General features: G+C 47.9%; 3 protein-coding genes and 1 long non-coding RNA gene across 4 annotated transcripts; 1 reads left to right on the forward strand and 3 right to left on the reverse strand.

Annotated features, from left to right (window-relative positions):
* Positions 1-7,890: 7,890 nt before the first annotated feature.
* Positions 7,891-89,376, forward strand: CAMKK1 (calcium/calmodulin dependent protein kinase kinase 1). Its single transcript, XM_081173042.1, has 16 exons — positions 7,891-8,120; positions 41,470-42,027; positions 49,754-49,801; positions 54,397-54,450; positions 57,943-57,994; positions 58,260-58,393; positions 60,282-60,318; positions 61,131-61,152; positions 63,002-63,090; positions 71,415-71,614; positions 71,862-71,915; positions 72,725-72,798; positions 79,789-79,876; positions 80,717-80,845; positions 82,899-83,002; positions 88,899-89,376. The coding sequence occupies exons 2-16, from the start codon at positions 41,575-41,577 to the stop codon at positions 88,969-88,971; spliced, it is 1,611 nt and encodes a 536-aa protein (XP_081029168.1). The 5' UTR covers positions 7,891-8,120; positions 41,470-41,574; the 3' UTR covers positions 88,972-89,376.
* A 77-nt stretch (positions 89,377-89,453) lies between these two features.
* LOC308574931 lies at positions 89,454-95,125 on the reverse strand. The gene is made up of 2 exons (XR_014002643.1): positions 91,346-95,125; positions 89,454-91,114 (listed from the first exon to the last, which is right to left on the reverse strand). It is a non-coding gene; the product is annotated as an uncharacterized lncRNA (long non-coding RNA).
* A 1,893-nt stretch (positions 95,126-97,018) lies between these two features.
* Positions 97,019-102,670, reverse strand: C1QBP (complement C1q binding protein). The gene is made up of 6 exons (XM_081173177.1): positions 102,389-102,670; positions 100,478-100,628; positions 100,149-100,233; positions 99,736-99,831; positions 98,022-98,144; positions 97,019-97,541 (listed from the first exon to the last, which is right to left on the reverse strand). Exons 1-6 carry the CDS (start codon positions 102,633-102,635, stop codon positions 97,392-97,394), a joined length of 852 nt encoding a protein of 283 aa, XP_081029303.1. The 5' UTR covers positions 102,636-102,670; the 3' UTR covers positions 97,019-97,391.
* A 3,086-nt stretch (positions 102,671-105,756) lies between these two features.
* DHX33 (DEAH-box helicase 33) lies at positions 105,757-117,886 on the reverse strand. The gene is made up of 12 exons (XM_081173022.1): positions 117,381-117,886; positions 116,244-116,404; positions 115,414-115,641; positions 114,795-114,965; positions 114,033-114,218; positions 112,473-112,584; positions 111,050-111,209; positions 110,127-110,215; positions 109,261-109,388; positions 108,332-108,535; positions 107,431-107,517; positions 105,757-106,867 (listed from the first exon to the last, which is right to left on the reverse strand). Exons 1-12 carry the CDS (start codon positions 117,628-117,630, stop codon positions 106,559-106,561), a joined length of 2,085 nt encoding a protein of 694 aa, XP_081029148.1. The 5' UTR covers positions 117,631-117,886; the 3' UTR covers positions 105,757-106,558.
* Between the last annotated feature and the right edge of the window lie 1,585 nt (positions 117,887-119,471).

A 119,471-nucleotide genomic window follows, 5' to 3' on the forward strand; every position in this document is an offset into this window, starting at 1 on the left:
CTGGACTGTATGATTCTTCCTTGCCCTTGTGGAATTCAGCAGGGAGGATGGGTACAAAACTAGAATGAGTTAGCGCTCCCTGTCATTGGCTCTGGCGCCACCTACTGGTGGGCTCCTTGCATTCCGCCCTACCAGTCCCGATGGTCACCAGACACACTGCAGACAGACAGATACACATACAAAGCCAGTGTGGGGTAATGGTCAAAGTGTCAGACTTGGATCTGGGAGAACAGGTTCGAACCCCCACTTGGTAATGAAGCTCACTGGGTGTGGTACATGACCCCAGTCAAGCTAGCAAAAATTTACCATTTGCCTGACAATAAGTGTTGGAAGTGTAAAGAAACGGAAGGTACTTTTTACCACCTTTGGTGGATGTGCCCGAAGATTAAGGCCTTCTGGGAAATGATATATAATGAAATGAAAAAGGTACTTAAATGTACTTTCCCTAAGAAACCAGAGGCTTTTCTCTTGGGCATAGTCGGCCAATTGGTGTCAAAGAAAGATAGAACTTTCTTTATGTATGCTACGACAGCAGCAAGAATACTTATCGCAAAGTATTGGAAGATACAAGATCTACCCACCGTGGAAGAGTGGCAGATGAAAGTGATGGACTATATGACATTGGCTGAGATGACTGGCAGAATCCGGGACCAGAGGAAAGAGACGGCGGAAGAGGACTGGAAGAAATTTAAAATTTACCTTAAGGACCATTATAAAATTGATGAATGCTAAAATGCCGAGGTGTTGAGAGAAAAAGGGACACAGCGATATATGATTAAGTTAAAGAAAAGATTAAGAGAACATATATTTGACAAAAATTATTTAGAAGCTGCTGAAATAATTTAGTAAATTGGGATGCAGAAAGGGGAGGTATGGGGAAGTCCGAGAAATGAGGGTTATGAAAAAAAGGTTATGAAATTATACTTGTTTGTTTGTCTTTTTATTTGTTTGTATTGTTTAAAAAATGTTGTAAAACCAATAAAAATTTTATTTTTTAAAAAAATGAAGCTCACTGGGTGACCACGGGGGCCAGTCACTGCCTCTCAGCCCTAACCTATTTCACAGGGTGGTTGTGCCGCTGTGGTCTAAACCACTGAACCTCTTGGGCTTGCTGATCAGAAGGTTGGCGGTTCAAATTCCCGCGACTGGGTGAGCTCCCGTTGCTCTGTCTCAGCTCCTGCCAACCTAGCAGTTTGAAAGCACGACAGTGCAAGTAGATAAATAGGTACCACTGCGGCGGGAAGGTAAACAGCATTTCTGTGTGTTCTGGTTTCTGTCATGGTGTCCCATTGCACCAGAAGTGGTTTAGTCATGCTGGCCACATGACCTGGAAAGCTGTCTGTGGACAAATACCAACTCCCTTGGCCTGAAAAGCGAGATGAGCGCCAAATCCCATATTCGCCTTGGACTGGACTTAACCATCCAAGGGTCCTTTACCTTTTTTACCTGTGGGAATCACAAGAGGCGGGAGAGGACCATATACCTTCAGTTCCTTGGAGAAAAAGGAGGGATGTAAATACAACAGGGCAGAAGTCAGAACCGTCTTTCCCATACCCAGCAAGTGGGGGAGCTGCGCGGCTTCGCCGGCAGCCTCCCCTTTCCTTGAACCCCTGTCAGCTGCGTCCTGCCAACCATAAGGCTGGCGGGTTTGCAGCTTCCCTCCCAAGCCTCTGCTGGGATCACTCTCCCACAGCGACAAGGGGAAGAGTTGCGCCCCCCCCAATGGCTGGCATTGCGCAGCTATGGCCACCCCAACATTATTCGTGGTAATTTGAAGGTGCTGGGCAGATATTTGCACCCTGGCGCTGAATTTGCTGAAGACGGCCCTGGTCACGATGTCCCATTGTGCCAGAAGCTACTGTGAGGTCCATCATGAGATGTCCTCCAGCTTCTAATCACAGATACCAGCAGCCTTCAAGCAAGCAAAGCTGCCTTATTCTCGCTCCCTAGCATCCCACTGCCAGAGGATTGCCTCATTCCACTCACCAGTTTGCCTCCTCCAAGTAGAAGAAACCTGGGCAGTGCTAAATGTCACATCCATTGCCAGGTGTGTCCTGCTGGTAATAGAAAAGGCCTTTCCCCTTGGCCTGCCTTTATATCCACTCAGTTGCCAAGAGCTTTTGTGACATCACAAGAAACCCACAGCCAATGGCAACAGCTGGGGAGCCATCATCTTTGAGCCTCACAATGGCGGGTGGACCTATCAGTGATTGTGTGCTTGATTATTTGGGACACAAGTGGAGCTGTAGTCTAAACCACTGAGCCTCTCGGGGTTGCCGATGGGAAGGTCGGCGGTTCAAATCCCCGTGGCAGGGTGAGCTCCTGTTGCTCAGTCCCTGCTCCTGCCAGCCTAGGAGTTCGAAAGCATGCCAGTGCAAGTAGATCAATAGGTACCGCTGCGGCGGGAAGGTAAACGACGTTTCCATGTGCTCTGGTTTCTCTCAAGCTCAGAGCCATCTTTCCCATAGGGCTTAGTGGTGCATTGTGCCAGGGCACCAGCCTCTCAGGGGCGCCCCAGCAAGTGGGGGAAATGCGCAGCTTTGCCGACGGCCTCCCCTTTCCCTGCACCCCCGTCAGCTGCGCCCCACCAACCATAAGGTTGGCAGGCATGCCTCTGCAAGGATTGCTCTCCTCCCACAGAGGCTTGGGAGGAGCAGAACATCACACCCAAGCCTCTGCAGAGATCGCTCTCCCGCAGTGGCATGGGGGAAAAGTTGTGCCCCCCCCCAGTGGCTGGTCATGCCACCCAAACACTATGTGGTAATTTTGGGGCGTTGGGCGGATATTTGCACCCCGGCGGTGCATCTGCTAAAGACGGCCCTGGCAGCAGTGTTCCTTGGTAGAAGAATTGGAGGCGTTACTATTGTGAGCCTGCTTTCATCTGTGAAATGCTGGAGCATCTGCTTTTCTGGTTCAGGCAGCAAAGAGTCTTGGTCTTGGCCGGGCCCTGCCATTGGGCATTCTCTATGTGTGTACAAGTGGCCCTGCTGCCACTGTTCTCAAGCTCTTCCCGAGTCCCCCCCCCCCTCTTTTCCTGCTTTGCGTTTGCATTTTCAAGCTCTTCCAGAGGCTTTCCCTGATTCATCTTCTCCAGATGGAACCTCGTCACTTTCCAGATATTTCGTCAGCTAGAAGTGAAAGGCAGCCTGCAAATGAGTCACAAGGCTGCAGAGGGAGGGGTGCGGAAAATATGAATGAACCGTCTGAGAAAAGACGGCGGCAGCTGGACTGAGCTCTGTTTATGCCTCGGGCACATTTGGCAGGCAGCTGCAAAGGAAGAGGAACCCTAAAAATACTAAATAATTGCCTTTATCACAGGTGAGCAACCTGCCGCCCTGGCCGAAGGTGCTTCCAGCCCAAAATAGTTCCTCCCTTCTCTTCTCTTCCTCACCTTTGCTGCTTTTTGAAAATGTCTCCTGCACACTTGCATATATATTCTGTGTGGCTTCAGCTATGTATTGCAGAATCATCAAATTGTAGAGTTGGAAGGGACTCCAAAGGTCATCTAGTCCAACCCCACTCAATGAAGGAATCTCAAGCATCCATCGCAGATAGGTATTCATCCTCTGCTTAAAACCTTCAATGAAAGATAGTCCACCACCTTCTGAGGGAGTCTGCTCCACTTTTGGACAGACTTACTGTCAGAAAGTTCTTCCTTATGTTTAGTCGGAATCTCTTTTCTTGTAACTGGAAACCACTGGTTCAGATTCTACGCTCTGGAGCAGGAGAAAACAAGCTTGCTCCATCTTCCATGTTGACAGCCCCTTAGATATTTGAAGATGGCTATCATATCTCCTCTCAGTCTCTTCTTACCCAGGCTAAACATACCCAGCTCCCTCAACTGTTCCTCATAAGGCATGGTTTCTAGACCCTTCTTTGCCACCTTCCTCTGTACACATCCCAGCTTGTTAATATCCTGCTTAAACTGTGGTGCCCAGAACTGGACCCAGGACTCCAGGTGGGGTCTGACCAAGTCAGAATAGAGTGGTACTATTACTTCACTTGATTGGGACCCTATACAGTGGTACTTCGAGTTACATACGCTTCAGGTTACAGACGCTTCAGGTTACAGACTCCGCTAACCCAGAAATAGTACCTCGGGTTAAGAACTTTACCTCAGGATGAGAGCAGATATCGTGCTCCGGCGGCGCGGAGGCAGCAGGAGGCCCCATTAGCTAAAGTGGTGCTTCAGGTTAAGAACAGTTTCAGGTTAAGTACAGACCTCTGGAATGAATTAAGTACTTAACCTGAAGTACCACTGTACTTCAGTTGATGGAGCCTAGAACTGCATTAGCCTTTTTTGCTGCTGCATCACACTGTTGACTCATGTTAAGGGTATGGTCTACTAAGACCTCTAGATCCTTTTCACATGTACAAGTGTCCCACATCCCATATTTGTGCAGCTGGTTATTCCTACCTAAGTGCAGAACCTTACATTTGTTCCTATTGGGCTTCATTTTGTTGGCTTCTCCAATCTGTTAAGGTCATGTTGAACCCTGATTCTATCTTCTACGGTAATAGTTACCCCTCGCTATGTACTAGGGGCTGTACCTGCTGGCGTGAAAGAGAGAGGCAGTGTGGTGTAGGGGTTAGAGTGTTGGAGTAGGACCCGGGAGACCAGGGTTCACATCTCCACTTGGGGGCCAGTCACTGCCTCTCAGCCTAACCTAGCAGGAGAACCGTGTGCCCAACCCTGAGCTCCTTAGAAAAAAAAGCTGGTGTTATGTACTGAGTTGAATAGGATCCAAAATGCAGCAGTCTGATTGGTCCTAGAACAATAGGATTCAGAATGCAGCTGTCTGGTCCTAGAACAATAGGGTCCAGAATGCAGCAGTCTGATTGGTCTACATGAGCCACCCAATCCAGCTCCAGGTGGAAGTGAATCTGCAACCTGATTGGCCTACAGGTGAATCCCAGAATTAGCCAATCACGTGGGGCCCATTGTGTAAATAATGTCTATAAAGCAGACATTCTGGAGGAACTTCCATTCTTCCTCACCACTATGAGCTGAATAAACAGCATGAAATCCACTCTCGACTCCGAGTATATTTCAGCTGGGAGACGAATGCAATAAACAAACAAATCCCCAAGAGGCTTTGGATTTGGGGGGCTTTGGTCGCTATGCTCCTGTGCAGTCCTGCTTGGCATATTCCCTGCAAAGAATGCATAGAATCTATGCCTGGGATATCACATTTGTGGCTCCCGGGGGAAAATTCCTTTCTCTCTGAGAGGAAACCATGAGAAAGACAATATGCAACCAGACACAGTGAATGGGGAGAGTTTTCAAGGTTCCCTCCCTAGTGTTGCTCGCTGTGTCTTAATTATGCCATGATAGTCCTAATTACTTTCCCTGGCAAACTCCAGTTTCGTTTGGCAGAGGCCCTTTTGTGCTGTTAATTGCTTGTTTTAATTTTTACAGGTAGCACGAGTTGCACGGGAAGCAGGGGCGGGGGGGGGGGGATACGGGCGCAGCCCACCCCAAATCCTAAGTTGTTCAAATGAGTCAGGCGCCAGGCGATAACTTTCCATTTTAACCAGGTCTTTGGCTTTTTACAATCTCTGGGGCCTTTTAGAGTGGGTGGGGATGTTTGGAGCTGCCAGTGGCAAAAAAAGAGACTAGTAATATTATTGCAGACCCACCCCCGTTTTCACTTTCAATAAAATAAAATAGAATTGGCCTGTCTCTAGTCTGTAAATGAATGAAGCAGCACAGAATCTAGAATCATAAGACCTTTTTAGACTACAAAGCGGTCTGTAGAGGTCTTCAAGTCAATGCAGAATCTGCAATGCGAGGATACAACAGCCAGTGGCGTAGCGTGGGTTGTCAGCACCCGGGGCAAGGCAAGTAATTTGCGCCCCCTAACCCATGGATTGGTGCCCCCTAACCTGTGGATTTGCCCCCCCCAAAACCTAACCCCCAGATGTTGCACCCGGTGCGGCCGGCCCCCCTGCACCCCCCACGCTACGCCACTGACAACAGCCCCTTCCCTGATGGACAGCTGCCTAGCCTCTGCTAAGGCCACATTCACACCATACATTTAGAGTGCTATGATACCACTTTGAACAGGCAAGGCTTCCCCCAAAGGATCCTGGGAGCTTGATGAGGGTGCCAAGAGTTGTTCAGAGACTCCAATTTCCTTCCCAGAGCTACAATTGTTAGAGCGGTTTAACAATCCCGCCCTCTTCACAGAGACCCGTCAGAGGGGAAGAGGGGGAAGTTTTATTTTGTTGTGGTTGCAAATTTAGGTAGAAATGTGGAGAAAAGGTTGGAAAAATGAGAAATCGAAAGAGAAACCATCAAAGTTCTGCCTAACCTTCCCCACAAGGTTATTGTGAGGATATACTGGAGAGGCCATTGGGTGGAAGAAGTTTGCACCTAACATTGAGCTCCTTGGAGAAAAAGGTACAATATACTGGTAAATGCAAAAAAATAATAATAAAAAATTGACATATTTCTAACAAGCCTTTGGGAATTGAAGGTTGTTTTTTTAAAAAAGAAATATATTTGTTTTTTATTTTGTTTAATTATGCTTCCTTGTTTTAATTGTTATCGAGTTTAATTACTTTTCAGAGTTTATTGTTTATATGTTTTTAGCTTTTTGTATTTTATCCGTGCTGTCCAAGCTGCCTTGAATCCCTGTTTTGGAAAATGGTGAGATATAAATAAAGATAATAATAATAATAATAAATCATGGATACATTTCGGAGTTTTCCCTGTGCACTACACGTCTCATGAAGATATGCACAGCCAATTCCTGCAGATTCACTGCGCAGGAGCAAATACACAGCTTCCAAGCCCAGGCAGGCAACTGTCCCTTGGAAACTCAAGGTTGGGGAAATGAGAAATGGAGAGAAAGTGGAATTGGCAGATTCTGACCTTCTTTGCAGGGTGGTTGTGAGGATATCCTAATGGAGGTGGGGAGAAGTTTGCACGCTGCCTTGAGCTCCTTGAAGGATAAGACGGGATATAAACGCAACAGACAGAATCATGAAATTATAGAGTTGGAAGGGACCCCACGGGTCATCTAGTCCAGCCCCCTGCAATGCAGGAATCTCATCTAAAGCGTTCATGACAGATGGCCCTCCAACCATTTTGCTTAAAAACGAGTGGAATTAATAACCGGCGCATGCACTGCAGAATTGACCAACGCACCACTGGGATGAAATGCTCAGCCTTCATTGCAGAGCAGCAAAACAAAAGCCTAATAATAATAATAATAATAATAATAAAAAATATCCAAACCCAGATGATGGATTTTTCGGAGCTAGCCAACCTAACAGGAAGAGTCAGCAACCAGAAGGAGGAGGAGGAGGAGTATCAGGAAAAATGGACTAAATTTAATTATTATTTAGTTATGTCAAGTTATTAATTGGAAACAGCTTGCAGATAATCAGTTTAGGATTTTTTATAAGTTAAGTGATGAATTAATATGTTTAATTTCAAAATGAAAAGATCTAAGGATGTTAATGTTCGAGTTAAACTTTATAAGAACTGTGATTTGGAAACCGTAAAAAGGATATGCATTGAAATTCAACCAAGGGGAAGCGAGGAAGTCACTTAACAATGTTAATAAGTGTAATTTTTAATAAGGTTATGATTTATGTTTGTTTGTTTTATGTGTTTGTTTGTTTATAATTTTGTGGAAACCAATAAAAAAAATTGGGGGGGGGGAATAATCCAACCTCACCTAGTTTGCAAGCCCGGGCAGGCAGCAGCAGCAACCTTCACTCCTGCAGAACGCCGGGCAGCCGATCGAGAATTAAGCTCGCTCCGCCGGCCAATGGCGAGGCGCGCGGCGGGCCAGCCAATTATACGGGCCAATGAGGAGCCGAGCGGGCCGCCTGCCAATCGCGCTGCCTGTCACAAAGCCAACCCGCGAGCAGGCGGAGGAGGAAGAAGCAGCGTCCGCGCAGCGCGGCGCCGGGCTTGCTACGGGGCTGCGGATTGGAGGCTGGCCGGATTACTTTGTTTCGGGGCTCCGCGCTGGAATTGCGAGCGAACAGAAGCCGGAGGGGAATCGGCTGGAAGGGAGCCGCCTCCTTGGGAAGGAGCCGGAGCAGGTGAGCGGCTGCATCTCAAGGAGAGAGAGAGGGAGATCGAGAGAGATCCAGCTAGAGAGGTTAGCGCCTTTGCATTTTCTGTTTCTCCAGATCCGTGATCCAGACCCGTGCAACAGCTGGAGGGGTTTGATATCGGTGGGGGAAATAATGAATCGGCACCTCTCTGTGAGCCAGTGGCTTTGGGCGGTGCAAAGGGTCCTTTTCCTCCGCACGCCCCCCTTCCAAAAGGGCCATTGTGTCTCATGTGTGGGTCGCGTCACGTCTGTGGGGCGGTGAGGGGTGACAGCTGGTTGACACCCCCGAACCAGATGGGTTTGGCAGCGCAGGGCTTCGAGCGGAGGAAGGGTGCCTCTGAACATGTGCGGAGGGCCGCCCCCAACCTCCCCCATCAGCGAGCGGAATGCGAGTTTTGACCAGACAAGATGAGGAGACGGGCGGAGGGGCGCGTGCTTCCCAAGCAAAAGGGGGAGATGAATGGGGGTCTTCTTTCTCTCGACCTCTCTGCGGGTCCTACTGCGGACCGACGGCTTTTGACTCTTCTCTTCAACCTTTTGAAAGGTCCATTCTGTGTAACGTGTGGCTTATGTCTTTGGAGGTGAGGAGATGCAACCGCCCCCCCCCCCGTAAAAACACAAATGAGGTTTTGCAGCACAGGGTTTTGGAAATGTGAAAGAAGAGCATACTGTAGTGCCTTCTGAGCATGTGTGGAGTGTCGCCACCAACTAAAGTGGTGCTTTCGGCTACACACAAGGCTAAGATTTGGAGATGGAGCTAAATAATGTATCTGGAGAGTGCGCCTAGGCAGACTTGAACCCCCAGCGTTGGAGGGTCGGAGGAAGAGGAGAAAAGGTGTCGCTACTGAATGAATTTCCTAACGCGAGAGGTTCAAGGGCAAAGCTCAAGTCTTTGCTCCGGAATTGTGTTTCTCTCTAAGCCAGGGCTGGAAACCTGTGGCCCTCCAGATCACTGCAGCTCCATCAGGCCGGGCTAGCATGACCAACGGTTAGAGATGGCACTAGCATGTAGGGGACACCCTGTGGGCTTCCCTTGGCTTACTCTGACTGGCAGCAACCCTGTAGAGTTTCAGGCAGAGGATATTCCCTGCCCTTTCTGGAGGTGTCATTGGGGATTTCTGCATGCAGAGCAGGGGTTCCAACCCTGAGCTATGGCTCTTCCCTTAAAAACAGAGCGAGGCTCCAGTCCTCATGATTCTATGCCCAGGTCAAGTTTAAATAATAACATAGCAAGCTGCCTTATCCTGAGCCCACAGGGGCCCATCTGGCTCAGAATTGTCTACACATTTATCAGCTGCTTTCTGGGGTTTCAGGCAGGGGACGTTCCCATCGCCACCAGGAGACGCCAGGGATTGAACCTGGGAACTTCTGCATGCATGGCAGGTGTACTGAGCTGTAGCCAGCATGGCAGGGACTTAGCCTTGTAGTATCATAGAATCGTAGAGTTGGAAGGGACACCAGGGTCATCTAGTCCAACCCCCTGCAAGGCAGGAATTCTTTTGCCCCAAATGGGTCTCGAACCCACAACCCTGACATTATGAGTCTCATGCTCTGCCCACAGAGCTTCTGGGGGCCCCCAACTTTCCCACATTCAGGTGTGGGAAGGGACAGAGAGAAAAGGGCATGGCACATCTTTATTTGGGGGGGGGGGTCAGCACAAGGCAGCTTCCTGTGCTACTCTTTAAATCAGCCCTTTTATTCAGAACAATGAGGACTAGAATCTTGCTATGCTTTTAAGCGAAAGACCACAGCTCAGCTTCAGAGCATCTGCTGTACATGCAGGTTCAATCCCTAGTGGCACCTCCTGAAAAACCCTGCAGAGCTTCTGCCAGTCACTGTAGCATCATAGAACTGTAGAGTTGGAAGGGGCCAGGTGGGTCATCTAGTCCAGCCCCCTGCACTGCAGGAATCTTTTGCCCAATGTGGGATTCGAACCCAGGACACTGAGGTTAAGAGTCTCATGCTTTACCAACTGAGCTATCTCTAGGAATATTAGACAATCTTGAGCTGGGTGAATCAATGAACTGACTCTGCCTTGAGCAGCTTGCTGAGTTTTTATTTTCCAAAACTCCTCGTCAGATACCACCCTCAGTTGTTAAAAGACGAGGTGGAGCTAGCGATGGGACTCCAGTAAAGAGTTTGGAAGGGAGAGTGTCCTTGGGGCACCTTAAGGGTCAGAGAAATGAATTGTGGCATAAGCAGTAGAGTCAGTTTCTGGGAAAGGAATTCTGTGGTCCATGCAATCTCACAATGCAATGGCACATTGCTGGAAGCTACAGGACAGGAGAGTGATTCCTGCATTGCAGGGGGCTGGATTCGATGACCCTTGGATCCCTTCCAACTCTGATTCCATGATCTTATAATAAGGCTGCCTTCCTATAGCCACTTATTTGGGAGTAAATCCTATTGAACTCGATGGGACATCCAAACAGGCAGGCTTAAGATTGCGTTGCTAAATCTCTCTTTAAGTCTTTGAAATCTTTGTTAGGGAACCTGTAGCCCTCCAAATGTTGCTGGACTTGCAATGTGGCCAAATAGGGATGGCGGAAGTCCCTCAAAAACCTGGAGCGCTCTAGTCTCCCCACCCATGCCTCAAGGGGCCTCAAGACTCATCTGTGTGTATTTGCTGTAATGAGCTAACATGGCTACCTTTATTTGGCCAGTCTGCTAACCTGGCCTACCTCACAGGGGTCTAGTGAGGCTCAATCTGTGACCCTTGGTGGATAGGTGATTGTAGTGATGATGACTTTTCATTTAAGTACCTCTCTCTCCGTTAAAAAAATAATAATCACAGGGCAGTTTGCGGAACGGAACAGCCCAGAATGAGGTGGCGTGAGATAACGATTGCAATAAACAATAATTAAAGCCCTGGCACTAGTTAAGCCCTGCTGAGCTGTCAACTTGGTTAATTGTCAGTCTTGACTCTCCAGGTTTTCTATCAAGAGTGTCTCTCTCTTCTTCTTTTTTTAAAAAAGCTTGTTCTGTTTCCCCCTTTTTTGGAGACAGTGGAAAAATACCATCTTAGGATGAACCGCTAAGTCTTTGCTGTCGCTATACAGGCACCCCCCCCCCCGGTCTTCAGATCCATATTGATCAGCTAAGTAGGGGTGTGTGTGTTATTGCAGTGATGGCTGGTAGGGCGAAAATCAGGGAGCCCTACAGTAGGGGGCGCCCAAGCCAACGATAGGCAAAGCTAGCTAACTCCAGTTTTACCCTCCTCCTTGCCCCTGCTGAGTTCTACAAGGGACAGCATTGGAGGTGTTTAAGCATAGGTTGGACGGACTGTCTGTCAGGGATTATTTAGCTGCTGTTTTCTGCATTGCAGGGGGTTGGACTGGATGGCCCTTGGAGGCCCCGTCCAATAGCTCTGCTATTTATTCAGTGATTCTAAGGAGGAGGAAGCTGACAGGCAGGGCGTCATCCGGGTTGGTTGTAGGCAAGAGTGAGGACTGGCTGGGGGCAGACAGGGATTATTCAGCAGTGGCCCATTAGCCACAAAGGACTGTCCGCAACTGGGATATTGCCCCTTGAACAGGAGCCTCAGTTTGACGATGGGGGAGAAAGAGCAACTTGCATTCCCATTTGCCTGCTACAGTGCTGGGCCTGCTTCAATTTCTATCTTTCTTCCTTGCTGCCAATCCAAAATTGGTGGATTCATCTTGGGTGGGGGCAGAGAGAATGGCAGAAAAACCAGGGTTTGGCCGTCCTCGCACTAAGGTTTCACAAGCCCCCTAACCTGCTCCTTTGGTTTCTGGAAGTTAAAAAGGTGCCTTACTGAGACCACCACACTTTGGGGGTCCTTTGGTCTGCAAACCTGGGTGGGCACCCTTTTGCTCAGTCTCCTCCTTCACGCATCTCCTCCAGCTTGCAGATGGTTTTGTTTTGGGTGGTTTTTGGGTTGGGGAAATCGTCTCTATCTTCATTCTCCCCTCCTCCCCATTCCTCCTTCTGGAGATGATCCCAAGGTCTCCTTTAGATGTGTATGTACGAAAGAGGTAATAATAACTCCTAGTTGCCTCGAGTCTTGTGTTTGTGTGTGAAACTTCAAAGAAGGCCTTTTATTTTTGATGCTTTCCCCGTATTCCAGAATGGATCGGGGGCTCATTGTATGTTGTAGGTGTCCTTCATTATTTTTATTTGTTAAACTGCTGTAGCTTTTCAGCTCTCCTGAGATGGTATATGCTTTTGTTTTTGAATGCTGAATTGGCAAGGCTCCTGAGTTTTCCACCTGCTCCCTGTTTCCTCCATAAACTGGTTTATCCAGGTTAGCAGAACAAAAAACAGGAGTGTGGGGCTTGGTGGCAATTCGCAAATAAATACCTCCTCCCCCATCCCCGTTTCATATACAGTGCTACCTCAGGTTAAGTACTTAATTCGTTCCGGAGGTCCGTTCTTAACCTGAAACTGTTCTTAACCTGAGGTACCACTTTAGCTAATGGGGCCTCCTGCTGCTGCCGCGCCGCCGGAGCCCGATTTCAGTTCTTATCCTGAAGCAAAGTTCTTAACCTGAAGCACTATTTCTGGGTTAGCAGAGTCTGTAACCTGAAGCGTATGTAACCCGAGGTACCACCGTATTTTTTTTTTTTAATTGTTCAGTGCTTAAGAACCAGGAAAGGCCTCATGATATTCCCCGCTGTCTTCTGTGGGGTTTAACACTACTTATTTCATTGTGGTTTCTGCCATCTGGTGCAAGAGATTGTGACTTACCTAACACCCGGCTTACCCAAACTTGTGGTGGCCACAAAAATGCTTCTGTTTACCCCTGCAGAAAGGGAAAGCACTTTCCCTTAAGAAGATAAGAAAGGCCTGGTGGATCAGGCCAGTGGGCCACCTTGTCCAGCATCCTCACTGGCCAACCAGATGCCCTGTGAGAAACCTGAAAGCAGGACTCGAACACAAGAGAACTCTTCGCTCCTGTGGTTCCAAGCAACGGGTATTCAGAAGCATTGATGCCTCTGCCTGTGGCATAACCATCATGCCACATAGCCACCAACAATAGCCTTCCCCTCCATCAATTTGTCCAGTCCTCTTTTAAAAACCATCAGAGTTTGTAGCTGCCACTAACTCCTGTGGCAGGGAGTTCCATAGTTTGTGCTGTGTGAAGAAGTCATTTTTAAAAAAATCTGTTCTGAATCTTGTATCACTGAAATGTCCACAAGTTCTGGTGTTATGAGAGAAGGGAGAAAAACTTTTCTCTCTCTACTTTCTCCATGCTGCGCATGATTTTATAAACTTCTATCATGTCACCTTTGAAATCCCAAACACTGCCACCTTTCCTTGTAGGAGAGTCGATCTTCCTTCTACCCCATTGAACATTTGGGTCGCCCTTTCCTTCTTCGGACAGCCCTGTTTTTTCAGTTTTTAAAAAAGTGTTGTTGGATGAACTGGCTGAGAAGCTCATCCTGGTGCTCGTGAATGAGTCACTGTTCTGGGTGTGCCTCTGGGTTTGGAAACAGGCAAGCTCCGACCAGTGACTCATCTAGCAGGCAGCCTCGCTGGCGATTCTCTCTAGACCTGTCATTCTAAAACTTCTTTTTCTGCTGCTGAGGATCTTTGAGAAACACTTGGTGGACTTTTTCGTTTTCCTTGTGCCTTTATCACTGACATCTCCCTCAAAGCAGCACTGAATTGTGAAATCACAGGCCCTAGACCAGGCTGCAGAAAACAGCATTTTTAACAGATAGATTTTAAAGGTAGAAATGGCCCCCGTTCTGTGTTTCTGAAAACTGTAGGCACCGGGCCAGAACCTTGTTAGTCTGTTTGGTAATCCAGCTCTGGTCAAAATGACCTCTATCTCCACTGGCAAAAAAATAAAATAGAAAGAGAAGATCAAATTAAGATATCCTTGATTCCTCTGCAAACTTTTTTTCAGGCTGACTGAAACGAGGGTGCAAACCACCGGTTGGCCACAGACCACACATTATGGAAAACCTCTGTTCCTTATATATTTATATGCAGCCTCAAGGTAGCATGATTCTGTTCTCCCCATTTTTTAATCACAACAGCCCTGTGAGGTAGGTTCAGCTGAGAAAGAGAGAGCTGTTGTGAGCTTCATTTTGTAATAAAACACTTTGCACTGTGTTGATAAAGTAGAGAGAGGAGAGTTTTTCTCCCACTGTTGTAATGCTGTAACTGAGAAGCTGGCTGCCTAAAGGTTCATCTCTGGCTGTGAGTGACCGGTGAGAGTTGGAATCCAGCAACACCCAGCTGGTGCCTGGTTTGTGAAGACTGCGGACCACGCCGATTCTCTGATTTGGGAGTAGCCAAGATGGTGTCTTTGTGATGCTGTTGGATGACAGCTCCCATGACGCCCGATACAACTCTCCACTTTGCTGGGAGTCCCTTCTGTGACTGGGGTAGAAGCTGCAAAGCTCTTGGCCTTGTAAAGTCTGGAGAGGTGGCTAGGCTCCTTGCGATGTCTCAGGGACGAAGGTACCAGCCCTGTCTCCTGTAGCCTTCCTGGTACAGAAGGCCTGTGTGCAGGATGAATTCTACAGTGGGTTTTTGCATGCTGAGGAGGTGTCAGGGAGCTTTGGCAGTTTTCCAGCTGCATCTCCCATCTTTTTGGGTGTGTATGTGGAATGGGGAATTGGCATTAAAAAAAAAACAGGCTTTCTGGCTGGGGTGTGAAAGTGGTAAATGGTATAATATCTCTCGCTCATTCAGAACATGAAGTAAATTGTCTCTGTGTTCCGATGAGCTGTTCTGGAACATCAAAAGAAGCAGCCATCAGATGAAGCTGAAATTGGAAGCGATAAATCCTGCACACGGCATGTGTTAGATTTAAGGATGGGCAAATCTCTCTCCGTTTTGGTTTCTCTCATTTATTTATTATTATTTTATTTCTCCCCTATCCCTAATTGGATTTCTCTTCCTGTTTGCTTGGGATTTTGCAGGGACAGACTTCGGCCACATCCGCACGCCGTACATTTAAAGCACGATGATATCACTGTAAACCAGGGCTAGTCAACCTTTTTATACCTACCGCCCACTAATGCATCTTTCTTGATGGTAAAATTTCCTTACCGCCCACCAGTGCTCGATGGAAGGAGAATTCAGCTTGTGCCGTAGAATCCCCACCGCCCACCAAGAATCCTGACACACCCACTAGTGGGTGATAGGGACCAGGTTGACAACCCCTGATCTAAACTATCATGCTTCCCTCAAAGAATCTTGGGAGCTGTTGTTTCTTAAGGGTGCTGGAAGTTGTGGGGAGACCTATACAGTCATACCTCAGGTTACAGACACTTCAGGTTGCATTTTTTTGGGTTAGGTAAAGGTAAAGGGACCCCTAAGCTGCTTCTGGCAAACCAAAGCAGCGCACAGAAACACCGTTTACCTTCCCGCCGGAGCGGTACCTATTTATCTACTTGCACTTTGACGTTCTTTCGAACTGCTAGGTTGGCAGGAGCTGGGACTGAGCAATGGGAGCTCACCCCGTTGCGGGGATTCGAACCGTCGACCTTCCGATCAGCAAGTCCTAGGCTCTGTGGTTTAACCCACAGCGCCACCCACGTCCCATTTTTTTGGGTTATGGACCGCCAAAACCTGGAAGTACCGGAACGGTGGATCATGTTCGCAACCCGAGCGTCCACTGTATTCCTCTTCCAGGGGAACAGTTCCCAGAATGGATTGACAATCAAGTCCCTTTTCCCAGGGAACTCTGTTTTTGCATGCAGAAGTTTCAACTCCTGGCAAGTCCAGATTAGGCTAGGAAAGGCTCCTTTCTGAAACATCAGAAAACTGCTGCCTATCTGTCACGGACTGATTGGACACAGAGAAATGGTGGGGAGGAACCAGTGGGGGAAGGAGGCTGAGAGCCCAGAGATTGGTGGTGGGACGATGACGAGTGGTCAGAAGGAGAAGACTGGGGTGAGGTGGTGTCAGAAACTCAGGAGGTAACAGCGCTTCGTGAGAAGAGAGAAGTCCAAAACTGTATGGAAGAGAGAAGTCCAAAACTGTGGGAAACTGGTTGCCCCTTATACAAAACTGTCAAGAAAATAATACCTCTAGAGAAAGCAAATTCAAGTACAGTGGTACCTCAGGTTGCAGACGCTTCAGGTTACAGACTCCACTAACCCAGAAATATTACTTTGGGTTAAGAACTTTGCTTCAGGATGAGAACACAAATTGCACGGCGGCAGCGGGAGGCCCCATTAGCTAAAGTGGTACCTCAGGTTAAGAACGGACCTCCAGAATGAATTAAGTTCTTAATCCAAGGTACCACTGTAGCTTCTGAGTGGTTTTAAGAGAGGTCTCCTCTTCCTCACGTCCTCTTCATAAACCAGAGTGCATCCGTTCGGCATGCACCTGGCCAGGCGTGAGGAGCCTACAAGATGACAAATGGCCTTCATCTACCTGGTGCAGCTTCCTAATGTGCTAACCAGACAAGGAGAGATGTCTCTGCTGTGGCCTGGCTGGCCTTCTCGCTCCCAGCTTGGCTGCATATTACCACCGGCTCCCAACTGCAACACAGCTGACCTCCTGTTAGCACTGCAAATGGATCTTTCGGAAGCATTTCAGGAAGAGATGTTTCCCCACTGCCCCTCTGGGTGGTAAATTGAGGGAGAAATTTCGCTAATTGGATTTCTGTCTGGCCTGCCTTGAATATTTTACTGACCTGCTTGCAATGGGTGGAATGCGACTAAATTTCACTCAGAGTAGACCCATTAAGAGTAATGGACTTGCTAAGTTAGGCATGGATGTGGAACAGAGCTGCTCTTACAACCATTAAAGAGCAGCTCCAGGAAGTTAAAACAGGATCAGAATACCTCGCAGGCCTGAACAAAAGTTAATGGAAACATTCTTCATATGGTGCTAAGAAAAGATAATGATGTTGGCACCAAAGGGACCTTTCTGGAGAAGAAGTTCCAAAAATGGGGTGCTACCGCTGAAAAGGCCCTGTCTTAGAATACTGGGATCAGGAGTGGGCAGGCTTTTCAGGATTGAGGGCCACATTGCCTTAGGGGAAGGCGGTCAGGGGCCACATGCGGGTGGCAGTGCTTGCAGCCAAAGCAAAAGGTAGGTGAGACACCCATTATCTGTCACTCTCTTCCTTTTATCCACCCATGGAAGACGGAGCAAGCTTGTTTTTTTTGCTGCTCTGGAGGTTAGGACCCAAACCAGTGGATTCAACTGACAATAAAGGATATTCTGACTAAACATCAGGAAGAACTTTCTGAGGTAAGAGCTTTTTGACAATGAAATAGACTCCCTCGGAAGGTGATTGGAGGTGTTTAAGCAGAGGTTGGATGGCCATCCGTCATGGATGCTTTAGCTGGAGTTACTGCATTGCAGGGGGCTGGACTAGATGACTCTTTGGGTTCCTTCCAACTCTACAATTCATAGAATTCACTGAGGCAGTGTTAGAAACTCAGATACAGTGGTGCCTCGCAAGACGAAATTAATTCGTTCCGCAAGTCTCTTCGTCTTGCGAGTTTTTCGTCTTGCGATGCACGGTTTCCCATAGGAATGCATTGAAAATCAATTAATGCGTTCCTAGGGAAACCGCCTTCAGACCAGGTCCGGGGACAGTCTGTCCCCGGACCTCTTCTGAAGGCTGGGGGGGGGGACGGAAAAGGGCTTTTCTTCCCACCCCCAGCATTTTAAAAAACCCCGGGACAGCGGAGGACTTCTCCGCTGTCCGGGCGATCTTAAAATGCTGGTGGGCGGCATTTTAAAATCGCCCTGGACAGCGGAGGACTTCTCCGCTGTCCGGGGCGATTTAAAAGCCCCTGGGAAGGCAGGCAGGGGGGACAAAGACTTTTGCCCCCCGCCAGCCTTCAGAAGAGGTCCTGGACCTCTTCTGAAGGCGGGCGGGGGGGGGCGAAAGTCTTTGCTCCCCCCCGCCTGCCTTCAAAAGGTGTCCCCGCGGCGGCGAGAGGTGTCCCCTGCCCCCCGTCCGGCTTCGGAGCACCGGGAGAAGCGATCTCCCCGCAGCCCCTTGCTGCAAAAGACGTCCGGGGGAAGCGGGGAAGAAGCGCGTCGCTTCCCGCTGCCCCCGGACCTCTTTTGAAGCAAGGGGCTGCGGGGAGATAGCGATCTCCCTGCAGCCCCTTGCTGCAAAAGAGGTCCGGGGGCAGCGGGGAAGAAGCGCTTCGCTTCCCGCTGCCCCCGGACCTCTTTTGAAGCAAGGGGCTGCGGGGAGATAGCGATCTCCCTGCAGCCCCTTGCTGCAAAAGACGTCCGGGGGAAGCGGGGAAGAAGCGCGTCGCTTCCCGCTGCCCCTGGACCTCTTTTGAAGCAAGGGGCTGCGGGGAGATAGCGATCTCCCTGCAGCCCCTTGCTGCAAAAGACGTCCGGGGGAAGCGGGGAAGAAGCGCGTCGCTTCCCGCTGCCCCCGGACCTCTTTTGAAGCAAGGGGCTGCGGGGAGATAGCGATCTCCCTGCAGCCCCTTGCTGCAAAAGACGTCCGGGGGAAGCGGGGAAGAAGCGCGTCGCTTCCCGCTGCCCCCGGACCTCTTTTGAAGCAAGGGGCTGCGGGGAGATAGCGATCTCCCTGCAGCCCCTTGCTGCAAAAGACGTCCGGGGGAAGCGGGGAAGAAGCGCGTCGCTTCCCGCTGCCCCCGGACCTCTTTTGAAGCAAGGGGCTGGGGGGGGAAAGCGATCTCCCCGCAGCCCCTTGCTTCAAAAAAGAAGACCCGCTGTCCCCGGGGCAAGCTTCGTTTTGCGAAGCAAGCCCATAGGGAAATTCGTCTTGCGAGGTAACTCGAAAACGAAAAAACCTTTCGTTTTGCGAGTTTTTCATCTCGCGAGGCGTTCGTCTTGCGGGGTACCACTGTATACAAGCTAGGCGCCCAATGGCTCCCTAAACCAGGGTTACAGTTGCCAAAACAAAATGCCTAATTGCAGTTTTGGGGCCAGACAGCTTGAAAGTCATATTTACCAATACAGTGGACACTTGGGTTGCGAACGTGATCTGTGCGGGAGGCAACCCGCAGCGTTTTCAACCCACGCCCCGCGCGTCTGCGCACACATGGGTCATGATTTGGTGCTTCTGCACATGCGCAAAGTGCCGAAGCCCGGACGTAACCCGTTCCTGTACTTCCGGGTTCAGTGCGGTGTGCAACTCGAAATAGCGCAACACGAAGCGTCTGTAACCCGAGGTATGACTGCATTATTTTTTTGGTTCCTGAATTTAATTCTGATTGTGCATATAAAATATAACAGATAGAATTCTACAGGATGCTAGTCAAGATCCAGTGATGCCCAGGCATGCATCTTCAGATGGTGGAGACATCAGACGCCATCCTGGTGCCCGGGCATCTTCACTTGGCCGCAAGTGGCCGATAGGTAAAGGACTCCTGACCATTAGGTCCCGTCGTGACCGACTCTGGGGTTACGGCGCTCATCTTGCTTTATTGGCCTACGGGGCCGGAGTACAGCTTCCGGGTCATGTGGCCAGCATGACTAAGTTGCTTCTGGCGAACCAGAGCAGCACACGGAAACACCGTTTACCTTCCCGCTGGAACGGTACCTATTTATCTACTTGCACTTTGACGTGCTTTCAAACTGCTAGGTTGGCAGGAGCACGGACCGAGCAACGGGAGCTCACCCCGTCGCGGGGATTCGAACTGCCGACCTTCTGATCAGCAAGTCCTAGGCTCTGTGGTTTAACCCACAGTGCCACGCGCGCCAGGTTCAAAATGCGCCTGGTCCCTGGTGAATTTTGAACGCTGTCCTGAGGATCGTCTTGTCCAACCCCCTGCAATGCAGGAATATGCAGCTGTCCCATACGAAGATTGAGCCTGCAACTTTCTCATGCTGAGCACCATGTTCTAACCTACTGAGCTAATTCTTTGATTCTACGTTGCAATCACAAAACAAGGGCATTGAGCTGCAACAGGCAGGTGCCCCCCAAATAAGGAGTGCCCCTAGTCAATAGAAATAGTTTTAAACATATGTGAGCACCGTAAGGAAATGTAAAGCTTTCAACAGAATCTTTGGGGAACCTTGAGCTTAATTTCAACAAGTTATAATTTTGCCAGTGCAGGGAATAATTTTCCGTCTGCACAACCAGGAGTTATAGTTTGCGAGAAAAGCATGCGACCGCAAGGGGAGAACTTTGAAACGAGTATTTTCCCTCCCTCGTTTCTTGTTGCCAAAGAATACTCTCAGCTGCATGCTAATTTTCCCAAGCACGCAAACTAATGGGTCCATTTCCTTTGGAAATGGCTTTAAAAAAAAATATAAAGAAGGAAATTGTACGGTTTATTTTAGGGTTGAGTGTGCTTGTACAAAACCCATGTTTGAAGGCCAGAGGATAAGAAATTGCTTGCCTGCATCCTCAAATTGGGACGCGGGTGGCGCTGTGGGTTAAACCACAGAGCCTAGGACTTGCTGATCAGAAGGTCGGTGGTTCAAATCCCCGCAGTGGGGTGAGCTCCCGTTGCTCGGTCCCTGCTCCTGCCAACCTAGCAGTTCAAAAGCACGTCGAGTGCAAGTAGATAAATAGGTACCGCTCTGGCGGGAAGGTAAACGGCGTTTCTGTGTGCTGCTCTGGTTCGCTAGAAGCAGCTTAGTCATGCTGGCCACATGACCCCGGAAGCTGTACGCCGGCTCCCTCGGCCAATAAAGTGAGATGAGCTCCACAACCCCAGAGTCGTCCACGACTGGACCTAACGGTCAGGGGTCCCTTTACCTTTACCTTTATCCTCAAAATATCATCCTGTTCAAAAAGGTGTGGAGAGTGTGGGTGGGAAGAAGGCAATTAAAAGGGAAAAGAAGTTTCCTTCTGGTGGGCATGATCTGGAGCTTAATAATAATAATACAGCACTATTGATGGATAGTTTAGTCGGTAGAGCATGAGAATCACAGGGTTATGGATTCGAGCCCCACGTTGGGCAAAAGTATTCCTGCACTGCAGGGGGTTGGACTAGATGACCCTCGTGGTCCCTTCCAACTCCACAATTTCATGATTGTATGATTCTACCTTGGTTTTCTGTTTCGAAGTCTTTCTCCTATGTGGCAACCCCCCCCCCCACTTTGTTGCTGAGTCATAAATCACATCTTGCGCACGTCTGAGGCTACCGTAGGTCCATCGTCTGTGGCGAGCCTTTTGTAATGAGAATCCAATTGCAATTTTTCCTTCCTTTTTTTGATTTATGGTTTCGCCGCAAGCAGATGGGGAGTGGGGGGGAGGAGGGAGGGAGCGAGGGAAAGGGCCTTATTCCCGTTTAATTATTCCGAGTGGATTTTTGGCAAGCAGGTCCCTCTTTGCCGTGTTTAGATTGTTTTGAGAAACCAGCTTCCAGGAAGAGAGCTAATGTTTGCACATTTTTTAAAAATCGGCTGGTGTGTACATGGAGATAATGCATACTCATGCGCCCACCCCCACCCCACCCCCGCTCCCCAAGCTATCTGCTTTAATTTCACTGTTGCTGTAAAGTCCGTGAGCTCACAAAACAACAACCTACTAGATTTGGCTCCGCTGCAAAATCTGCAAAATGTTTGCATGTTGGCAACCTGGCATTCGTCTGGATTGATACTACCAGCATGCATGGAGGGGTGAGTGGGTAGGAATCTGCATTTAGGCTCCCCCTCCCATCCAGCCCACACCAGCGAAAGCCTAAATTTTTGATGCACCAATTCTTCGAACCAGAGGGCACCGTCCATCGTGTAGCAATGCAAATCGGAACCGTTTCTAACTGTAGAATTCCCCTGCTCCCAGAAATACACCTGCCTGTTCTGTAACGATGGTTGCATGCACTCCAGCTTGTGGGCAGCGAGAGACTGTGGAACTCCCTCCCACAAGAGGCTGTGATGGCTTCTTCCCCTTGGATGGCTTTAAATGAAGATGGGACAAATTCAAGGCGGATAGGGAAGGCTCCTAGCTGTGATGGCTCTGCTCTGCCTCCGCAATTAGAGGCAGCCATGCTTCTGAATCCATGGCTCTTGTGCTCAGAACGTGGTTTTCCCACAGGCATCTGGTTCGCCAATGTCAGAAGAGGACCCTGGTCTAAATGGGCCATTGGTGTTGTAAACAAAATCTGCCCTTGTTCCCTTATGGGGTGTCCAAGAGCCCATATAAAGTCCTTATGTAGGTTCCCTATTGGTTGTTGTTGTTGTTTAGTCGTCCCCTTCTCCTTGGGCCCTCCATCTTTCCCAACATCGGGGTCTTTTCCAGGGAGTCTTCTCTTCTCATGAGGTGGCCATAGTATTGGAGCCTCAGCTTCAGGATCTGTCCTTCCAGTGAGCACTCAGGGCTGATTTCCTTCAGATAGGTTTGATCAGTCTGTTGTGACGTGTGGGGAGGGGGGAGATGGCAACCCTGTCTGAGCCTGGTTGTGTTGTTGTTTAGTCATGTCCGACTCTTCGTGACTCCATGGACCAGAGCACGCCAGGCACTCCTGTCTTCCACTGCCTCCCGCAGTTTGGTCAAAGTCATGCTGGTAGCTTCGAGAACACTATCCAACCATCTCGTCCTCTGTCGTCCCCTTCTCCTTGTGCCCTCCATCTTTCCCAACATCAGGGTCTTTTCCAGGGAGTCTTCTCTTCTCATGAGGTGGCCAAAGTATTGGAGTCTCAGCTTCAGGATCTGTCCTTCCAGTGAGCACTCAGGGCTGATTTCCTTCAGAATGGAGAGGTTTGATCTTCTTGCAGTCCATGGGACTCTCAAGAGTCTCCTCCAGCACCATAATTCAAAAGCATCAATTATTCGGCGATCAGCCTACTTTATGGTTCAGCTCTAGGAGAAAATAACAGAGGCCAACCAGAGAATATTGAGAAGCAAAGCAGCTGGTAAGCCTGATCTTTATTGATCTGTTGCAACTGGGTGCTCCCCTCACCCGCAGGAAAGGAGGAGGACCCCGAACAAAGGTGTGCCTGCCCTTATATAGACATTTGAAATTGCCCGCCCTGGAGTCCAAGACCACCCCCAGAAACATCATACATACATCACAGAAGGGGTGTAGCTCAAGACCACCCCCCAGACACATCATACCTACATCACAGAAAGGGCGGTCTACAGCAGAAATCTGAGTGCGTTGTTTATCTCCTGTTGTTGTTTATCTCCTGTCTGGCAGATTACCTGTTAATGCTTCCTTGATTGGATACCCTGGGGAGCCTGGCCAGTCTTTTGTAATGATAAATACTTTGTTCCTGAGCCAGGTCACAGGCTCATACCCTATTCATATCTTAAATGTGCCCTTAAGACAGGATTTGTGAAGGAAAAGACAATGGGGAGGCTTTTCCATTTCCCTTTGACCTTGCAGAGAAAACATTTGGTCAGTTTGGGAATCAAAAATGGTTTTAGGTCGGTCTTCCTGTGCTGATCTATGTACGTTACTGCCTTCATTTGCATTGCTCTCAACTGAGAATGAGGGGGGTTTTTTGTGTGAAAAATAAATTTGAAGATGTAATCTTTGATCTTGTTAACAAAAGCAGCCGCCAAGTTAATGTTTAGTTTACTTAAGTCTTACTATATACCTTGTTTCTTGAGTAAAGTCTGCTAAGTTAAACAATAATTTGCCGGAATTGAATGGTGGTCCTTTTGTAAGTGCCAAACTTTTTTTTTTTTTGGTCGGCCCTTGGGAGTTTTGTAAGCTCTAAACACTGTACTTATTTTCCCCTGATGGATATCCCAGCCCTGGACAAGTCCAAATGTTTAGGTTGCATGAACTTTGGGATGGTGATAGATTCAGCGTGGTTTGGATACCGGAATTCTAACCGGACAGCAGATCCTTGGTGCAGCAGCCTTGCATTCAAATCTAATGATGATTCCATATTTCTGGGATCTTTTCTTTTTTTTTAAGTACACTTTGTGAGAAAGTGTTCTCTAAGTACAACAACAACATAACAACATGAAGAGGCCTCCCACCCCTGGGATTTCCATTTCTGACCTTTTACTCTTTCTGCTGACCAGCTAGGCCATTTCCAAAGTGAATCTTGTTTTAAAACACAAAGCCCCACCCCACTTAATGGGGTGGGAAGCAGCCTGGGAATTGTTCCTAAAAGGAAATTCAAATTTTAAAAAATGGAGCCGTGACAAGCTAATGGGATGTCGGAAGCCCTTTGGACAACAGGGAGAGAGGGGCATAAGATCTTAAGAGCCTGTGAGAAATCTACGTGCAGGATCCGAGAACAAGAGCACTCGCTCTTCCTGCAGTTTCCAGGAAGTGATATTAGGAAGCACTGTTGCCTCCAACTGTGGAGGCAGAAGAAGAGTCATCATGCCTAGTAGACAGCCCTCTTCAAAATGAATTTTCCCTTTCCTCTTCGAAAGCCAGGCAGGTTAGTGGCCATCACTGCTTGGAGAGAGGTTGATTTAAAAGATGCATAGTGAATGCTTAGGACAGCGTGGTAGCTCAGCGGAGTGCTCTTGTATGCATATTTTTTAAATTGGTTATTAGGAAGTTTTATTGATGCAGTTTTAAAGCTGCGGATTTCAGTGCCTTGTTAAGTGTTGTTTTAATGAGATTGCCGTGAGTTATGCTGTCGCTGGCAGCTTTGAGGAGGGAGAAAGTGGATAAGAGAAAAGTTCTCTCTCTCTCTCTCTCTCTCTCTCTCTCTCTCTCTCTCTCTCGTAGCACTGGAATTCGTGGGAAGCTGGATGTGGGAAGGTTCAGGACTGATTAGAATAAAGGGCTTCTTCACTCAGCGCCTGGTTAAACTGTGGAACTCCCTCCCACAGGAGGCAAAAGAGGATTGGACAAATACATGGAGGAGCATAGGAAGAGCTTGGTGGATCAGGCCCGTGGCCCATCTAGTCCAGCATCCTGTTCTCACTGTGGTGACTCAGGTGCCTGTGGGGAAACCTGGAAGCCAGATTCACGCACAAGATCATTGTCTCCTGCGCTTTCCAGTATTTCTGGTATTCAGAAGCATGACTGCCTAATGACGGAATATCTAGGCGCCTTTGCTTTTTACAGTGGTATTTATTATTGTTATTATTATTTATTATTATCATTATTCATTTCATTTCTGTACCGCTTTATATTTTAAAGAAAAAAATCTCAAAGCGGTTTGCAACGCATTAAAACATCAAATAATACAGAATGAAGCAAATTCAAGCTTCAAGGAAAATATTTCAGACCCTTCTCCAAGTGACAGTTTGCTTTCCCCGTATTTATTTATCTACCTGCTTGAGTTATAGAGGAGCTCCATAGCAGACGTACTCTAGGAAGCCAGTGCGTTGTAGTGGTGAGAGTGTCAGACTAGGACCTGGGAGATCAGGGTTCAAATCCCCACTCAATCAGGAAGCTCACTCCGGGACCTGGGAGTCACTCACAGCCTCTTGATCTCCCTCACAGGGTCGTTGTTGGGATTAACAGAGGAGGGGAGTGAGCCATGTGCTCCCTGGAGAAAAAGGTGGGATATAAATGCAAAAAATGAGCTCTTCTGCTTGCCTGCTCAAGAGAGCTGGAGAGGCCAGCCAGATGGAGATGTCAATTGCCAACTTGGCATCCAGGGATCGCCACGTGGTCACACGTGGAACGACGTCTGTTGCAAAATGCGCCTGGCTCCTGGCTAATTTCTAACATTGAGGAGAAGGGTATTGGTGGCTAATAGCCAGGATGACAGGGATGCAGGGGGCGCTGTGGGTTAAACCACAGAGCCTAGGACTTGCCGATCAGAATGTCGGCGGTTCAAATCCCCGCGACGGGGTGAGCTCCCGTTGCTCGGTCCCTGCTCCTGCCAACCTAGCAGTTCGAAAGCATGCCAGTGCAAGTAGATAAATAGGTACCACTCCGGCGGGAAGATAAACGGCGTTTCCATGCGCTGCTCTGGTTCGCCAGAAGCGGCTTAGTCATGCTGGCCACATGACCCGGAAGCTGTACGCCGGCTCCCTCGGCCAATAAAGCGAGATGAGCGCCGCAACCCCAGAGTCGGCCACGACTGGACCTAATGGTCAGGGGTCCCTTTACCTTTAGCCAGGATGACTATGCTCAGCCTCCATGGTCGGAGGCAGTAATGTTTCTGAATACCATTTGTAGGAAAACCCCAGGAGGGGAAAGGGTTGTTATGCTTGGGTCCTGCTTGAGCATCTAGTTTGCCCCTGTGAGAAGAGGATGCTGGAGTAAATGGGCCATTGGCCTGATCCCGCAGGTTCTTCTTATGTTCCTAACTTTGGTTTGGAAGCAGAGGAGATGCATATATTACCGAAAGATATCGGGGAGCAGCTTTCCTTGCATTCGGGAATAATTAGCTGGGCCAGCTTGATCTCTTTCGATTGAGCTGTGCGAGAGGCAGCCTTGACCGCTGAGATTGTGGCAGGCCTAGTCAGCGCAAATTAGCATTTTGATGGCTCTCTTTGCATCGCGCTCAGGCGTTCTGCCTGGGAGAGCATCCAGACCCAGCTTTGATTAGCAGGGCTAAGATAAACCCTTTATAGAACTAAATGCGGTAACGGCTAATCTCGGCAGAGTCACCTGGGTCCTGCGAGACGTAAAGAAGCTTTGCTGCTTTTGATTGTTAACATCCACTGGGCAAAACACACACACACACACACACACACACAGTGTGTGAACACTTGTTGCTAACAAACATCATTTTTGCAGATGGTTGTCGGGGAAATGACCTTTTTTGAGAGCATGCAGCCAATCAGAAACTGGGCTTGGCTATTTCTCCCCCACTCCCATTAGAATTAGGCAATGTAGTGACCTAGGGGTGACATTGGACCTCTAACCTCCAGCAGCCCAATCCAGCAAGGCCAGAGATCATGTGAGTTGTAGCAGCAGGGCACCACTTTGGCTAAGCACTGGACTATAAAGCCTATGCGTCAGGTGACGCCTTATACACTACCAAACAAGAGATCTGCATAAAAATGGCTTCAATGCTTCTTCATCTTTAAACTAGACTTGGACAGAATAGCCCTTCAAATATAGGGTGCCTCCAAATCAGGCATCCCCAAACTTGGCCCTCCAGCTGTTTTAGGACTACAATTCCCATCATCCCTAACCACTGGTCCTGTTAGCTAGGGTTGATGGGAGTTGTAGTCCCAAAACAGCTGGAGGGCCGAGTTTGGGGATGCCTGCTCCAAACAGAGAACAGTCCCCTGTCAAGTGAAACAAATGGCCACCCAAAGCTGATGGAAAAGGGGCTCTTGTACCTTTAATAGTTGGCTGGAAGAGAGGTGTTAACTAAAGGTGCAAAGATCCCCTCTTCTCTTTTTTATCTGGCTACACTCCCTTCTAGGCTCTGTTCAGCTCCATGGTTATCCCAGATTTTCTGGGACTGGTCTTGAAAATCTGTGTGTATTCAATACGTTATTGCACAGATACTTTCAACTCTGCTTTTATAATAATACAAATTTGGCCTCATGTGAAAGGCCGAAGATGCTCCCCAGCCCGGATTTCCCAGTATGCCTTCAGAGAACTAAAAGTTAAATTTGCAGGATTTAAGTAACACAACTTAGCAAATACAGTGTGGGAGGCACTGCAGATATTTCTTTCCAAAATGAAGATATTTTTGGCCATTCTATCCTCCCCCTATTCCGAAGCCTCTTGCAGAAAGTGATTTATTTGCAAGAGGAATTTGTTCTTTGTGCTTCTAGATGATTAGAACATTTTCAAGAGACAATAATTGTTTATAGAGCTGGAGGAATAAAGAGCTCTGGCTGAAGCTTGCGGAATTGAAACAGTTTGAGGGGGTTGCAAACAAAGGGTGGCTGGGCGGGTAGTAGGAGTTCCCTTGGCATTAAGAGGAGGGTGAGCAAAGGACACCCAGGAGAAAAAGCTCCCATCTGTTTGCGTGTAGCCTAGATGCAGAAAGATGCGCTGCGGATTCTGGTGGAAGAATCTACAGTCTAATCCAGGTCTTCAGCATGTGGGGCAAAGCTGTCATCACCCTAGAAGATATTCCTGGGCACATCATTGCCCACCCATATATGTGTGTGTGCTGATTTGCTCAGCACCATCCGCTGGCATCCCTGCACCTGAGGATCCGAGCCTCAGGATGGGTAGTAACATCTCTTTATTATTTATATCCCGCCCCTCTGGCTGGGTTACCCCAGCCACTCTGGGCAGCTTCCAACACATATATAAAAAAGCCATAATAAAACGTCAAACTTTTTTAAAAACTTCCAAGCACTCAACACCGAAGGCAGATACGTGGTGGTAGACATTGTGGAACGGGGGTGGCGAACCCCTGGCTCTCCTCTAGCTGTTGCTTGGCTCTCATCTGTGGGATGTTAGCATCCAAAATGCATATGGAAGGGCTGTAGAAGGGTTGTGATGCCATGCACTCTGTAGTTCAGTTCTTACCCAACTTGTGAGTCAAAATGAGAGCAGCAGGTGTGTTGCATTGTGCTGCTGTCTGCCTCAGAGTCAGAACACCAGTCTGCCTGTAAATGTTAGGTCGTCTGTCACAGTTTAATCTAGGTACACTGTTATGTACTGAAGTTCTCACCCTGGGCCAGCAGGGGGATACTGTAGATAGTTTTCACTCAGGTCCACATATGCAAATAAGGGATTGAAGGTGATGTTCAGTGATTGGAAAGTTACAGAAAGTTGTTACTGTTGCGTTGTAGTGGAGCTCCATATAAGCAGGCTGGTTGAACCCTTCAGTTCTGTTCTGGCCTGTGAATAAACAAGAGCTGTCTGAAGAATCGCTGTGTCGTCTGATATGTTCACCCACAACTTAACATACGCAACCTGTGTTGTGTATATGTTCAGTCCGCAACTGCAAGTACACTAAGCAATTTGTTCCTTAAACTTTAAACAAGAGTGACTTGCGTAGTTTTTATAGGAGGGGAAAGAGAATGGAAGGGTCAAACGACCCAGGGCTGTCTTCCGCATACTTCCGCCAAATGGGAACTAAAGTCTAATTCCCACACCATCAGGCCCCACTAGCCTGGCCAGTGGCTAGGGATGATGGAAGGGGATGGAGAGCAGCTCAGGCCCAAAGCCTGAATGTGGCCCTTCAGTCCTCTTTATTAGGCCCTCAGAACCCTCCCCAGGCCACACACATCAGTGGCCTTGCTTCATACACCAAATATTTTCCCCTGGCTGGACTGTGTCCTTGAGCTCTGATAATTCCTCTTCATTGTCTGGGCTAGAAAGGGATGATTGACTGTGTGTGTTTGTGTCTGTGTCTGTACAGAAAGTAGCCTACTACATACATGTAAAATCTGCATTTATTGCTCTGCTGGCTTTTGCCTCCGACTGCTCCCACTGCTGGCTGCCCTGAAGAGAATGCATCCTTCTTTTTCGCCATCCTTGTTCTTGCAGGTCCCAGTTGGCAACCTGGCCCGCTCCCTTCTGAACCGCTTAATAATAATAATAATAATAATAATAATAATAATTTATTTATACCCCGCCCATCTGGCTGGGTTTCCCCAGCCACTCTGGGTGGCTCCCAATCCTCCCAATCAAATGTTAAAAACAGTGCAGCATTAAATATTAAAAACTTCCCTAAACAGGGCTGCCTTCAGATGTCTTGTAAAGATAGGATAGCTGCTTACCGTATTTTTTGCACCATAACACTCACTTTTTTCCTCCTAGAAAGTAAGGGGAAATGTCTGTGCGTGTTATGGTGGAAATGCCTATGGGTGGCATGCCTACGGATTTTCCTCCTCTAAAAACTACATGCGTGTTATGGTCGAGTGCGTGTTATAGAGCGAAAAATACGGTATTTCCTTCACATCTGAAGGGAGGGTGTTCCACAGGGTGGGCGCCACTACCGAGAAGGCCCTCTGTCTGGTTCCCTGTAACCTCACTTTAAAGTTTGTGAAGCATCCTCCAGACACGCATTTGGCCTTTTGCCATCTTCTCCCACCCTTTTTCCTGGTGCTCTCAGAATGAACAGGATTTGACAGGTTGCATCCTCTCCCCTTGGAAACTGCACTGCATGTCTCCTGGGAGCTTGGTCTCTCTGGTTTCCCACATTTTCCCCATAGTGTTCTTCAGGTTTGAAGCGCAGAAGATGTAATCTTGCAAAGGGACTTTGAATTCCCTAATGCAAGAGCAGCAGACAGTGGAGGCTGGCACCAAAAGAGAGTATATTGTGTTGGAGACTAATTGGATGTGGTTTTCGAGGTGTGTGCTTCATCGGAGGAAGGGATCTGCGATGTCTAAAGCATCTTGCCAACTTGATCCTTCTGACTGTAGGGAAAGTTTAATTCCAGCAACAGATGTAATGTAGTCTAGTGGTTGGAATGTCAGGATAGGATTGTGGTTGTCTAGGGACAAATCGGATTCATTTCATGTTTAAAGTGAATCCACCTAATCTGCAGTTTCCAAACCAATAAGTGAATCCAAACACAGCCATCCTTTGAAATTTGCATTTCTTCAAATTTTGCAGTGGAGTTCTCCAACCAAGGATTGTACACAAAAATACATATACTGTATTAGCAAAAAATAACATGCAAATTGAGTTATATTAGGGGAAATTGTTTAGCCATCATGGCTAGTAGCCATCAGTAGAATGCCCTCCAACATTTCTCCGATGAAATTAGGGACTTCCTTTTCAATAATAATAATAATAATAATAATAATAATAATAATAATAATAGTTATTATTTATACCACACCCGTCTGACTGGATTGCCCCAGCCACTCTGTGCTGCTTCCAACATATATAAAAACATAATACAACATTAATCATTTTTAAAACTTCCCTATACAGGGCTGCCTTCAGACGTCTTCTGAAGGTTGTATAGTTACTTTCCTCCTTGGCTCGTGGGTCGCATAACTCCATACCCTCCAGCATTTCTCCGATGAAAATAGGGACGTCCTAAGGAAAAGCGGGACATTCTGGGATCAAATCAGAAACCAGGACGGCATCTGTAAATCCGGGATTGTCTGGAAAATAGGGACACTTGGAGGGTTAGGGCTTTTAATTACCTATGGAGGGTCTGCAATAGCCTTCTCTGTGTATTTGTCCTCTCCAAGTTTGTAGCCGTCCCTGCCTTCTATCGGAATAGGTAAAGGTAAAGGGACCCCTGACCATTAGATCCAGTCGTGGCCGACTCTGGGGTTGCGGCGCTCATCTCGCTTTATTGGCTGAGGGAGCCGGCGTACAGCTTCCGGGTCATGTTCAAGAAGGACACTGACAAACTGGAACGTGTCCAGAGGAGGGCAACCAAAATGGTCAAAGGCCTGGAAACGATGCCTTATGAGGAACGGCTAAGGGAGCTGGGCATGTTTAGCCTGGAGAAGAGGAGGTTAAGGGGTGATATGATAGCCATGTTCAAATATATAAAAGGATGTCATATAGAGGAGGGAGAAAGGTTGTTTTCTGCTGCTCCAGAGAAGCGGACACGGAGCAATGGATCCAAACTACAAGAAAGAAGATTCCACCTAAACATTAGGAAGAACTTCCTGACAGTAAGAGCTGTTCGACAGTGGAATTTGCTGCCAAGGAGTGTGGTGGAGTCTCCTACTTTGGAGGTCTTTAAGCAGAGGCTTGACAACCATATGTCAGGAGTGCTCTGATGGTGTTTCCTGCTTGGCAGGGGGTTGGACTCAATGGCCCTTGTGGTCTCTTCCAACTCTGATTCTATGATTCTATGTGGCCAGCATGACTAAGCCGCTTCTGGCGAACCAGAGCAGCGCATGGAAATGCCATTTACCTTCCCACCGGAGTGGTACCTATTTATCTACTTGCACTTTGATGTGCTTTTGAACTGCTAGGTTGGCAGGAGCAGGGACCAAGCAATGGTTGCTCACCCCGTCGCGGGGATTCGAACTGCCGACCTTCTGATTGGCAAGTCCTAGGCTCAGTGGTTTAACCCACAGCGCCACCCTCTATTGGAATAAGTGCCATATGAAATATGCACTACGTGAAGATGTACTTTCTTTTATCTGTCCTGAATCTTCCAACTATCATTGGAGTTCCACAAGTTCTGGTGCTACGAGAGAGGGAGAAAAACTTTTCTCCATCCACTGTCTCCATTCCATGCATATTGTTATAAACTTCTGTCATATTGCCTCTTACTTGCCTTTTCTCAGAACTGAAAAGTCTTATGCTGACCATGAGGTTTAGATTGCTTCCCCAATGAGCAGGTGACTGTATACGTCTGTCTCCTTCCACTGTCATCTCTTGCCTCTCACCCTTGAATTATTTTGTGGTTGGAGGGATTAAGGGAGAGAGAGAGAGAGAGATAACTGTGCCGGTCAGGACAGCTTGCGTCTGTTGTGTAACTGAAATGAACATGGCGGAGAAAATGTTAAATATGCAAAATTTGCTGGTGGGGAGCAGATGTTTTGCTGCTCGCTCCGTAGGCCTAATTTGTGTTGCTTTGACAAGCTGACTGCGCACCTGAAGGAAAAAAACCCTCCGTTTGCCCAGGGAGGGGCTGATGGGCTCCAGATGGCGCCGAATAATTTCTGCACTTCGTTAATGTAAAATGCAGTTAATAGGGCCTGGTGTTTGTTTTCCTATTTGCCTCCTACTTGCTATGAGGGGCTACAGAGAAAGCTGCAAATAGTTACGAATCCTTTCTGGAAACCTTGATTTAGTCATTCTTTTTTCAAAAATGTAATTGCATCAGGCATTTATAACTGTGCCTGATCCAGCAGAACTCTTCCTGCTTTTTAATCCTCTATCCTTTTCTTTGTACAAAATGGCAAACCCCTCAACTGTCCCAGGAAAACTGGGACATCCCCCCCTTTTTTTTATTTGTGTGACAGCACGGCAGCCATTTTGGGCACCATAATCTTGCACCGTAGTCTCGCCCTGGAAAAAGCGCTTTTGGGGGGAGCGACAGTGTTTTGTTATTTATTTATTTCTATTACCCGCCCTTCACCCTAACATAGACCTCAAGTGTCGGAAGCCAGGGTAAAGATGTGCGTCTTCAGCATCTTCTGGAAGCTGTATAATGAAGGTGCCCAATGCACTTCTCTGGGGAGGTTGGGCCACAGTTTAGGGGCCACCACAGAGAAGGCCCTCTCCTGGGCTGCCACCCCTGCGAGACACTGAGGGTGGAGGAGCTACCAAGAAACCGCCCTCTACCAATCTCAGCACGCAATAGAGTCTCTAGGGAAGGAGGCTGGCTTTCAATTATTGGGGGCCGAAGTCTTTTAGGGCTTTAAACACCAGCGTGAGGGCCCAGAAATGAAATGACAGCCAGTGTGGCTGCTATGAAAAGGGGTTTATGTGAGATCTAAACAGAACCCCAGGCAGTAATCTGGCTGCTGCATTTTGGACCAGTTGGTTTCCCTCAGTCGTATTCAAGGGCAGCCTCACATAGCAATATCCCTATCTGGAAATTCCCAGAGCATGGAGTATACCATACCCCGCAAGTGTCCCATTTTAAGCAGGAAACCCTGGATCAAAGAAGTCAATCCCAGGCTCTGTTGGATCCCAGAAGGTCCCATGTTTTTTGGTCTGGCACTCTGGTGTGAGCCATTGCACCAAACCGCCAAACCAGAAGGCACTCTGGTGTGTGACCTTGCTGACAAGCGTCGGACCTGAAGGGACCACACCCTTCCTGACACCCCAATTTTGGGGACCAAAATGTCGGGAGGTTTGTCCAAAAGGTACTCTACCCATGCGTCGTTGCCATGGCCTACAAGACGCCTAGCATGGTGGGGCCTCTGCTAACAAAACCCTCTTCCTCTCGGATGCCTTTAGCATCCTTCGGATCATTCCCTCTGGCACAAAACCATTACATTTCCCCCAAAACCTCTTCTCTCTTCCTGTGTCACTCATCTTCTTCTCTTTTTATATCCTCCCCAAGAATGAATGTAAGCAATCTGTTGCCATAGCAATGACAACTTCGCCATCACCCGGGAGTACTTCAAGCGCCTGTCTTCTGTCAGCAGCAAGCACTGTCAACTTTCTTGCATTGTCGCCTATCTCTCTCTCAGTCCTCCAATTTCTTCCCACTCCTGGTGGGTTTTTAGAACCATTAATAACCTGAGGGAGAATCATATTATCGTTCCTCCAGAAGCACCTGGGGGGGCCTGCAAGATCCCCGGCTAGCTGCAGTGCGGAAGTGGGAAGAAATTAAATTCGGTTTGCGTATCATCGTGAAGCCGCCTCGTTCACATTTTCGGGGGGTGTGTGTGTGTGGAAACAACAAACTGAACCACAGCCATCTTTAGAAATTCGCTGTCCTGAAAGGAACTGGCGGTACTGGTGGAAGGGCCAGATTCTGGAGGGGTAGACCTTCAAACACTGATTTTTTTTATTCGTCTCGTAAAAGTTATTCGCTCTGCTTGATTGTTAGAAAAAGCCCTCAGAGCACTTTACAAAGAGGATAAAACCACGGTATTCGAAAGTCTGGGAGACAGCTATTTTAGAAAAAAATTACTTGAAAATTGTCCAAGGTCAAAGTAAAAAAGGCACATTCTCTTTGGTATGGTGTGATTTCATTATGTATATAAAGGATGCAACAGATGGATCTGTTGCCGTTCCAGCATTTAAATAGATCTGGCTAGGGCAATGAACTGAAGTGCTAGTATCATGTTTGAGTTTTTTCCCCTGTTTTTCCTTCTTTAGTTTCCTGAAACTTGACCTCTGCCTGCAAATCCTATTTTCTGGATAGCAGATATATTACTGGTGCTCAGTTTTTTGTTTTTCTGTTTGCTGGTTGCTGTAATGCAGTGTTGGCCAAACTTGGCCTTCCAGCTGTTGTTGGACTACAACTCCCATCATCTCTAGCTAACAGGACCAGTGGTCAGGGATGATGGGAATTGTAGTCCCAATACAGTTGGAGGGCCAAGTTTGGCCAACACTGCTTTAATGTTTTGATGTTTCTCTCTTTTGGAAGTTCACTAGTATTGTAGAGACCATGCTCCCTGACTTGATTTTACTGGGTCTTGGATTGCTGTTTCTCTCTCTGTATGTATGTACTATAAAAAGGAGTAAAATTATTTACAACAAATCACACTCCTCTGAATTTACAGTTCAGTAACTTGCACCAAAATGCATATATTAAGATGAGATGTGCATGGAAATGCATGAATATACTACTACAAAAATAGCAGAAAATCATCCAGTACATTAAGAAAAATTGCAGAAGTGTTTATTATGCTAAATCCTCAGTAAAATGCTGACGAATCATCACAAGGATTTAATGATAATAATAATAATCCACAAGCTGGTGTGGAAATGTGGAGAACTGAATGTATGAATGGAAAAACGAGAAACTAATAGAAATCAGAATTGTCACATACTCCCATCCCTGGGGCACAGGTAATGCTGCAAGACAAATCAAGGATTCTCTGTGTTCTGACTTCGCTATTTATAAGCAACAGTTACCCGTGAGCACACCCACACACACCAGCACTCTAATAAGCGCTGGCTGGAATTATTATTATTATTAATTTATTGATTGCCTTTTGCATCTATGTCTATGTACAAACAAATGTTGGCAAACTCTTTATGGTTCCCATAAACGTGAAATAGGCAGGGTATAAATAATAAAATTATTATTATTATTATTATTATTATTATTATTATTATTATTATTATTATTATTTGATAGGTAAAGGTAAAGGGATCCCTGACCATTAGGTCCAGTTGTGGCCGACTCTGGGGTTGCGGCGCTCATCTCGCTTTATTGGCCGAGGGAGCCGGCGTACAGCTTCTGGGTCATGTGGCCAGCATGACTAAGCTGCTTCTGGCGAACCACAGCAGTGCACGGGAACACCGTTTACCTTCCCACCGGAGTGGTACCTATTTATCTACTTGCATTTTGACGTGCTTTTGAACTGCTAGGTTGGCAGGAGCAGGGACCGAGCAACGGGAGCTCATCCCGTCACGGGGATTCGAACTGCCGACCTTCTGATCGGCAAGTCCTAGGCTCTGTGGTTTAACCCACAGCGCCGCCAGCGTCCCTCTATTATTATTAGATAGCAGTATATAAATACTGGAAACTCCCAACTGACAAACATCCAGTTGATACCCGCATAGTGCCAAAATCAGAAGTGACCTAAAAACTTCACTCAAAGGACAAAATGAAGCCAAAAGCTTTACATGAGCCCCAGCAAAACGAGAATTGCCTTTACTTCTATAAACAAACAAACTGCAGGTAGCTGAATTAATTTTGCCTCCTAACTTTCCACCAGCTCTCGCCTTATCCCAGTGGCTTCTGGGCACAGGGTTGTGAACAGCAGCTATTGTGCTATTTTCATGAGGACTAGTGTCATTTCAGATCTCGGGCTTAACTAGTGGCAGAGAACAGGTGTTGTGGTTGGGTGTCTTGTGAGTCAGACCTCTTGGCCCCACGAGGTTAGCATTGCAGCTTCCATTTTTCCTGAACATATTTTGTTGTTTTAAATTAGCCTCCCGCCCGCCTCCCTCCCCCCCCCTTGGGTAATTTTTGTCTGATTGTTGCTTATATGTGCAATTAGGGTAATTGCGTCTGATTATGCAAATGCGTGTCATTGTGTAATTAGAAGCTGGAAGATAAAGTATAATACATCCATGGGCTCCCTCTCCTTTCTTCCTGTCTCCTTCCCCTCCCCCGTTGTTTTGAACTTCCCGAACTGGCTATAATAATGCAGAAAGCAAGTGATTATTGTGATCGCTCTTGACTTTGGGATGAAATTGTTCTTTCGAAGCCCTGGAGTGCTTTGGAACAGGTTTTTAAATGCAAACCTTGCTGTATGGCCAGAGTAGGCTGGTCTGCTTCAGCTATTCAACCACCACTAATGTGGGCCGTAGAAATGATAGAGAAAGCAGGGTACCTTGCACACTAGGTCCTGATCCAGCGACAGTTGTGCCCCAGGAAGTAGCATGAAAGAATGAGAGCGACCAGAGCTACAGTCCTCATCCCCTGTTGAATTCAATAGCACTTACCATATTTTTTGCTCCATAAGACACACTTTTTTCCTCCTAAAAAGTAAGGGGAAATGTCTTTGCGTCTTATGCAGCGAATGCGTGGTCCCTGGAGCCGAATTGCCCAGGGGCGAAAAGCAGATTGTGCTTTTTTTTTTAAGAAAGAGGGAAGGGGTGTTGAAAGGAAGCCGCTGAGCAGCTGATCGGCAAGCGATCAGGAGGGAGATAAGGGATACTAGCAATAAAGGAGGCTGCCTGGGAGAGGGGAGGTAAAAGCACATGGATCCTCAGGATTTTTGCATCGGGTCACCCCAAATTCACCATCAGATCACATAGCATGTCCATGGCTACAGCCTGCACCAAAAAAAAAATCATGCATCCACTGTTTCGTGGGGCCTCAATGGCGCAAAAACGTGGTTATAAAGCACAGATCCACATGGATTCTCAGGATTTTTGCATTGGGCTACCCCAAACTCACCATCAAATCACATATCACGTCTGTGGCCACAGCATGAACCACAAAAATCATACATCCACTGTTTCGTTCAGAAAATATTTTTTTCTTGCTTTCCTCCTCTAAAAACTAGGTGCGTCTTATGGAGCTAAAAATACGGTAGATGGACATCTGTCAGGGATTCTTTAGCTGTGATTCCTGCAATGCAGGAGGGGAGAGGACTCTTACACTTGAATCCTGCGTCCAGGTTTCCCAAAGGCACCTGGCTGGCCGCTGCTGGACTAGATGGGCCATTGGCCTGATCCAGCAGGGTTTTCTCACGTGCGTACTGACGGAACTCAAAAAGATGAATGGCTAGCATTAAAAAGCAACAACTATTTTTCTCTCTCCCATCGTAAGTCAGGGAAAGGGGTTTAGCTATATCTCTGAGAGATTTCTGAGAGAAACAAATTCCTTGATGTCCTGGGAAGATGGCAAGGGTATTCCTTTTATGGCGGCTCCTCTCTTCCTGCTATGATGCCTTTCGGATCAGTACTCCTTTGATCTGCCCCTAAGCTTGCCATAAATAATGCAAGGGAGAGGGATTCAACCCAGCTAGAGGAAATTCCGGCCAGCAGAGCCTAGATAAGGTTGCCACAGAACATTACTCCTTCTGCTACGCCCCTGCAATCAAAGCCAAGATCTCCATTTTGCATGCCTTTCCCAGAGACCTGAGGGGAAGCAAATACGCCGCAATATGCACCCGGCTTTTTTTTTAGCCTGAGGTGAACCATGGCTTTGGTGCCAGTGGTCCATCCTCAATCAAATTAGGCTGGTGTTGTGGATTTCTTCAATAACTGCACTGTTGTGATGTTTAGGTGGAGTCCCCAGGCTTATATAGAGGCATTCACTCACCTTAACTCTACGCTTGCATAGAAACAGAGTCACGTTCTCAGAAGAAAAGCATGCCTGCACTATCTGAGCTGAATACCTGATTTAGCAAGAAGAACAGGCTGCCAACTCTCTATCTCTCTATTCCCTGTTTAGGGAAGCTTTTAATGTTTGATGCATTACTGTATTTTAAAATATTTTGTTGGAAGCCGCCCAGAGTGGCTGGGGAAGCCCAGCCAGATGGGCAGGGTAATAATAATAATAATAATAATAATAATAATAATAATAATAATAATAATAATAATAATAATAATTTATATCTTAGGGGCTGCCACAGAGAAGGCCCTCTCCTGGGCCAGGCCCCCTGAACTTCTGAGAGAGGTGGAACTACCAAGAAGGCCCTCTCTGCTGATCTTAACACCCGGGAGGGTCTGTGGCGAAGGTGGCTGCCTTTCAAGTATTTGGGGGTCTTTTCGGACTTCGAACACTAAGATGAGTGCCTTGAGCTTTGCCTAACAGATTTCCCAAAAATGCATATTTATGCACACTTTCTCCTACCACTAGTTTTTTGTTTTTAGAACCACCTCCTGAACTTCAGAGAAGTGCAAGATTCGGAGGGCTGCATTTGGTTTCTGGGTCTTGCTTCAGGAAGTGGGAATGCGGAAGGCTGGCATCGAAACACAAACCAAACCGAATTTCCCCTCCATCCTTAACCTCTGTTGCAGATCTTTCATTTTGCTGTTGAGCAGCAGTTGTGTGTCGCATATGCTTTTAAAAAGACAGCTGCTCAGCACCACAAAGGAAAATGGCAATAAACTAACTGCCTTTTCCTGAAATAGCATGGGGCAGATTTTACTGCCACGCTGGGGTTCTTTTCAGCAGATGCTCTGCAGGGAGGGAGATGAATCGCGGACAGTTATGGCCGGGGATCTCCAAGGGGAGCATGAGTTTTATTTGAAACAATTTCATTTCCTTTTGGCCAGGTGCCCAAACATCAGCAGACAGCTCTTTCCCTGTGAGAAAGGAAATGTGTTGTTAGGGTTGGAGAGGGGGGATGTCTTAGAAAAACCAGCAAAATCCCCTGCCACCCCCTGCCATTCCTTTGCTGCCCTCTTACACAACTAGAATTAGAGGATATTGTTCCAGCAAAAACAAACTCTTTTGAGATTGCGGCCACATTTCAGTGGTTCCCAACTTGGGACCCTGCGGACCCCAAGAGGAATCACTCATCCCAGCCAGGGAAAAACATGTAGCAAAAGTTCAGAGCTGGACTAGTGGGGGACAGTGGCCAAAGGCCCTTGGCTTGAGGGTCTTCCACCCCAGCCTTAGGCCACTTCAAACATTCATCACTTCCACCAAAGAATCCTGGGAGCTGGAGTTTGAGAATTCTTACAGTGGACCTGTTGCCTTCGCAAAGCCACAATTGCCAGAGTTCCCTGGGAAGAGGGATCGACTGTTAAGCCACTCTGGGAATTGTAGCTCTGTGAGGGGAACGTGGGTCTACTGGCAACCCTCAGCACCCTTAACAAACTACAGCTCCCAGAATCCTTTGGGGGAAGCCGCCACTCACAGCTCTTTAAATGTACAGTCATACCTCGGGTTGAAGTAGCTTCGGGATGAATATTTTCGGGTTGCGCTCTGCGGCGACCTGGAAGTAATGTAGCGCGTTACTTCCGGGTTCCGCCACTCGTGCAAGCGCAGATGCTCAAAATGATGTCACGTGCATGCGCAGAAGCGGCGGATCGCGACCCGCGAGGACACGGGTTGCGTTCGCTTCAGGATGCGAACGGGGCTCCGGAACGGATCCCGTTCGCATCCAGAGGTACCACTGTACGGCGTGGATGCAGCCTTAGAAGAAAGAAGGGAAAGCGTTTTGGCAGACTTGGTGCAAGGACGCTTCTGCTTTTCGTGTCGAAATGAAGTGGCCGCGCTATTTCTAAATCAAAGCAGAAGGAATGGAGGAAATGATGAAACGGGAGGGTGCTGGTTGTGTATGAATTCTTTGCAATAAGAGGCCTGTTTAGGATTCAGACAGTCCGTGGTTTGCAACGCTGATCGAACAGTTCTTTGCCGTTGTCACGCCGCGACCTTTCCATGCCTTGCCCTGCGTTCTTGTCGTTTGCTTGCATATCATTGTGCAGTTGATAGGTTTCCAATGGTTTTGATCTAGTGTCATGCTGGCATCCAAGCTGCTCTGGTTTCTGTTTTTGACTGTGTTTTAGGGTTTTTCAACATGTGAACTGTCCAGGGAACATGGTTGATTGGGTGTAGGGATGGGAGAGAAATACAGTGGTGCCCCACAAGACAAATGCCTCGCAAGACGAAAAACTCACTAGACGAAAGGGTTTTCCGTTTTTGCGTTGCTTCGCTAGACGAATTTACCTATGGGCTTGCTTCGCAAGATGAAAACGTCTTGCGCTTTTTTTAAAAAGCCGCTTGAAGTGGCGCAGTTGCGACGGACCGTGCTTTGCAAGACGAAAAACATCGCAAGACGAAAAGACGCGCGGAACGAATTCTTTTCGTCTTGCGAGGCACCACTGTATGATTCAGCTCACATTTAAAGGCGAATCTACCCACTTAAAGGCAAATCTATGAAATTTGCAGTTTCCAAAATAGTCTAAGAACCAATACACAGCCATCTTTAGCAATACACACTTTGCTGAATTTTGCACTGCAGTTTTCCAGTAAAGTAATATGTTTTTAAAAAATACCTATATGTGAGTGAAATGTACATAAAAATGCATATTCTTCTTATTATTATACTACATTTCATCAAGGATCACAGGGAGGTTTACAATATAAGAACACAAAAATACACAACACATATCAGTGAAAATAACATTCAAAAAGACATCATATTAGGGGAAACTGCTTTGCAAAAATGTGCATGTTAAATATTAGAAGAAATTCATGCTGATGAACCTTCCCAAGGACTTAAAAAAATTCTCATTTTATTATTATTAAATTATATTAATTTATTATTTATTTTTTAAAACTATTTTTAATTCAACAACATGTAAGAAATAAGGACGTAATGAGGGAAAATACCATTAAATTTAAACATGCAAACAGAAAAGATACAGATATTGGTTTCTGTATTTGCAATGATTATTCCTATTGCAGCGTAATCACATATACCTTTAAAAACAATTTTCTTTATTTGTTAGTATCAGGATGCTGTCCTCGGGGTCTGATGACATTCACAGTGGCTGGAAACCATGGCATAGGAGAGGGCTCTTGTGTTCGAATCCTGCTTGTTGGTTTCCCACAGGCATCTGTTTGGCCCCTGTGAGAACAGGATGCTGGACTAGATGGGTCACTGGCCTGATCCTGCAAGCTCTTCTTATGATCTTACTTAGTTACAACTACGCAGGCTTAACCATGACTTTTTGTGATACTTTCCAGGTGTCCATGCGGCAGGATCTCCACCTCAGATGCTTCCCATGAGCCACACCGCTCCAGCACCCTCCGTTGTCGTCATCTAAGAACGCGGAAAGCCACGAATCGAGGATGGGGGATTCCGCAGCCGAGACAGCAGTCCAAATCCCCGATGTCTGTTGCAAAGACACCCAGACGGAGCTCGCCGAGAGAGTCGCGGCGATCCATGTTGCCGTCGGCCCCGACGCCGCCGACCAAAACGACCAAGGAACCATCGCAGGGAATGACGTTGGGTTCTCCAAGATGGCTGCCAACAACCAAAGGAACGGGGTTGATGTTGATTCGGGAACATCCGAAGAACTAGATGGGGCTCACGAGTTGCTTGCCCCAAAAAGGGCTCCAGCAAGACCCATCCTCTCTGGCCGGAAATACTCCCTTCAGGAAAAGCCTGCGGGGAACTACTTGGCTTCTTCGGATGCCACAGGCTTTGGTCCTTACGCCACAGGCCCTTCCACTCACATCTCACCACGGATAGTGCGGCGGCCGACGATAGAGTCCCACCGAGTCTCCATTTCAGATGCTGCGGTGGGTTGGCTCTCCCTTTTGGATGGATGGGGTGTGCTGTCAACAAAGGGTGGTTGGAAAATACTTTTTGGGTGAACTGATAAATGAAATTCACACAGCTGGCTCTGCCATTAGACAGAGTGAGGCAAACTCCTCTGGCAGCCATTTTGGGGGGCTGTGAAAAGGAAGCAAACAGATAGTTATTTAATGTATTGTTATTAATGCTGCTGCTGTTGTTACTACTGCAGTTTTACAGTCAGGGGGTGAGAGAAGCAATTGTGGGAATATCTATCTGAAGCGCTGACATAACTTGACTAACTTTGGTTTGGGATGCGGGAGGAATTGGTTTGTGTTGAAAGGGAAACCTACTTAATTCGCCCCTTTCTGAAGCAATATGTGAACTGAGACACAGCCATCCTTTGAAATTTGCACTTCTTTGAATTTTGAAATGAAATGCATTATATTAAGGGAAACTGCGTTGCAGAAATGTGTACATTAGGTAAAACACTGTGCATTTATTAGCGTTAAATGGTGGATTGCATTATCTTCACACCTTGGTCCTAAGTCCTGCCTTCCGGAGCAACAGTATCCAATAATAGAATAGTTTGATGTCATCTGCAGATTTGATGAGCATCCCCTCAATTCCTTCATCCAGGTCATTTATAAAGACGTTGAACAACAACGGGCCCTGGACAGAACCCTGCGGTACCCCACTTGTCACTTTTTTCCAGGATGAAGAGGAACCATTAATGAGTACTTTTTGGGTTCAGTCAGTCAACCAGCTACAAATCCACCTAACAGTTACCTCATTCAACCCACATTTTACCAGCTTCCTCACAAGAATATCATGGGGGACTTTGTCAAAAGCCTTACTGAAATCAAGAAACACTATGTCCACAGCATTTCCCTGATTCACCAAGTTTGTAATTCCATCAAAAAAAGAAATCAGATGGTCTGGCATGACTAATTTTTGAGAAACCCATGCTGGGTCTTCGTAATTACAGCATCCTTTTCTAAATGCTCACAGACCAACTGTTGAATTATCTGCTTAAGGACCTTCCCTGGTATCGATGTCAAGCTCTGTGGTTATCTGGGTCTTCCTTCCTCCCCTTTTTGAAGATGAGGACAACATTTGCTCTGCTCCATCTTCTACATGGCAGCTCTTCAGATATTTGAAGACCACTATCATGTCTCCCTTAATCTTTCCACCTACCAGCCAAACTTCAGGCCTGGAGATCAAATGTGGCCCCCCAGGCCTCTCTGTCAGGCCCTTGAGACCCACTCCAAGCCACACCCGTCACCATCCCATCTCTCACACCCTCCTTGAGTGTTCTCCCCTGGCTGGGATGTGTCTTCCAACTCTAACTATGCCTCTTGCTTGTCTGGTGGGAGGCTAGAGAGGAGTGGGTGGGCATAGGTCAGGCATAGGCAAACTCAGCCCTCCAGATATTTTGGGACTACAACTCCCATCATCCCTAGCTAACAGGACCAGTGGTCAGGGATGATGGGAGTTGTAGTCCCAAAACATCTGGAGGGCCGAGTTTGCTTATACCTGTCTTAGAAACTAGCCTGCTGTACAGAGCTAATATTTGCATTCCTTGCTCCACCTACTTTTGCTTCTTGCCCCACCCACCCCACACTTCCCCCGGAAGGTTACCCAGACAGGAATGTGGCTCTCAGCAGGTGGACAAAGTGTTTACCCCACCCCACATCTGAACCTAAGATGCACCAGGCGGCAGGTCTCCCCCCCCAGCTCGACTCGGCAGCAAGAACTTATTTTTACACGCCAAGTTTTTTCTGCTTTGAAGTTGCCACACTGTTGGCTCCGTGTGTACCTTTGGTGCCTGTCTTTGGGGAATTCTAGCAGCGGCTGGCTCATGATTATTTTATCAGCTGACGTGTGCCACATTTCCCAGCACGGTGCACACAAGAGTAGAATATGGGCAGAGTTTGAAATTTTAATGCGGGCAAACAGTGGGCAGGTGCCTGATTGTTGGCAACTGTGCTAGAAAAAGCAATAGATAGATAGATCAGCCAAAGTGGCCTTTCTTGTGCCCCAGAGTACCAGCAGAAGGTCTCACAACACTGTTTTATTGCAGCATCAGCTTTTGAGGAGCAGAGCCCTCTCCGTGTGATGCGTAGACAGACATATTTGTACAGTGCTGCAGCAGGAAAGCATTTTTTAATATATATAAAGAAACGTACAAACAATGGGGCCAAAAGGTCATGAAATCCAGTGGGATTTGTTGTAGTTCAGTTGCATTTCTACACGGAGTGCAAATACACACAAGATAAGAATAGATCGACCCATTCAAAATGACAGCTGCTGCAAATAAAGCTGTCTGTCGGGCTGCGCTGTGCAAAGTTGACATCGGAAATGGGGAAGAAACCCAGCAGCCAGGAATAAGCTGTGCCAGGTCATCACTGTGTCCTCACTGCCTCCTGTGGGAGTGAGTTCCATAGGTTAACAATGCACTGTGAGAAGAAGGTCATCCTTTTATCTGTCTGGAATCTTTCAACATTCAATGGATGACCTGGAGTTCTAGTGTTGCTGGAGTGGAATAAGAACCACGTTCTCCATGTCGTACATACTTTTTAAAAGTTCTATCATTTCACCACGTCTTTTCTCCAAAAAACTCCCAAATTCTGCAGTCTTTCCTAGTAGGTGAGTCACTGCATTACTTTGGTCATTTTGATGGCTCTTTTCTGAACCTTTTCCAACCCCTTTTTGGGGCGAGGCGACCAGAACGGCACAAAGTATTCCAATCGCCTCCTCCCCTTCCACCGTCTTTCCTGTTTAGACACATTTTCGATAGGCAAGTTGTTCAGCGTGGCGTGGCATTTGCCCCACCCCAAGACGTCTTTCTCCCTGAGCCCCTTTCTGGCGACATTCAGATACATTGGAATACTTTCCGAAGCGACACCTTTCCCCCGGTGCAGGCTGCTTGGGGGTCATCCATCACTGTTAGAGGCAGCGTTATCCCTCACAGCGTGGTTGCGAGTCATTACGCAAGTTACAGCCCTGGAAAAAATGAAGATGATATCAATCACAGCTGTTTTGTTGGCTTATTCCCATTGGTGAAGATCCATGATGGATTGGTGGCTGCCTGTTGTGCTGTGCAACTGAGGCTGCGCTCATGTCAACAGAGAAGGATTGCATCCTTAGACAGCAATGCATGCATTTTAAGACCTTAGGCTTGGGGTCAAATGCAGCCCTCCTACCCTCTTGTATCAGGTGTCTGGAGCTTTCCCCCCAGCCACGCAAAACCCAAGCCATTTCATCAGAGGCAGAGAAGAACAGAAGAAAGGTTTGCAGCATCTGGCCAATCGCCTATCTAGCTCAGCATCGTGTCCTCACGGTGGCTACTCAGCCACCTGTGGGAGACCAGCAACCAGGACCCGACTGTGGAGGCTAATAACTTTGTCCAATCCTCCTTTAAAGCCATCCAAGTGGGAAGAGAGTCCCGCAATTTAACTCTGCCCAAATCTTTATCTGCCCCAAATCTTCTAACATTCCGTTGGGTGTTCACAAGTTCTAATCTTAAATGATGAAGCAGAGGAAATGTCACAGAGCCGAGCCGGCAGTAAATCACACCGTTCGAAGTTGGAGTTGCAGTCATGCCTTGGTTTTCGAACATCTTAGTTCTCGAACGTTTTGGCTCCCGAACGCCGCATACCCGAAAGTGACTGTTCCGGTTTGTGAACTATTTTTGGAAGCCCAACGTCCGACAGGGCTCCCGCAGCTTCCAGTTGGCTGCAGGAGCTTCCTGCAGCCAATCAGAAGCCGTGCTTTGGTTTCCGAACGTTTTGGAAGTCGAACGGACTTCTGAAACGGCTTCCATTCGGCTTCCAAGGTACGACTGCAAAAACACAATCTCTATAGACTTGGCTGAGTGTCAGGCCTAATGAGCACAGCCGCTCATCCCCATTGGTGCTCCTCCGTGACATCAGTTGCCATGACTGAAAGTCCCCGCGTCCCCACCACCTCTTCTCTGTGACTTTTTCCAATCAATCGGAGACTGTGCCTGTGTGCAGCCTGTCGCTGCTCCTCCCTTTTCATTCCTCTTCTGGTTCTGGGAGACATAGGGTGGAGGGGAGCTTGTTGCAGCAGGAGACACCCGTGACTCTTCACTAGCCTGATTCATCTCTGCCTCTTGATCTCCTTTCTCCCTGTGACCACTCATCGTTGTGCCACCACCACTCCCCAAGCTCTGAGCCCTCTTCCTTTGGTGGCTCCCCATCTGGTTCCTCCCACCATTCCTCTGCGTTCAACCAGCCCATGACAGGAAGCCTCTTATTCCAAGATATAATATATAATATAATATAATTTATTATTTATACCCCACCTATCTGTCTGGGTTTTCCCAGCCACTCTGGGCGGCTTCCAACAAAGTATTAAAATACAGTAGTCTGCTAAACATGAAAAGCTTCCCTAAAGAGAGCTGCCTTCAGATGTCTTCTAAAAGTCTGGTAGTTGTTGTTCTCTTTGATACCTGATGGGAGAGCGTTCCACAGGGCGGGTGCCACTACCGAGAAGGCCCTCTGCCTAGTTCCCTGTAACTTGGCTTCTTGCAGTGAGGGAACGGCCAGAAGGCCCTCGGCGCTGGACCTCAGTGTCTGGGCAGAACGATGGAGGTGGAGACACTCCTTCAGGTATACTGGGCCGAGGCCGTTTAGGGCTTTAAAGGTCAGCACCAACACTTTGAATTGTGCTCGGAAATGTACTGGGAGCCAATGTAGGTCTTTCAAGACTGGTGTTATGTGGTCTCGGTGACCGCTTCCAGTCACCAGTCTAGCTGCCGCATTCTGGATTAGTTATAGTTTCCGGGTAGCCCCATGTAGAGCACATTGCAGTAGTCCAAGCGGGCGATAACTAGAGCATGCACCACTCTGGCGAGACAGTCCACGGGCAGGTAGGGTCTCAGCCTGCGTACCAGATGGAGCTGGTAAACAGCTGCCCTGGACACTGAATTAACCTGCGTCTCCATGGACAGCTGTTAGTCCAAAATGACTCCCAGGCTGCGCACCTGGTCCTTCAGGGGCACAGTTACCCCATTCAGGACCAGGGAGTCCTTTACACCTGCCCGCCCCCTGTCCCCTAAAAACAGTGCTTCTGTCTTGTCAGGATTCAACCTCAATCTGTTAGCCGCCATCCATCCTCCAACTGCCTCCAGACACTCACACAGGATCCAGGGCTGAGTTGTTAGAAAAATGGTCTTCTGTATTTACTCCTTAGTTGCCATGGGAACCAGGCCTTCACACCCTTCTTGAGTGTTTTTGCTTGGCTGGAATATGACCTTCAGTCCTGATGATGCTTCTTGCTTATCTTGATGGAAGATAGAGAGGGGCGTGTGATTATAGAAACTAGGCCAGTGTAGAAAGGTAAAAGTCCCATTCACTGCTCCACTCACTTTTGAATCTGGCTCCGCCCACCACTAGAATGTGGCCCTGCAAGGTAGCCTTGGACAGAAATATGGCCCTCAGACTGGAAAAGTTTCCCCACTCGTGTTTTAAGGGGAGGATTGAATATATTTTCAGTGGACCAAAAGCTGAACGGCCAGCTGTATCATGTTCTGTTTTATTCAGTTTACAAGCTGCTTGCTTAAGATAAAACTATACTCTAGGTGACACAGACAAAATTAAAACATTGCACATTGAATTGTGCAATAAAATTCAATAAAAAACATAAATCAATTTTTAAAAAAAACCTCCCCGGCAATAAAATCCAGCCATAAAATCCAGCATAGATAGATGCCGATTAAAGCCGCAGTTAAGAATCCAAGAAAACTCAGCTCAGCTGGAAAAACTAAAAAGAAGAAGAATCATTTGTCATCGACCTGCGGAGATGAAATTAAAAGAGCAATGATGTTTTTAAAGATAGAGAGGTGTTAAAAGGCTTGGGAGCACAATAAAAGGCCTTTGGCTGGGAAGGAAATGAAAAGGGACTCTCTCAGGAAAGCATTTCACAGACCGGAAGTGAGGGGCTTTGCAGAAAGGCCCTCTTCATCTTAACAGCCCTCAGGATTTCATTGTGTGGGGCACTTGGAGAAAAAACAAACTTAAAACATCCCAGCAAAAAGGCCATAGGTAAAAGACCTGATAAAAAAAGGAATATTTTTGCCTGGCACCTAAAGCTATGTAACGATGGCGCCAGGCGAGCTGCGCTGGGGAGAGCGTTCCACAAGCGAGGAGCCACCACTGAAAAGGCCCTGTTCTTGTGTTGCCACCCTCCAAACGTCCCATGGAGGGGGGCACACAAAGAAGGGCCTCAGGTGATGATCGCAGGGCCTGGGTCAGTTCATACAGAGAGATGAAGTTCTTGAGGAGTTGGAACCCTGAGCCACATAAACCTTTATGGGTCAGAACCAGCATTTTGAATTGGGCCCGGAAACCAATTGGTAGCCAGAGCAGTTGGGCCAGGACTGGTATTACACACTCAGAGGATTTTGCCCTGGTAAGCAACCTGGCTGCCAAATTCTGCACCAGCTGCAGTTTACAAAAAAAGAAAAAGGGAACCATTACTTAAACATAGCATATTACTACAAATAAACGAACTACCAATAAACCCCAACCATGGAGGCAGAGCATAGCGTGACTTGTTGCCGTCAACAGTCCTATCCTCCGTGAATTTGTCCAATCCTCTTTTAAAGCCATCCAAGTTGGTGACCACCCCCTGTCTCAAGTGGGAGGGAGTTCCATAGTTTAGATTCGCACCGTGTGGCAAACACGGCCCTAGTAAGTGTGTTTAGGGTTTCCACCTTCATCAATGAGTCCATTAATCAGCTAAAATGCACCTGATGAATAGACCCAGATTATTTTGCCTCACGTATCCTCCGCTAACAAATCCCAACCCAGACTTAGATGGCTTGGTGCGTTATGCTGACTACAGCGTCTGGCAGAGGGCAGACTTTTCGTACAAAAATTGGCCGGAGGCGGCAGAAAACCTTCAGAGCGAGCTGCCTTCGGAGCCCGATTGCGTTTGACAGCCTCTCTGCACGGCAGCGCCTCCTCCCTTTTGAAAGGGAAAGACTCGCTTCATGCATCCAGCTGAGGGAAGCGGACCTAGCCGCTCACTCAGATGTGTGACTGAGGAGAAGTGACAGGCAGAGGGAACCTGGCTTGCCTCTGAGGGTGTACTTTTCCTGTCTGCAGATCACAAATACTAAGGGGGTATTCTTCCTCATCGCCTCACAGTGAAGCTGGATTGCAGTGCTCAGATGCCATGATTAGCTCTCGCTGTTGTCGCTGAATTTGGGGCGAGGGAGGAATTCGGTTCAATTTGCATCGAAAGGCAAATATTACCTAATTCACAGTATCCAAAACAGCTCGCAAATTGAAACACAGCCGTCCCTTGACGTTTGAAAGTATCCAAATTTCTGAAACACAGTTTCTCCATCCAAGGTAATTGTGTGCCAAAATGCATCTGTTGAGACGTGCATTAAAATGCATGTGTTGGCGAAAAGGACATACAGAAGTACATTGTATTATGGGAAACGTAACTTTCAGGGGAAATAGACTCTGCAGAATCAGGGATATTTGGTAAAAGCACATCCGGGAATGTTTGCATTAGAAATTCTCACAAAAATGCTGATGGATTTTCGTGATTACTTTAAAAAAAAAAGTTAGCTGATGTGGATGGGCGGAGAGCTAACTGGAAAAATGAGAAACTGACCAATTTGCCCATCTCAGCCTTCAAATGCAATCCTTTTGAACTAGCTACCCTAACTGAATGTCTGTTTCTACCCAGGATTGTGTGCAGCTGAACCAATATAAGTTGAAAAGCGAAATAGGCAAGGTATGTGACCACAACTCTTCCTCAACTACTTCATCAGAAGTAGATTTTTGGGGTTCTATGCAATTTTGTATACGTTTATTAAAAAACCTGTTGATTGTTATGTATATTTTGGTAATTTTATTATGCCTACTGTTTTTAAATATCTGTTTTTAAACGCTGCTTCTAATGACCACTTTATACTATTTTATGCTCCAAGTTCCTTCCGTGCTATCTTGGAACTGTAGGTAGTAGAATGCAAAATCCTGATGGCGACTCCTTTCATCCTTCCTTTCAACTGAAGATATATGAGCAATTATACTTCCAAGTCCTCTTAGTGTTAGTCAGTTCATACGTAAATAATAAAGGATGGTTTCCATTGTAAACCTTTTGCAAAATAGAGCTTCCCTCCTTTCCCCCCTTTTTTTACACACACAGTTCCATTTGATGTTATATTCCATATTTATAATCCAATTTCTTCCATCCTCGCTTGTACAAATATAAGTTGAACTAGCATTCAGAGGAGGGTTGCTGAATCATAAATGTAGAGAAGAAAACTTTAAATAAAGAAACCGTAGGCTCCCCTCCCCCCACCGTCTTTTGCACCGAATGAAGTCTTATCTCAAGTTCAAACCATAATGTCCTTGCAGTTGTTTTTCCCCGCATTTAGTGATCTCATCTCTTCTAGCACGCACCTGTAAAAGGTAAAGGTAAAGCTACCCCTGCCCGTGCGGGCCAGTCTTGACAGACTCTAGGGTTGTGCGCTCATCTCACTCTATAGGCCGGGAGCCAGCGCTGTCCGCAGACACTTCCAGGTCACGTGGCCAGCGTGACGAAGCTGCTCTGGCGAGTCAGAGCCGCACACGGAAACACCGTTTGCCTTCCCGCTAGCAAGCAGTCCCTATTTATCTACTTGCACCCGGGGGTGCTTTCGAACTGCTAGGTTGGCAGGCGCTGGGACCGAGCAACGGGAGCGCACCCCGCCGCGGGGATTCGAACCGCCGACCATGCGATCGGCAAGTCCTAGGCGCTGAGGTTTTACCCACAGCGCCACCCGCGTCCCCAGCACGCACCTGTAATTTAGTCCAAATAAGCTCTAATTAACAGGAGAACCTCTGCTTCTTAATGGCAGCGTTGGAGGGTTTTCGGCAGGTGAAGTGCTTTTGCACTCAGCGCCTCCTTGCCCCCCGCATTCCATGCTGGAGCGAGACCCAGGTTCGAGACAAACTGCTAGTGAAGTGAAGCCTGCCCCCCCCCCCCGGTGCCTGGGGGGAATTTGCAAGGATAATTACCCTCAATCATCCTTGTTTTTCCTTCGCCAATGCTCTCCTGATGTCGTGAGGGCTGCCTCCATTAAGGCAGAGCGGAACCGGAAGCCAACGTGGCATTTGATTGTGAGTTTTTGAGCCGCTGCTGATGTCTCGGAGCCCTGCCGTAATGCCGGCTCACTCTTAACAAATCTGATGGGGCTTGATGTGCCGAACAAGTGAGGTTGCAGGAATAAGGGGAAGGTGCTGTTGTTGACTGCACCGATCCAAGCCTCTTCCCGCTACAGGCAGCAGGTAAGCGGAGGAACGGTTGGTGTTCTTCTCCTGCCTGCCTTCGGGAATCCTGTGCCAGCCTCCTGCTACAGAGATAATGACTCTGTATATCGAAATTTGCACATGGCAGAGTTCCCAGCACTGCAGCACCTGGGCTCCGCGTGACGAGAATCAGAGATGTCCCCTTCCTCTGCCCTTCATGGAAAAGAGCCTAAAGTCTGCGCTCCAACACATAAGTGTCCCTGGGAGGCAGCCCAACAGATAAGCATGTTTTGCAAGAACATGAGAACAGCCAGCCCTCATGCTGTCTTCCCAAAACTGGTGCTGGGCTTTTGGAAGGAGGCGCAAGGCCCTGGCAGGGTCCTAGGGCCCTCCCACCTCCTTCCCAAATATGGGAAAGTGCTCGCTAGGCTTTGGCAAGGAGCGTGGAGGACTCTAGGACCCTTTTGGAGTCCACACACCTCTTTCTCAAAGCCCAGCACCTCCTTACCCTGACCTTGGGAAGTCAGGGGGTGGGAAGTCATGAAATGTTGCTGGAAAAAGGCATGTAGCCCTCAGGCCCCCCATGTTGGACCACGCTGGCCTGACGATTGAATTTTGGAAGTCTGTGGGAGGTGGCCTCGGGGTGGGGAAGAGGGAATTGGCTAGATAAAAAATAACCCATTTCCCCATTCCACTGACAGAAGTTCTCTGTCTGATCAAAGAGCTTTCCATCCTCATGAATCTCTTTAAACCAATGAAAAGGTTTGCGTAGGTAGATCATCTGCCTTTGAACTCAGTTTAGCTCCTTCCATTTAAGTACCTTTATTTACATTTTTTTGGCATATCAAGAGAGGGGGGAAAAGAAACTAAAATCTTCCGGGCATTTGTAGACGGGTCATCACAGGAGCCCTGCCGGATCAGAGCAAAGGACCGCTTGGTCCGACTGCTGTCACCATCTGCAGTGATCATGGAGCCCAAGAAAGTAAAATCTCTCACTGCCTCCATTTCTTCACCTCCTGGCAAATAGAAGGGGAAGAAATGGAGGCAGTGAGAGATTTTACTTTCTTGGGTTCCATGATCACCGCAGATGGTGACAGCAGTCAGGAAATTAAAAGACGCCTGCTTCTTGGGAGGAAAGCAATGAAAAACCTAGACAGCATCTTAAAAAGCGGAGACATCACCTTGCTGACAAAGGTCCGTATAGTAAAAGCTATGGCTTTCCCAGTAGTGATGTATGGAAGTGAGAGCTGGACCATAAAGAAGGCTGATCGCCGAAGAATTGATGCTTTTGAATTATGGTGCTGGAGGAGACTCTTGAGAGTCCCATGGACTGCAAGAAGATCAAACCTGTCCATTCTTAAGGAAATCAGCCCTGAGTGCTCACTGGAAGGACAGATCCTGAAGCTGAGGCTCCAGTACTTTGGCCACCTCATGAGAAGAGAAGACTCCCTAGAAAAGACCCTGATGTTAGGAAAGATGGAGGGCACAAGGAGAAGGGGACGACAGAGGATGAGATGGTTGGACAGTGTTCTTGAAGCTACCAGCATGAGTTTGACCAAACTGCGGGAGGCAGTGGAAGACAGGAGTGCCTGGCGTGCTCTGGTCCATGGGGTCACGAAGAGGCGGACACGACTAAACGACTAAACAACAACAATTTACTTTTTTTTTTGGCATGTCAATAAAGAAGTTGCTTTTTTAAAAAAAAAAGAAACTAAAATCTTCTGGGCATTTGTAGCTGGGGCATCACAGGAGCCCTGCCAGATCGGAACAAAGGACCGCTTGGTCCAACATCCTGTTTCCAACAGGAAGTGGTCAGATGGCAGGACAGAAGCAGGGAAAGGGGCATCGCTCAGTGGCAGGACACCTGCTTCGCATGCAGAAGGCCCCGGGTTTGTTCTGCAGCATCTCCAGGTAGGGCTGAGAGAGGCACCTGAGCCTGAAACCCTGGAGAGCTGCTGCCGGTCAGTGTATGCAGTGCTGAGCTAGGAGGAGGACCAGCGGTCTTGACTCAGTTTATAAGGCAGACTTGGGTTGGGGAACAGTATCCGGCCAGCGGGCCACATCCTTACTCCCCAGCCCCGATGACAGGTGGGCAAGACCGCGCACCTGTCAGCAACCTGATGTCACAATGATGTCAGGTGACTGAAACCTGTCAAAGTCCAAGGGAAGTAACTGACAACTGCCAATCAGCAGTTACAGCAGCCACCTTTGAAGATGTGCTTTGGGCGCCGTTCAGGACTGGGAGTTGCACTTTCAAAGGGAGTCTCTGTAGCCGCCGACCAGCTGATTAATGTTTAGTGGAAGCCCTTTTGAAGTACTCAAAACGAAACATATTTCCCCCTGCAGAGAAGGAGGTTTGTATTCAGAGCATTTAGAAAGGGAGCTTTTCTTTCTTTTTTTCATTTCCAAGTAAGCAGCATTTTTAGTGCAAACTCTTTCCACCAGAACGAAAATATGCTCCATTTTTTCAAGGCGGCATTTTTCTTGTTTTGTTCCCCCCCCCCCCCCCGCTGAGAAAGCAGCTTGGATTTAAAGCACTGCAGGAAGCGTTTGAATCCAAACTGCATCCTCCGAGCCTTTGTTCATACTTCCAGAACTTACACGTGGACCCTCTGTGCTTTAAAACCCCACTCTTCTCTTAATTTTTGGGATGCAGCTCGTCCAATGAAAAGCATGCAAAGCAACATGAGAAAATTGTGTTTTGGGGAAACAGCTTACAGAAAATAGATACGTTAGGCAAAAAGGTGTAAAGAACTGTGTATTAATACACGAAAGGTACATACAAATCTGCAAGAGGTTGCAGGAGCTCTCATGTCGTCCTCCCATTGATCAAAGAAAGACACATTTTTGTCCTTCCAGTGTATCAATATTAATCTTTTTGCAGATGTCCAGGCCCAGAGAATCCATTTACGTTGACCATTTGTCAAGCCCCATATATTAGGTATAAGAGGATGTTCTGGAATTTTCTACTCTTCCCTCACAATAGTTTTCATACATCCTAGTATTTCTTTCCAAAAAATTTGCTAACGTCGAACATACGTTTCAACGAGCCATTCTCTAGTCTGAACTGACATTGTCTGTGCATTTATTTCTTAGGGCTCCTATGGCGTCGTGAAGCTGGCCTACAACGAAAGTGACGACCAATATTATGTAAGTTCCTACCCTGCTCCCTTCCGTTCCCTATGCAAGTGGCTGGATATTCCCTCCAATCAATTTTGACCTCTCAGGGGAGCCTAAATTCACTCATCCCTTGTTTGTTTGTTGCATTTATACCTCACCTTTTCCTCCAAGGAGCTCAAGTTGGCCTACATGGCTCGCCGCCTTCTCATTTACCCCCCCCTCCCCACAACAACCCTGCGAAGTAGGTTAGGCCAAGAGGCAATGACTGGCCCACAATCTGTGAGCTTCATTTTTGGGTGAGGGATTTGAACTCAGGTCTCTCCCCAGTCTTAGTCCAACACTCTAGCTACTGCACTGCCATAGGCTCTTGCCTGTCTGTGTTTGGTTGAGTTCACTTGCCTTGAGAACGGACTCTCCGTTCTACCACAAAAAACCCCATTTTGTCCAGGAACAGAGCCTCTTGGGTGGGCTTCATCCTACAGACGGAGGAGGCCAGCTCAGATTGCAGGAGTTCTCCCCAATAATTCTGGGAGCTGGAGTCTGTTAAGGGTGCTGAGGGTTTGTAAGGCGATCCCTATTCCCGCCCCCTCGCCCTCTGAGTTGCAGTTGGAGGCAGCAATGCTTCTGAATACCAATTGCTGAAAGCCACAAGATGGGAGAGTCTCTCTTGGGCCCAAATCCTGCTTGCTGGTTTCCCACAGGCTCACCACTGTGAGAGCAGGAGGCTGGACTAGATGGGCCCTGGGCCTGATCCAGCAGGCTCCTCTTATGTTCTTTAATCCCAGAGTACAGTGGTGCCTCAGGTTACAGGCGCTTGAGGTTACAGACTCCGCTAACCTGGAAGTAGTACCTCGGGTTAAGAACTTTGCTTCAGGATGAGAACAGAAATCGCTCAGCAGCAGCAGGAGGCCCCATTAGCTAAAGTGGTGCTTCAGGTTAAAAACAGTTTCAGGTTAAGAACAGACATAGGCGCCGACTCCATGGGGCCTGAGGGGGCCCGAGGCCCCTCAAAAATTCATTTGGGGGGCTCTGCCCCCCAATAATCTCGGGCGCCCCTCCAGCAGAGCGCCGCCGCCGTCCCCCGCCTCCTCCCCACCTGCTCCCTCGCCAGCCAGCCAGCCAGCCGCGCGCCCTAGCCGGAGAGCCCCGGCCGTCTCCGTCACGCAATCGGCTGGATCTCCCTTCAGCAGGCCGTGCTCACAACTCGGCCCAGGGACCCCCCAGCAGCGGATCTCCGGCCCAGCTGAAGAATCCGGCAACAAGCCCCCTCCTCCCCAATCGCTCCGCCGAAATACGCTCCAAAACCCCCCAGATAGGCCGCCGGCCGCCAAGTCTCGTGGCGCCCTGAGCGAGGGTCTCTCCCCAACACCACCACCTCGAACTGTGTTCTCCCGGCTACCCGAGCGAACCAGCGGCAGGACCCTGGTATGGGCCCCCCCAATATTTTTTATAAGTCGGCGCCCCTGAGAACGGACCTCCCGAATGAATTAAGTTCTTAACCCGAGGTAGCACTGTAGTGCAACAACCAATCCCTCTTCCCAGGGAACTCTGGGAATTGTAGTTTTGGGAGGGGAATAAGGGCCTCTTAACAACTCAGCACCCTTAACCGACTCCAGCTCCCAGAATTCTTTGGGGGAAGCCGTGACTGTTTAGAGGGGGTATCACTCGGGATGACATGAATATGGCCTAAGTTGAAAAAAGGAAGTTGGAAGGACCCTGCACAGATCGTGGACAGCACCACTCCTCATTCAGACATCTTGGAAGATGTTTCTGTTGGCTGGCTCACCAAGTAAACTTCCTCATTCACAGAGCCATCCAGATTTCCTGAGGCCACTGAGGAAGAAAGCAAAAGAAAATGGCACCTGGGAGGGAGGGGGGAACCCATAAGAGAAACTGCTCCAAATTGCATAATGAGCTAATGGCCGGTTGGCTCCCCAGCACGCTACTTGATTGACAGGCGGCTTTTCATACCGAAAGAGATTGCATGTTCCATGTATCTCTGCTTTGCAGAACAACGTTCACACCGATAGCGCTTTGACGAGAGCTGTCAAGTGGGCAGTGGAAATATTTCATGCAAGTGCAATGCACCACCAATTACCTGGGACCCTTTTAAAATTCTGACAATTGGAAACAATTCAGATTCTCTCTTTCTGTCTCACTCACACAAACACACACACAAGCAATATGCTGAATTTTTTCACCGTCGCCTATCCATGTCCTTTCCCCCTTACAGCAGAGAGGAGGGAGCGTTGCTCTGGTGCCTTCTGCCTTTTGATCTTACCTTTAAAGCATATGTCCAGATTTTAAGGCTGAGATTACCGTGGTGACAGCGTCAGGCTACTAGGACCTGGAAAAGACCAGGGTTCAAATCCCTGCTTTGGGTGACCTTGGGGGACTGTTCACAGACTTTCTTGGCCTAACGCACTACACAGGTTTGTTGTGAGGTTAGGATGGGGAGGAAGAGAACCACATACACCACCTTTGAGCTCCCTGAAGGAAAAGTGGGGTCTGAATGAAGTATTTTTTGCTCTATAGGATGCACTTTTCCCCCTCCAAAAATTAAGGGGAAATGTGTGTGCGTCCTATGGAGCGAATGCAGGCTCCTTGGCTTCAGCGATAGCAACGTGAAGCCTCCGGAGTGCAGAGGGAGCGCTCCCTTCGTGCTCCAGAGGCTTTGCGTTGCTTTAGCTGAAGCCTGGAGAGCGAGAGGGGTCAGTGCGCACCGACCCCTCTCGCTCTCCAGGCTTCAGGGATAGCCGCCTGGAAGTCCCGCTGTGCTCCAGAGGCTTTGGGTTCCTTTTGCTGAAGCCGGGAGAGCAAGACTCTCCTGGCTTCAGCAGAGAGGGAGAGCTGCGCAGTGCCCCTTCAGCCAAGCGGGAGGAGAAATGGAAGGGGCTCCGTTTCTCCTGCCGCTTCGCTGAAGGGGGAGAGAGGGGGAGAATTTTTTTTCTTGTTCTCCCCCTCTAAAACAAGGTGCATCCTATCGTCGGGTGTGTTCTCTAGAGCGAAAAATACGGTAAATAAATAAATTGGAATTGCATATATTAGGCAAGATTGCTTGCAAAAGAAGTATGTTAAGAGGAGCATGCATGAATGTGTGTTCAAATGTTCATATGGATAGCTCAGTTGGTAAGAGCACGAGACTTTTAATCTCAGGGTTGTGGGTTCAAGCTCCACCTTGGGCAAAAAATCTCCTGAATTGCAGCGGGTTGGAGTAGATGACCCTTGTGGTCTCTTCCAGCTCTACAGTTCTGTGATTCTATAGCTTCGTTGTTTTTCAAATGTAAACTGAGTGGAGGGAGAAGAGAAATCGAGAGACCACAACTGGCAGATTTGTCGCTCCTTCCTCTTTTGTTGTTTACCCTCCTATAGTCCCCAGGAAGCTGACCACAATTAAAACACAGTATTGAAAAACGGTTTAAAACAAACTAAGAAATAGAATGGGTCCTACTTACTGCTCCAAATTACTACTTACTTGACTTTAATACACGTTTCCTCCCCACCCCTTCTGTTTCACTACAGGCCATGAAAGTCCTCTCCAAAAAGAAGCTGTTGAAACAGTATGGATTTCCACGTAAGTATCTGTGCCTTTTTATGGCTTGGGGAGCTTATCTGAAGGTAGGGCAGGCACACACTTCCATCTAGGCAAACAAGGGGCATTCTGGGAGTTCAAGGACACAGTCCAGCCAGGCAAAAACTCTCAAGGAAGGTGCAAAACTGGGCCAATATGGGCCGATACTTAGTTTGGGAGGACAACAACTTTATGAGCATACAAGGAGACAAGGAAAACTACTCCTAACTAAAGTGTGAACTGGTGTGTCTTGTTCCTTTGGGTAAAGGTCGACCTCCACCTCGAGGATCGAAAGCTGCTGCCGGGGGACAGGCAAAGCCCATGGCCCCCCTTGAGCGGATCTATCAGGAAATAGCCATCTTAAAGAAACTGGACCATATCAACGTTGTCAAGCTGATTGAGGTTTGTTTGTTTCTGTTGTGTGTCTGACCCTGAAGGTAAAGGGACCCCTGACCGTTAGGTCCAGTCGCTGACGACTCTGGGGTTGCAGCGCTCATCTCACTTTATTGGCCGAGGGAGCCGGCGTTCGTGCGCAGACAGTTTTTCCGGGTCATGTGGAGAGCATGACTAAGCCGTTTCTGGCGAACCAGAGCAGCGCATGGAAACGCCATTTACCTTCCCGCCGGAGCGGTACCTATTTATCTACTTGCACTTTGACGTGCTTTCGAACTGCTAGGTTGGCAGGAGCTGGGACAGAGCAACAGGAGCTCACCCCGTCCCGGGGATTCAAACCGCCGACCTTCCGATCGGCAAGCCCTAGGCTCAGTGGTTTAGACCACAGCACCACCTGCATCCCTGACCCTGAAGCATCCCTGCAAATGGCACGTGCAGGATCATGTAACAGGGGCTGTATGTGTCCTCTCGGGCAGGCTTTTACTTGTAAGGAAGCTAAAGAACATAAAGAAGAAAATAGTTTCAAAACCCAACTCCCTTTTGTTAAAACTGTCTCAGAGATCAGATTCATTTTACATCCTGTTGCTGCTTCCAGCTCAAAAAGCACCTTTCTCTCTCTTGAATGTGGCGAAGTTCTGAGGAAAGCTCTCCAGGAACCAACCCCAGACATTTTGCGATTTCCCCCTCTTTGGGAAGGACTGCAACGTTTATAATGTTGTTCCCCAGTCCCACAGACAAACAAGAGTTATAAACCCATATTTTCTGTATAGTCTTGCTAGTCTCTGCACGCCATTGCAACTAATGCCACACTCACACCATAGATTTAAAGCACTAAGGTAAGTTCAGCAGTCACGGCTTCCCCCAAAGAGTTCTGGGAGTTGTGGTTTGTTAAGGGTGCTGATAACTGTAAGATGGCCTCTGTTCCTCTCACAGAACTAGAATTCCCATGGTGGTTTAACAATCAACCCTCCTTCTTGGGGAATTGTAGCTCTGGGAGGTGGGATAAGGTAAAGGTAAAGGGACCCCTGACCATTAGGTCCAGTCGCGGATGACTCAGGGGTTCCGGCGCTCATCTCGCTTTACTGGCCAATGGAGCCGGCGTACAGCTTCCGGGTCATGTGGCCAGCATGACTGAGCCACTTCTGGCGAACCAGAGCAGCCCATGGAAATGCCGTTTACCTTCCCGCTGGAGCGGTACCTATTTATCTACTTGCACTTTGACATGCTTTTGAACTGCTAGGTTGGCAGGAGCAGGGACCGAGCAACAGGAGCTCACCCCATCGCGGGGATTCGAACCACCAACCTTCTGATCGGCAAGCCCTAGGCTCCGTGGTTTAACCCACAGCGCCACCCACGCCTTTCACAAATGACAGATCCCAGAATTCTTTGGGGGAAGCCATGACTGTTTTAAATGGCATCGTAGTGCTTTAAATCTATGGTGTGAATGTGGCCTCTTTAAGTTCTTGCACTCTAAGGTCTATATCCGTCTAAATTCTACTGGGAGTAAACCCACTGAAATTAATGACACTTACTTGGTCATGTCCATTAATTTCAGTGGGTCTGCTCATGAGTAAAACCAATGGTGGAGACACCCCAAAATGTTTGCCTCCATTGTCCCTTGTGTCAGGTTTGAGATGGCAACACCCACAGGGCAGAAACTTGCCCCTTCCTACTCTCCTGTAGCACTATCCCTCAGCCCTCTTTTACCAACAATCTCAGCACCTTCATTCAGATTACAGTTCCCAGGCTTCTTGCGAGGGGATCCACGACAGCATAAAACCGATCCGTGTTTTGTGCTGTAGAATGATATCCTCATCTTTCTGTCATTCGTAAGCTCCTTCCCTCGGCCTGTGATCTTAGGAGGCCCAAAGGTTTGAATAAATCTCTTTCCTTCCAGGTACTAGATGACCCCGCAGAAGACAACCTGTACATGGGTAGGCATTTCCATCTTTTAGGAAAACGTAGTTGGTCGGCACCGGTTATTTGCGGGCAAACCGTTGTGTGTGTGGGGAAATACAGACGAGCTGTGTGATCAAGTGGGGCAAATGGGTTTCAAGCGGAGCAACTGCAAGTGGGACCTGCAACAAAATGCCGCAGCGTGCGGTTACCCCTGTTTAGTGTTTCAGCCAGCCATCCATGACTCCCTTCAGGTTGCTCCATTCCGTTCCTCTCCTCGCATTTTCTGATCCCTCCCACAACAGATAATCAGCATGCTTTGTGCTTCATTTTCATTCTTCTGGTGGGTTTTATTGGTTTCTTGAAGAGGGGGGCTTAACTTCTTGAGAGGTTGCCGTGTCCCCAGCCCAAGAGCAAGCTGAAGGTCCACCTGTCAGAAATTATTTAGCTGTGATTCCTGCCTTGTAGAGGGTTGGACTGGATGTTCCTTGAGGTCACGCCCACTCTGTGATTCCCTTGGAGCAGTTTATAGAAGTGGGACCTGCACAAAATATTATTTCATAGAGTTCTCCAGTTCAGGGTCCAACTCAGCTACCCATGTCCATTTCCAGGATACTCCATTCCAGTCCCCCACGCCCACAACAGCCAGCCGGTGTTCCATGCCCACTGAGCATGCACCTATATGGAGGATGGGTAGTGTAAATTCAGCCACAGCACAATCCCTTGCATGCTTATAGGACTTTGTTCAACATAAGCGTGTACATAGCCTTGCAGCCTCAGAAGTTAAAAGGAAGGTGATTAATCAAGCTCGTCCTTTATTTATTTTTCTTCCCTTTTCCGTCTCTTCCAGTGTTTGACCTCCTACGGAAGGGGTAAGTAAGTAGCTTGAACCTGACTGCTAGATAACGGCCAAAGGCCTGTCCAAAAGATGTTTTAAGTTGGATGTTGCCTCAGGCTCCAACCAACCTGGTGCCTTCTAGATGTTTTGGACTACAACTCCCATCAGCACCATCATCAGAAGTGCTGGCTGGGTCTGATGGGAGTTGTAGTCCAAAGCTTCTTGGGAGGGTTTCCGGGTTGGCCAAGACATATTTCAAATGCTTAAGCAGGCAACAAAGTAATAGCAGTGGCTGAGTCAGGCATAGATCTCCCATTCCTCATAAAAATGTTAATCATCACCTGAATTCATTCCTTGAAAATGTGAAGTGTGAAGAACAAGTGTTGGCACGTTAGCGGACAAGGATTTATTTTTTCGATTATTTAATGGGTTGCATCCATTAGTCATTCTCCGAGTCGGCCTATTGAAATGAATGGGCATGTATGAATCATATCTACTTTGAGGCTTTTTCTACAATCGAGGTATATACATTTTATGAAATAAATTAAATAAATACATCTAAATGGGGTGGTATTCAACTAAGGTTTACTTGGGAGTTCACCTATTGAAATTAAGAGGCCCTACTTCTTCATTAATTTCAGTCAGTATGCTCCGAGTCAAACTTAGCTGAATACCATCCGGTAGGTCTACTCTTGAGTATGAAAATTTTAGTGGCAAGGTTGCTCACTGTGGCAAGACACTCTGAGGATGTAACACCAATCCTGACCCAACTGCACTGGCTACCAGTTAGTTTCCAGATTCAGATCCAGTTAGTTTCTCAATTCAAAGTTCTGCTATAAGGACCACCTCTCACCATATGAACCAACCTGGACTCTGTGATCATAAACTGTGGCTCTTCTTTGTGTGCCCCTTTCATGAGATGCCTGGGGGGTGGGCGACACAAGAAGGGGCCTTTTTAGTGGTGGCTCCCCACTTGTGGACTGCTCTCCCCAGGGAGGCTCACCTGGTGCCATCATAACATAGCTTCAGACTCCAGACAAAAAACATTCCTTCTTCATTGGGCCTTTGGTTTCTAACCATCTATGGCCTTTTTGCATGGGCAGAATAACAACAACAACAACAACAACAACAACAACAACAACAACAACAACAACAACAACAACTATTATTATTATTATTATTATTATTATTATTATTATTATTATTATTATACCCCACCCATCTGGCTGGCTGGGCAGCTCCCAACAGAATATTCAAAACATGATAAAACATCAAACATTAAAAACTTCCCTAAACAGAGTTGCCTTCAGATGTCTTCTAAAAGTTAGGCAATGGGTTTATTTCCTTGACATCTGATGGGAGGGCATTCTACAGCTCAGGCGCCACCAGAGAAGGCCCTCTGCCTGGTTCCCTGTAACCTCACCTCGCAGGGAGGGAACCGCCAGAAGGCCCTCGGAGCTGGATCTGGGCTGAACGATGGGGATGGAGACACTCCTTTAGGTAGCGTAGGTTTAAAGAATAAAATAAAATAAAATGCTGGTTTTAATGTACTTAGGTGTTTGCTTTTTGCTTAAGAAATTGTAACATGCTTTGAGTTGCAAAAAAAGCGACTAATAAATTTAATTAATGGTAGCAGTAGTAATAATAATACGACTGAGACTGGGTAGGTTTTTTAAGTATGTGGATTTTATCAGTATTTTATAACACTTAGAGAGGGTTTTTCTAAAAGTTGAGCAGTGTATAAATGTAATAGGATTTCCATGGAGAATAGAGGGAGTCAGGTTTGATTGCAGCTCCACACTGAACATGTCCTTCCCAGGTTGGTCTTATGTGATGATATGAAAAGGCCTTTCTTGGTTCTCCTTTTTTTACCCCATTTTTAGGCCTGTCATGGAAGTGCCGTGTGACACCCCCTTCACTGAGGAACAGGCCCGACTCTACTTAAGGGACATCGTCTTGGGCATTGAATACTGTGAGTATCATAATGACACGTTTCCATGGCATTCGGGCGGCCGGGCACCCAAAAACAAATTGGGGTAGGCCGCGTTCTGCAGCCTCCAGAAGCATATTTGGAGCTGGCCTAGGACCTGCTTTCTAGATTGTTCCGGGCCCTTCTGGAAATATGTGAGAGGTTGGCACAGCATAGGCCTGGTGGTCTCCAGCTATGTTACATCCACCTTCCGTATCTGAAGGCCCCTGGAACATAGGCGCCTGCCGACTCAGACCTTTGATCCATCAACTCAATGTTGCCTACACTGACCGGCAGTGGTTCTCTGGGGTTTCAGACAAGAAATGTTCCCAGACCCACCTAAATACCTTGAAGGTATTTGAAGGTGACTATCAAATCACCTCTCAGATAAAGCTCTTAGAAGGTGCACTCCTGGTTGCCTATCAGCTGAAGGTACATCTTCAGAGTTGGGTTCTGTAACTGCAGATTGGCATGTGCAGTGGTACCTCAGGTTACATACGCTTCAGGTTACATACGCTTCAGGTTACAGACTCCACTAACCCAGAAATATTACCTCGGGTTAAGAACTTTGTTTCAGGATGAGAACAGAAATTGTGCAGCGGCAGCGCAACGGCAGCAGGAGGCCCCATTAGCTGGGGTGGTGCTTCAGGTTATGAACAGTTTCAGGTTAAGAACGGACCTCCAGAACGAATTAAGTACTTAACCCGAGGTACCACTGTACAGTGACCTCCTTTGAACTTTGACAGGTGTCCGTTATGACATTTGTTCTGCCCGCCTGTCAAGGTTGGCCCATGGAGATGGAGGAGGAAATAAGGTTCTGATCCACCAGCGAGATCCAGTTCCTCAACCTTAATCTGCTTTATATTGGAGTCAGGCCATTTGCCTATCTAGCTCAATACTTCTTACCCTGACTGGAAGCAGCTCTTAAGGGTTCCTGTGCAGAAGAGCCTCTAAAACAAAAATGCAACTCTGTGTGTGTGTGTCTGTGTTTTAAGACTTATAAAAAGAACTTAAATTCTGTTGCAACTCAGGGTTGTGCCCAGTATTATTCCTTCTCAAAGTAGACCCATTAACAGTAATGGACTAACTTGGGCTCATTAATTCCTGTGAGTCTACTCAGAGCAGTTGGATATGATCCTTAGGGTCCCCACCTGTTAGGTTAAGGTTACCAGACGCCCGTTTCCCAGGGACAGTCCCCAGATTTACAAATCAGTCCCCTGACAAAATCCACTGAATTCGACTGAAGTTGAAAAGTGTCCCCGGATTCATTGGGGGGGGGGGGGGAAATCTGGTCACCTTATGTTAGGTACCTTCCAAAAGCCAGGCTGACCTTGCCAGAACACCCCCAAAGCTACAGTAAAGGCATAATGTGTGAATGATTACTCTCCTTTGTCTAGACTCCCTCATTCCTTTAAAAAAAATAAAAATGCCCCCCCACACCCTTTGCAAGGCTCAAGCTGTTCTTGTTATAGTGAGGAGTACAGGGTGGAGGGGAAGAATCAATTTCTCCACCCGCCCCCCCCCCTCTGCTCACTCCTTCCTTCCTACAAATCGTAACACCTTTATTGATTGCGTCCAGGAAAGCCCATGGCGGTTAATGTGGAGACGGGCAGCGCAGCAGCCTCAAGGGGGAGGTGTTTTAATCTGCGGTTGAACAAGCAAGTTTAGGAAGAAGAAAGGGCGGTGTGTTTGTGTGTGTGTGTGTGTGTGTGTGTGTGTGTGTGTGTGTGGACTGTTGATGAAACCACAGGGAGGTTGCAAGCACCGCAGTCACTCACTTTCGCCTTGATTCGCAAGCTCAGTCCTGCTGCGGTGCTCCCAAACTCCAACAGTGGCAGACAATGTCAGCAGTGCCCTGTGTGCCGCCTAATTTTGGCACACACAGACCCCCTCCTCTCGCCTTCCATTGTTCGCGCTCCCCTATGTCCACCTCTGACTCCAACCTCGGTGTTAAAGGGAAGCACCCAGATATAAACACCCCCTGGGTTCCTGAGGGCTCCGCCATCGACCCCCGTCTGGTTTACCTGACATAGGGGCTCTGCCTAAGTCAGATATGTCATTTTTCCTTTCTTTCTGTCAGTATAGGGCAGCTTCCTACACTCTAAAGCAGCCCTCTATTCAGAATAATCAGGACTAGAACCTTGCTTTACTTGAAGTAAGAGACCATAGTTCATTGGCAGGGCATCTGCTTTGCATGCTGAAGATAATAATAATAATAATAATAATAATAATAATAATAATAATAATAATAATACAGTGGTACCTCGGGTTACATACGCTTCAGGTTACGCACTCCCACTCCGCTAACCCAGAAATAGTGCTTCACGTTAAGAACTTTGCTTCAGGATGAGAACAGAAATCGTGCTCTGGTGGCGCGGCAGCAGCAGGAGGCCCCATTAGCTAAAGTGGTGCTTCAGGTTAAGAACAGTTTCAGGTTAAGAACAGACCTCCAGAATGAATTAAGTACTTAACTTGAGGTACCACTGTAATAATAATACGGTAATTTATTTATACCCCGCCCATCTGGCTGAGTTTCCCCAGCCACTCTGGTCGGCTCTCGATCGAGTGTTAAAACCAATACAGCATTAAATATTTAAAACTTCCCTAAACAGGGCTGCCTTCAGATGTCTTTTAAAGATAAGATAGGTGCTTATTTCCTTCACATCTGGTGGAAGGGCGTTCCACAGGGCGGGCGCCACTACCGAGAAGGCCCTCTGCCTGGTTCCCTGTAACCTCACTTCCCGCAATGAGGGAACCACTAGAAGGCCCTCGGCTCTGGATCTCAGTGTCCGGGCTGAACTATGGGGGTGGAGATGCTTCCTCAGGTATACAGGAAGATCCAGTCCCCAATGGCATCTACAGACAGGTATGGTGTCTTGGACTGGTTGGACACAGAGGAATGGTGGGAGGAGCCAGCTGGGGAACCACCAAGGGAAAAAGACTCGGATTGTGGTTGGTGGCTCAGAGGGAGAAGAGGGAGAGGACTGGGATGAAGAGGTTTTGAAGAGATAGCAGGGCTTAGTGAGTGGGGAGAGTCTGTGGCAGAAAGAAGTCCATAATCAGAGGCTACAGAGGGACCAAGAGACAGAGATGAGTCAGGCTGATGCAGAGTCATGGGTGTCTGTCCTTCTTGCTGTGAGCAGCTCCCCTCCCTGCTGGTCTCCCAGGACCAGGAGAGGCATGAAATGGGAGGAGCAAACACAGGAAACACAACCATGCAGGCTTAGTCTCCGATTGCTTGGGGGAAAGCTTGGAGAGGAGGCGACTTGGGCAGCTGTGAGAAGACGGGACCTTCAGTCTCAGCAACTGCTTCACGGAGGGTAATAATAATAATAATAATATTTTTTTTTTTATACCCCGCCCATCTGGCTGGGTTTCCCCAGCCACTCTGGGCGGCTTCCAACAAAACACTAAAATACAATAACCTATTAAACATTAAAAGCTTCCCTAAACAGGGCCGCCTTCAGATGTCTTCTAAAAGGCTGGTAGTTGTTTTTCTCTTTGATATCTGCTGGGAGGGCGTTCCACAGGGCGGGTGCCACTACCAAAAAGGCCCTCTGCCTGGTTCCCTGTAACTTGGCTTCTCGTAGCGAGGGAACCGCCAGAAAGCCCTCGGCGCTGGACCTCAGTGTCCAGGCAGAACGATGGAGGTGGAGACGCTCCTTCTGGTATACTGGGCCAAGGCCATTTAGGGCTGTAAAGGTCAGCAGCAACACTTTTGTGCTCGGAAATGTACTGAGAGCCAGTGTAGGTCTTTCAAGACCGGTGTTATATGGTCTCGGCGGCCGCTCCCGGTCACCAGTCTAGCAAGACCTACCAGAGATGAGTTGCTATGGTCATTAGGCCTGACACTCCTGTGCAGATCCTCTTTCTGCTAATAAAGAGTTAACTCCAACTTGCTCCTTGCGATTGACTGCAGGCTCGCTCCTGTCTTATGGCTGGGGAATGTCCCCCTGCCTGGAACCCCAGAGAGAGCGGCTGCCAAGTCAGTGTTGACAAATACTTCGTCTGACTCAGTGGAAGGCAGTTTTCTATGTTCCTGTGACCTCTCCCCGCTGTTTTCACTTCCCTTTAGATTCCCCCCACCCTACATCTCCCCCCCCCCCGCTGCAGATTTCTTTTGATAGGGTGTTAAATCATTCCTCCCCTCCAGATGCTGTGATGCGAAGCCGATAGCTAAAAGAGTGTTTCTGTGGCGGCAGCGCCTTATGGAGTGCTCTTTGTCCTTGAACTGCGGCAAGCAACTCTGCTGATCAAATATAATGCGGCAAGAATCGGCAGACGGCATGATGTGCCATTGTGCTTGAAGTGCATTTGTTCATTCATTCATTCCCTCTCCCTTCCCTCCCTCCCTGAATGGTGGTGGAATCTGTGTGGTTTCCAGGCTGCTGGCTTCCAGGCATGAAGATGCCAGCGAAAGAAAACAGGCTGTGAGGTTTCATTTCAGACATTTGCAGTAGCTTTCTTTCCTCCTTTCATCTATAATTTCAGTCAGCCAAACTTACTCTCTCTGGTCGCATTTGCACGAAACATTTTAAAGCACTGTGGTACTGCTTTAAACCACAGTTAAACCACAGAGCCTAGGGCTTGCTGATCAGAAGGTCGGCGGTTCGAATCCCCGTGATGGGGTGAGCTCCCATTGCTCGGTCCCTGCTCCTGCCAACCTAGCAGTTCGAAAGCACACCAGTGCAAGTAGATAAATAGGTACCGCTCCAGCGGGAAAGTAAACGGTGTTTCCGTGCGCTGCTCTGGTTCGCCAGAAGTGGCTTAGTCATGCTGGCCACATGACCCGGAAGCTGTATGCCGGCTCCTTCGGCCAGTAAAACGAGATGAGCGCTGCAACCCCAGAGTTGTCCGCGACTGGACCTAACAGTCAGGGGTCCCTTTACCTTTACCTTTTACTGCTTTAAATAGTCATAGTTCCTTCTCCCCCCACCTTGCAAAAAAAACCCGTAAAGAATTCTGGGAGTTGTAGTTTCTTGAGGGTGCTGAGAGTTGTTAGGAGACCCCCTGTATTCCCCTCATAAAGCTACAATTCTCAGAGGTCCCTGTAAAAAGAATTGATTTGAAAATTGCTCAGCTAGGTGTCGCTGAGCCAGAACTCCCATCCGTTCCAGCAAGTGTGGCCAGGGATGATGGGAGTTGTAGTCCAGCAAGATCTAGAAGGCCAAAGGTTCCCTAAGCCAGGAGTAAGAGAAGGTAGATTGAATTATGAGGCTGGTGTAAAAATGGAGCTTGTTTATGATTTGTTCAAATTGCAAAACTGCAAGCCTTGATATTAGTAAAGATACACACACACACAAAAAAAAAATATTTAAATTGAAAGAAGGGAAAATAGGGAGGGAGAGAGGAAGAATAGGAAGAGAGGGCAAAGATGTCCCATAATAATAATTTTAATAATAATAATACCCCTCCCATCTGGCTGGGTTTCCCCAGTCACTCTGAGAGGCTTCCAGCAAAATATAAAAAATAATAAAATGTCAGACATAAAAAAACTTTCCTGAACTTTTCAGATGTTTTCTGAAGTTATGCAATTATTTATCTCCCTGATATCTGACGGGTGGGTGTTCCACAGGGAGGGCGCCACTGCTGAGAAGGCCGTCTAATAAGTAGTAGTTGTGCAAGTGGTTATCAGTTGGTTAGAGCGTGGTGCTGATAATGCCAAGGTTGCTGGTTTGATCCCCATATGGGACCTCTGCATATTCCTACATTGCAGGGGGTTGGACTAGATGATTCTCAGGGTCCCTTCCAACTCTATGATTCTAAGTTTTCATGACAATGGGAAGTAGTGTTGTTGTTTTTCCCTCCCCTGGGGAACCTTGACAGAAGCGGCGACAGGAAAGCATCCTATATACCAAGGATGCGTCTGAGCAAGGAGCTGAACTCTCCTTCATGCTTGTTCCTGCACGTAATGATTACCTGTCACAACCAACTTGGGAGCCCATTTGTTAGCTGAACGTTTTGCCAAAGCAGCTCTTCGGATCAGCTCCTGCCAGAAGCCATGATTCATTCTGCACTGGCTCTCTGTTGGTGGGGAAGCTGCCCGGTGTGGGCCCAAATGAAGGCTGGGTCTCAGTTCCCTGCCCTCCCCAGTTTCTTAAGATGTATGTGTTATAAGGGGAAGAGTACTGGCACGCTAGCTGTCGTGCCCTTGGGAAATGCTGCGCGGGGGTCTCAGGTGGGTGGAACAACCCTCCTGTCAGTCATCAAAGTCATCCCTCCTGGAGTCAGGACAATTAAAAATGATAGAATTGGAGATCTGGAAGGGACCTCAATAGTAATAAATGATAATTATTTATACCCTGCCCATCTGGCTGGGTTTCCCCAGCCACTCTGGGCGGCTTCCAACAAAACACTAAAATACAATAACCTATTAAACATTAAAAGCTTCCCTAAGCAGGGCTGCCTTCAGATGTCTTCTAAAAGTCTGGTAGTTGTTTTTCTCTTTGACATCTGGTGGGAGGGCGTTCCACAGGGAGGGGGGCCACTACCGAGAAGGCCCTCTGCCTGGTTCCCTGTAACTCGGCTTCTCGCAGCGAGGGAACCGCCAGAAGGCGCTCGGCGCTGGACCTCAGTGTCCGGGCAGAATGATGGGGGTGGCGACGCTCCTTCAGGTATACTGGACCGAGGCCGTTTAGGGCTTTAAAGGTCAGCACCAACACTTTGAATTGTGCTCGGAAACGTACTGGGAGCCAGTGTAGGTCTTTCAAGACTAGTGTTATATAGTCTCGGCGGCTGCTCCCAATCACCAGTCTAGCTGCCGCATTCTGGATTAGTTGTAGACCTCAAGGGCCATCTAGTCCAACTCCCTGCAATGCAGAACTCGCAACTAAACTGACAGATTGCCATCCAACCTCTGCTTGAAAATCTCCAGTGAAGGAGAGTCGCATCACCTTCTGAGGTGGCCCATTCCACTGTCAAACAGCTCTTACTGTCAGAAAGTTCTGCCTAATGTTTAGTGGAAAGCCCATTTCCCGTAATTTGAAAGGCTGCGTGATTTGCTAGGTTCATGCAACCAAGAGAACAGCAAGAACCTGTATTTTAAATTGGGGTTTTTTTTCTTTTCTTTTCCCCCTATCATGTTTTTTTTCTTTTAACTGTGATTTTATTGGTGTTAGCCACCTCTGGCCAGGGAGGGCGGGGTATAAATAAACTTTATTTTATTATTATTATTATTATTATTATTATTAAGAAACAGTTGCTAAGTAGGGTCTGATCCAAGCCTTAGCCCAGGAAGTTGTAGGAATGCAGGCATTTGCAATGATGGAATTCCTCAAGCATCCGTAAACCAACTGTTTTGACTGATAACATAGCAGGACCCTTTTCGTAATGAATTCATTTATTTGTTTGACTTAACACACACACACACACACACACACACACACACACACACCTGCTCACGTAGCCCTGTTGACATTCTCCGTGTGTTGGTTGGCAATTTGCCCTCCTTACCTTGTCCCATTACCCAAACTGGCAGACTGCAAGCTGGGCACTGCAGCAGCGCTGCTGCGGCATTAGAGATGCAGGTCACATCCATGCACCAAAAACTTTTTTTTCTTTTGCTGCAAGGGGATGGCTACGCAAAAGAAACTGACCTCAGACTCTGTACACCTACCATGTCGAGAGGTGCAGAGTCTTTGCCTTGAGGCTGAAATTACCTTGATTTATGGCACAGCTGCCCTTGGAATACATTCATACATACATAATGTTGTTTCTACGTTGCCTTCCCATAGTTAAAACCATCCTCAAGGCAGCTTATGCAAGAAAGAAGTATGTAATGGCAAACATAACAAAGGTAGTCATAAACAAGAACTGAAACACTGAAAATTACACAACCAAATCGAACAATTTCCACATTAAATAAGATTTAAAATGAAGATGCAAAACATTAATATTAAAAAACAACAATTGAAACAAAACAAAAAACCCCTAAGCAATACCCCAGTACAAGAACTGTACAGAACAGCAGGACCTTCTGCATTCAGTGCAGGTGCTCTAACCACTGAGCTACAGCCCCTCCTCCATCTGGAGAGAGGATCAGATCTCTCTTAGTTATTGGGATCTTTCACTCGCAGCCGTGAACAGAAAGTCTCTCTCGTGTGTATTGAGTTGTGCACAGCAGCAAAAAATTGCAAACAGGAACAAAACAAAAAAACCAGAGAAAAAGTAAACAAAGAATTAAAAATGCAAACCATAAAATGTCACTGCCTGGAGGGACAAAAGTGCATCTCCAAAGGGATAATAAAGCTATATAAAAGTAAAAGGATTATCCACTACTGATTGAGAATAAAGGTTCTATAAAAGTTCTCCTCTCCACCTCTCTTCAGTACATTACCAGAAGATCATCCACCGGGACATCAAACCTTCCAACTTGCTCTTGGGGGATGACGGGCACGTCAAAATTGCCGACTTCGGAGTGAGCAATCAGTTTGAGGGCAGCGATGCCCAGCTCTCCAGCACTGCTGGGACTCCAGCCTTCATGGCCCCTGAAGCCCTTTCTGAGTCTGGGAAGAGCTTCAGTGGGAAGGTAGGATGCTGCTTATGTGATGTGGACCCCGCTTGGGGAGGGGACCCCAATAAGAGCCCAGTAAGAGCTGAGCATGCTCATTGGCCACAGAATGCTGACTGGCTGTAACCGGGGTTGGAGGGTAGCAATGGGGAAATGGGGAAGAGGTGGAGTATTCTGAGTGGGGGCGCTTTATACCACAACATTTTGTTGCAACCCCCCCCCCCCCGAGATCTGATTTTTAAAAAATCTGTTTGCTTCTTTTCAGGCACTAGATGTCTGGGCCATGGGGATCACACTATTTTGCTTTGTGTATGGAAAGGTAAGATGTCTGTGAAAGGGGGACGGGTTTTTGTGGTGGTGGTTGGGGCAGGGCCGGCCCACCCTTGAGTCAAGGTGAGGCAGGTGCCTCAGGCAGCTGGATCTACAGGGGCAGCAGATTATTATCATTTATTAGAATTATATGCTGCCCTTCATCACAAGACCTCAGGGTAGTTCACAGAGCAAAAACACAAGAACAAAAGTAAATGGTTAAAACAAGAACAAAACAGTGCCCACCAAACACATTTATCAGGCTGCAGAATATTAATCAGCCAGAGGCTGATTAATGGCCTGAAGTAATTTCTTTCTGGAGCTGTTGTTGATGATGGTTACTAATTGCCAAATGATTAGATAAAAGAATCCTGAGCAAATTATAAAAAGAACATAAATTTCAGGCAGGCTCATGATGGAGAAGGAAGGCAGTTATTAAGCGTGGAACTGAAAAGCGTCTTGTGTGAAGATGTTCTAAGAATCTCTCTGCAGGAATCATAGGGGCCAAGATCTCTTCACACACCCCACCCCAATAAAATACTTGAGGGGGCTGGTCCCCCTCGAAGTTGATGACCATTGCCATTCAAATGGTGTGTGTGCGACACATCTTGTGACCTACCCCACCCCCAATATTTTAATTCAAGTTGGCACCCCTGGCAGGAATGCCCCAGCCTCCTTGCAGAGCTGAGCTCTCAGGGTTCCTTGGGACTGGTTATAGAGTTTTAGTCTGTAAGTGCAAAGGAGAGGGCTAAAGCAGAGGATTCACAAAAGCATGCAAACCTTTGCTCTGTTTTGCTCTGTCTTTGCTCTGTTTTGCAGTGTCCTTTCATTGATGAATTTATCCTTGCTCTTCACAACAAGATCAAGAACAAGCCGGTGGATTTCCCGGAAGAGTAAGTAAGCTTTGCAGGTCGCAGTGGAGCACAAGGTTGCTGCAGATGACTGGGAATCCCAAGTGAGGAGAAGGGCTTCTGTTGCCCTCAGGTCTTGCTTGCAGACTTCCCATTGGGCCTTCTGGTTCGCCACAGTGAGAACAGGATGCTGGACAAGTTGTGTCTTTGGCCTGATTATCTTAACCCACAAGTTTGCATTCTCACTACCTCTCAGAGAGAGCCAGTGTGGTGTAGTGGTTAAGAGTGGTAGTCTCGTAATCTGGGGAACCGGGTTCGCATCTCTGCTCCTCCACATGCAGCTGCTGGGTGACCTTGGGCCAGTCACACTTCTCTGAAGTCTCTCAGCCCCACTCACCTCAGAGTGTTTGTTGTGGGGGAAGAGGGAAAAGGAGAATGGTAGCTGCTTTGAGACTTCTTCGGGTAGTGATAAAGCAGGATATCAAATCCAAACTCTTCTTCTTCATTGTGGACCAGAGGAAGTGGTTTTGCTTCACCTCGCAGCAGCATTGAGCACAGTTGACTCTGGCATTTTTCTGAGCCCCCGGAAGGAGTGAGATTGTGACTCATTGCTCCGGTCATTGCTGACACTACCAAGTTAGACATTGTTGTCATTTTCCAAGTTAGCCATTGCTAACATTTACCAAGTTAGGCATTGCTGACCTTTAGCAAGTTAGAGCCCCCCCCCTAATGAGTGCTGCACCATTTGGTTATCTGTTTTTCTCCTCTTTTCTCCCCTACCAGCCACTCTGTATATGTCCTGCCTGACATGAGAGAAAAGTCTTTCCCTCCCACAGCAAAGGCTACACCCAGCTCCTCCCATTCTGAGTGGGCAGATATAGCATCCTGGCTTAGTGGTTCTCTGGCACTTTCAATAAGGGCCAAGTCACAGGTCCAAGAGGGAAGACAGGATTGTGGAATTTCCACCCAGGGAAATGTGAGCGGGGCTTGTAGTGGCAGCAGCCAAGGACAAGAAACCGGGAGCCAGCCTTGGCTTCAAAGATAGATGGAGAAGTATAAATAAATACATGAATAATGAGTCAAAATGAAATATTTTAAGAAAAATATCTAGAGTGCACAGGTTTTGCAATGGGTCTGTGCATCTGGCTGTTAACCTGGTTGGTGGTTCGAGTCTACTCAGGGATGGCAGGATTCCTGAATTGCAGATAACTAGTAAGAGCTGTTTGACTGTGGAACAGTCTCCCTCGGGTGGTTGTGGCTTCTCCTTCACTGGAGGTTTTTAAGCAGAGGTTGGATGGCCATCTGTCATGGGTGCTTTAGCTGAGATTCTTGAACTGCAGGAGGGCTGGACCCTTGGAGGGGGGGGTCCTTTCCAACTCTAGGTAAAGGTAAAGGGACCCCTGACCATTAGGTCCAGTCGTGGCCGACTCTGGGGTTGCGGTGCTCATCTTACTTTATTGGCCGAGGGAGCTGGCATACAGCTTCCGGGTCATGTGGCCAGCATGACTAAGCCACTTCTGGTGAACCAGAGCAGCACACGGAAACACCGTTTACCTTCCCACCGGAGCGGTACCTATTTATCTACTTGCACTGCGTGCTTTCGAACTGCTAGAAGGGCAGGAGCTGGGACTGAGCAATGGGAGCTCACCCCGTCACGGGGATTCGAACCAACCACCTTCTGATCGGCAAGTCCTAGGCTCTGTGGTTTAACCCACAGCGCCACCCGTGTTCCCCCCCCTTCCAACTCTACAATTCCATAATTCTGTGATACTTTAGGAAGCTGCCATTGGTCTATCTATCTAGCTCAGTGTTGTCTACTCTGACTGGCAATGGGTTTGAGACAGGGGGAATGGAGGGGGTGGCAGAGAGAGAGGAAGAGTAAAGGGAGACAAGAGAAGGGAGAGAAGGGGGTGGTAGAGAAAGAATGGGCAGTGGGAGGCAGAGAAAAAAGAGTAGGGAGTGGCAGCAGCAGCGGAGGAAGCCGCTCAGGCACCTGGGGAGGGGCGAGCCGTCCATAGGGGTGGGGCGAGCTGCCCATAGGGGCGAGGGCGGGGCAAGCCGCCCATAGGGGCAGGGTGCACCGTGGGCCCTCCAGAGTCTGTCTGCCTCCTCCCACTCAGCTGCCCTACAGCTTGGGGGGAGGCAGTGGGCAGACTGTTTGGCCAGCGTGGAGCCTGCATGCGCCCAAGCCACCGTGTCTCTCTCAGGAGAGACACATGACTTAGTGCACGCTGCGGGCCCTGCGGTGAGTGCATTTTGTCACCCCACTCAGTAGGGACCCCCGGACAGACAGCACTCACCGCATCCCCCTTCCTCCGCCCCTGAGTGGCAGAGAAAGAGAGAAGCAGGGCAGAAAGGGGTGACTTCACCCCTTTGGGGGGCTCTGACCTCACCTTCTGACTGACCTTGCTTGCCGCCAACATGCAGCTCCAGCAGATCCCCTCCCCCAAGGAATTGCAGCCCCTAACAGGAAGAAAAAACAGCATTGCCCATCCCTGTCTCGCAGCTTTCGTAGAAAGTTTCGTTGTCCCCTTCCCAGCCCATCCCCAAACTTGCGTCTCGAGCGAAGATGCTGCAGCTGTGATTCTCCCAACTCGGCGTTGCACCAAGGCAAAGGATTCCTGACCTACTTGCATGAATTAATCCTTCGTTCCTAATTGAAATGTAAAGATGATATCATATCGCCGCCGCTGCCGCTTGAAAAGGAATATCGGGGGAAGAATGTGGGTGGGTGGAGAAACGAACGGGGGGGGAGGGCAAGTATTCGGAGAGAGAGCCCCCTCTTCCTTTAACCCTGGGCTTGTTTTCGGTGTTGGATTGTAAATCATGCATCACACGGAGGGACTCAGCATCCTCACTGCCCCCCGCCCCCGTTAATGGTCTAAAACGGACTACAGTGGTACCTCAGGTTAAGTACTTAATTCGTTCCGGAGGTCCGTACTTAACCTGAAACTGTTCTTAACCTGAATCACCACTATAGCTAATGGGGCCTCCTGCTGCTGCTGCACTGCTGGAGCATGATTTCTGTTCTCATCCCGAAGCAAAGTTCTTAACCGGAGGTAATATTTCTGGGTTAGCGGAGTCTGTAACCTGAAGCGTATGTAACCTGCAGCGTATGTAACCCGAGGTACCACTGTATCTAGGAGATCCTTACAACCAGGCTGAGCCAAGGAACCATACTGCCCCTTGTTTAATCACCCTTTCTGTATGCTAGGAAGTTGGGGTAGGTTTGTGATTTGGAGGTGGGGGGCTGTCAGTGCAAAGAAGGGGTGTTGTCCAGCAAAGGTCCCGGTGGTGATGGCCATGTGGCTGCGATTGTTGGCCGTGGGTGACTGCCCTTTCCTCCCCACCCATCACATAGCGCAGGGTGCACAATGCCTGTGGGGTGTGTCATTGCGCTTGCCAGGACTTCCAGCATTGCCTGTGAAATGTCTCAGTAAAGCTGCCCTCCGAAACCCAGGAGACTGAACTTGTCTGGGGCCTGGAATCTTGTCCCTGAGACGCCCCACCGAGGCAGCGCTGCCTAATCTGCTCTGACGCTGCACGCTAGTATGCAGTAGCTCAGGTTCAGATTTTACTATTGAAGCCTTGCAGTGCCATGGCCATTTCACGCATTCAGTCAGCTGGGAGTTCCCTGGGGCATTCTTGGCGTGGCAGCATAAGTCCGGCAGGGCCCTGGCAGGATCCCCCAGCCAGCTTAGCCCTCCGAGTTCTGGGGCAAGCGTACTCCGGGTTTCGGAGCAGTTGCTGAAAACGCCAGGGAGAGAGAGGGCTTTTGTGCTGGTGTCCGAGCTTGTGCATTTCCCACAGGCGTCTGGGTGGTCATTGTGAGAACAGTGTTCTTGTCTAGATGGTCCATTGGGCCTGATCCAGCTGACCCTTACAGTGGTACCTCGGGTTGAGGACTTAATTCGTTCCGGAGGTCTGTTCTTAACCTGAAACTGTTCTTAACCTGAGGTACCACTTTAGCTAATGGGGCCTCCCGCTGCTGCCGCTGCACAATTTCTGTTCTCATCCTGAGGTAAAGTTCTTAACCCGAGGTAATATTTCTGGGTTAGCGGAGTCTGTAACCTGAAGCGTATGTAACCCGAGGTACCACTGTATCTGGTTCTTACTAGGGAAACTTGTCCATCTCAAGTTTCCCTGCCAGTTCCACCATTTCACATGATCCTCTTTCACCTGCCTCCTCCTCCAAACTATATATTTGGAGTTTATTAGTCAGCTCTGCGAGAGACTCTTCACATCTGCCACCTCCGCAAGGGATTAGCTTTTAATGGGCTGGCTGGGCCTCTTCCTCCTAACATCTCCTGCGGCAATAACTCTTCGCTGCCTGGCTTATTTTGACATCCCAGTGACCTGTTCTTTCCATCTCGAAAGGCCTCTCTCCTCATTAGCTTGTGTAGAGAGGCAGGGGAATGGCAGTGTGTTGACTCAGTGTTTAAACCTAAGCCTGTTAATTTGATAAAGCCCGTAAGAGAACCGGGATTGGAGGCGGGAGAGAGCGCAAGGAAGGAGAGTATCATCAGATTAGTCCTGGCTGCACCACAGACCTCCCAGAGACTCAGTCAGTTCATGGGACTGTTAGCAAGCCGAGCATATTCTGCCCTGGCAGCAGAGGCCAAGGAGCTTCTGTTTACTAAAAAAGACCTTGCTATTTTCTGCACTCAGGCGTGGACAGAAGCCAGTCAGTCACAAACCATTTGTTCTGCGCCGTTGCTTAGTTTTCCCATTTGGAGTTCACAGGTTTTTATGCTCCAACGGAGCTGGTGCAATCTGCTTGGTCTAATGTTCTCATTCCTAAAGCATGATTTGTAAGGTAGTTAAATTTTGAATCAGGGTTCAAGATGACCTCGACAGATTGGAGAACTAGGGCCAAAACAAGCAAAAGGAAATTCAATAGGGACAAATGTCAGGTTCTGCGCTTTGGCAGAAATAAGCAGCTGCACAAATATAGGATGGGGGACACCTGGATTGCCAGTAGTATATGTGAGAAGGATCTAAGGAGTCTTAGTAGACCACAAGCATAAAATGAGTAAACAGTGTGATGCGGCAGCAAAAAAAAAGGGAAAAAAAGCTAATGCAATTCTGGGCTGCATCAACAGAAGTCTGGTGTCCAGATCAAGGGAAGTTATTTTGTTGTTTAGTTGTGTGCAACTCTTCTTGACCCCATGGACCAGAGTACGCCAGGCACTCCTGTCTTCTGCTGCCTCCCGCAGTTTGGTCAAACTCATGTTAGTAGCTTCGAGAACACTGTCCAACCATCTCGTCCTCTGTCATCCCCTTCTCCTTGTGCCCTCCATCTTTCCCAACATCAGGGTCTTTTCCAGGGAGTCTTCTCTTCTCATCAGGTGGCCAAAGTATTGAAGCCTCAGCTTCACGATCTGTCCTTCCAGTGAGCACTCAGGACTGATTTCCTTCAGAATGGAGAGGTTTGATCTTGTTGCAGGACTCTCAAGAGTCTCCTCCAGCACCATAATTCAAAAGCATCAATTCTTCGGCGATCAGCCTTCTTTATGGTCCAGCTCTCACTTCCATACATCACTACTGGGAATTTATTTATGTAAAAACTACTGGGAAAACCATAGATTTAACTGTACGGACCTTTGTTGGCAAGGTGAGGTCTCTGCTTTTTAAGATGCTGTCTAGGTTTGTCATTGCTTTCCTCCCAAGAAGCAGGCGTCTTTTAATTTCGTGACTGCCGTCACCATCTGCGGTGATCATGGAGCCCAAGAAAGTAAAATCTCTCACTGCCTCCATTTCTTCCCCAAGGGAAGTTATAGTACCACTCTATTCTGCCTTGGTCTGATCACATCTGGAGTCCTGTGTCCAGTTCTGGGCACTGCAGTTTAAGAAGAATATGACAAGCTTCAATGTGTGCAGAGGAGGGGGAACCAAGATGACTGAAGCTTATGAAGAATGCTTGAGGGAGTTGGGTATGTTTAGCCTGGAGACTGAGAGGTGATATGATAGCCATCTTCAGGTATCTGAAGGGCTGTTACATGGAAGATGGAGCAAGCTTGTTTTCTGCTGCTCCAGAGGGAAGGACCTGAACCAGTTTCTTTAAATGTCAAGGAAGGAGATTCCAATTAAACAGGGAGGAAAACTTTCTTACGGCATGAGCTGTTCAACAAAGGAACAGGCTTCCTCAGATGCTGGTGGACTCTCCTTCCCTGGAGGTTTTTAAACGGCGTTTGGATGGCCACTTGTCAGAGATCCTTTTAGCTGTGGTTCCTGCACTGCAGGGGGTTGGACTAGATGACCCTTGGTGTCCCTTTCCAACTATACTCTAGTGCAGTGTTTCCCAAATGTTTTTGGGCAACGGCACACCTGCTTACCGGAAAAAAATCTCGCGGCACACCACCATTAAAGCCCCGCCCCGTGACGTCAGCGCGCAGCGTCACGCTGGGAGGGACGCACAGAAATGAAAGTTTTTTCCCTCCCCCTTGCCGGGGTGGGAGGAGGCAGCAGAGCGAGGGCAGCTGAGGCGGCGGCGGCTGCGATAGCGGGCGGAGGAGGAGCCGTCGCCGGGAGTTGCTGCTGCTGCTGCTGTTGCTGCTGCTGCCCGGACATGCCGGCCTCCTCCTCCTCCGCTGTCTCGCGCGCCTCCCTTTTGCGCGCGCTGCCCCGCCGCTCGGCACCACCACCGCGGAGCCGCCCCGGCTCGACGCGGATCCTCGCCGCCGCCGCCGCCTCTCGCCGCCGCCTCTCGCCCGCCTCCCTCCCACGGCACACCAGCCGGTGTCTCACGGCACAGTAGTGTGCCGCGGAACACCGGTTGGGAAACACTGCTCTAGTGAGCCGCTATCATTCAATATGCGGCCTAGGTCTCCATCTTCCCCATGTCAGCATGTTTCAAAGAGAGTTTGTTGCTTGTACTGGGTATGTCCATCCCGGTTTCTCCAGTTTTTCCAGTTTGGGGCTATTGTTTTTTTAAAAAAACTCCTACCAAGTAGTTCTGTGGCTGAACACAAAGGATTGGCAGCCTGTAGCTTCTGTCCCCACAACCAAACGCTTTGTTTTTCTTTCTGCCAGGCCTTGGATCAGCGAGGAGTTAAAAGACCTGATCCTGAAGATGCTGGAAAAGAACCCTGAAACGAGGATAACGGTCCCCGAAATTAAGGTAAGTGGGACATGAACTTTGATAGGAACAAAGGAAGCTGCCTTATACGTATACTTGTCCTTTCAGCTCACTGACCGGCAATGGCTTTCCAGGGTTTCAGGCAGGGTTTTCCCCAGCTGTTCCTGGAGATGCCAGGGTTTGAACCTGGAACCTCCTTGGCTTGCGAAGACTTAGAATTTTGCCACCTCTGCGCTGTTAAGTATCAGTGTCCATCTCGTTTACATGTTAAGTTTTATTAGAGTTGCCCCACCAAGCTGTGCCTGTCCTCAGCCAGCCCCAGCCGCCTGTGCCCTCCATCACCTAGCTGCCACCCCTCAGGATGGATAGATAGATAGATAGATAGATAGATAGATAGATAAACTTTATTCGCATTAGCCAAAGGCCATAGCAACATAAAACAAGCAATATATATAATTCAAAAGACAACAATGGGTAAAAAGAACAATCAGATGACCAAGATTATCGTTCAGATAGTGGCCCTTAATCTCATTGCACCCTCGATAAACCTAGCAATCATTTTGATCTCATAAAAGAAAGAACAATGTGGCCGCAGATGGGCGGCCTGGGATGGTAAGTAAGAGTAGGGTGATGATCTCATTCCTCAGATCTTTATAAAGGGGACAGGACAGGAGAACATGAGCCACTGTTTCCAGGCTGCCATCTCCACATGGGCAGAGTTGTTTCTCAGTTGGAATCTTTTGGTATCTGCCCTCAAGTACGGCAGAGGGCATCACATCCAGTCTAGCCCTCAGGATTTGCCACCTGAGGCAGCCACCTCACTCTGCCTCTTGCTAGGGCTGGCCCTGGCCATGATAGCCTTGGCTTGTGTCTTCCATGCAGCTGCACCCTTGGGTGACGAAGTTCGGAGCGGATCCTCTGCCTCTCGAGGAGGAGCATTGCACAATTGTGGAGGTCACCGAGGAGGAAGTGAAGAACTCCGTCAAGACAATCCCGAGTTTGCCTGCTGTGGTGCGTACTGCTGCCGTCACGACAGTGTGTTGTGCAGGACTTAAAAGCCACCATCCCTATGCATTGTGTGGTTGATGGTACAGAACTGGGGCCTTGGCTAATGGCTGGTGTGGGTGCTCTTTGTCCAAAGTTGTGTTGCAACACACCACATTAAGCTGCTGAGTGGAAGGAGGTTGGATCCTGTTTTCCCCAGCAGAAGGAGATGAATGCTGAGATGAATGCTTTAGGATTTGACTGGGGAGCTGGTTCAGAAGGTCAGGAGCTACTGCCCTGACAGTAGCCTTGTCTGTGTTTTTCCGCTTGCTTCTTTTCTGCCCTAAAATGCCTGCTCAACCTATATATTGCAAGCAACTTATCAGGCGAGCCTGACATAATAAGAATGCTTATATTGGAAGCCACCGTCATAATCTGGTATGCAGCATTTGAAATTCACCAAGCACATTTTGCACCTGGCTCTCGGCCACTTGCGGCCAAGTGAAGATTCCCAGGCGTCAAGATGGCGCCTGATGTCTCCACCGTCTGGAACTGCATGCCTGGGGATCCTTGGATCTTGCCCGTTTTCACACACTAACAACACATCTGGTAGAATTCTACCTGTTATATTTTATCTGCACGATCAGAATGAGTTTCAGGAACCAATATGTCAAAAAATACAAATTTCGAGCCGTCTGGCCCCAAAATGGCAATTAGGCATTCTGTTTTGGCAACTGCAACCCTGGTTTAAGGAGCTATTTGGCGCCTAGATTATATATCTGAGTATCTAACACTGCTGCTATGTAGGGGGCATCCCTGATGCAGTGGACTGTAAAACTCTCTGTGCACCCACTCCAAAAGTGTGGCAGCTGCTCACTCGCTCTTTCTCCAGGCAGTTTTGGAAACAAAGCAACTGTTAGTGCAAGGAGATGCTCCTGGATGCTTGGCACCCCAGCAAGCTGCCTTGTTTACCTTTATGGCTCCGCTGGCTCTGGCATTTATCTGGGACTCCAAGCACGTTCTTGTTTCCACTGTGAAATCCTTCCTTGTGATTTGAGGTGCTTGGAGCACTCCGTCCCTTTAAGAACAAAAGAATAGCTCTGCTGGGGTCCAGCATCTTGTTCTCACAGTGGCCAACCAATGCCTGTAGAAAATCCACATGCAGGACTCAAGCGCATCAGCAATCTCCGTGGTTTCCATCAAGTGGAAATACTGCCTCCTAGTGTGGAGGGAAGAGCATAGCCGTTTGCCCAGTCCTCTTGTAAAAGGTAAAGGGACTCCTGACCATTAGGTCCAGTCGTGACCGACTCTGGGGTTGCACCGCTCATCTCACGTTATTGGCCGAGGGAGCCAGTGTACAGCTTCCGGGTCATGTGGCCAGCATGACTAAGCCACTTCTGGCGAACCAGAGCAGCGCACGGAAACACTGTTTACCTTCCCGCTGGAGTGGTACCTATTTATCTACTTGCACTTTGATGTGCTTTCGAACTCCTAGGTTGGCAGGAGCAGGGACCGAGCAACGGGATCTCACCCCGTCACAAGGATTCGAACCGCCGACCTTCTGATCGGCAAGTCCAAGGCTCTGTGGTTTAACCCACAGTGCCACCCGCGTCCTCTTGTAAAACCATCCAAATTGGTGACCACCACGGCCTCCAGTGGGAGAGAGTTCCATAGTTTAACAGCGTGCTGTGTGAAGAAGTGCTTTCTTCTATCTGCCCTGAATCTTTTTTTTAATAAGCTATTTTTATTAAAGCTTGAAACGAAGAAAGAAAAGATAGTATACAGAAATAAATATCAAACATTTTTTAATCTGTCCTGAATCTTTGGACACTTAGCTTTATTGGATGTCCATCAGCTCTAATATTACTGGAGAGCGAGAAAAACTTTCTGACCAGGCTGCAGTTGCAAAACAAAAAACATACAATCACATTTTAAAAAAAAGAAGGCTGCAATCACAATCTTGAGATTGAAAGTTTGGAAAGGCTTCCTAGAAATAGATGAGTGACATGTGTTCTTCTTCTCTGTGATCCATTTGCAATCCTGATTTCTTTTCTTCTTCTTCTCACCCCCTTCCCTAAAGATTTTAGTGAAAGCCATGCTGAGGAAACGATCTTTCAGCAACCCATTTGAGGCCCAGGCCAGGCGAGAAGAGAGATCCATGTCGGCTCCTGGAGACTTATTAATGTATGTACCTCTTTTTCTAGTGTTTGTCTACGGCAGGGATGGGGAGCCACACCACAAAGGCAGGAAAAGGGTTCTGTACCCTGGATCTGTGGAGATCTGGGAGGAAGTGACAAGCTCAGGAGCAATCACGTTACACGCCACCACAATCTCTGAGCAGTGAGAGACTCCCGGGGGTATGCCTGCCCTTTCCCAGGGTTCAGTTTCCTTGGAATGAAGGTCAGCGGAGACTGTGGTGTCGTTAGGATGTATGGTTTTATTTACACATAGATACATCCAAAGGACAAGATGGATATGCTCACAGCATTGATACTCCAACAGATCCTGTTTCTCCATTAGTCACAGATTTGGATCCAGGACAGAGCAAGTCTGTCTCTGTGTCTCCATCTTCCAGTTCAGCTCACCCACATTGCTGTGGCTCTGGTTCTCCTGCATAGCTGCTAGGTGGGGTGGGTGGAGACAAGGCCCACCCATTAGCCTGGAGGGCACCACCGCTTAGTTGCAGCTCTTGCAACCTGGTTTATTCTTTTGGGATGCTGATGAGGACACTTCAGTGGCCAGCTAAGGTCATTGTCTTAAACTTGTCTGACCTGCTCAGCAAAACTTCCTCTCTCAGATTCTTGGGCACAGGGATCCAAGAACTGACCCCACAAACCCACAAGGGGAAGAATTATTTGAAGGCAGAAGATTGGCTGAGTGCCGAGGAGGAACTGGAAGAGTTCTTGCACAGTTGCACTGTTCATGGTGCTCCTTTGCATTGCATTCAAAACCAATTGGGAAAAGCAAAAGTCTAATTTTTAGCAAACAGAAAAGCGGCACCCTAAAAGTTGCATTTTAAATCATTTTTAAATCCCCAGCTTGTAATTCTGCATAATGTTTCCAGTGTTCATATTTCTCTAAAAGTAAATTAAGGGCCAAAGACAAGGCAATTAAAAAAGCTTTCAAATCGGCCCTTAATTCACTTTTAGAGAAATAGTAATTGGTGTGTTCCTTGCCCTTGCAACCCCCCCCCCAAACTATATATTGATTCTGTGACCATCAGGATTAATGTTTAATCATTTTGCATGGCAACTTCGGACAGCCAGGTTCACTTTTTGACACCCAGTTCCAAATTGCGGCAAACTAAAATAGATTTTCTCTTTTTCAAGGAGACAGAAATAGCAAAACAAATTGCAAGCTTTCTCTTTAGGGGGGGTGAGATGAAGGTGGGGGACAGAAGCTTTCTGTTCTGATTTGCGTATTCTTGACATTAAGGTTTTATCTGTGGGCAGAGAAGGAATAACGCCTTTGCACAGGGAATGCTGAAACGATAAAACCGAACCAATTATCAGTGGTTGATGCTAATCTTTCCCCCTGTATGGTTTTCTCCACAGGATGTGCAGAAGTGAAAGGAAAATAGTAATTAATTATGTGAGCCAGGTGGTTAAAATAGAAACTGGTACAGTTTTGTAGTACACCTTATACTAGTATAGTACACCTTATACTATGTAGAATATACTACAATACTCCAATTACTAAAAACTACAAATATGTGTTCACAACATACATTTGAAGCCTGATGAAAACACTTCAGACAAGCATGGCTACTAAACACCCCAAAAAAAAAAAGAATTCTGGGAGCTGTAGTTTGTTGAGGGTGGCTGAGAGTTGTTCGGAAACCCCCATTCCCCTCTCAGAACTATGATTCCCAGAGTGGTTTCACTATCCAGCCCTTTCCCCAGGGAATTCTGGGAATTGTAGCTCTGTGAGAGGAATAGGGGGTCTCCTCCATCTCCCAGCATTCTTTGGGGGAAGCCATGACTGTTTAAAGTGGTATCATAGTTTCCTGTCCTACGGTCCAAAAGCTGACCAGGGCGAAGGATTGATTGATGCCCCAAAGAACCCAGTTTCAGGGATTCCAAAGAAAGTTCTAGCACTTCATTATAGAGACATACCAAGAGACTTACATGCAACAGTGCAGTGTGAATTCCTTGCTGCCACACCTCAAGATGGATGTGGAAGCGGCTTTGTTGGTGAGGGGCTAATTGTACATGGGCTACTCACACGAAAAGCGAGCTATGTAAGCTGGCAACAGTAGCTCAGTTAACCACCCTTGGCTTAGAGGCCTGTTTCCCCACGTCCACCCATCTCTCGGGGGGAAAGGAGTAGTCGACAGCCCAGCCAGTGTGAGAAGCGTCCCCTCTCCCAACTAACTGAACCAAAAGTAAGGCTTCAAAGCAAAGCAGATGAGCATGTATGATCTCATTTGACAGCTCACACCAATTAGTCCCGGGGTTATCTTGACTACCAAGAGGGCCTTTACAGGCCTACCGGGATATTCACACTGTGTACACAGAGTGCTTTAAATGCATTTTGCTGGTTTTGCCTAAATTGACTCTCAGCACAATCCTTTGCAGGTTTACTCCATGGAATTCAGTAGCTTGCTTCCAGGTGTAGGATTCACCCATTGAGCTCAAAGTAATTTAGGTCCTGGAACCCAGGGATAAGTCTTTCTGAGTCCGTGCGCACTGCAGGGTGCAGAACCTCTGGCCTTCCAGATGGTGGCGCTGTAGTTGTCATCCAGCAAAACCTGGAGGGCGGCAGGCTCTCTGTCCATGGTGGAGTGGTTAACCTTCCAGGTGTTGGGTTGCAACTCCCATCCTTCCTCTCCATGGACCCCGTTGGCTGATGGGAATTGGAGTCCAGAATGTGTTGGGGGGAAAGGCTGTTCTCAGCCAGGGGCTCCGAGCACCAGAAAACCCCATCAAATCATCATGGGCTGTGTGACAAAAGTCCTTGTCTTCCATCCCTCCATATACTTCCTTTGAACAATTTCCAAATCCTCCATAAAGATATCCTCTCCTTGCCTTTTTCCTCACTCTCACCCCACCCATCCCCGTTGATTTTCAAAAAATATTATTTCTGCATATATATATATATATTTACTTTCTGTCTCAATTCATGCAATCTCATTGCTGGGTTTTCCCCCTGTTTCCTTTGTCTTCGTGGTTTGTCTCCAGGCATGGTTTCCGCTTAAGCCCATCTGTCTATTTGCACCCAGCTTTAAGGTAACTCGGTGTCTTGCGCTGTGACCTTTTCTCCCGTCTCGTAATTTGGTGGTGCCTGTGTGTGTTATTAGAGAGAATCTCTTTCACTGTTCCTAGAAGAGTGGGTATGTTCCACTGTGTCACGCTCAACGTTCAGTCATGAATACAGCCCGCCCCCTTTCTCCTCCTCCTTCTTCCCCTTCTTCCATATTTTCTCTTTCTTTGTTTTTCCCCTTCCTTTATTTTTAAAAAACTTCTATTGATTCAGCCTGTGTGTTGTGGGCAACTCAAGGTTAACAAGAGAGCTGTGGAACAAAACAAGTCCTGGAAATGGAGGCAAACAGAACACTAAGCTGGAGTTTCCCAAACAGAGAGAACTATATTTGCAGACTGATGCCTCAGGAGAGGTAGAGGGCCTTAGCTCAGTGGGTAGGGCATCTGCTTCTCACACAAAAGGTCCTGGGTTCAATCCCCAATGACATCTCTAGGTAGGGCTGGGAGAGACACTGCCAGTCAGTGCAGGCAGTAATGAGCTAGATGGACCAATTACATATAAGCTTCCTGTGTAGTGCTGAAGGAAAACTTAACCCGCATTTTTCTTCAACAATCCTCCTTCAATTTAATGAGGAGAAGAAGGGGGGGGGATTTTGATGATGTTCTTTTGGGTGGGGTGCAGGGTTTTGGTCCTGCTTCCTCTGCTTTTGGGGTGTTTGGGAAAGGTTCTTTTCTTCCATACTACAAGCTAACAGTGGTCTGTGCTCGGCAGCCTCCCCGGGTGCCCACGCTTCGATCAAAACGCAAGAGAAGGCATCATGCGATTAACTCATCACTCTTTGGCGCCTTTTTAGGACCAGAAGGGGCAGTGGGTCAGGGAAAGTTCTGAAGGAACATCTCCTGGAAAGAAAGTCACAAACACACACAAACCCTTAGCCACCTCAGAATCAATAAGGCCAGCTCAGAACCCCATGCCGCCCCACTCCAGTGCTAAGGAAATTCAAATTAAATGGCAGAGCACTCCAAACATTGCAGAGCCTTCATCCTGGCATGCCTAAATTTCCCCTCAGCGACTCTGGAGGGAAGAGACTTAAAGAGCCTCCACCATGAACACAAGTCTCCTTCACCAGCCTAAAATTTGGTTTCCTCAGAGGTTGAGTGGTTGAAGAACGGATTCTGTCATCCTTGGATCCATGCACTTTTCAGAATTCCACCAGGAGTCAGGCTTACTAGCGTCATCTAAAACAGGCTTCCTCAGCCTCGGCTCTCCAGATGTTTTTGGCCTACAACTCCCATGATCCCTCGCTAGCAGGACCAGTGGTCAGGGATGATGGGAACTGTAGTCTCAAAACATCTGAAGGGCCGAGGTTGAGGAAACCTGATCTAAAAACATAAGGAAAGCCTGCTGAATCAGGCCAGTGGCAGCATCCTGCCCTCACAGTGGCCACCCAGGCAAGCAGAAACGGAGCGCAGGAGCCCTTTCCCCTTCCTGCGGTTTCCAGCAACTAGTATTCAGAAGCATTACTGCCTCTAACTATGGAGGCAGAACATAGCCATTGTGGCTGGAGCCTCCCCATGCAAAAACAAATGAGCTGCTGCTATACAGGAGAGAGAATTTGTTGCCTTTCTGGATGGCTCTGCAAATCGGAAGCTGCTAGAAGTTACTGGAACATGTGTCATCCTGCGCTCGGTCATTATCAGTTAATTGGAGCACCGTTTGGCTCTCCCAGGCAGCGTTTCTCATTAATTTAGGCAATTAGCTGTACTGTATCACCTGGGAAACACTGTCATTGGGGAGAGAGAACCGATCCCTTTCAGGAAATGGCTTTTTTCATTTTTTTAAAAAAGATCACCTTATGTTATCTGGGGAGAAGGTGGAGGTGGAGAGCTTGGCAAAACAGCTTGGAGACTAAAGTCTTGTGGCCTGAGCCTAATGACAGCATCAGGGAAGGACTCTGGGGCAGATTTCCAGAGACTCACATTCAGGAAAATGAACATGGGACACACACCCCCTTCCCAATGAAGTGGGAGTGGCTTACCACATTTCAAAGAAAATAAAGTAATGCTTTGCTAAAGAGTTTGGGGGTATGTAAGATGAGTGTCGTGCCAAAACCCCATTCTGCATCCCCACCGCCCTGCCCACCATTCCCCCTCAATTAACAAGAAAAGAAACTGCACTTGGAAGTTATCAGAAGGGAAATAAAATGTTCATGAAATTCTAACAAGCATTTTGTTCTGCTGGCCTCCCTTTTGAACCAGGCAGGGGGGTCTCTTAGACTGTTCTTCCTTTCATTCTACAAACTAACTCACCAGTGGTCTGTACGCTACAGCTTTCCTGCATGCCCACATTGCCATCACAGGAAGTGCAGGCACCCAGGGAGGCTGCAAGGAGCTGGACAAATCTTTCCTAGAAAGGAAAACGCATAATGTCGAGGTTAGAAAAATGGCAGTGTCTTTTGCAGAGGAATAAAATATTTGAGAAACTGGAGAGCAGATTTCAGCCTAGCAGTACATAAGACCGTGAAGTCCAGAATCTAAAATTATCTAACTGTACTCACCACCTGTGCTTCCAGCTTATATATTACCAGTGATAAAACATCTTCCCAAAGTGGAGAAGTAGGTGAGTGAGTGAGTGGACCATTGGTCCATCTAACTTAGTAGTGTTTGTACTGACTGGCAGTGGCTTTCCAGGGCTTTCAGCAGGAGATTTTCTCCTAGCCCTACCTGAAGATGGAAACTCAATCTGGGACCATTTTTCTCTGCAAAACAGATGCTCTGTGAATGAGCTACGGTCCTTTCCAATAGGGACTACCACACACAGCTTGCTTTCTTCTGTAATGGGTGGGGTTTTGTAATGTGTATCTTTTGAACGTGTGCAGAAAGCAAGGGAGCCGAGAAGGGTTGAAGGACCCCGACCTGCCTGACGTATCTGAAGACGAGGCCACATCCTGAAGCCCCGAGCATGTCGCACACTGATCACTTAACTGCTGCTACCGTGACCATCGTATCCAGTGGTGTCGTCCTGCACGCCATGCTGTTTTCATCAACCAAAGTTTGTGACTTGCAAAAAGAGAGAGAAAGAGAGAGAGATTCCTGCTTTGCAGGCGGTTGGACTCAAAGTCCCTTTGGGTCCCTTCCAACTCTACAATCCTATGATTCTGTAATATCGAAGGGATAAAACGGTGGGAGTCCCAGCTGGTGGGACAAGAAATAGCCCATGAAGAGCTGGCTCTCCGGCTGCCCACATCTGTTTACGTCGTAAGACATTTTGGTGTTGTATACTGAACCATGTGCCTCATATCTTCCAGTTGTGCTTCATGTTGTGATATATGTAGTCAGCGACGTACGGCGATTCGACTGATGAATGTGCACCAAATGTTCTTTGCTAGAGAATGCTTGGTTCAGAACCACCCATGTACATCCCGGCTCCCAGCATTTATTTTTTGTTTCAGAATTTCTTAGGTTGCCTGCTCAAGCCCAACGTTGTCTGTTACGCAACCTGCTATAATGGAACAGGTGTGTTCTAAGCTGCCTCCATTAAGCAGCCCTTTTACCTTTCGGAATTTAATTGGCCCAACCTTCTCCCAATATAAAGTAGACCTTGACACCAGGTGAATCACAAAGCTTCAGACAAGTTTTTCCCCAAACCAAACTATGCCTCTACTTGCAAGTTTCGAGTCGAGCAGTTTTTGAGAAAATGCTTTAAAAATAAACAAACTAGTTTTACGCTTTGAGTACATACCCACAAAAGCAAATATAAACAGAGATAAACCGCATCCAGTTAGACCTATTCTAGACTATCCCTAGCCCAGCAAATACTCATCAGTACAGTGGTTTCTAGTCTTCTCGGTTCAACTTCTCAAGACAGGATCCATTGCAGGTTTTCATCCAGGGCCTGTGCTTCAGGTTTCTGCTCTTTTTTTCAATAGAGTCCTTATTTCAGTTCTTTCTTAGTTCCTACCTCTGTGTGTTTCGGCTTTTTTTCTCATAATTTCTTCAGCTCTGATCTCTTTTTTAAGCCTATTTTCTTTATCAACTTTACTTATGTACGAAACTTCCCCTCGCAACCTTTTAGGCAGTCAGAAGGGGAATAGAGTCCTGGTTAAGTTTCTGTTTTTCCCTAATTGCCAGGTTGAACCATTGACCCTCTTGTGCAAAAAACCCCTTCTGCTTTGTATTTTAAACTTTCCTGTGTAAAACATCATCCTGTGAGCTTTTGACCGTCCTGTGCAAAAGAGCATATCTCAGTGACCCGTGTGCTTTAAACAGGTGCCTTTTGGTTTAAAGAATGCATCAGAAACACTCCCATCCGTGCCCACATCCATCATGCTTCAGCTGGTTCTGTAGGAAGCAGCTGGAAAATTGGAAGATGGCCACTTACCTTCATCCATAGCCCTTGGGTTTTGGTAGTAGAACTTGTCATCGCATGGACTTTCAGAAGAGTCTGGAATTGATTCTGTAGATTCCCTGCCGTGGGATTGGTTAGAATCAGCCCCTTGTGCAATCTACAAAGCCTGGGGTTGGCCAGCATCAAGAAATGTTGATCATGCAGATCAGGGAGAGTAGTTAGTGGCCTGAAGATTGCCAATCAATCTTAGATGCCCAAGAAGGGGACACAATCAGCACAAAGTAAAGCATCCCTAGGATGGAAAGACCATTGCAAACTTTCTTGGATTCCATCTGAAGTTCATGCAAGCAAATGCATAATGAGGAATGAAGCTCTGTGCCTGTATGATGATCAGAACAGTGGCTTGTCTACATCCTACAGCAGGCATAGGCAAACTCGGCCATCCAGATGTTTTGGGACTACAACTCCCATCATCCTAGCTAACAGGACCAGTGGTCAGGGATGATGGGAGTTGTAGTCCCAAAACATCTGGAGGGCTGACTTTGCCTATGCCTGTCCTACAGCGACCAGAAGCAGCTTGCTGTGTCTTGCTGTAGGAAGGAAGGAAGAGATTAAAGGAGACAGGTTGCTTGCAAAATAATTTCAATTTGACTTTGCTCAAGGATAACCTTCTCCAGGTCACTGAGTCAAACCTGATTCCTTCCTTCCTTCCTTCCTTCCTTCCTTCCTTCCTTCCTTCCTTCCTTCCTTCCTCCCTCCCTCCCTCCCTCCCTCCCCCCCTCCCTCCCTCCCTCCCTCCCCCCTCCCTCCCTCCCTCCCTCCCTCCTTCCTTCCTTCTTTCCTTCCTTCCTTCCTTCCTTCCTTCCTTCCTTCCTTCCTTCCTTCCTTCCCTCCCTCCCTCCCTCCCTCCCTCCCTCCCTCCCTCCTTCCTTCCTTCCTTCCTTCCTTCCTTCCTTCCTTCCTTCCTTCCTTCGCCACACAAGCCTGTACCTGCTGAATTTTGACTGCAGTTGGTGCAGGAATTGAGCCTAGAAAATCTTTTAAAGCCTATTAATTTTTTTTGGGGGGGGGGTTAAGGGTGGAAGGTGCAGGAAATGGGTCAGCCATTAACAGCACCCCTGGCTACCCTAGAATGTGAATCCTTTTATTCCGTTTTTTTTTGGGGGGGGGAGTAATGATAGCAGGAGCAGTAATCAGACTCACAAAAAGACTGTGCACAAAAATCAACAAAAGGAAAACCAGTGGCTTTACTAGCAGAAGATCGGAAGTTCATCTGTGCTTCAACTAGTGAGAGAGGAGACATTCAATTCAATTCAGTTCAATTCAATTCAATCCAATCTGCACTTGATAGGAGAACCTACTTAATCTACACTGTATCAATATGTCTTATATATAACTGGACCTTGGAGCTTTTTTAAAACAACAAATGGTGTATAAATTTTATGAGTAAACTATATCTAACTAGGAGCTGTCACCCCTCCTTGCTCTTCTGGTCAATCCCACCAAACCTCCACCCTTTTTCCATCCCCTTCCACCCATGCCAACCAATTCCAAGGCAAATGTATCAAAATCTCATTCTACAAAGCAATATGCAAACCAAAAACTCAGGCGTCTCTCAAAATTCACACATCTCTGAATTTTGCAAGGCACTTCTCCCGCTAACTCATGTGGTCAAAAATGCACATGGCTAGGTGCAAAGTGTGCCTAGGAATGCATATATTAGAGAGAACCACATACAGAAATGCACTACTAAAATTGCTTTGCAAGATGTGTATATTGAGAGAAATTGGGACCGAAATGCTCAAGGATTTTCCAACCCTCAGGAAGTTTCTGTTGAAATCTGTTTCTGCCTGTTTCGTTCTAGTCCCATCTTTTCTGCCCCCATCTTTCACATTTGTGGGGAATTGTGGAAGGACCACACTTTTCTTTAAGACTGATGTTCAGATTTATCATTCCCAATATTCAGAGCTGTATTCCGTCTCTCTGGAAATTATAGCCAACCGTTCTTCACCCTCCCCAAATTGGCTCCAGCAAATTCTGTCATTTTCCAGACTTGCAGCAGTCAGTCAGTCAGTCAGTCATCCATTCCTGATTATTTCCTCACCAAACCATCCATTGCTACCTCGCGAATTATTGCTAATCCTGTTCAAGTAGTTATTAATTTGATGTCTGTAAAGTGTGCTTTATAACTGTAAGTGGGCCAACAGACAATATAATTCCTCTTGCATGGCTGGCGGGCATGAAACTCAACAGGATATTAGATCATATTGAGCATGGATACAGTGTCAGCACTCCATGTTTACAATAGTCCTGTATAATGGGCTAGTTTGATTGCCCCAGTGTTACAGTTTGGTTCCAAAGCTGGCATTTGGCGGCTTGGCTGAGCGTTCCCAGCTGGGATGAGACTTAGTACTAATAATAATTTTATTATTGGTTCCCCACTCTTCTGACTGGGTTGCCCCAGCCACTCTGGGCAGCTTCCAACATATCTAAACACATAAGAAAACATCAAAGCTTTAAAAACTTCCCTATACAAGGTTGACTTCAGATGTCTTCTAAAAGAGTTACTTATCTCCTTGGCCTCTGATGGGAGGGCATTCCACAGGGAGGGTGCCACCACCAAGAAGGCCCTCTGCCTGGTTCCCTGTACCAGGGACTTGGACCCTAGGATGGTGCTGACTTCTAGCTTCTGCTCTTAATGGTGCCCCTAGATTAATGCAGATTTGTCCCAGTCGCTGAAGCATTGGAGTGGGCTTGGATGTTCCTGCAGATAGGGCCAGGGAGCTCCTGCCAGCCTAGCAGCTTGAAAGCACACCAAAAAAAGTGCAAGTAGATAAATAGGTACCACTCCGGCGGGAAGGTAAACGGCGTTTCCATGCGCTGCTCTGGTTTCAGTGTTCTGTTGCACCAGAAGTGGCTTAGTAATGCTGGCCACATGACCTGGAAAACTGTCTGCAGACAAACACCGGCTCCCTCTGCCTGTAAAGCAAGATGAGCGCCGCAACCCCCGAGTCATCTGCAACCGGACTTAACTGTCAGGGGTCCTTTACCTTTTAAGACCTTTTGAGGCTCTAAGCACTAAAAACATTGCGGTGCCCTCCACACCCTCAAAAATACCCACCCTTGTAATTAAAAATAAGTTATTTTTTAATGACGCGGAGCCTGCATGTATGCATGCCTAAATTAAGGTAGCCTCATTCTGGATTTTCTGATTGCAAAGGTCTCAAGCAGCACATCTGAGTTGCACATTGCAAAGGTAGGTGAGATAAGTCAAGCCTCTCCTGAAATGTTGTTCCCTGAGGGATTTTTTATTTCCACTTGAGTAAAAGAGCATTCTGCAGAGCAGTAATTGCCAGTTAGAAAAGTGATGGCTGCTTCAATGCTTTTTTTAATGTCAAATTGTTGTTAATTCAATTTATATGCTGCCCTTTATCAAAAGATCCCAGGGCAGTGTACAACATTAAAAACACATTGCAGAACATCAGTGATAAAATCATAATGAAAAGCGTACTGACAGACAGCCTAATAATAAAATACCATCATGATAACAGTCCTCTCCCCCACACTTTCACAAGCCATAGATTATTTAATAGCCATAGGCCCGGCTAAAGAGGAATGTTTTTGCCTGGCACCTAAAGGCATGTAGTGATGGTGCCAAGCGAGCCCCTTTGGGGAGAGCGTTCCACAATCGGGGAGCCACAACAAAAAAGGCCCCGTTCTATGGGATGGGGGACATAGAAAAGGGACTCTGATGACGAGCACAGGGTCCGGGTCGGTTCATACGGGTTCAAATTCTCCCCCCTCCCAAATTCTTTTTTCCCCTTTTTTCTTTTTGTACTGGTGTCCTAAGCACTTGCTGTGATTTCTGCATTGTCGCCTAGATGACCCTTGACCCCCCAACTCTACCATTCTATGCTTCTGTTGGGTAAACCACCACTGTCTGCAAATGGCATATCCTTTGGCAGTGAATAGAATCACCCCCTACTTGTCCATATCTCTGAGGCTCAGGAGCGACTTAAGCTTTTTAGGATCTGCATGCCATCGCACACTGCCGCCACCATTACAGAAAATCTGCTATGATCACATCCCTTATTCCAAATGGGTGTACGCTTCTCAGCTAGTTATATTCTTGATGTTGTAATGTGCCTTATTTAATTTTAAGACTCTGTAATAAAGACACACGCCCACATCCCAAAATATGATGTCGAGAACATATAGAGGATAGCATTTCAATCCACGCTGCCACAACTCGTTTTCCCTGCTTTGTACCCAAGCCACCGGCCCGTTGTCTGTCAACGTGTATGTGTCTATTGTGAAAACCAACCTGTATTTCTCCCTAGGTGTGTGCATGTCTATGTGTACATGCACAAGCCCCCAAACTGAAAGCATGAGTCGTACACAGCGGTGGCATTTGAGACCATTGCTGCACTGTAAATATGTACCATGAATATAGAGAGAGCCTATTTAGGGTGGGGCGGGGGGGGGGGCGGGTTGCATGCTTTTGTACTGTACTCTGGAAAATGGAAGGGCAGGGGGTGGAAATTCCAATAAAAGTCCTTGGAATAAACTTATTGTCTGATGAAATGATTGAAATGGAAGCCCACGTAGATTCCTTTGGGCGTTTCATCTGGGAGTGGTGCACTTTTGAGCCTGTGGAGCTTGAGACTCTTAAATCTTAAGAGTCGTAGGTTCTAGCCCTGTGTTGGACAAAAGATTCCTACATTGGACTGGATGACTTTTGGGGTCCCTCGCCACTCCAATTCTGTATCACACTTGCCCTGCATGTTCTGGCCTCTTTTTGTAGAAAATCAAGAAGACAGTTGTAGTTAGAGATTTAAGGCTGCGATCTCATGGAGGGCATCCCAGGGACCACAGGATATTTCAGAATCCCCTTCCTGATGTTGCAGATCTGATGTCTGCTCCCTGTGGCCATGGAAACATCCCTAGCCCTACCAAGGTTGGCACTATGATGTTGTTAGCTACAAAGAGAAGTATCTGGGATGGTTTAGGAATGTGCCAGGGCGGGCCTGGAAAAACATTGGGATGAAAAGGAGCCAAAGATCTTCTGGTCTCCTGACATACCCCAAACCGAGGAGAGACTTGGGCCTAAATCTTTTCCTCCTGTTATTTGCAATGGGAAGCAAAGCTATTTTTTAAAAAAGCAATTTAAAAAGGTTGGAAACAGAGGGACATACCTGTTCAGCTTTTACCACACTCCCCATAGGCTCTCAGCCTGAAATACCCTTTTCTCCCACTCACTTTGAAATAGGATGTGCCAAGTTACAAGGCACTCAGAAGCTTTTTTTTCTATGCAACTTGGCCTGTAAAAAGGGTATTATTTAAAAACACTTTCAGAATTCCCTTGGTGCCCTCTGCTGGCCTAAATATTCAATAGTTTTGTTTATGCATTGGACGGACTCCAACCACATTTGTTTTGTTTTGCTCCGAGGTGTAGCAGTTTAGGGTTGCGGAAGGTCAAAAGACCCGTTACTATTTCTGTGGCAGGGTCTCTGTGTGTCTCCAGCATCCTAGAACCAGCCAAGGGTTGACGCTTCTTGGCCACAAAGAAGAAATCTTTCAACGCTTTGTACTGATTGGAGCCAATCAGAATGAAAGGAGGAGAGTCCATCCCCTGAGGATAGGCTCCTAGGCTCACTCTGCAGAAGGGGCACAGGAAGAACATGGAGGAATTGTTCTGCATGCTTCAAAGCTAGGCATTTAGGAACCCTGAAAACACAAGGCGCCCAGTTTCAAGAATGTGCAAGCTTTGCTGCGTACAATGGAACTTAAGGGGAAACACAGTTTAGGTCACTAAGATTATATTGGAGCACTCCAAATCATTTGCCCATGTATGTGTATGGAAAGTAGATCCAGCTGGAAGGCAACATGTGGAAATCAGTTTTCATCATTGCAGTGCATTCCTAAGTAGCATTGTTTAAGATGTTGTATAATCTTAGAAAGGGGCGTAGCTATGAAGATGTAACAATCATTACACTTCTGAATATGCCACTTACAATAATGTGAATACTCACAACCTGCCATTCACCAAACGGTTTCAGGCTGGAATAAATATAAAATCAATACAGTGGTACCTCAGGTTAAGTACTTAATTCATTCTGGAGGTCTGTTCTTAACCTGAAGCACCACTTTAGCTAATGGGGGCCTCCTGCTGGCGCCGCACCGCCAGAGCACAATTTCTGTTCTCATCCTGAAGCAAAGTTCTTAAACTGAGGTACTATTTCTGGGTTAGCGGAGTCTGTAACCTGAAGCGTATGTAACCCGAGGTACCACTGTATAACAAGTTAAAAGAACATGTAACATGAGACTATAGTTAAAACCATAGGTGTAACTAAGCAGAAATGCCCCGTTGATTTTGTGTTGTGCAGTTTAAAGCTTGGTATGTCAATTTACAGTGTTGAAGCATGCTTTTATAATCCCATGAAGCTAACGAAGGCGTTACTAACTAGAGGGTTGTGCCACCTGGTTGGAACTTGTACAGGGGCTGGGTGTTAGCAGTGGCACGACCAAAGTGCCCCCCCCAGCCATCCTGTGTATACGCAAACACACACACAATGTGCCCACCCCACCCTCCAGCTTGTCCATCTAAGGTGAGGCCTGGGTGAAAAAGCAACAAACAAGTCAACAACACTGTTCACTCTACACAGACAAAAGCCTTCAACTGGTTTTATTTTGAGATCATTTTCTTTTCCTTCTTCAACTGCTCCAAAAACCCCAACCACACTTCCAAGGGCGAGAGGAGGCTACGGGGTTTTACAAAAACTTCAAAGTGGATCTGCGTGACGCCGGTCAGGTCGTGAACAAGACCGCTGCAGGGTTCTGAAACAGTGACACCTCCTCCTTCCAAGGATGCATGCTTAACACACACTCCATGTGAAGCTCCCAGTTCTCGCTCTCGTTCCACAGCGTTTGGAAACCAAGTCCAGCCTTCAGTGGGGGGGAAAAAGCAGAGGAAATTGAGGGACCCCCCCCCCCCGAATATACAGGCCCTGACACTCTTCTCAGCCTACTGGCATTTGACAAAGAGTTTAAGGTCTTCGAGGAATCGAATGTATTCCCGGTGCTCCAGCGCTGTGCTGAGGTCAACAAGCTCATCCGCAAATGTGTTGTCTACCCCTCGGTCAGCCATGAAGTCCATCAGGTGGTCGTACAGAGCCTAGGAATATAATGGGATTGGGGGGGCAGGAAGAGAGAAAGTGAGTGTCACAAAAACACAATAGCTGTTACACTCCTTTCTGCTAGGTAAACCTGGGTTTCCCACAAACTTGTACTTGGGAGCTCTGTGTAGCTCCCAACCAAGTGCACCTGTGTGATTCAGGAGCTTTTCACATTCTTCTGGAAAATCCACATGCTTCAGTGTTGAGCTCTTGCACAGGACATAATGCATCTTTCTAACACGATACCCAAGAGGCATCAAGGAAGACATGTGGATGTCCTTTCATAGATGCACACAAGGGTCCTTTGCAGTGCACAAGCCTTCCTTATATGCTCATATTAGCAGGTTTGCTAGTTTCGCTTATCCGCTAGGCAAGCTTGCAGCCAGACTAAAGTGCATTTCCGTAAAACCGAAAATACAGTCGTGCAAAATAAGTGCACCACCCAAGCGCATGTACCCTAGTTATACAGCTGCTCCTACCCAATCGAGAGAGTCCGTGTTGAGGGTGTAATTATTGTCTCTCCATTCTGAGTCTCCGGTGGGCTGGAAGCTGACCTCTCGGATAGAGAAGATGTCGCTGTCTTCTTCTTCGCCAGGAGCAACCTGATTCGTTTTTTAAAGGGGGTGGTTAGAAACAGCCCAGTTGGCAGGAATGAAAAATAAAGTGGTGGGTGGGTGGCTTTAAGATAGTTCTGTATTAAGCTTTTTTCCGGGGGGGGGGGGGTATGCTGGTAGATGCAGAGCAGCTAAACAAGGTCCAATCGTGGGATGCTAAGCCACACTCCCCCCCCCCCCAAGAAAACCCTTCCCTCCAACCTGTGGGCCTGGCAGAAACTCCCTTGCTGCTCCCCCAAAGCGCATGACATGGGGCTTCTCTTCCATGCCGTATGACAGTTCTCCCCACGGACCTGATCCAGATTTCACTGAGACTGCTACCCCCCAATAGCTGGGGGGTTTTCTATTCATCTATTTAATAAAATTTATACGCCACTTCGATTGTAAAAAGCAACCTCAAAGCAGTTCACAAAAAAGATAAAACAATAAAATTATCAGTAAGAAAAATGGAACAATAATTTGAGGCTTTTCAAATGTTAAAGTAGCAACAGACCAAAAGCAGATTAAAACGGGTCAACTTTCTAAACATCTGCCTAAACAAAAATGCCTTTTAAAACCCCCTTTTAAAATGTGAGGGTTATTGGGTTGCTGCTGTTTTGATTTTGATTATGAATTTTGTGGTTTTATATTCTGATTTTATTCTCTGAACCACCCTGAGACCTGAGGGCATAGGGCGGTATATAAATTCATTCAATCAATTGATCATGTTTTTATCAGGCACCAGAAAGAGCACAGTGAAGACGCCTGCCTGATGTCAATAGGCAGGGAGTTCCAAAGTGCGGGTGCTGACACATTAAGAGATGGATTTCTTACAAATGCAGAACAGGTATTGCGTGGTACCTGAGGCAAGCTTCCCATCCCTGTGGTAAATACATTTTCTCAGCCTGGGGCCTTCCAGATGTTCTGGACCCCAACTTGGATCCACCTGAGCCAGCATGGCCAATGGTCAGGGATGATGTAGAGTTGGGATATAGAAAACATCTGGATGGCAGGCAGGCGGATGAAGAAAGCTGGTTTACTGTACTGTAGGGGTAGAGATGCTTCTTCCAGAGTAAGGGCCACATTCCCTTCTGGGCAATCTTCTGAGGGCCACATGGCATGGTGGGCGGGGCCAGGAGCGAATGTGGGCGGAGCAACACATGTAAATATTAATTTTCTCAGGTGGGTTAGTTTATAAACTCGCACACCACTTTCTATCCTCCCTCCAGGCTAGCAAGAGGTGGGATCAGAGTTCAAGGAGCCAGTGTGGTGTACTGGTTAGCGTCTCAGACTAGAACCTGGGTTCAAATCCCCACTCGGCCATGAAGCTCATTGGGTGACCTTGGGCCCGTGGCTCTCAGCCTAACCTCCCTCACAGGGTTGTTCTGAGGATTAAATGAGGAGGGGTGAGCTCCTTGCGAGAAAAAGATGGGATATAAATGCAAAAAATAATAATATTCCAGCCAGGCCTAAAACACCTGAGGGGGACATGAAGCAGGGGCCAGGGAATAGCATGGCCTTGGGAAAGGCCCCCAAGGGCCAGAAAAGGGGACTCAAGGGCCACATGGCCCCACACTTTCATTTTGAAAACAACACCCACCTCGTCCTCAGGATAGTGGCAATCCAGCACAAGCGTCTGCTTGGTGTCGTCTTTGGTGACTTCTACAACGAAGTTTGGGGTCGACGTGAGCTCAGGCTAGAGAAGAGAAACAAACACCTGTGTGGGCCTCGGAAATAACAGTGGCCGAAGGATGCTCTGCTAGCAAGAGCAAGAAGGGAGGTCATGGCTGCTGCTACTCTGGACACGACCCACCCAATAGTGGGATAGGAGAGCTGGGGGAAAAAAAATCACACATGGCAACCAACACGTCCCTTTGGTTTCAGATAGTAAGTGGGCAGACGCCCTGGGCACGTATTTTCACAGCCCTCTAGCAGCTATGGTGGCTCATTTACCAGAAACGATTTAGCGTTAACTCTGGTGCCTCCCTTGGAGAAGGATTCTTCCTCGCTTACCTCTTGCTCATCTGGCTTCTGCCCTTCCTGAGCCTCGTCGAAGCTCGGTGGGATGCTGTTGTTAATGTTGAACGAAACGGTGACCCTGCAAGAAAGTGGACCTGCAATCAGCAAGCAGAGATCAAGACAGAGCAGCCCAGTGCTCTACTCCAAATCCTGGGAAGCTTTGGGCCTCCAGATGCCACTGAACTACAACTCCCATCAGCCCCAGCAAGTGTGGCCAAGGACAATGGGAGTTGCAGCTCAGCTTCTGGGTTCCGGAGGCATAACTGTACCCCACCCCCAGCTGTCCTTTTTAGGCCCTCTGTGAAAATTCCTTGCACGCTTACGTTTCACCAGCTACCTTCCGCACTAGCTTGGCCTCTGTGCCGTGCACGTCCAGCTCCCACCCTCCGGACATCTTGGGGAGGGACTTGTGCTTCTGGATTTTCTTCTCTTCTTTGATTTCATCCGTGAGGAACTCTGCAAAAGCTTTGTCACCTGCAAGTTGGGGGGGGGGAGATAACAGCCATTAAGAAAGGAATTTGCAGTGCTGTTTAATAATTTTGGCAGCGCCATCGGATCTGCGCTCCAAAGAGCTTGAAGTATAACATTTTGACAGCGAGCATGAATGCTGGCAAATGATAGTCCATCTCCTAAAACTGTTAAGGAGCGATTTGGAGGAAATGTTATTATCATTATTAAATGCTGTCACCATCATCACCAACATCATTATTATTTCTCGCACATCCAATAAGTAGATACTATTAAGCTGACTAGGGACGTGGGTGGCGCTGTGGGTTAAACCACAGAGCCTCTTGGGCTTGCCGATCAGAAGGTCGGCGGTTTGAATCCCTGCGATGGGGTGAGCTCCTGTTGCTCAGTCCCTTCTCCTGCCAACCCAGCAGTTCAAAAGCACGTCAAAGTGCAAGTAGATAAATAGGTACCACTCCGGCGGGAAGGTAAACGGCGTTTCCGTGTGCTGCTCTGGTTTGCCAGAAGCGGCTCAGTCATGCTGGCCACATGACCCGGAAGCTGTATGCTGGCTCCCTCGGCCAATAAAGTGAGATGAGCACCGCAACCCCAGAGTTGGTCACGACTGGACCTAATGGTCAGGGGTCCCTTTACCTTTACCTTTATTAAGCTGACTGTATATGCACACACTATTTGAATCTTTGAGTTTACATGTTTACAAGTACCCAACAGCACTTATTATGCAAACAAAACTTCCAAGCTAAAAAAACAAAAACTTTACCGTTTTTGTGCAACCCTACAAACCTGCTAAGCATTTACTCAAATCCCCATTTTTCAACTGGACTTATTTCCATGAATATTGGGTTGCATCCAACACAATCAGAGCAATCTCACTGAAATCAAAGGCCATGACTAATAGTGGGTCTACTCTGAGGAAGCCTGACATGGGATCCATCTAAGCCATGACTGTAGGTGCTTTTAAGAACTATTACTAGAGATGCAGTGAGGCCCAAGTCCTCTGCATGTTTACCTGGGAGTAAGTCCCCCTGAACTAAACGAGGCTTACCTTTTGAGTAAGCATTTATGGAATTGAACTGCCAGATTTTCTTTTGGAGCTAGGAAACACGTGCTCCTTCCCTTCCTGCCTGACCCTGTTCAGGTCTCTGCCCTCAAACATCTTCCCAGCTCCTGATCCTTTTATCAAATTAGGTAATTTAAAGGCTTGCAGAGAGCCAATGGTTAGTGTGGGATTGGGAAGACCCCAGGGCTCCGCCATGCAACTCAAGGGTGTGACCTTGGGGCCAGTTACTGCCTCTCAGTCTAATCTCCTTGGGGTGTTGTGGGGAATAAATGCGGAGGGAGAAAACCACAGACCTTGAGCTTCTGGGAGAAAAAATGTGGGATGGAAATTCAGTAAACGCTCAATCCCGCTTGGGGGTGGATTAGGAAGAACTCATACCCGTAATTATTACTATTTTTTTTTTCCAAAGCATTGCTCCCCCTGGGCGTAAGCTCCTCTTGGATGGCAGGCACACGTTTACTCGCGAGCAACCCGATGCCGAGGGGGATTCCTCGCGAGCAAGCGCGCCTTGGCTCGCAGCCCAGCCCCCAAGCACTTTCCCCAGGACAAAAGCTCGCTAGGAGGAGGATCGCGGCCGTCTTTTTCCTCGGACGCGATCCCCAGCGGCCCCAAGGGGGGCTTCCTCGCGAGTAAGCGCCGCCCGGAGCCCTGCGTTCCTTGCGAGCGACCTTCTTCCCCCTTTCCCTGCCCTCCGCGCGTAGCTCACCATCGGTGTGGAGGCCGCCGCAGGCGCAGGAGACGGAAGGCGAGCCTGGCCGGAGGAGGAGGCGGCTGGGGCCTTGGCCGGCGCCGCGCAGCACCCACAGCGAGCGGGTGAAGGGCCGGGAGACGGCGAAGGCCGGGCCGGGAGGCGCCGCCGAGCTGGGCTGCAAGGAGAGCAGCGGCCGGGGCTGGATCGGGCGGCGCGCCACGGCGGAGAGGGCGGCGGAGCGCAGGGCGCGAGCGAGCAGCATGGTGGATGCGGATCAAGGGAGGCGGACACACGTGGGGAGAGACGGGCCGGAAGGGAAGGCAGGGCCAGGCGGGGGAAATCCTGACCCGCCTCTTCCCCCCCCCTCCCGCCTGCTCTGCTTAAAGGCACCGCGGCGCGCAAGGCAACGTCTCCAAGCGAGCTCTCCAAAGCGCGCGGGCCTCTCTCAGCGGTGAGCGCTTTGCGCATTGAAAAGTGAGAGAGGAGAACCTTCTCGCTAGTGCCAGATACCCAGATAGGCAGGGAAGGCGCCGTCCTAAGGGCCCTGCAACAACGGCTCAAAATAATAAAGATTTGATGCCGAAATCAGGGCCGCATTTAGGTTTGATGAGGCCCTAAGCTACTGAAGGTAATGGGGCCCTTTATATGTCCAGCTGTCCTTTGTCAGCAACAAATTGTCGCTGGTTTTTTGTGTTGAATATATGCTCTATGGTAATTTATGGACCTAAAAGGTATCTAAAGCCATTTGCACATAACAAAATGTGTATTTTATCAAAGTAATTGTTGAACTGAAATACAATTAAGAAGAAGTATATTAATAGTGAAATACAATTAAGAAGAAGTATATTTGGGGGGCCAAGACGGTGGGGCCCTAAGCTATAGCTTGTTTAGCTTATATGTAAATCTGGTGCTGCTCGAAATATAATTACAATCAAGGATTAGGAAATGATCTGTGAGATTTCAACTGCCATGGGGCCTCCATAGGGCACTGCCCCTAGCGCAGCATCCTGCTCTCTCAGCGGCCAGCCAGATAGATAAATGCCTGTGGGAAACTGTGAGCAGAGCCTTCTCCTCTCCTGTGCTTTCCAGCAACTGGCACTCAGCAGCTTTGCTGCCTCCGTCTGCAGAGGTAGAGGATGGCCATCATGGCAGGCCAGTAGCCATCAACAGCCTTGTCCTCCATGAATTTGCCTGGCCTTATTTTACAGCCATCCAAGTTGGTGGCCATCGCTGCCTCCTGTGGGAGGGAGTTCCGTAGTTTACGCACTGTGTGAGGAAGTCCTTGTTGTTACCCACAAGTTCCAGTGACATGGGAATGGGAGACAAACTTCCCTCTGTCCACTTTCTCCATGCCATGAAGCTTTATAAACTTGCCTTTTCTCTAAACTATAAAGTCCCAATCATTCCTACCTTTCCTCGTGGGGAGTCATAATTTTGGTTGCCCTTTTCTGAACCTTTTCCAACTCTCCAATGGACTTTTAGAGTCAAGGTGACCAGAACTACCCAGTACAGTGGTACCTCAGGTTAAGAACCTAATTTGTTCTGGGGGTCCGTTCTTAACCTGAAACTGTTCTTAACCTGAGGTACCAGGTACTGCTGCTGCACGATTTCTGTTCTCATCCTGAAGCAAAGTTCTTAACCCAAGGAACTATTTCTGGGTTAGTGGAGTCTGTAACCTGAAGTGTCTGTAACCTGAAGCATCTGTAACCCAAAGTACCACTGTATTCCAAATGTGGTCCTCACACTATAGATTTGTGTAAAAACTGGTTCCAGTTCCTTCCCTAACGGCGCTCAGCATGAAATTTGTTTCACAGCTGCCACACACCTCCACGGTCTTGTCTCTGGTCAGTCACCATCAAGTCAGAGCCCACGAGCATAAATGTGAAGCTAGGATTTCTTTGCCTTGACATGCATCACTTTACACTTGTTTGATGTTTGCCCTGATCAGTAATTGTGGGTCTTTTATATATTTCAGGACAGTTATTTTATGCATTCGTTTCCTTTGGGAATTGCTTTGAGTGATGATGTGGTTTTAGTTGCTTTTCTCTTCTTCACTCTGCTTGAGGCAGGGTGATTCATAAATGCGATCAACCTATCATACGATGCAAATACGATTGGAAAAAAATCAATGCAAACAACCACAAAAAACCCACTTCCAGTGCAAAAACTAGTATTTGAAACTACTAAACCCCAGGATTCATTGCATCGTTGACCACAGAACTGGTGGTAGAGCAAGTCCCCTTATCTGCAACCAGCATGAATTCAGGCGGCTGGAGGAATCAGCCTCTTTTCTACCAGATGCTCACTTGCCTTCATGGGATTTCTTGTCCCTGTTGGTGACCAGGCTAGTCATTAACCGGATGGCTGGTCTCACCTTTTGTACAGGGGAGCGCTGCTGAAATGAATTGGGAAAGAAGAGTTTTCTCTCTTTGTCAGCTATCTAGTGGCTTTTTGGCAGGTCTCCAGCCTTCCCCCAGAGGGACATCTTCCTTCTCCATTACGCAGCTCAGGTGCTTTTCCCCAGAGGAGTCACCCTACTGGCAAAACAGACTGTGTTGGTATCTCCCTTGTTCTCTCCCCACTGCCCTGTAACTCTTAATATGTGCGTTGCGGCTGTCAACAACACAAGCAAGATGTGGAGTTTGAAGATGGGGCACTTCCTAGTCCTTATGACAACCACAGGATTATCTCCTCTGATTGGCAAGTGGCTGGGGGCTGATGGGAATTGTGGTCCAAAACAGCTGGAGGTTCACCAGCATGGCAAAAGTTGCTATCAATCAAGGGTTAGGGGCTTTTAGTTCAGAGGGTGACGCTGCCAGTTTTGAGTAGCTGTTATCTTTCTCCTCCCTGAAATTAAGCACAGAACAACTAGTGCTACCTACCGTGGTGCAAAAGTGTGCAAAAGGAACTTCCAAGCTAAACCAGAAGTGGGGGACTTCAGGCCCGGAAGAGGGCAAATTAAGTCTTTCATATTTCTCTCTGGCTCTTGGGACTCTCACTAGGCCACGCCCCTCTTTGGCCTTGCACCGTCCCCTCCTCAGTCCTTTTGCCTGGCTGGGATGTGTCCTTGACTGCAGTAACACCTTTTCCTTGCCCTGATGGATGGGTGTTTGTGTGCCTGGATTTTGCAAGGCTGGAACATAGCCTGCTGCACAAAGGTAGGAGTCCCAGCTGTTGTCTTGCCTCTGACCCTGCAGGTTTGCCCAGGGAGGGATGTGTCCCTCAGACTGGAAAAGATTCTCCACCCCTGAGATGAGCAATGGCGAATGAGGGAAAGAGTAAAATTAGCATCTCATATCTAAAAAGAAGTGTGCTTTGAAAGACTGCTCTCCCCTTGCAAAACGATTCATGTTACTGTGACACCAAAATGCGAAACCACAGGGTTGACAAAGTCTGTTTCAAGGCCATTTTCAAATAAACAGATCTGCTTTCTTTGGGTACAAACCTCTTTTCCAATTTACTGAGCTCCAAGCTCTTCTGTCCTCCCTCAGATAAGAGGACACGGATGCCCTAAGACATACATTATGGCACAATAATAGAAGGATCGTTTGGAATGAAACTTCAGTCACCCAGTTGCTGCTGATGCACAGATGCAGATGCAGTTGGCACAATGTACCTGCACAAGGCTCCTTTTGAAAGAGACTTTACAGGAAGCACTTGCTCACAAGTGGATGCAGATGCGCGAGGTCCAGCCACTTGGGAAGCCATTCTCTGATCAGTGGGGAAAGTCTCAGATCCCTGTGCGTTCAGTACCCCCCCCCCAAATCCCACTTCCCCAAATTCTTTGGCCAGGGTGGCTAACCCACAGCTCTCAGTCCATTTTCTTCCCATCCCGCTTAAGACCCCACTAGTTTTGGCAATTCAGCAAGAAGAGAAATAAAAATAATGTAGACGCAATGCTGGGGGTGGGCAGAGAGGCTTATATCTCTCCACCCAATTGTCGGGTTGATAAGTCTGATGAGCAGGGAGGAAACAGGAACCCCTCCTCCCAAAGTGATCTGCACTGTTCAACCGAGGAGGCAGGGCTGCGTGCCTGTGCGTGCATGTGTCCGATACAGGTGTGCATGCGAAAATGCGGCCTGGTGGCATCTGCCACTGGCATGCAGCCCCGGAGTTGGCCAAGAACAAATACTGCTCAGGCCAATGAAGGTTCGGTGGGTAGGATTTCCTTCCCTTGTCCCCAGGTCAGTTCTTGGCTGCTCTGAGCTTCCGGCGGAAGTATTCGGGCGCTGCCTCGTAAAGCCAGTCAGCGTCGACCACGCACAGGTCCCTCATGTAGCACTTGTTGGTGTGGAGCAGCTCGTTGTAGGTGACGCAGGCCGGCTTGCAGTGGAAGAGGACGGAGGAGGGGTGGATGGCCACCAGCTGGTGCGTGTCGGTCGTGGCGTAGGTGCCGTCCGCCTGCAGCTCGGCTGTGTTCATGAAGAGGCTGTGCGCCAGGCAGCGGCGGATGTTCCCTGTGTCGGATCGGGAGGATTCCAGCGGTATGGAAAGCTGGGCGGTGAAGCGCAAAACAGAAACACAACAACAGGATGAGGACAGCACAGAGTTTAAAAACCATCCCTTCCAGGCACTCTGTAATGAACAGGGGGACGCACCACCATCTTCACAGATTCAGTTGCTGCCTGGCAAATTGAACAGCTTCCTATAATTACTTTTACCAGCCCAAGTTTGAACCGCAAACCTGCATAGCAAACCTAAGCCCACAGCACCTTCCCTTGTGTTTCCTCCTGTGTGAGATCCCTTTCTGGGTTCCACCACTGCCTGAAGCAAGGCTGCCAGATCACTTTTATGTTGGTTGTGCCATGCTGCTGTGGCTGATGGGAGTTCTAGTCGAAAACACCGGTTGGCAAATCCTGTCAAGGACTATTATTCTTGTATGATTCAGATTTATGTTTCAATACTAACTGGAGGAGTTGCTTCTTCTTTTGTTCTCTTTGCACTTTTATTGCTTCCCTCCCCTTTTTGTCCCACCCCTGGCTGGCATCTAAAATAACAACTTGGGTCTCATTAAAAAGGGTACATGCTGAACCATTTTGAAGCCTCCTTATAGTTACCTTGATACAAATGTCCCTGAGCTGAGCTCTGACGTCTGAGACCAGCATCATATTCCTGCTGTTCACAAAGTTTTCTTTGCACCATTCCTGAGGTAAAGGAGAAAGTGCAAGAGGAGAAATTAGAAGGCTAACTGCTCGGGTCAGGCGTTAGCTCCATATACCTCACCTTACAACTTTCATACATGAATGAGCACACATTGTATCTACCTACTGACAGACAGACAGCTGTGTACACTAGTAGTAGCATTAAGAACATTGAGCGGTGCTCCCCCAACAACAAAATCCAGTAAGAAGCCAGAGATAAGTCACTAAATAATAATACTTAAAAAAAGAAAGAAAGGAAATTAATGTTTTCCTGCACTTGACGCCTAGCCACAGATACCAAAGGCTGAATGTTGGCTACCTGGTATTGAAGGAAGTGCATGCTCAGAGGTAATCTTGATTTTAAAAATATATATAGTTGCAAGATCCTTGAGAGACAAGTACTTTGCTCTGACTTTCTGAACTTGCTTGCTCTCCTCTTCCCTCCCCATTTCTTTTTCCTTTTGTGCTGTCCCTGCCTGCAGGCTCACAATCTTATCCTCTAATATCTGTACAGTGCTTATAAAACTTTAAGCACTTTTATGAGTTCAACAACATCAAATAATTACTTAATGGCACCTGTCATTACTTAATGTCTGCCATTACACGTATAAGGGAAGCATCAGTGACTCTTAATGGATTTTTTTCCCCAAAATGTTCTGTTTAAAATGACTGCTCTGAACACGTAGGAATTAAGTATCAAAGCATCCTTGTCAGAACAGAGGTCAGGAAGCCCCCTGCAAATTAAGTGTTACAGAAGATGGGATTTTAAGAAGGAGCACCCAAAACCTGCCCAGTCAAACCTGCCCTGAGCACTTACCCGATTGCCACTGATGTTTTTGAAAGCTCGGTAGATGTTCAGCAGCGTGATGTGATCCCCTTCACTCGAGATGAATTTCTTCCGGACGGCTTGTACTTCATCCCGCCGCGAAGGGGGGTTGTAGAGGACACTGTCCACAGAGAGCAGGGAGACAATGGTGAGGATCTCCTCTGTGCAGTGGAACTTGGGGGCCATCAGGATGGTCTGCCAAACACAGGTAGAAAGAGGTTGCTTTTAAAAATGATGAGATTCAGCAAGCGAGCCAATCGCCTGGCAAGGAGGAATTGTATAGGATGCCAAACTGGAAGGTTATAGGTCAAGTATGGGAAGAGCCACACCGTGGAAGTGATAAACTTGTGACTGGACCATTTCAGATTGCAGGTGCAATCTAGCATGACATAATTTCTATTTAAAGAATATGTTTCTGCACATAGACGAGCAGACTTCTTCCTGATACACCATTTTCCTGTATGCTGGGAATTCTTCTAAGCCTAAGATGGAAAAGCCCAGACACAGCAGGGTCACCACTTCTGTGACAGCTAAGACTGGGCACTGCTAGGCAGTATTGTGGCTTGTGGAGTTCAGAAGGGGTTTCCAGGAGATGAAATCCTACCACAGCTACAGATTTGCTACATGTACATCTGGCGATGGCACAGAGCGCCAGCTCAGGAGTGGCACCTACCCTACCTCCCAGGCTGGATACCTGGGCCAACTCCTTCCTTTCCACATAGTACTGGACTCACTAGGGGAGCGGAACCAAAGTCAGTTATCACTTTCTCAACCGTCAAGAAGGCAGAAAAGCAAAACAGAGGAAGACGTGGCTGTGCTTTTCTTCTGTTTTGCTAGTGAAGTTGAAGAGCAAGAAAACAGAAGCAAGCAGAAGGATCTAATTTGTCTCGCGGGAAACAAAACACAGGTGACTTCCATACTTTGGAGAACTTGGGCTCCAGAGGAAATGCCGCCATCTTCCTTCCCAGGGGGGTGAGAATCAGCTGGTCGTCTTTCCTTTCCACTGCGCCAAGGAGGGCCAGTTGCTCCACGGCCGCCTGGAGCGCTTCTGTCAAGACAAAGGAGATGGGGGTGAGGCTCACACAGCTGGTCACAAGCCACAGGTATCAGAAGTTGCATAAGAACATAAGAGGAGCCTGCTGGATCAGGCCAATGGGCCATTCAGTCTAGCATCTTGTTCTCACAGAGGCCAACCAGATGCCTGTGGGAAACGCACAAGCAGGACCCAGGCACAAGAGCCCTGTCCCCACCTGCGCAAGGGAACCCAGCTCAACGTGCACAGCAATCCGACAGCAGTATATAGATAATCACTACATACGATTAGCCACTAGAAGCAGGCACGTTCCTCAGGTTAGCTCTAGACTTTGTGTAACTGCTTTGCTGACTATAGATCAGGGATCGGCAACGTGCGGCCCATGAAGACTGTTTTACCAGCCCCCGAGCCACCCACTCAGTGAGTCCCCTGCCTGCTACGCTAAACCGGCACAGCGCGGTGCGGGGACTCGCCGAGCGGCGCCAGAAATCGCGTCTGTGCACGCGCAGATACCGGAAATCGTGTCTGCGCATGTCCACGCGCCGAAAACGCTTCTGTGCAGGCGCTATTTTCAGCGTTTGGGCATGTGCCAATGCAATTTTCAGCGCCGCAGACATGCACAGACGTGATTTCTAGCATTGCACTGCACCACTATGGCCCACAGACAATCTCCATGGGAGTGATCCAGCCCATGGCTGGTAAACCTTGCCGACCCCTGGTATAGATAGAATAACATTGAACAGCTTGAGTTACCTGGAGATGGTTTTGACATGAAGTCAAAGGTGAGGACGTTTGGGATTCTCAGAGCCAGGAGGTGGAGCATCACACCAGCTAGGTTACACCTGTGGAAGGAGAGCCATCTCACAAACAGCCTGAACTTTTGCTGAAGCAAGTGAGCCCACCCTACCAAAATTGCACTTAGTGGCTCCTTCTAAGCCTCAACCACCTTGTGTTAAAATATCATTTTAAAGTCTGATTTTATGTTTTTATGCTGTAATGAACTGTGATGATACACTTTTATTATACAGCGGCAAATAAATATTTGTATATATATTTTTAAAAATGAGTTATATATTTCCTTTTACTGACAGCTTCCTTGAGTCCCTCGCTGTGATGCAAATTCTTTTTTTGTGGCCTCCCATATATATATAATTGAACACTCCCACATCTCCTCTGCTGTGATTCTGATACCAAACAGGACTGAATCTTGCCCTGCCCCTGGAGTACCTGACATCACCCAGTGATGGCAGCTGAGTGGCAGGTGGGTGTGTCCAGTGGCGTAGCGTGGAGGGTGCAGGGGGGGCCGGCCGCACCGGGCGCAACATCTGGCGGTTAGGGCTAGGGGGCGCAAATCCACAGGTTAGGGGGCGCAAATCCACGGGTTAGGGGGCGCAAATTACTTCCCTTGCCCCGGGTGCTGACAACCCACGCTACGCCACTGGGTGTGCCTTCGGGGAAACAATCTCATGGGCCGAGTGGGAGCCCCTTGGAGTCCAAGATTGGCCTGTGGGCTCAAAGTTCCCCACCCAGCTTCCTCTCTTATGAACTTGGGATGATCCAATGCAACTGTTTTGCGTGAGATTCAGGATGGACCAGAAGAGGGAGCACTTCTCCACTCAATGTGAAATTTACTTCACAGAGCAGTGAACACTTCTCCACGGGAAGAGCAGCCTCACCTTTGGATCTCTGGTATCGTCATTTTGTCAAACTTCTCAAACTCATCTTCGGTGTAGAGGCGGTAGCAAAGCCCACTGTCTTCTCGCCCGGCCCGGCCTGCCCGCTGCCAAGCCTGGGCCTTTGACACCCGCTGGACCGCCAGCACTTCCAAACCACTTTCTGGGAGGAGCAGAAAACACCCACCATTAACCAGATCATTTATCATGGAGCAAATTAGGCTTTCTGTGGCTCCAGAGGAAAGGAACCAAACGAATAGGCTAAAATCACAAGGTGGTTTTGACTAAACAGAACTGGCACTATTACAAGCACTGCAAAATATCTGTTGTGCATTTGTAAGAAATCAATCTTTTAGCGTGGCAACACCTACACTTTGGAACTCTCAGCCTATTGACATCAATTTCATTGTTCTCTTTGCTGAGCCCACTAAAAACATTTTTGTTTGGACAAATCTAATGTTATTGTGTGTTTTAATCTGGTTTTAGTTTATTGCCGATTTTAGTTTTTTTAAATGTTTTAAGGAGTTGTTTTTAACTGTTTTTACCGATACTTTTATTGTTTTACTCCATGTAAACCACTTTGAGGGGTTTTTTTTAAAGTGAAGTAGTGTGTATATCTTCTGAAATATAATAAATAAATAAGCATCAGCCAGAGCCTTTGACTATAGCAAAGTATGCCTTAGAAGGTGGTGGACTTCAGGAGTATCTAAGCAGAGGCTGCCTCACCACCAATCTGGGATGCTGGAGATTTTGTTGCACTGATAGGAAGTTGAACTTTGAAGCTGAACTTCCTTTCCAACTCTAGAATTCTACGAAACAGGAACTCCCTTACAGGAGAGACCAGCAGCCATTACTGAACAGATACGGCCCTCAAGGATTTAACTTGACTTATGTCTACTTAGGCGCTATCAACGGTTTTCCAGTTTTGTTGCTCAGTTGGTTTGACATCTGGCCTGGTGCACATATGCAGCAGAATGAGGTGAGAATAAAACAGTGGAACTGTGAATGTTTATACCATTTCATGCTGCAGGCAGGGGGTGCTGTGCCAGAAGAAAACTAGCCCAGCTTCCATTGGGCTAGAATAGGAGTGGGGAACCTCTGGCTATACCTTGATCTTAGCCTGACAGGAGGGTCAAATATGGCCTGCGAGGCCATTTTTCAAAACCACACTCACCTGTCAACAGGGTGATGTCAGCTGATGTTGTGTTGTCAGCTGATATTGGTGACTGGCCCGGGATGATGGGAGTTGTAGTTCAGTAACCTCTGGAGGGCCAAAGGATCCCCACACCTGGTTTAGATGCTTCTTAGCTAGACTGACCAATGGTCTGACTCACAACTAGCCAGCTTCCTGTGTTCCCAGGACCCTCTACCTCAGCTAGTCTCTCAACTCTATCTCCTGGCATGACTCTGTCCAATACACACATACCGGGACTATACTTCTTCGCTTTAACCATGCCTGTGTCCACAACATATTTAATGCCTGCAATGGTGATGGAGGTCTCAGCAATGTTGGTAGAAAGAACTACTTTGCGATAACCCTGGGAGAGAAGAAGAAGAAAGCCTTATCAGTGTTCATTCTAAGTTTGTACCTTGCTGTAAAAGTATATTTTTAAAAGGTTCAAGCCATCACCTCAAAATGAAAAGATGAAAGCGTTAAAGACAGGCAAGAAATAAACTATCAAAAACAACAAAGCAGGAGTAATTCCATCAGAGGCCCTCCTTTGCCCTGTTTGTTACTGGACGTACGGCAAGTGGATATCCTGGAGGGGGGCTTTTCAGCTATGGGAGCCACCAGCTCAGGAATAGCCTTCTGGGAAAGGTGTCATGAGCCCCAAGGAGATGTCTTGGAGGGGCTGGTTAGAGCAGGATGAGCGATGGGAGGAGTTGCCCACAGGCAACCTGGGGAGGTACCGAAAATGGCTTCAGGGCCAAGAGAGACAGTGGGCCTACCCAGGGAGGAATCAACAAAACAGGATTTGGATCCTAGGTAAAGGTAAAGGGACCCCTGACCATTAGGTCCAGTCATGACCGACTCTGGGGTTGCGGCGTTCATCTCGCTTTATTGGCCGAGGGAGCCGGTGTACAGCTTCCGGGTCATGTGGCCAGCATGACTAAGCCGCTTCTGGCGAACCAGAGCAGCGCATGGAAACGCCGTTTATCTTCCCGCCGGAGCGGTACCTATTTATCTACTTGCACTGGCATGCTTTCGAACTGCTAGGTTGGCAGGAGCAGGGACCGAGCAACGGGAGCTCACCCCGTCACGGGGATTCGAACCGCCGACCTTCTGATCGGCAAGTCCTAGGCTCTGTGGTTTAACCCACAGTGCCACCTGCATCCCATGAAGATGCCAGACAAACCTCCCTGGGGAGACCTAGTGATCGCCACCAACCTGGGTGGCTGTAAAAGAGGATTAGACTTAACTCATGGAAGATAAGCTTATCAGTGGCCACTGGCCATGAAGACGATGTTTGGCCTCCACTGTCAGAGCCAGTGAATACCAGCTGCAGGAAATCACAAGTGGAGAGAGCGCTGTTATACTCAGGTTCTGCTTGTGGGTTTTGCAGAGACATCTGGCTGGCCACTGTGAGAACAGGATGCTGGACTAGATGGACCTCCTTTGGCCTGATCCAGCAGGGCTCTTCTTGGGTTTTACGAACTTTTGTCTATTTTGGATGCTACAGGGAAACAGTCCATCTTGAGCAGTTTAGTAGTTGTTTTTTTTAAAAAAGCACCCGAGTAATCAAACCACTTCTGCCATCAATTACAGTGGTACCTCTGGTTACGTACTTAATTCATTCCAGAGGTCCGTTCTTAATCTGAAACTGTTCTTAACCTGAAGCACCACTTTAGCTAATGGGGCCTCCTGCTGCTGCCGCACGATTTCTGTTCTCATCCTGAAGCAAAGTTCTTAACCTGAAGCACTATTTCTGGGTTAGCGGAGTCTGTAACCTGAAGCGTCTGTAACCCGATGTACCACTGTACTTACTTTGGGTGCAGTCTGGAAGACCCGGAGCTGTTGCGAATAAGGCAGAGAAGCATAGAGAGGCATCACCACCATCTGAGGGCAACCGTCAGGAAGATGCTTTGCAATGTCCCGACAGGTTTTGGTCATTGCTTCGATCTCTTCCTGACCCGTCAGAAACACCAGGATATCCTGAGGAGGAGGAGCTTCCTTTAAAGAAATGAGACACATATGATTGGAAAGTGGTCATAGCTTAATGGTAGGGCACATGCTTTCATAGAATTGTTGAGTTGGAAGGGTCCCAGTGGTCATCTAGTCCAACTCCCTGCAGTGCAGGCAAAAAAGGGTCCCAAGTTGAATCCCTGGTATTGCCCTTTAAAATGATCAGGTTGCAGGTGGCAGAACGGGTTAAGTTTGCTCTGCCTAAGCCCTTGGAAATCCACTTAGCAGTCAGAAGAGGCTAATCAGACTAGCAGACATACAGAATGGATGCACATACAGAAAAATGAAGATCTACATTAATACTTTATCTGCTCTGATTTGTAAACTTGTCTGATCGCTATGAGTCTTGACACCTCTCAATATATCAAAGCCAAATTTTGCATACATTTGAATGTCATTTTGAATAAAGATGTCATACAAAACCTTTCAAAACTGCACTCATTTGAATACCTCTTAAGATATTAGAAGCAAAGTTTGCGCAATTGTTCCCGAGAAAGGTCAGGATAAAAAATGTGGTTAATTCTGTACCATAGATATTCAAAAATATTGAAACTAATGTGGTACCTGGTGGATTTGGAAAACTGTCACTAGAGCTGCTTGGAGGTAATCGCTTTGAGATTGCTTAGCGTAGAAGATCTGGATGGGATGTTGCCTGCCTTCTAGGTAAAGGACAGGAGCGCCATTGAAGTACTGGGAAAACAGGTCGACATCCATAGTAGCTGACATTATGATTATCTGTAAGAAAAACACAACCCACCCTTGTTACTGAGAATTGTGCTTGATAAGTAGTATAAGAGATCAATATGAGGCCCTCCAGCAATTTATGTCCAGGGTACCTCAGGGAGCGCCTGAACCCTCCTTATATTTCAGCTCTGTCACTGACATCATTTGCAGAAGCATCACTGGTCGTTCCCTGAGTTGGTGAGGCAAATTTGACAACAGCAAGAAACACAGCCTTTAGTGTCTTAATGCCTGCTTAAAACTTTTCTATTCTGTCAGGCTTATGCAGGCAACTGAAAATACACATTTCCACAATAGTTAATTAATGTCTGATTTTAACTTTTCATACAATTTTTATTGTATGGTTTTATGTGCAATTGCTGTAAACTGCTCTGATGTTTCTTATGAACAGCAGTGTGTGTGTCAACTGGCAACCTCCTGCCCATCACTTTTAACCACTTACTTTCAGTGGTGACTTCCCCAGTTCCTTCCGCCTCTTCTGTGCTGCTTTCACCACTCCAAATAACACATCTGTGTGGATTGTCCTCTCATGCGCTTCATCCAAAATGACGACACTGTACTTGGCCATGAGGGGGTCCCCAATGGCTTCTCGCAACAGCATCCCATCGGTCAGGAACTTGATTTTCGTCTCCTCAGAAGTGAGGTCCTCAAAGCGTACTGTGTAACCAACCTGAACATAGGAGTCATGGGGTGGGGGGTGCAGAAATAAGAAGGTGGCACATATTTTTCACCAGCTATGCTTCATGAAAAAGTGGAATATCAATGTAACAATACATAAACATACACGGTAATATACTTTTTTTGCTCCAACAGGCCTTTGGACACTAAACTGGCTATTGTGGTAGGCTGTTTTCAATAGTGGGCGTTGTATGTCTTTTGTGCTTTTCAAGGGTTTTAAGTTACTAAACTGTTTTTAATATTTATATTTATTGCATGTTTTTAGTTGCATTGTTTAATTTATGTTGTCAGCCACCTTGGGTCCTGCACTTGGAGAAAGGCAATATATAAATTCAATTCATTAATTAATTAATAAACAAATTGAAAAGTACATAGAGCAGAGAGAGGAAGTGGGGAAGCTTGTCACTTTTTCAACTTCTGAGGCTGGATAGCTCAGTCGGTAGAGCATGAGACTCTTACTCGGAGGGCTGTGGGTTCAAGCCCCACATTGGGCAAAAGATTTTTGTATGCAGGGCGTTAGACTAGATGACTCTCATGGTCCCTTCCAACTCTATGATTCCTTCAGCTCCACGCAGGAAAATACCAGGATCGTACCAGTTTCCCCAGCTCTGTTTTCTTCTCATCTGAGACTCTGGTGGCCAAGGATATAGCAGCCACACGGCGAGGCTGGGTCACAGCAACGATGCCTTGGCGCCCAATCCCTCCTTCATAGAGGTACTGCGGGATCTGGGTCGTCTTGCCTGAGCCTGTTTCCCCTGCAGAGCATTAAACAAATGGCATTGGGAGGTTATTGCCTGTGGTCTCCAGCAGAGACACATGTGAGATACATCAAGGTCAGTTCCCAATTACAGTGGTACCTCGGGTTAAGTACTTAATTCGTTCTGGAGGTCCGTTCTTAACCTGACGCTGTTCTTAACCTGAAGCACCACTTTAGCTAATGGGGCCTCCTGCTGCTGCCGTGCCGCCGTGTTCTCATCCTGAAGCAAAGTTCTTAACCCGAGGTACTATTTCTGGGTTAGCAGAGTCTGTAACCTGAAGTGTATGCAACCCGAGGTACCACTGTACATGTCTACAGCGTTCTGCTGAATGGAAAACAAAAGCAAGTGGCTTCCCAAATTCAAACAGTCAATGCAAGTGGAGGTATCTACTCAAGAGTGAGCCCAACAAGTTCGATGGGATGTCTCCTGCCTGACAGGTGTGTGCTTTCTTCCATTCACCAGCGGAATGAGGACACGGCTCAGTCACTTTAAGTTGGCCCTACATTGGCCCACGGAAGGCAAGGAGAGGCAGAATCGTGTAAGCCTCAGCCCCACTGAAGACAGGGAGGAATGCTCCCCCAGTTCCGCAAAACAGATTGTCATCCGGATGTTCCTGAACTTGGGGGTTCGAACCCGGGACTTTCTGCAGCAAGACAGGTGCTCTAACCACTGAGCTACAATCCTTCCCTAACAACCTCAAGGGGGGGGGGAGAGGGAGAGGCACACAAGTCCCCCCTCCCTGCAATAATCACAAAGGGAGGTGCTTGCTTCAGCCCCGCCTCTCAAGCGTGGAAAGGAGGCGGGGTTCCACAGGCCTCTCCCCTGCACACTGGAAAAGGAGGGGCTTATCGCAGACAATTTCACAGGCCCTTTCCCCGCACCCTCTCGGGGAAGGGCGTGGCCTCCACAAACCCCTCCCCCTTTGAGGGGGAGAACAACTGCGGTTTGTTTCTTTTTTTAACCCTTCCCTCACCGATGAGGACGGCGCAGTCCAAGCTCCGGAGCTGCCCGAGCAGAGTCCCCCGCGCCTGGAAGATGGGCAGGCTGCGTCGCTGGCTGTCGAGCCCCGAGGAGGAGCCGGCGGAGGAGGCGGGCGCCGTGTGGCGCTTGGGGCCGGGCGCCGCCAGCAACATCGCTCTGCGCGGGGCCGAGCCGAGGGGCACCGTGGCGGAGGCCAGCTTCGGTCTCTTGGGCGGGGGCAGCGGGCCGCCTCCCTGAGGCATCCTCACCTCCCGGCAAGAACAGGGCTGCCGCTGCCGCCCTCCTCGCCGGCGACAGGGAACATGCTTCGCCGGGCCCCGCCTCTCTGCCCGCGCCTCAGGGCCGGAAGGACTACAGTTCCCAGCACGCCTCGCGCCGGATGACGTGCCTCGCCGGGCCCCGTGTTCTGGCGCCAGCCTCAGCCCCAGCAGCCGTGCCTGTTGGGAGTTGTAGTGTGGGTGGACGGTTCGCAAAGGCGAGCATGCGCACTTGAGACTCCACGAAGGCAGCGCCACCTACAGGCAGTTAAGCGCGTGATGGAAGCGGAAGGAAGTCGCCGCAGTTGCATAGCAACGGAACCTTTAAAGCACATACCGCTCCCCTCCACGAATCTAAGGATGCTGGGAGTTGTATCTGCTAGTGGTAAACTAGAGCTCCCGGGATTCTTTGGGGGAACCCACGTGGTTTAAATTTTCTTTCCGGCGATCACTCGTAGCAGAGTAAGATTGTCTTCTATGAACACGGTCTTAACCAGGCATCCCCAACCTCGGCCATCCAGCTGTTTTGGGACTACAATTCCCATCGTCCCTGACCACTGGTCCTGTTAGCTAGGGATCGTGGGAGTTGTAGTCCAAAAACAGCTGGAGCGCCAAGTTTGGGGATGCCTGGTCTCAACAGTCTGTGACTGTGGAGGCCAATTCTGGAACCACACGTCCTTCCACAGTGGGGACATAGGTTTCTGGGAGTTGATGACGGTGAGGGTTTGCCAAGCATGCCTTCCTCTTAGCATGTTTCTCCCTTTTGTCCTGATTTCGAGTGTTTTCATAGTCCATGACACCTTTGGTAAAGGCTGTTCTCCAATTGGAGCACTCACAGGCCAGTGTTTCCCAGTTGTCAGTGTTTATACAGTGGTAACTCAGGTTACATACGTTTCAGGTTACAGACTCCGCTAACCCAGAAATAGTTCTTCAGGTTAAGAACTTTGCTTCAGGATGAGAACAGAAATCGTGCTCCGGCGGCACGGCAGCAGTGGGAGGCCCCATTAGCTAAAGTGGTGCTTCAGGTTAAGAACAGTTTCAGATTAAGAACGGACCTCCAGAACGAATTAAGTACTTAATGCAAGGCACAACTGTACTACTTTTTTTAGATTTGCCTTGAGAAAGTCTTTGAACCTCTTTTGTTGACCACTGGCATTACGCTTTCCATTATTAAGTTCGGAATAGAGAAGTTGCTTTGGAAGACGATAATCAGACATCCACACAACATGACCAGTCCAACAAAATTGATGTTGAAAAATCATTGCTTCAACATTGGTGATCTTTGCTTCTTCCAGTACACTGGTGTTAGTTCACCTGTCTTCCCAAGTGTTGTGTAAAAATTTTCAAGGAATTGGAAATGGAGTTTATAAGTGGTCCATGTTTCACAAGCATACAGTAACGTTGGTAGTACAGATAGCTTTGTAAACAAGCATTTTGGTTTAAATGCAGCGTGGATAGGGCCAAAGTGATGGAAGCATAAGGAAGGAGCTATATAAGTCTGCTGGATCATGCCAGTGACCTCACCACCACCCCTCCATGCTTCTGCTGCATGGCTGGGGACCCAATCCAGCTAGAGTGAGTCCTGCCAACATCCCACTGAAAGCAGCAGGTCTCAAGTTATGTATCATTTAATTTGTTCCATTGGTTTTAGGACTTAATAGTGGAATGGTATGCATTCACTGGGGCATAAGAACATAAGAACACTGTTGGATCAGGCCCACGGCCCATCTAGTCTGCGAGAAAGTTGCAAGCAAACCCAAGCACAAAAACACCCCCTTTCCTATGGCTTCCACTGATACACAGAAGTACTACTGCCTCCAACCAAG

Source organism: Podarcis bocagei, assembly GCF_964188305.1.
Source record: "Podarcis bocagei genome assembly, chromosome: 15".
Taxonomy (NCBI): domain Eukaryota; kingdom Metazoa; phylum Chordata; class Lepidosauria; order Squamata; family Lacertidae; genus Podarcis; species Podarcis bocagei.

Excerpts from the sequence above, each read along its gene's own strand:
- CAMKK1 (XM_081173042.1), top strand. The coding sequence starts at position 41,575 with ATGGGGGATTCCGCAGCCGAGACAGCAGTCCAAATCCCCGATGTCTGT. Across the intron at positions 57,995-58,259 it reads GAAACAGTATGGATTTCCAC|GTCGACCTCCACCTCGAGGA; the intron begins GTAAGTATCTGT and ends CTTTGGGTAAAG. Across the intron at positions 60,319-61,130 it reads AGAAGACAACCTGTACATGG|TGTTTGACCTCCTACGGAAG; the intron begins GTAGGCATTTCC and ends CGTCTCTTCCAG.
- DHX33 (XM_081173022.1), bottom strand. The coding sequence starts at position 117,630 with ATGCCTCAGGGAGGCGGCCCGCTGCCCCCGCCCAAGAGACCGAAGCTG. Across the intron at positions 114,966-115,413 it reads TGGGGAAGTCACCACTGAAA|ATAATCATAATGTCAGCTAC; the intron begins GTAAGTGGTTAA and ends TTTTTCTTACAG. Across the intron at positions 111,210-112,472 it reads AGCGAAGAAGTATAGTCCCG|AAAGTGGTTTGGAAGTGCTG; the intron begins GTATGTGTGTAT and ends TGCTCCTCCCAG.
- C1QBP (XM_081173177.1), bottom strand. The coding sequence starts at position 102,635 with ATGCTGCTCGCTCGCGCCCTGCGCTCCGCCGCCCTCTCCGCCGTGGCG. Across the intron at positions 98,145-99,735 it reads GCCACTATCCTGAGGACGAG|GTTGCTCCTGGCGAAGAAGA; the intron begins GTGGGTGTTGTT and ends AAAACGAATCAG. Across the intron at positions 97,542-98,021 it reads ACACGGACTCTCTCGATTGG|GCTCTGTACGACCACCTGAT; the intron begins GTAGGAGCAGCT and ends TTATATTCCTAG.